This window comes from Choristoneura fumiferana, chromosome 2, assembly GCF_025370935.1.
Source record: "Choristoneura fumiferana chromosome 2, NRCan_CFum_1, whole genome shotgun sequence".
Lineage (NCBI taxonomy): Eukaryota > Metazoa > Arthropoda > Insecta > Lepidoptera > Tortricidae > Choristoneura > Choristoneura fumiferana.
This window is the reverse complement of record NC_133473.1, coordinates 4,371,547-4,505,565: the sequence shown is the minus strand read 5'-3', so window position 1 is coordinate 4,505,565 and position 134,019 is coordinate 4,371,547. Positions and strand designations below refer to the sequence as shown.

At 38.2% G+C, this 134,019-nt stretch overlaps 8 protein-coding genes across 17 annotated transcripts in view; 4 read left to right on the top strand and 4 right to left on the bottom strand.

Annotated features, from left to right (window-relative positions):
* Window positions 1-3,545, top strand: part of LOC141445369 (TNF receptor-associated factor 6-like) — a 5,452-nt gene extending 1,907 nt beyond the window's left edge. The window contains 5 exon segments of the mRNA XM_074111212.1: window positions 215-451; window positions 1,385-1,424; window positions 1,426-1,446; window positions 1,448-1,638; window positions 2,851-3,545. Coding sequence (XP_073967313.1) covers window positions 215-451; window positions 1,385-1,424; window positions 1,426-1,446; window positions 1,448-1,638; window positions 2,851-3,178 — 817 coding nt within the window. The 3' untranslated portion in view covers window positions 3,179-3,545.
* Window positions 3,546-12,611: 9,066 nt separating this feature from the next.
* On the bottom strand, window positions 12,612-37,181 carry LOC141445672 (uncharacterized). Its single transcript, XM_074111561.1, is given in 16 exon segments — window positions 12,612-18,989; window positions 18,992-20,556; window positions 22,107-22,235; window positions 22,845-22,981; window positions 23,225-23,358; window positions 25,129-25,283; window positions 25,830-26,012; window positions 26,724-26,865; window positions 27,189-27,392; window positions 28,365-28,613; window positions 28,944-29,128; window positions 30,819-31,077; window positions 32,727-32,869; window positions 34,224-34,384; window positions 36,101-36,283; window positions 36,942-37,181. Coding segments are annotated over 16 exon segments (5,295 nt in total). The 5' UTR covers window positions 37,019-37,181; the 3' UTR covers window positions 12,612-17,600.
* A 2,096-nt stretch (window positions 37,182-39,277) lies between these two features.
* Window positions 39,278-45,696, top strand: Ids (iduronate 2-sulfatase). Of its 5 annotated transcripts, none has more exons than XM_074111565.1 (5): window positions 39,278-39,408; window positions 42,296-42,414; window positions 42,512-42,992; window positions 44,482-44,757; window positions 45,102-45,696. In XM_074111565.1, exons 1-5 carry the CDS (start codon window positions 39,399-39,401, stop codon window positions 45,680-45,682), a joined length of 1,467 nt encoding a protein of 488 aa, XP_073967666.1. In that variant the 5' UTR covers window positions 39,278-39,398; the 3' UTR covers window positions 45,683-45,696. The 5 variants fall into 5 exon arrangements, with proteins under 5 accessions (XP_073967666.1, XP_073967664.1, XP_073967663.1 ...); XM_074111563.1 differs by having other exon boundaries at window positions 42,215-42,414; XM_074111562.1 differs by having other exon boundaries at window positions 39,278-39,505; window positions 42,187-42,414.
* Window positions 45,697-46,062: 366 nt separating this feature from the next.
* nac (GDP-fucose transporter nac) lies at window positions 46,063-54,014 on the bottom strand. The gene is made up of 5 exons (XM_074111569.1): window positions 53,663-54,014; window positions 53,238-53,439; window positions 48,405-48,630; window positions 47,551-47,843; window positions 46,063-46,611 (listed from the first exon to the last, which is right to left on the bottom strand). Exons 1-5 carry the CDS (start codon window positions 53,728-53,730, stop codon window positions 46,393-46,395), a joined length of 1,008 nt encoding a protein of 335 aa, XP_073967670.1. The 5' UTR covers window positions 53,731-54,014; the 3' UTR covers window positions 46,063-46,392.
* A 360-nt stretch (window positions 54,015-54,374) lies between these two features.
* On the top strand, window positions 54,375-70,726 carry MSBP (membrane steroid binding protein). The gene is made up of 3 exons (XM_074111560.1): window positions 54,375-54,837; window positions 57,525-57,674; window positions 65,862-70,726. The coding sequence occupies exons 1-3, from the start codon at window positions 54,522-54,524 to the stop codon at window positions 65,984-65,986; spliced, it is 591 nt and encodes a 196-aa protein (XP_073967661.1). The 5' UTR covers window positions 54,375-54,521; the 3' UTR covers window positions 65,987-70,726.
* Window positions 70,727-72,313: 1,587 nt separating this feature from the next.
* On the bottom strand, window positions 72,314-108,894 carry nej (CREB binding protein nejire). Of its 5 annotated transcripts, none has more exons than XM_074111555.1 (23): window positions 108,305-108,894; window positions 103,626-103,837; window positions 103,043-103,247; window positions 102,456-102,619; window positions 101,781-102,008; window positions 100,981-101,280; window positions 100,403-100,541; window positions 99,492-99,853; window positions 99,009-99,127; window positions 98,275-98,899; window positions 97,313-97,696; window positions 96,703-97,047; window positions 95,937-96,094; window positions 91,020-91,130; window positions 90,107-90,425; window positions 88,826-88,969; window positions 87,955-88,428; window positions 87,307-87,540; window positions 77,854-78,648; window positions 76,244-76,456; window positions 74,409-74,726; window positions 73,534-73,707; window positions 72,314-73,072 (listed from the first exon to the last, which is right to left on the bottom strand). In XM_074111555.1, exons 1-23 carry the CDS (start codon window positions 108,387-108,389, stop codon window positions 72,626-72,628), a joined length of 6,555 nt encoding a protein of 2,184 aa, XP_073967656.1. In that variant the 5' UTR covers window positions 108,390-108,894; the 3' UTR covers window positions 72,314-72,625. The 5 variants fall into 5 exon arrangements, with proteins under 5 accessions (XP_073967656.1, XP_073967657.1, XP_073967660.1 ...); XM_074111556.1 differs by having other exon boundaries at window positions 74,409-74,723; XM_074111559.1 differs by having other exon boundaries at window positions 91,020-91,100.
* A 2,284-nt stretch (window positions 108,895-111,178) lies between these two features.
* On the bottom strand, window positions 111,179-114,675 carry ArgRS-m (arginyl-tRNA synthetase, mitochondrial). Of its 2 annotated transcripts, none has more exons than XM_074111295.1 (3): window positions 114,536-114,675; window positions 113,285-114,386; window positions 111,179-111,787 (listed from the first exon to the last, which is right to left on the bottom strand). In XM_074111295.1, exons 1-3 carry the CDS (start codon window positions 114,569-114,571, stop codon window positions 111,288-111,290), a joined length of 1,638 nt encoding a protein of 545 aa, XP_073967396.1. In that variant the 5' UTR covers window positions 114,572-114,675; the 3' UTR covers window positions 111,179-111,287. The 2 variants fall into 2 exon arrangements, with proteins under 2 accessions (XP_073967396.1, XP_073967397.1); XM_074111296.1 differs by having other exon boundaries at window positions 114,517-114,584.
* Window positions 114,676-115,252: 577 nt separating this feature from the next.
* The window catches only part of Oseg6 (intraflagellar transport protein Oseg6), a 19,769-nt gene continuing 1,002 nt past the window's right edge, over window positions 115,253-134,019 (top strand). Inside the window, exons 1-20 of the mRNA XM_074111553.1 lie at window positions 115,253-115,432; window positions 117,499-117,656; window positions 118,358-118,582; window positions 119,078-119,288; window positions 119,839-120,119; window positions 120,548-120,807; window positions 121,355-121,572; window positions 122,744-122,866; window positions 123,102-123,298; window positions 124,190-124,390; window positions 125,061-125,272; window positions 126,362-126,449; window positions 127,048-127,245; window positions 127,888-128,772; window positions 128,898-129,006; window positions 129,649-129,798; window positions 130,969-131,062; window positions 131,584-131,693; window positions 132,263-132,430; window positions 133,171-133,247. Of these exons, the coding sequence (XP_073967654.1) occupies window positions 115,418-115,432; window positions 117,499-117,656; window positions 118,358-118,582; window positions 119,078-119,288; window positions 119,839-120,119; window positions 120,548-120,807; window positions 121,355-121,572; window positions 122,744-122,866; window positions 123,102-123,298; window positions 124,190-124,390; window positions 125,061-125,272; window positions 126,362-126,449; window positions 127,048-127,245; window positions 127,888-128,772; window positions 128,898-129,006; window positions 129,649-129,798; window positions 130,969-131,062; window positions 131,584-131,693; window positions 132,263-132,430; window positions 133,171-133,247 (3,980 nt within the window). The 5' untranslated portion in view covers window positions 115,253-115,417. The remainder of the gene's footprint in view (window positions 115,433-117,498; window positions 117,657-118,357; window positions 118,583-119,077; window positions 119,289-119,838; window positions 120,120-120,547; window positions 120,808-121,354; window positions 121,573-122,743; window positions 122,867-123,101; window positions 123,299-124,189; window positions 124,391-125,060; window positions 125,273-126,361; window positions 126,450-127,047; window positions 127,246-127,887; window positions 128,773-128,897; window positions 129,007-129,648; window positions 129,799-130,968; window positions 131,063-131,583; window positions 131,694-132,262; window positions 132,431-133,170; window positions 133,248-134,019) is intronic.

Genomic DNA, 134,019 nt, shown 5'->3' with positions numbered 1-134,019 from the left:
AAACGTCATAGAATTTCATCAGTTTTCATCATTACTATAAACTCAATTTTTATTTCTTCTGAATAATCATTAGAAATCACTTCCTTCATGCCAGACACTTTTGTTGTTGGCGGGTCAACTCCCAGCCAGAAACGGTTTAAATATGTGTACCTAAATAGACGCCTTCTTCAAGTCTCAGAAAGCTGCTACAAAAGTGACTGAATCTAATTTTAAGCTTTTATGGCTTCTTTATTGTTTATACGAACGAAATAGAAGATAAAGAAAACAAAAAAAAAACTATATATTTTCAGTACCTGATGAATGCATACTCTGAAATAAAAATAACCAATGACATGTCCAACGCAAACATCGACCCGAAAGAGCAGGAGGCCATGAGTCTATGGGAGGCGCCAGACAAGGACGGTGGCGACAAGCCGCCCCCGCCTCTCACTAACACCAGTGCGCTTATACGGTAAGAAAAAACTTTTTGGCAATTCATGAAATTTACTCTCTCTGATTTTTACAACGTGTATTTTTAAAAAACAATAGCCCTCGTTTCGGCAGTCGGGTAAAAGTTAGCGAACGTTGGCGTAAGAGCTGTGAAGCATATGTAATAACATTTTATTTTTAGCATTAAATAACCAGATACTATTATTTGAAAATTTGTCGAGTAGCCAACATCCCACCTTATACGTCCCACTAATGGGACCAGGCTCCTCTCAGAATGAAAGCACAATAATTTGACACGCACGAGAGAGAAGCGGAACCTGTGACAGAGATCACGTCAGCAAGAGAGACGTTTCGAATAAAAACAATTAGTATAATATAACGTATACTGCCACCGACGAACATATGCGTTTTCGGAACTTCGCCCAGTGCCGTGCATATTATTCATACATTTTTGAACGCACATGTGCGTCGGTGGCACCTGTGGAAGTCAGGTGGCAGTGAATACGTTAGTAAATTATAGTGGTCGATCATGTACCGACACATTGCGGGATTATATATTTTATTAAGGAAAAAGTTGTAATTTTTTAATAAAAAGATGAAAATTTGTTTAATAGGGCCCTTTACTAACTACCTTAAATTTCGTTAAAACAGTTGACCAAGAAATTTGTGGTTATAACAATAATACATCGCTGTATATTTAAATTTAGATATGATAAAAATAGTAACTAGTCTCTAAAACACACATGAAGACCCTTGTCCAACAAAGTTAACAATTTTTATTGTTGTAGGCACTGCGCCTTTAAAAAAAAATCTCGACTTAGATTCATTTGTAGCTCTCAACCTTGACACTGGCAAAATTGTCCGCTCGTCATTTAACTTCACTTCATCTGCTAGACATAATGATTCACGTGTGCAAAGTAGCGTATAAGAGCTAATATTTCATAAAATTTCAGAGCCTATACGAACGCGTAGTAATACTAGAACAACGTAACCGGCGAGCAAGACATTGTAATATCTCAACATGTCCAAACAACTGTCAGCCCTTACAGTTGCTAAGAGAAAACAGAATAATGAGATGCTACTGAGGTACTGTATGGGAAATTATATTTGGAGGATCGACAACTTCAAAGCGAGGTTGGATGCCATGCTGAAGGACCATTCCAAGATGCTGTATAGTCCAGGGTTTTATACTTCGCCTAATGGCTACAGGTATGTTTACTGCAGTCAAAACACAACCTGTAATTGTTAATGCGGAATTAATGATAATACGCTAAGGGGCTGTTTCACCATCCATTGCTTAGCGATAACCGACGTTGAAATGTATGCCGTCTCCGTCTATTCGACAAAAACAAATAGAAGACCGGCATCACACCTAACCGTCAGTTAAACTAAATCCAAGATGGATGGTGAAACAGCCCTAAAACAATTACTTTGTCTCACCCTTTTGGTTTTTAGTGCGGATGAGCAAAGTAATCTTATTTTAGTTCACATTGATATGGACCTCGCAAAGTAACGCCTGATCAATGAATTATTTGAATGATAATAATTTCACGACTGGATAATTCAAACACCATTTTTTTTTCATATTTGCCAATTGAAGGTTTGAATTCGCAGGTCGTACATAAGCAGGGATGCTGCTTAGTGTCGCTTGAAACTATTGGCTTCTCAAGCCAGAGGATGCCTCATGGGTTCAAGCCTGGGCCAAGCTCTTGAGTTTTTCTGAATATACCGGATGAAAATTAGATTTCTATTTTTTTTTTTTTATTTTGTACTGGATGGCAAACGAGCAAATGGGTTTCTCCCTGATGGTAAGAGATCACCCACCGCCCATAAACACATCTGCAAACACCAGGGGTATTGCGACTGCGTTGCCAACCTAGAGGCTAAGATGGGATACCTCACGTGCCAGTAATTTCACCGGCTTGTCTTACTCTCCACGTCCCGAAACACAACAGTGCAAGCACTGCTGCTTTCACGGCAGGATTAACGAGCAAAATGGTGGTAGCAAGTCGGGCGGACTACTTGCCCCGAAGGTCCTACCACCTGCATACCATGAGCTTTACGGTCTTTATGGTAAAACAAAAACATCGTGTGTGTGTGAAGTTCCCAATCTGCACTGGGCCAACGTGGCAACTAGAGCAAAAGCCCTTTCATTCTGAGAGGAGGCCTATGCTCAACAGTGGGACGATAAGCCGAGATAACATAACTGACATGCATTCCAGGTCTACCAACTACACCTTGTATAGAGAATTCCTCAAACCAAATAAAAAGTAAAGTATGTAAGTATAACGTACAAGTAAAAAGTAGTGATTTTTCCGGAATTATCCAATGCCCCAATGCGTTCTTTACTTAGGTTATTGTCTACGCGTACGAATTCGCGGGCAAAAGCTAGTTTATCAATAAACCTCACTCTTCCAACAGATTCTGCGTCCGCCTCAACATTTCGCCCCAAAACCCGCTCTGCTTCGCTCTCCACGCCCACCTGATGAAGACAGAATACGACGAGTGTCTCGAATGGCCATTCAACGGTCGCATCTCATTCGCCATGGTCAACCAGTACGAGCCCGACCTCACACAACGTGACACTATGATGTCCAACTCAAACCTCATAGCTTTCAGGAGACCGACAGCTGAAATATGCCTCAGAGGGTTTGGGTATACGGAGTACGCAGTGGTGAGTGATGTGGTGAGGAATGGGTTTGTGAAAGACGATTCGCTTGTGTTCCGCGTGCATATCAAGTGCGTATGACATGAGGATTGACTTTTTTGTTGGTCTGTTTATTCTTTGGTACGGTCGGTTTCCTAACTTATGTATCAATAATTCATACTAGTTGTATAGAAAAATAAATATGTTAGGACTGAACCAGCTTCCCGCCGCTCGGGAGTACCTACTACTATTTTTCTTAGTCTAACGTTTCTTTCGTACAAAAAAAAACTCTCAATAATCACAAACAGGACAAAAAAGAATTGGACAAATAAGTGCGGATAAATAGATAGAGATAGATGGAATACGTAATGTGAAGATGACGCAGATGACGCAGTTTTTTAGAATTTAATGAATGTGTAAGGTTAATTAATATTTTGACAGTAGATAACAAATATGTTCAACCAAGTTAGCTTGGAAAACCTCTGAGCTCGAGACACAGTTCTAGCGTTATTTTTCCATCTGTAGTTAAACTAATACACACACACACAAACATCACGCCTGTATTCCCACATGGGGTAGGCAGAGCACAAGAAATTACAGCTTCGGAGCCACTTTTAGCAATTTTAGGTTTTAAGTTTGACAAAATCGGTACAATAGTGACAGGTTGCTAGCCTGTCGCCTACGGTATACCTTAACCTATATCCTCAGACCAATAATCTGAATTTATTTATTTTTAATTAAGTACCAGTCCATAGAATTAAAATATAATACACCGTAACTAGACATTAGCTATAAAGGACCATATTATAAATGAAAGCATGTTATTTGAGTGGATGCAGATCTTAATTTATTTAATCTTCCATAAATATCTGTAAGAAATAAAAGAAACATATAAATGTATGTACTTAATAATTGCAATACATGTCCGTCCAAGTGCAGACTGATTTTAATATAAATTAGTACCTAGTATAACTGCGTTTATAATTTGTATGTACAAGTACTTATACCAAGTAAAGAAAAAATACAAGAAATATGGAAATGATTTAACCTTTACAAAAAGTATTTGAAAATGCTTTATTTAAGTTGTCTTCTAGAATCTCGTAAGGGATCTGTTTAGTGAATCTTTCGTTTTTCAGTTTAATATAACTAGAAAATCTGTAAGTCCATCGAATACAAATGTTAGTATTATTGATAATATAGTACCTACAGAAAAAAAAACATAAGACAAACTTATCATATTTGACTGTGGTTTTTTTGTTATTGATAGAAATCATACTTGTCTGATTTTCAATACAATTATTTTACATTCCATACAATTATTTGTATAAAAAAATAGTTGTATATTTTTTATTGTAAAAACAGTATCTCATAGAGATTATAATTATTTTGATAAAAGATGTTAAACTTGTTAAACTAAACATTGTTATTTTATTTTTATCGATGCAATGTACTTAATTAATTTGTATGTTATCGTATTATTATGTGTTATGAGTTGTAAAATAAAACAATTATCAATATTTTCATGGTTTTATTGGTATGATGGTATGAATGTCTTACAAAATAACAAAGTATGCCTTAGTTAGCTACATTCTTAGTAAAGTACAGCTTAGCGTGTATAAAAATACATCTACAGCGTTATTATTTATTTCTATTTTCATATAAATAATGTTTTGGTTACACGCCGAATTTTCCAAAAACTTATTTACTGTAGGTACCGAAGTTGTTTCTACGTTTACTTTTAATATGACAATGCAATCGAATTTCACTTAAACTAAAAAACCGTCTCGATCAACGAACTTTGTTAGAAAAATCCATATAATTTAATAATGGCTGCAACAGTAAAGTGATGATTACCATTTGATTGACCGAATACTTTTGCCCGAAACGGTTGGCCGAAATTTTATTTGCCAGATAATGATGTTTGATGAAACAGATATTACGTTTCATTAGGTGGTTTATGTCACCAGCACAATATGATTATCATTACAAGCAATGGTTAACATAAAAAAATGCTATTAAAGACCTGGTAAACATACAAATGTGATGCCGTCTCTGTTTATTCAGACAAAACAAACAAAGACGGCATCACAGTTATCTGTGATACAAAATTTATAAATTAGAAACAACATTCAATTCAAAAGCGGTTCGGTAAAACGATGAATAGAAAACCGTGGTGTTAAAAGTAGACTTAGAAACTCCATTTATAAAAATAACACGTAAAGCCTACGCTTACATTGTATCTTATATTATTTTACCTTATCACATCCAACCATCACATAAATTGCAATCCGATAACAATGACTACCTCTGTATGGCTCGAGACATCCCGAAATGCACTAAAATCGTTAGAATAATAAATAATCAAGTAGGTAGGTAGGTACAGTCAAGGGCAAAGATATCGACACGGCCAAAGTTACAATAATATGTATACACGGCCTTAATGTTCAGTGCTGTATACTTTGCAATGTCGATATGACTGGACTGCTTTCATGTTAGGATTTAGCTCAGTTTGACACGCTGCGACTCACTTTTCTGAGAAGATTACAGATTTTGCCAATAGATACAAGTTTTTGTACAGTCAGCATTTAGAAAAATTAACCAGTTCAGTGGAAATGTAAAATTCGTATAGAAATAAAATCGCTAAAGCGCATGCAATACGGTATTTAAATATAATGACCCGGATAACTCACGTCTTAAATCGAGTTTAGCTCGACATGTTTCGGGCTAATCCGTAGCCCTTCGTCTTCGGAGTAACGCGACTCAGCGGCTGCTGCAACACGCGCATTGCGCGCCGCCGCTCTGCTCGCGCGACTACCCGACGAAACTGACACCGGCACACAACTACCCGCGTTTTCATCATCATTACAACTGTCAAATGTATGGTAGCACACAACACTAACAACATCGCTCTGTAAAGGTACGTTCACACACACCGATGACGCAGCACGAGTATTTAACACCGTTTTCCAACTCGGAGGTACCGACCAACCACTATCCCGGTTGAAATTCGGCCGACGACTAATCTCGATGGCTTCACGCACTTTCCGCGGAATGAAAAATTTCTCTCTCGCAATTACAGATACCTTATCAAATCTAATATAGTGCGTCGAATCCGAGTCCATTGAGTGCTCGGCCACAGCAGACCCCTTGTCGTCCTGTTTCCTCATACTGCGTATGTGCTCCGATATCCTTGTGGAAACGTTTCGTCCAGTCTCTCCAATATAGCTCTTGCCACAGGCACAGGGAATCATGTATACATGTCGAGCTAAACTCGATTTAAGACGTGAGTTATCCGGGTCATTATATTTAATATGAGTGAGTCTCACGGTAGTTTCATGTTCAATACGGTATTTGACTGTTTTTTATGTTTTATAAATTAAAACTTCACAATGCCTGTTATCGAGTAGAGAAACAATTTTTAAGCTACCTTTACAAATAACAAAGTTATAAAAAAGGTTTCAAATTCAAGATTAGACAGAGAAAGACATACTGGCATGTGACGTCACACGCTAGTACCGCCATACTTGCTGAATAGAGAAAAGCGTTTGAGAAAGAGACAGGTATATAGATTTTTCAAAAAATCACTAAAAACCTATTTTCAACCGATTTAAGTTTTCTCTTCGCTGAACAGTGTCTGTATATCTATATTTTCATAATAATATTAAGATATGGCAAATTCAGGAGTTGTCAAATACCGTATTGATGCACTTTGATTGGCCGGCCCGAGATTAAGCAGGGCACTATAGCTGGCCAATCAGATCATTATGATCCATATTGGTAATACATTTTTAGTACAAATACCGCATGTCATTTTATGAAAAATAAAAAAATATAAAAATAATTTTAAAAATTAAAATAAAAAAAAGACTGATGCTAGAACGGTATTACGTAATCACTTGTGTTGCAGAATTAGATAGGCCATACCGGTCTATTCTTTCGAACTTTGTCGTTTTACAGCCACGTACAGTCAAGTGTAAAAATACGAACTTATTCAAAGTTTCAAAAATAAGTACCACAGACTCTTATTCCGACGCAATAAGGAAGTAGTAACATATTTTTGAGTGGTTCGAATAGATACTTGACTCTACATAACATCTACAGGATTGACGAATTTAATGCGCCAGACTAAAAAATGATATCTGCTACTTGCGATGCTGACGTTGCTTTCCTATATAGAGATAGGTAATTAACCTTACGTGAAAGAGTCGAGAAGATACTATATACTACAGTTACTAAGTAGAATCAATTAAACGTGCAAAACCCTCTTGCTTGTTCAACAGGCAAGTTGTACGCCCTTAATATTGGAAAATAAATTGTGGGTTGTATAAAAATTTCATTGTCAATTATTTCTCACATTTCACACTAACCATAAGCTTAACTTAAGTTTTAAACCGCTATTAGTGATGATTATTCGAAGAACGAATTTAACAGCACTACCCGAAATTTAAGACAATTTGAATTACGTGTATTATTTAAGTAGATATTATCAGGCTCATATTGAATTCAGATTACTTGATAATTAATGCATTTGTAAACTACCCTGTATTACACAACAATTACTTTTATCATTTATTGAAGTTATTATTTAAAGACAGAAACATTTGGCCATCATATTTGAAAAATGACGATTCTTTTCAAAATAAAACTTTGTTTATGAATTGTTGGTATAGTAAACTTATATAGGTACCTACTTATTATATGTATACGGTACTTCAATGAACTTATATAATTAATGTAGTTAGGTAATATAAATAATACTCAGTGATCGATAAAAACCTGATAATAAAACAAAACTAAGAAAAAATGTTCATGATTTAACCAGCCATTAATCCGAGTTAAAAATAAATGTAATAGTGATTAGCAAAAGCACTCAATAACTTTACAATTGTTGCCTTTTTTATATTTTATTTTTATGCAAACTTTGGTTTTAAAACTTTTATCGATGGTCACGTCCACAAAAGTTCTTAATATACTTTTTTCAGTCATTTTTATTATTTGGGTAATTTGGGAGTTTTATTCATACATGAACGTACCTAATTATACTCACTGTTAATCTTTGATTAAGTATTAAATTGAAACCTCTATTCTACACCGAATTAATCCAAATATACAAAATCTACACATTTACTTACGATTTTAATAAAACATATAAATTTGATTATTCTGGCAAGCACAATTTGCCAATACTTTTTATTAAACATCAATTAAATATCACAATTAACGCACCTAATTCAACTAGCATACTTTTGCCACTGAGTGAGGGAAACACGCCAAATAAATTACGCATACAATATATCTTTCATTTAATAATCCAAATGGAAAGTTCTAGTAGCGAAAGGAATCATAAATTAGGAAGACTTTTCCGGAAGCGATTTGATTTTGCACTTTGACAAGAATGTGACACTGAAGTATAAAAAATTTAGATACCTACCCTTAGGTACCATTAAATACCTAAAAGTTGAACATACGTGGAATCTAACTGAATTTTACCTGTTGAATTTTCCCTTTAAAGTTAGCGGAAATAAAAAAATAATACGTTGTATAGGCACAAGGTTGCATGCCTACGGTTTGATAAAAAAATGTTATAATAATATCTATAAATAAATAAATATTGTTCTTGGTGTAACGAATATAAAAAAATCGTATCCGGTTTTTTCAGTCTTGTCAAAGAATTATTGTTTGCTTTGTCGATGATGAAAGTGATATTTGGAATGTCTATAAACTTAGTAATGAAGCAACTATGAAATGATTTTAGTTTGAAATTAATTTCACAAGCCGTTCCCTAACCTAAGCAAGCTCTATTTTGACTACATATCACAGTTACGGTTAAACAAATGCATACAATCTGTTTGAAATTGTGATGAAAACGTATAAACTAAAAATAATAATAATATATATTTTAGGAAACATTTACCAAAAGACAGCTGTTTTTTTTTAAATCACTTATTTGTAATCTTACTAAGAAAGATCGATTGTTTTGATTTTAAATTACATATTTCCGATTTATTTATATTGCATATTTTAACTGTCAATTATATTTTTTAATCAAAAATATGCGCATTTACTTATTTTATTACATCTAAAAAAATAGGACTATTTGAGAAATTACTTGTCAAGTAAAAAAACTAATTTCCATTTTGAGGACACAATGTACATTCAAGGGCATAAATATATTGTGTACGTCACCAAGACGTCAAAAAATTATGCCACTCAGATATTTATGCCCTCGACTCTATTATTTGTATTTAGTGTAAGTATTTTTTTTATTATGTTTTTTATAAGAAAGGAATGCACTATTTATCTTCAACCTGTTGCGAAAACATCATTGAGTCCCGCAATAAAATATCACCAAAATTGAAATTAGTCGTTTAAAAAGTTCACTTCTCGTTATAATTGTAACATTATGAAGATCTTCATTTATATAAAAAACTACTACTTAAATCTAAGTGTAACTACACAGTTTACAATAATAAAACAATAGTTTAACCACGTGATTGGCAAAATTATGTTCATTTGCCTTGAGCATACGATTCCTTTTACAATGAACCTTATTAGTGGTTGACAACATTTAGTATTTATTTATTACCGTTAAAATTTAAATTTCACCTGGAAACTCAAATAAAGAAACCGTTTAAGTAGCGTCAGAAAAACAAATTTTGCAAATGGAAAGCACATTCATACTTTTTCTCTATCTTGCAAAATGTCGTATATATTTTACCATTATAATTTTAAATGCAGCAGGCAGCCGCAGATGTGGCTCAAAACACATAATGTTGCGTTTATCTTGATTTTTACACTAACTTCTAATTTATTAACTTTTTATCCTTATATTCTTAACTTGACATAGACATCCCTGCTCAACCAATGCGGGTTGAGGTTAAGAAAAAAACTTACCTACAAATGAACAATTTTACTCGCAAATGTGATGAAAAACATTGTATGTCGCAGGGCGGTACTACAATTACGAACATCGACTCATTAAAGCCCTCAGTCTTCGACTTTGGGCTTTTAATAGACTCTCGTTCGTAATTCCTTATTTACCGCCCTTAAGACACAATGTACTATTACACCGCATTGGTGCACATATTATGAGTAGATTACTTACTATGAGTGCTTTAGATTCAGCTGTTAGCTCAGCTCTTAGACATTAATCTGCTGTCATACTTTTATACCTACTCTATTCCACACTTCATTCAATCACTTGTGATTGGACACTTGGGTTACATAACGCCATATATCCAATCCAATGTTCATCGATCAATTAACCAATAAGAAAGTGTTATGTTGTAGCAACACTCTTCTTCTCTCTAGCTCTTCTGGAACAGAGTTTACCTACTGAAGCAACTTAAAAGTAGTCAAGTGTACCTACTCTATGGTAGTTTCAACAGGAAGAGTACGTGACGTACTCTAAAAAGTTTTTTTCATCCAATCCATTTGGAGTGTGGGGTATCGTTGGATAGGTCTTTTAAAACTATTAGGGGTTTGCTAACGATTTTTCGATTCAGTGATTTGTTTGCAAAATATTCAACTTTAATGTGCAAATTTTCATTAAAATTGAGCTACCAACGCGCCGAACGAACGCAACACTGAGCGCCCAATGTGTACCCGCTCCAAGAGCTATCACTTCGAGCGTTTAAAAAATCGTGCTTTGGAAACGTCCATGCGAGGCGATGGGCTTCTCTCAGAATTCGACCAAGTTTGGCATTTTTTTGTCAATTCCTACATCCGAAAGAAAACAATAAAGCTATTGTCACGTTGATCTTAGGCGTACAAATGACATTGAACCTTAAGGTGGTGAAGGAATCTGTTGGTCGACGCGCGCTTCTAATGTGTATAGCTATTCAAAACGTCTTAGTTCCTGAAACACGCGTATCCAAAGCGCTCTTTTTAAACGCCGTGTACCCGCTTTAAGTACGCGGGACGATGGACACTGTCTCGGCGACCTTCAGGGTTCATACAGAACTGCTGGAGTCTCCAGGGAAGTGTAGCAGGTTGTCACCGCTGCAGCTGGGCGTGGGTGAGGAAGGCGGGTCGAGGGACGCGCGGGAGGCGGAGCTGAAGCTACTCGAGCTTAACTCCTCGGGCTCCGCTTCGAACCGGATCGTGGCCCCGGCTGGAATTAATGGTGATAATGATTATAGTGGATCTCTTTCTTGGTTGCTTGTTGTGTTTTGTGTACAGTCAAAGGCATATCTATATAACCATCGAGTTAAATATATGTAAACACCAACCTTATGGTTAGAGGCATAGAGGTGTATAGATATTTTTACGCCTTGGTTATATATATGACCTTGACTGCACTTAATATAATAAACGAAAAGCTTTTTTATATTTTTTTTTGTCGCAACTTCGCACCTGCGACCCACGGGTTATAATAACCAGGGTAGGATGAGAATTAGCTTATTTTAACCAAGGATAGTGAAGCTTTCCGTTTCTGAGAGATTTTGTTGAACTGATTCAACACTCAGTGCCATTATTCCGCTACATACAAACAGGAATAATGTTGAGAAGAATTTCATACAATTCATTGGTGTGTGGCTATACCTAGCTTAATTTACAAATAAGCTTTGTTAGCAAAGTGAAAAGGATACTAATAAAATAGGCATAATTATTTACTTAATTGACTTTGAAAAAATCTAATCCAACTGTACGAGGGGTGATTGTATCTATAATATTTAATGGTAAGTTCCGCAAAAGTAACTTTATTATAATAATATTATTTAAGTTTAGATCTTTACGTGAGAAAAGAGTGCGACAGTTGGAATTAAATATTGGCTCATGTTACAAAAGTAAAAATAATACAAAACAAATTTTTGGTTTTTGAATTCTCATTTTTATTCATCACTATTTAATTTTTTAAACACTCCATAACATTATCAACAAAATCATACCGATACAAGGCAGCCGAATTTACAAATATCAATTTAATAACACGCGAAAACACTGACTACAGCAAATTCGATTTCAAGTACAATTATGTGATTTGATAAATATTTATTTTATACATATTAAAGAATACCCTGCTTTAGGGTGCTACTAGGTCGAATTTAGGGTGCGTACATTGGAAGTTACAGTTCGTAGGCAAATTATTTGCGAAACATTGCAATTGTTTTTTAGTGGATTAAACAGTACACATCAGATACGATTCGCAGTTTACCCACGCCTATTTTCCACTAAAGACAAACAAGTTGCCGTAGGTTAATACTGCTCAGGTCCCTAACAGCTTCGGGCGGGCATACAAAACAGAAGCATCGCAGCAAAACGAAATTATACAACTTATAGAGACTCCAGGAATTTTAAACACACGAGTTGGTAACATAGTGTGAGTTTTTTTTCAAGTCTGACTGAACACTATTTCAATTGCATTATGTATCAATTGATTCACAATTATACATAAGAGCTTCATTTATTGAATTAATTATAAAGGCGTTAGTGTTTCATGAGGAAGCTTTATACATCTGATCATAGCTTACATGAAACAGTTAGGAGTCGGTGACCGGAGCATTACGTTTTGTATGTCAGAAATATGTTTTACTAGATATCTTGACTTGAGTGACTTAAGTTTGTACATAATACTTGTTTATATGCTATTTTAAGATAGATAACTGTTCCAACAAATTGAGACAATAAATAAATTAGTAACACATGGGATCACATGGGGTGTATGACAGATCTTACTAATGGATTTGTTTTATTTTTAAAATATGTTAGAGAGTAGTCTTAAATAACGTTCATTTCCGATCAGATGACCCGCTTGCTCGTTTCCTCCCTCTCATAATAAAAAAAGTATTTTTTTAGCTGCCCAAACAACCTATTCGGAGAAATTGACCTCCAAAGGGCTAAAAAGTGAGCAAACCCTCTAACTTCTGTTGAAAGTGCTGTTAAAGCAAATCGCTAGTTAATTACTGGCTTGATTATATGTTGGAGAACATGAAGAAACAATGGACTGGTGTTTTGTTACGAGTATTTCGGCTCAAACTCATATATTTTACAAAGATGCGATCCGAAGTATGAAACTTTGTAGGATGTTTCTTTGAAAAAAAAAACTGTATTAGACTACTCTCTAACATATACAAAAATATAACAAATCGGAGCCGGACAGTTGGGTACCGTTCCTTGATAGTCACAATGTTATTGCATTAGTGTACAATCGAAAAAATCACCTACATATTTAAATGAGTAATTACAATGAGTAGTATCGTATATGGAAAATCTATCTACATTTTTGTTCTTAACCATTGGTACATATCTGATCAACGACAGTTATTTGCTATAGTTGAAATATTGTCAATAGCGATAGTAAAACGGCAACTATCATAGCAATACGTTGGTCAACTGTACATAAATCTATCTTGTACTTGAATATAAACACTTTGGCGTGCATTGCGTCGATTCTAGGGTCGGCAATTGTTAGTTTGCGCCGCAGCAACGCGCCACTATACTTGGTTTGGATAGGTATTTAACTAAACGTAAACAAAACAACTTCAATTGGTGTCTTAAATATTGAAATTCCCCCGTTCAACTATCTAAACATTTACATTTCTGTATTGAAATAATAGTCTAGTTTGCATTACAATGATAGATAAGTAAAATGTTTAGAATCATCGAATGTACCAAGTCTGGCAGTTGAAGTTTGTTTACATTTAATTAAATACCATGCACGCCATAGAGACAATATTATAGATAATATCAAATATCAATATAATTATTCCTTGCATATTAATATGGTATTTATTGAATTATTTTAATCATAAATCATACATAATACCTGTTTCACAAACCTTAGGGATGATTTTTATTGTAATTTTACTGTTAAAAATAAATTAAAAAATCATCTTGCAATTTCATTTAAATCGAAAGATCAATAAATTAACACAAATTCCGAGTCTTAGATTCGGTACAACAAATATTAAACCAGGTCGAAAAAAGGATTTAATAAATAATAAATATGACTAAAGACTACTTTTAGTGAAGGATCTTTTTTTAACTAAAGACTAATAAATGAAAAAATAAACAATCATAAAAATATAAATAAACGACTAAAATATTAAACTTACTACGTATTATGAAGTTGCTGTAGCAATGTAGCCAACTTAAAAATGAGGCCAATGGAATAACCATATCAAAAATAGTCCAAAAGTGCTGCCTTAAAATTACATTATTTTCATCATATTACGGATCATTCGGCAAAACAATTGAATTCATGATTATATTATATCGTCACTTTTATAGATTAATATTATAATAAAGAAAAGCGACAGCTTGGAATTGCATTTGTAGTGATTACTGTAAGGTTCGCATGAAAAGGAGAATAACTTAAGTATTTCTCTTGATTTAATTAAATTACATACCCTTCTCTTCTTAACAAGTAAAATAATACTCGATCCTTTTTGGCTTTAATTCGCTATCATTTGACATTATTTTATCATTTGTCTTACTTTGACTCTCAATCAGACCAAAATTAATTTTTGCCAGAGTTATAAAAAACTGTAACTTACAGTCATACGGTCCCAGAGAGAATTATTTTGAAAATTGTGAGAATACAATAACGTAAATAATATTTAGAACTTTACACCGACATTATTTTGGAATTTTCTTCAATATTATATACTCGTATTACAAACATATTTTTATGCTGTTAGTACGGGAAAAGGGAAATTCCAAAATTATACAATGTCTATAAACACACAATACCACTTGAAAAAATCTCGTACTTATCTCAAATCAATACGACAACAAAATTTACTCTTGTTCATAAAGCTCACTCAGTAAAATTACAGACTTTGAGATACGGGTTTTTTTCAAAGTAGTGACTATATGCAATTCCACGCTCTCAGTAATTTGTCTATACATGAATCTTATAGGAATAATAAAAGCAAATGAGAAAAATTAAAAAAATAATAATGACGACTTTTCTTTTGTAAACTGGAAAAATTTGATTCCATTGAATAGCATAAAATTTGAATAGATAAGTGAATAAACAAGTAATTTATACAGTGTCGCTACTCATAATCTTTTCCAATTATATATTTATTCATCGCTATTCTTTCGTCAGTGATTTTTTTTTAAATAGAAAAAGTGTACAATTCGTTCAAACACGATAATGTCGTCAATATTGGTCAGCGACGAGTGCCACTCGTCACCTTGTCATACTACGTATATAAAACTGCACATAATTTTTATACCAAATACTGCTCCAAACTAAAAAAACATCCCGTCAAGTAACGATGTAAAATAAATTGGGATATTATTAAAACAAATGATAATAAGACAAAAGAGAAATCCAGCTTTCGGATCACAAGTTTGCGTCATGTTGTTACACGAGGTTCTGAATTTTAAGTTGAAACAGACGCTTTACTTATAATTTGATTGGATCTAACTTGACACTTAAACTAACAAGGGGAGGACCCCAGGTGCTAAGCGCCCAGAGGGACCATACTATTATGGTTTTCCACGTTCTACCCACATTAAAGTTCACCTATCCTAACTACTACCTTTTCGATAGTATTTAGTACTAGACTTACGAATTTAAGCAGTTTTTAAGCTATTATTAACTTAAGGACTTTTTAATTCAAGTTTTTCAAATTATTATAATAATCCCGTGGAAGAAAATTAAGGTCAGAATCGTTTAGAGTCTAAACTTTAGAGCGACCTCAAAAATATTGAAAATGACTATTCAAGTCATAACTATTTAAGGTATCGTGTCCAGGATATAAGAGGAATGAAACAAAAAAAATAAGATAGCACAAACTTGACTAAATCGGTGCTCGATTTAATTGTGAAAAAAGCTTAAAAACCACGAAAATTTATAACTCTGAAGATTAGTTGTGGATGCCACTTAAAACACTTACAGCACAACCAGAATGTTCATGTCGCTCAAGTTCGAGCTCAGTTTACTTCGTTTGCCTGAAAGTCCGAACAATATTAGCAATCTAGTTTAAGTGTACTTAAGGTAATAAGGTTCTTCTGAGTGCTTTTTACATACGGATCTTCCCTTGCAAGACCTGTTAAGATCTCATTGAACTGTTACACACATTAGCTAAACACACAGCTTTCTTCCGTCAACTGACATATTTTCTATCAAAGAAGGGCACGCTGCCACATTAAAGTTAATATTACTATGCACAACTTCAATTGCGAATTGCTTTTCAAATGGTCAAACTACTCTGTTCACTTTTCATACAAACGAAGAAACAATTTTATTTCGTATCCGATTTTAGGTCCGTCATATTTTGGTTTCGAAAAGACGTTATTAAAAACTAAAATCTTTCGTCAGTGTAAGATGACTTTTCGTTTGTATGAAAACGCCAGAAACAATTTCACCGAAATAGCTAACTTACCGGAAGCATCATGTTGATTTAGTATTAGTAGATGCACCGTATATTTTATTATTATGCCTTTTATTTTGTTACTTAACCTACTTCCAAATAAATGAGCAAACAGCAAATAATTTTATTTCAGCAAGTGATCGTGATTACAAAAATTTGCTCACCTTCGATAGTAAATTGCTTATTCGATAGTAAAGTGTATTAACTAAATATCATAAATTAAACACCTAAATGAAATAAAAACTAGGATAGAAAAAATAAATATTTGTCATGATTCAACGTAAAACTTAATATAAAAACAAACCTCTACAATTAATACTTGCTGGATATTATTTGTACATAAAGACAGCCGTTTCAGAGAAGGTATTAAATACCAGAGTGACTTCGTCACGAGCAAGTCGCCAGGGATATGGTGTTACAAGTTGCATCGAAGCGTTGAGGTACATTAATAAATATTTCGAAATAGTGGATACAAAGTGAGCACTTCCGAGATTCTATTACAGCAAATAAATTACAAGTAGTGCTTCAAAAATGGTAAACGATGAGGTATATGCTTGTCGTACTGGCCTGACGATTAAACCCTACTACGGAGAATCCAAGAGGGCGAGGGATACCATTATGCGAGCGATGATCATCGAAGCGAAATTATCAAACGTTGTGTCCGTCGAAAGTTCTTCCTACAGCTTATTACTACGTCGTAAATTGTAACTAAATAATCTAAAGAATAAGTACTAAAGCAGCACTGGTGTAATGTTCAACTATATTTTTTATAAAGACAGTTTCTGATTTTCCTACGACCGCGCACAGTTGTAGCAAAACCGACAAAGGCAAAAACCGTAACTATCTTCATAAAGAAAACGTTAACAATATTTTTGTCATTTTCCATGATTTTTTTATTAATTTTTATTTAAGTTTTTTTATTATTATGGCATAATTAAAGTAGGGATATTCCTTGAAAAAAGTTGAAATTAAATGTCATTATCTAGGCTTGAAATTAAAACGTCATTATCTAGGCTTGGAAAGCGTAATGGTTAAAATTATTTTTGATATTTTTTATTGGATCGATCACTTGAAAATTACTTAACTATGATATTAGCAGCAAATATTTTTAAATACACAAATCATTACGAAGTTACATCGCGAGACTAATATTTTAATTGAAGCTATAAGTTTGAACACATATCATTACTTTGACATTACTTCTTCTTCCTACGCGATTTCTTATACTTAGACGATTGTTTTGCAGAGGGGAGAAGCACGTCGGTGGAGACGGGAGGAGTCACATTATCTTCATCTGAGGACCTCTCTACCACCAAACTCTCTTCCTTCGCTTCATCATCAATCTTTACCTCCTGAGTAGTTATCTTATGCCCTTCAACTACGCTAAAACCTTTCTCCTTCCGCGCTGGAACCTTCTCCAAATCCACCAAATTAAATGTGCTCGACTCTATAACCTTGCTTGTGGTTTCCTTTATGGATGACAATATATCGTCGATATTAATCTTACATATGGGGCTGCTTAGTTTTGTGTCATTGGTTTCTAAAAGGCTGTCTCTCATGACTTCTAATTTATAGTCGTCCAGACCGAAATCCAGGGGTTCTAGTGGCGGTAAATCATGAAGGTCTGTGTGGTGTTCTTCTACAAAGTTGAGTTCAGTCGGCGCGTCGCATTCAGCGACCATAATATCTGTTCTCTTACAAAGCTGTATTAATTTGTCCTGAAGAGAGACTGGCTCGTTGGAAGACTTCGGATATTCTAAACTAGCAGCCACATCGTGCTCCTCCCAGCTATCGATTCTTTCGTACTCTTTCAGCGCTGTAATGGTTTCCTCTTTTTTGTCGCTCTTAGCGGCCGCTATGGAGCTCCATGATTTTATCGGCTGTATTAATTCTTTTTCGATGCCTTTTCTTTCCAGAGGTTGAGGTGATTTCTTACGATTCTTGCTGCCTCTAGTTATTTGTATTTCGGGGAACTCGTCTTTAGTAGAATCAATAACGTAAACGTCTTTTTTCTCTGACTCAAAAGGCGTATGTTTCCGACTTGTTTCGGGGTATGGTGAAAGAGACTTGCTCTTTTTCGTTTTCACAGGTTCTTTTAAGGAACTGGATGATATTTCACTGGTGCTGATGTCATGTTTAACTTTGAGATTATCCGTGGTTGGTTTATCAGCAGGTATTGGAGTTGTTTTTCTAGTGAAACTCGGTTCAGGCCAGCCTTCTATGAAAGCAGAAACTGAAGAATTCTTCCTGGAGCTCTTTAATTTGACTAGAGTCAATTCATAATCGTCATCAGGTACGAATTCAATAGGTTTTACGTCAGGTTCGAAATCCCTTTCTGGTGTGAAACTTTTGGATGAACGTGGTTTTCTCGTTTTAGACATGTAAGAACTTGTTGCATCAATGTCCTCAAACGGTGTAGAAATGGATACTAATTCGCCACATGAAGGTGTTTTCGCTTCTTCGATTGCGTGGATTTCAATGAAACTATCTTCATCTTCTTTCGCTTGCAAATCTTCTTGGCCTTTCTTACCTTTGCGGATTTTCTTGGCTTTGGGTTTGTCCTCGAATTTATCAATGACAACTGTTGCTGAGTTACATTCAGCACAGCGGGCTTCTCTGATTCGTTCAGCAATAAATCCCATGCCTGCTCTTCATTTTTTACAATTTCACATTTCTCAAGTTTTGGCGACTTTTCATGAACTTCCTGCTTAGCTGATTTTAACATTTCTAGTTTTTCAAAACTTTTCGATTTTTCGCGCGTTTCTTCTACTACAGCTTTTACATTTTCTTGTTTTTCAACTTTCTTAGACTTCTCAAAAGTTACTTCTACAGTTTTTACGGGAACAGGTTTCAGAATTTTCTTAGACCAATGACTCTCTTCTGTTTCTATCTTTTCAACTGTCTTGGACTTCTCACGAGTTTCTTTTAATGCAACTTTTACTGATTCAGGTTCATCCATCTTTTTGGGCGTATCGACAGTTTTTTCTACGCTCGTTTTCACTGTGACATTTTTTTCTAATTTTTTGGACTTTTCACGAGTATCTTCTTTCACTACCTTCACTGTTTCTGATTTTTCAACTTTTTTGGAAACTTCTCGAGTATTTGGCATTGCCGTCTTTATTATCTCAGATTTTTCAACTTTCTTCGATTTTTCGCGAGTTTCATCCGTGACTGTTGTATCGGCTTTATCCATTTTCATCGATTTAGTACGAGTTTCATCGATGTTCGATTTAACTGCTTCTGTTCTATCAGATTTCTTTGATTTTTCACGCGGCTCTTCCATTTTTACCATTTCTACTTTCCTTATATCTTCGCGAGTTTTCTCTGTTGAACTTACTGGCGAAACACTCGTCATCGTCACATATTTATCAGCAACTGTAACAGGGTGTGTATTTATCTTATCATCTAAAACAACTACATCAAGCTCCCTAACCTCCTTCCTCTTGGAAACTTTAGGTTCCCTAAGCTCTTTGCACTCCTCTTTAATAGCACCTTTGATTTCCTTCGCTTCTCTCTCCTTAGACTTTTCCTTAATCCTAACGTCACTATCTCTATCACTAACTGACTTTGGGGTGGGAGATTTCTTAACTCTAGCTCTGGCGATCGGCTGAATATCATCCGAGGGCCGATTCGATTTTGGCAGTGATTCAATAACGCTCTCACGCTCGGCCGGAGCCGAGCTCTCACACGCATCGTCCTTCCACGCGGTCGTCGGGCGTTCGAGATCTCTATTCACTTGCTTAACATCTACATCAATATTAATTTCATCACTCTTAGTCTTGACCGGTACGAATCCTGACTCGTGCCAGCGTTGTGTGAGCGCGGCCGGGATGACGACGTCCGTATTGAGCGGCACGGGTTCATCATCGGGGGAATACTTGGCTAGCGGCTCGACGTTTTGTACAGGTATAGTAGTATCTCGCGGTAGTGGCCGAACGATCATGTCGGGGGACAGAGATAAGGTGTTAGCGGCGCGCACGACGGGTCGGAAGGTGGTCTCGTCTGTGTTGGGTGTGGTGTAGAGGTCTGGGTCGGCGGGGTCTGCGGGGGGGCCGGGCGGGGGCTCCGCACGCGGGACCACGGTGCCTCGCGGGCCCACGGCGCGCAGCACGCCGGCGCGCGGCGGCGTGCGCCGCTCCAACACCGGACACCCTATACGAACCAAAGGCAACCACGTTATTCCAGGTATGAGGAGGAGATTTAGAAAAAAGCATTGTCCGGGTGCGGGCTCGTGCTGGGTGGGGCTTATCTGTTCGATATAAATTTACGTTTGAAAACCTAAGAAGTTTCTCATTTTAGCTCCAAGTTTATTTAAAGCGGTGGAGATATAGACACATAATGGACTTGACAAGGTTATTCTCAATTGTTACCATACATTTGTTATGAGTGGTAGCAAGTTGAAATAGCCCGACGTTCATCGATGGTTGTCTTTAACGTGAACACGCGTATAACTTACTTATAAAAAAATGCAAAGTGAAAACTTCATACTAATTGTACAAGCTTGATACTTTTCACTACTTTACAGTCATGTCAATGGCTACGTAACAATGATATGGAAAAGTTAGTGCAATTAAATTTAAAAAAATTGAGATACTTGGTTTTTTTTTAATGAACAGATAAAGCCCACGGCACGGCCCGCCCCTGTCGTGAAGCCAACAAGGGAAGCGATGGATGCCTTTGGCTGTACGGGTCTGGCGTTCGACGAAATGCTTTCTTCTCTCCTCCAACACTTGTTAACATCACTATCACCATTTAGACGACTAAATACGTCGTCAAGTTTATAGACGAAAACACAGATTAACCAAATCAGACTTTGCTAGTTGGAGATCCTTCGTGTTATGCTAGACAAAAAATCTCTATTTGTTATTTCTCGATTTGCAATGTATTGTAACATTCAGTATTAGTGTGGTAATTTTGAACGTTATCTAAAGTTTTCAACGCATGCGTTGTTAATAATATTTTTTAGAAATTTTTATGCAACAAAAAGAACAATTAAGATATTATTCGAAACGCAAATAAGTTAAAAAAAAAACATTTAAGCTTTTTTGCAGACTGCACTTTTTGTTGGCTGTACTTGCATTGTCATCTAAACTGCAAAATCATACCAAATTTCAAGTCGGTACTATTAACCATTGAGGACTTCCCTCCTGTGAAGACGATCCTGGCAGGATCACTACCATTTTATTGTATTGTCACCAAATTTACACAAATATGCCAAATTTCAAGTCAATCAGACCACTGGAAGTATGTCAAATTTAGATTCCATGATTTGACCCAAACAAATAAATAAATAAATATTAAAAAAATAAAAACTTATTAAAAAAGAAACAAATAGGACAACCTAAAGAAAAGCTTGTAAAATAGATTAATTTACACACCACTGAATATGATTCAATGGAATTGGTCTAAAACTGTGCTAAATACACGAATCAAAATACATGTAGCTACCAAGAAGATGTAAAATGCAGAAACGGAGCAGCTAGCATACTGACTACATAAATCTTTCTTATATCATACATGCAAAAGGTGGTGATGTATGTTCTTTTTCACACTAAAACAGATGCACGGATTTACAACCTGGATTGGCACAAAGGATATTTTATAACCCGAAATATTGTATAGGTCCCGCGAAATCGTGACACGACGTCACAGACGAAATCACGGGCAACAGCTAGTAATTTTATAAAACACAATGAACATACCATGGTCCTCCTTCATAGCTTCTGCCAGGTCCTCCCGGAGTTGCACGTCGCAAACGGAGGCGGCGCGCCCGCTTTCTGCCAGCAGCGACTTGCGTCGGAAACTGTCAGACGGCGAGTGCTCCAGGGAACCTGAATCAATGATCATGCTGTATTACACCCTGCTAATATTATAAAGCGCTCGGTTGTCATCAATTTTGCATCAGATAATCTAATTATAAAACATTGTCTTACGCGGTGAGCGCAGCGGCAAGCGCATGTTTGGTAATTAGATTATCTGATACAAAATTGATGCGCGTCAAACGCTTAAATTGTGATAGTTTGTGAGGATGTGTGCGTGTGTGTGTATGAATGATTGCTACCCTTTTATGAGACAACAAATAAACGGATTTGTATAAAATTTGGTATGTAGGTAGTTGGACATGTGCTACTTTTTATCACGACATACCCACGACGGGATCATCGGGATAAAACTCGAAATCTCACCCGCTGGGGTACAGTCATGAAATTTGGCACTGTTGTTTAAAATGCATTATTAATAAAGACTATGATGTAATTTTTAGGAAATCCCACGGGAATTTTCGTTGGTTTGAGAGCACTAGACTTCAGACTGTATAGATAGCACGTGTTAATCATATTACAAGTTAAACAATCTTGTGTCGCTTCAAATGCGATTATCATCCCGAGCGCATGGGACATTGCCTTTAGACTCTGGATAGAAAAGGTTGAAGGAAAACTTACTAGCTGAGCCGGAGTCTATGAGCACCGGCACGACCGGACGCACGCCCGGCATATTGACCGGATTGGAGCGCGCTACGCTACCGGCCGCACTAGTGTCCACCTCTATTGCTTCCGCCTCCGAAAGGGACGAGTTTGACCTAAATAGGTACAAAATAATAATAACACCGTGTACAACAGAACAACATTGTAGTAAGAAAAACAATACTTCGTGGAGTCTGCCAATGTCGTCGCAACTCAATTTTTAATCCAAAATCATTTCTATATTTAATAATAATACACGCCATGGGTATTAGGTGTGGGGTAAACTGCATTCCAGCAAGCTAGGCGCAATTGTATTTCCGACGCTTATGTCTGTGTTGATAAGAAATAGATTCACATACCCGGTACTGTTGTATGTCTTAAACACGAACTGCGGGCCCATCCAAAGCCGGCGATGTGGGCCGGCGTGCGTCACTATCTCCACTTGAGACAACCAGCGCTCTTCCTCACTCATGCACATGTCCGCGCAGTTCATCTGGAAAGGGACAGCACGGTTTTAGTCGTGCCCTTTCTTTGCCTTACATTTACACAGGTTTACACATTTGACTAGAGACTCCCATAGTCCACCAAACTGGAGTGATTTCGGTGTCAGTCGCTAAACACCGTAGGATATAGTTAATGTGACTGTTTGTTGTGAGGCCTATATTCAGCAATCAGCAGTTAAGTTATGGTATTCTAAATGATAAATTCTTATATGAGGCTTGCCGAATTAAATCAAGGCTGTCTCGAAATGCTGTTAGCTGATAAAATGCAATTTCTATCACGATTTAGCGATATAAATCCGTTAAATTTTTAAAAGTAAACGCTTAACTAATTTTTTTTTTTTTACTAACCAATTATATCACTGATGACACGTAAATTATTAAGACATGTAAAGGGCATATTGCCTAACGCCCGAGCACTTGCGATCGCTTTCACCATCTCGTTCTACCCACATCCTACACCGTATAACTATAGTAAAAGAGGAGAAGTAGGTCCACTCCGACCCTTTAAGAGACTTAACTGCCTACTACGGCGCGGACGCTTAGGGTTGTCGACGTCTATTTTAGATTAATTACCTACCGGCAAATAACTTTAGTACGAAAGTTAACTCAAAATTGTCTAGTGTCTAGAGAAACCAGACCGATCCTATGCCGTTATATTATTATTATTATACTAAATTTAAAAATATTATTTATAAAATCGCCGGAATAGTGATGGCGACTGTAAACATACTTCTCATCTTTACCTACAGATAATATTATAACTATATTGTTTATAGATAGGTAGGTATCTATTACTTTTTTATGTGTCCATGCAAAAAAAAACTATAGCTATAATCGAAACGTACGGCACCGACGGCAGCGCAGCCTTGACTAAAGAAAACTTAATTCTCCTTAAATTATCAGTGTGTGCGTGCGGCGGGTGCGTGCGTAACGGCGCCAACCGGCGCGCACAGATTTAGGCCGCGTGGTGTACTTTTGTTCGTACTGAGCCTACTTGTCTTCTTTTACTATGGTATAACAGAGAGACATCGTGATTCCGAGTGCGTTAGACAATAAGGCCTCTATGTTTCGGCATATAGGAATGAGCATCCTGATAAGTCGAATTTTGCCAAACATTTGTTGGAATTAAATCATTCTTTATCGGACTCCGATTCGTATGAAGTGTTACATTATTGTGGCAAGGGTTTCGTCTCGATGTTTTAGAATGCATGGAGATAATTAGATACAACAGTATGGGGTCTATTATTAATGAGCAGGTAAATTTAGTTTCATCTCCCTTGCTACGGCTTGGATCTAATTTCAGCAATGGTAGTTAATAAAACATGCCTTGACAGTAAATAAATAAAAATCAAGGTAGTTTTGAAGGACGGTTAAAAAAAATTTATTAATAATTTGTGGGTAGTTTTGTTTTGTTTCATAAAACGTATGTGGGTACTTGGGGAGTTACAGTGACAAGTTAAAACGGTGGTTGTGGTTCGTTAGTCTAACAACTAGTAGCATGGTGTACGGTTGTGTCACTCTGAAGATGAGCTCTGTTTGAGTTCGAAACGCGTCAGTGTAGTGTGGTGGTGGTGATAGATGGGTTTGTGTGATTTGTGTGTGTTCTTACAGTGTGGAGGTGGAGGAACTGCATGAACACGCATATTTGCATAAGCTTAGCTATCGTAAGGTCGCGGGTGAGCAAGGAAATTATTTTAGTTCATTAATAATTCCTCTGTTAGGATTCGAGTTGTTAAGGGGCTACGCCATGTTAATCATACCTTGTTAGTATGCGGCTGCAGCAGCGGCGAAGCCGGTGGGAGCGGCGCCAGAAGGTCGGGGGCAGGAGGCGGCGGCCTCGCCAGCCCCCACTGCGCCACTGGTTCCACTTCCACCTCGATGGGGGACTCGTCGCACACCTTCTCTTTCGAAACGCCTGGGGAGTAACATGGGTTACTAAATCTGCCACATTACTGCTACATCCATAAGGAGTGACCGTTGATCAAGTCTAGCTTGAATGCTGGTCCTTCACCGATGGAGTCCCATAAAACTGTTTTTTTCTAACGTCGTCCATATCCCTGGGTCGATTACTGAGAATATTCAAGCGATCTGACCGTTCGGATCCAACGGCATTATATAACCTCCCAGGATTATAACACTGTCTTTCGTTTTTTTTATTTAAGTTAGCACCAAGCATAATCTCCTCCGGGGCGTAAGAATCTCACTACACTTGTTTTAAGGAATAAATTATAACAACTATCTCCAATTTCCAGGGGGAAATTCCAAAAAAAAAGGTTAGGAACCACTACATGAGAGTATTTCGGCAAACCACTAATTAGGACGCATAATTTCAAGATCAGGCATTCCCGAACTGTTTTAGGCAAGAGACCTCTTTTCAAAAATAAAATATCGACCACTTTGGGAATCCCTGCCCTACCCAAATATTTATAGATGACATCGTTACCATTGTAGAGGTACTCACTCCGGGCAGGTCTCGCATGCAACAGCAGATGTAGCAGACAGCCGGTGTGCGTGATCAGATAGAGAGCAGGGTGCGCGGGCGCCCGCACCGACAGCCCGCCCATTACCGCCAGACCGAAGCGCGCGCGAGCTGGCAGCGGCGCGCTGTTGCACTCCTCGGACAACGACGAGAGACGTTGCCGACCTGTGTAATAAATATAGACACATCAAAAAAAAAAGACTTTGCTTTATCCCTAGACAAATTTGATGTTTTTACTCAGAAGTTATATGCCAAATATTGAAACATTCAACATAGTCTACTGATAAAGAATATCCCTAGGCACTTTTGACGAGTGTAACTTTAGACCAGCTATACTACTCATCCATCACCTGGCGCATTGTAATTAATATTACAAGTTATTTAATAATGTATTAGGAATATTTTAGCAGATTGTTGGATTAGTTTGACTAAGCACCTCTGTAAAAGTGTTTTGATTGTAGTGAACACTTTGACGCAGCAAACCGATCAATGTACTTAAGGGACATGTGTAAATCACACTTTGAAAAATCTGAAAATCATTTGCGGTCAGGGTGTTCGGTGTGTTCTGTCAAACTGACCTAATCACTTGCTGAAATATTCCGATTTCACTTTAAAAGACCCTATATATATTACTCTAACAAAAAAAAATTACAAGAGGGTGGGTTACAGATTCAACTATTTGATTTTTTGGTTTAAACTTGAATCGTGACCGTTAATTACTTAAGCCTCACTTAAATAGTGCGAGAAATATCGCGCGAGTTCTGTACATTGGCGTCGATGATCGATCACTTATAAACCGATATCCGCGCGGCTCATTAAAGAAACAAAACCACCACGATATATCTCGCACCGTGTAAATGAAGCTTTACGACTCACCGGAACTGGTCCGTGTAATGGTGTGTGTGGGCAGGTTGGCAGTGGGGCGGAGTTGCGCGAGCGGCGCCGACACCACCGGCAAAGGGTACGGCGGCAGACGCGGGTTGGGGAACCACGCCCCCTGGCCTAGAGTCTCGCTCACCTGATGACAAACAAAACGGTAAACTAAATTTTTTTTTAAATTATTATTTAACCATTTCCTAAGTCCCACTGCTGGACAAAAGCCTCTCCCTCGGATTTCCATTTTATGGAATTTACCCCTGATTGTAGTTTTCGAATAGAGACCGCGGATCGGCAAGCGCAGCGTAGGACTTCCAACCAACGAAATGGACAGATGACCGTTAAAATCGCGGCTTCACGGTGAATGTAAGCCGCTTCCAACCGAGGCAAAAGGAGGTCTATGGGGGAGACCTATGTCCAAGAGTGGACGTTCTGCGGCTGGTATGATGATGATTGATGACTTACAGGGCTGCCGGAGCGCGGCGGCGCAGCGGCGTGTATGGGGAGGCCGGCGGAGCGGTGGAAGCGGGACAGCCGGTTGACGACGCGCGGCTGCGTGTGCGTGCGCACGCCGCACGCGCCGCCGTACGGGCTGATCGCGAACACGTGCGTCGTCCCGCGGAGCGTCGTGATCGCCGTCCAACGGGAATCCGAGGATATTGCGATATCCTGAAAAGATTTTTTTTTAATGGAAAATATGCTCGAAGTCAAAATATCTTTTATTAAATTTAGGCTATAAACAAGCAGTTGTCACGGGATAAATATCACGGGACAATTCACACCAATTGACCTAGTCCCAAAGTAAGTGTGTTATGGGTACTAAGCAACGGATAAATATAGTTATATAAATATAGATACATACTTAAATACATATAAATAGTTATGAATGTAAAAAAATGTACCACCGGTTCGAAAAAGCCTCTGTTGAGAAGAATACAGCAAGAAATTCAACAATGTACTTCTATACCTATATTTTTTTAAACAGATTTACAATGTTACGAGTTAATGATTTACATCACATGTAAAGTAAGGGATCGCCAATGCGTATCTGAATTATTTTCCAGTATCACAGTGGGGTCTATATCGACTTCATGATGTTAGTCATAATGTAATGTTTTACTCTTTTTTTCTCTGTAACCATTTATTTTTCAGAATTGTTATAAAACAAACCTAACTAACCTATAGAGTTCTACAGGATGACCTTTTAAAATTATGAAAAATGTACAGTTTCAGCGGGTTTTTTTTTTTTATGACAAACATTACATTATGACTTATAAGATTAAGACAATCGAAAGGATCCCATCTCAGTGTCCATGATATAAATCATTATCAAATCAATGTCTTCTTGACAATAAATTTGAATTTTGTGTCTGTATGGTCAGTAATATTTTAGGCTTGCGTTTTTAATTCGAGGTAGCCTGGTGGTCTGAACTATGGCCTCTCAAGCGCAGGGTCGCGAGTTCAAGCGGGAGCTCCGACCTCTGTGTTTCGGAATTTATGTGCCAAATTACATTTGAAAATTACCATAAGCCTCATGGTGAGGGAAACACATCGTGAGGAAACTTATGAATTCAGTAGTGTGTATGTGAAGTTTCCAATCCGCACTAACCACGAAAGAGAACTACACAGCTAACTACTAACCTGCACTTTGGCCGTAGTGTCGCCTCTATGCAGTATGTACAGATGATGGACCGAGGCCAAGCTCGGGCCGCAGGGGTGGGGGTTGATGCGGAACACGTGGAAGTCGTGGCCGCGGCGGTCAGCCGTCACGAGCAGCATGCCGCTCGCGTCAAACTTCAGGGCTATGATGGCTTCGGAGTGGGCCAGGAAGTGGGCCACGATGGGGTCATACGGGTCTTCACTGTCTTGGCCGTCGTCGTATTCGTTGCCCTGTGAAAGAACGAGAGGAAAATCAGTTTTCAGTGCAAAGGTTTTTTTATGGAGCAGTTTACTACGAACTATGGTCTCTCGGTTTCGTCAATGTGTTTTTTTCTGACATTTTTAGTACCGTAACCTTAGTGGATCTCGAAGAGAATGATATATATAGATGATGGTTTGTTTACATTTAGTTAAATACCTATCCAAACCAAGTATAGACGGACCGACGACATTACGAGTGTTGCAAGCAACCGGCGGAATCTTCATCGTTGCGTTTTAAGGGGACCTTTGTTCAACAGTGAACGTTTTCCGACTGATTACGATAATACGTCAGGATCTAACCTCAATATCAAGTATAGTGACGACTCCCGGCTGCTGGGCATCGGTGTGCGGCGGCGAGGGCGACTGCGAGGCGCCCCGGCCTCCCGCCAGGCTGTGGGCCACGCTCTCGCCGAGCCCGCGCAGCCCTTTGCTGAGCGACTTGGCGGCGTGGAGCACCGTCGCTGTGTAGCTGGTTACACCTTCACCTGGAACAATTAATACAGGACTCCACTCAGAATGAGAGGGCTTGGGCAGTAGATCCCACGCGGCCCCAGTGCGGATTGGGAACTTCACACACCATTAAATTTCTTCCGCGGTGTGTGCAGGTTTCCTCGCCATGTTTTCCTTCACCGTAAAGCTAGTGCTAAATTTCAAAATGTAATTTCAGGCTCGAAATAAAGTAAATATTCGTACAAAATTAAAAACTAAAATTGTCCCGATGCAAGTTTGGTTTTGTTGTTCTTAAACAGCACAATTTGTATCAATTTAAATTTTCTGTTTGACTTTAATTGTTGCACGAGGATATAAAACAATAGTTTTCGTTTTATCAATGAAAATACAATACCGTTATCTTTGGGTTCAATAAATTGTTACCAAACAATGCCCTTACTTAGGCAACATAATTTTATCGCAAAAGTATTTTTCGAAATTACACTATTAATACGCACATACGTGTACTAATACAATTTGATAAATATAAAAAAGTATTTTTAAATAATTATTCGTTAAGTTACGATACGAATGACAAAATTAACAGTTTTAAACGATTCTCGATGAATTATATTACATATATTTCCTACGGGATATAGGCGTACGGCGTTTTCAAACGCGTCGTCGTCGGGCTTCATTATCGATACAAACGCGATACGCAAGCGAGTTGTATGGCAATTTTTAAAAAAAAATCGCTGTGCACAGGCTCTGAAGGTGATTTTCCACCGGCGAGGCGAGACGCGACGAGGCGAGACGAGAATTGAAATTTGTATGGCGGCGCGAATGTATACAAATTTCAATTCTCGTCTCACCTCGTCTCGTCTCGCCGGTGGAAAATCACCATGACATTTGTATCACGTTTTTGATTGGTTTATAACTAAATGAGCCAATCGCAAACAAGACTGTAAACGTCAAACGGACCTCACGATATTTATGTCATCTATTAGCGTCATAATCATGGGTAGAACCAGTTTAATACATCAGTGGGTAGAACTAAAAACGATTAAAAAAAAGCAAGGGCCTAGTGTCTTTGGCCCAATATGCGACTCAACCCCCAAAAAGAACCCTGACTATACCTAGTGCCATCCACGAAGACGTGCGATTTTGTCAAAATTAGACATTAATGACATTGTAATAAGAACCACGGCACGCGTCATCGTGAATGACTACTTATATCTACCCGTGCTCATACGATAATATATTCATAAAATATATTTTAGCAATAAGTATGGAACGAGTACAGTGAAACTTGTTATACTAACAGAACAACTACTTTGAAAAATCCCATTATCTCAATCTTAAATCTCAGTTCAGTTGCAGGGTAAATTCCGCATAAAGAAATATATAAATAAATAATCAAACCACATCATTTTAATTAGAAACAATAGCCATGTGCGAATACGTAATAATAAATGCAGTGCTAGTGGCGTGAACAATGCTGTAGGCATTAACGACGATGCATAGCAATCTTTATAGTCAATAAGTAACGCGTCGATATACTTTAGATGTACTCAGGTTTATTGTGTGTGATGAATATTTTCCCGTTTTACTTCACAGCCCTCTTAAGGTCCGCACAAAATAGGTGGGCGATCCGCATTCGGACCACGTTCCGCCATTTGACGACCCCTACCCTAAACAATACTTCTGCACTCTGTTTTAAGAAATAAAAACAAAACAATCACCAACCTTCGCAACCTCCACTGCTTCTTTTAGCGGGGTGCAGTTTCTTGTCAGCATAGGCCAGCCATCGGTCTCCCAAAGCTAGCGGATTTACGGGCTGGCTCCCCCCAAGCGGGCAAGGACACGGATAGCAAGTTGTTATTGCTAGCCTGTCCTCCAATGTGCCTGCGTCGAACACGGCAAACCGTTCTGAGAAGGCCACAACCACAGAACGTTTGTTGGCAAGCACGTCCAAAATTTGATTCTTGAATTTGATGCTCTTTACCTGTTGAGGAAGGTTTTATATATTAAATTGCAATTGCATTAGATTAGATTATTATTGATTTTACTTATGAGATCGCCCTTACGCTTATACGGGTACCTGAAGCTAGTCGCGGTTAAAAAAAAGGTTGCCGTTAAAGAAAAGTATGGTTTTATTTTAGTTTTTATTTCTAAATCCTCTAATCTACCTACTTATAAGGTTCTCGAGCTCGACGTGTGACGCTTCGACATTACGAAATTTAATAAGTTTTTTGTTAAAAATTTCCTTTTTGAATAATAGTTTCTTTTTTGACTGTACTTCAAGTCTATGCCATTAGCCATCGAAAAGTTCCGCCCTGCAGAAATGATAATTTCACCAATTTTAAATATATTGACCCGGATAACTCACGTCTTAAATAGAGTTTAGCCCGACATGTTTTGGGCTAATCCGTAGCCCTTCGTCTTCGGAACAACGCGACTCGGCGGCTGCTGCAACACGCGCACACAACGCGCGCTGCTCCGAAGACGGAGGGCTACGGATTAGCCCGAAACATGTCGGGCTAAACTGATTTAAGACGTGAGTTATCCAGGTCAATATATTTAATATGAGTGAGTCTCACGGTAGTTTCATGTTCACCAATTTTGCAAATTTTGAAACTACAACTGGCAAACATACGAACGTTTCAAGCTATAAAAACTCGAAATAAAGCGAATTTCATTGCAGTAACGTTTTTCTACTACTACCTACCAAGTAGAAACCCTATCTATTATGAGTACATCCAGGATGTTTTTTTACTGTAGGTAGAGTCATTCACGATGACGCGTGCTGTGGTTTTAATTACAATGTAGTTAATGTCTAATTTTGACAAAATCACGCGTCTTCGTGGATGGCACTAGGTATATCTACCTAAAGTGGAATTGCATTAAGTACTCGTACAAGTTTGATGTAAATTTCGCGTGTTAAGATATCATCCTGCCAGCGACCTTAAACGTTGCGTTGACCTCAGATCATCAGATCTGTATATTTAGTACGCTTTGTAAGAAGGCTGAGGCCACTTCAACGCCTCCTATATAGTTAATGTCATATTTAATCTTAAAACCAAAATAGGTATTTGTTTATGGCTCTCCCTTCTTCAGTAAATGAAATAAATTACCTATGTTATCGCGCGAAAATTCACTTCTGATTTTTATGTTCAACATAACCATTACTGCACTGTTTAGTTTTAATTTTACATGTTTGGGTCGAATAAACCTTTCTTTCAGACCAACATCAATTGTGTCATTGTACAGTCAACTACAAATATAGTAGGTAGGTACGTCTAAAGTTACAAAAATATATGTAAACACGACCTTAATATTAAGTCCTGTATATACATAATTTTTGTTACCCTGCCTTCCCCATTTAGGAATACAGGCGTGATGTTTGTGTGTGTAGTGTTTGTTTAATCGATGACGATGAGCCTACTTTTTTCATAAAAGGGCCGGCAACGCATCCGTAAGTCCGTAACACAGCTTCTGTTATGAAAATCAATGGGTAGCGATATAATATAAAAAAATCGATGAAGCGAAAGTGGCCTCAATTGTTCTGAGTAGCATACATACTCGTAAACATAACCTGCGCAAACTCAGTCCAGTTTAAACCACAACTTTAACGAAACATGATTTGGATCTCACCTGTTCCCCTCCCCGGATGGAAATGAAGCTGAGCGAGCAAAACGAGGGTCCCGGGCTTGCGGAGTCACACAACGCTAAGAGGGGCCTTTTCGACGCGAAACAGTCGCCGTGCTGCGGAGTCGGCAGTATACGGAGCACCCTCACTGCGTAGACAACATTAATAGTAGATTATTGTCGTGGCCTGGAAGTAGGCAATTGCTGGCTGAGTATGAGTATTAACTGGCGTTTAACTAATACGAAGCCAGCAATTGCTATTCCAGCTGAGACTAATATAAAGCTTTTCAAAAAATGGTGAATAATTCTGAAATAGAATAAACTTTTTCTCAAAATATTATATTATAATATTTAATTTTATTCCAATATTTTTCTTATGCTTTCCCGCCTTTTTTCATTAAAAACAAACTGCAGGTGTATTTTTCCACCGAAAACACCACAAGCTATTTCAGACCCAATAGAAAAAGTCCGGAGTTCCAACAAAATATCTGATACCGGCCATTAGACTTGGCTGTATATGACTTGTGCCAACATTTCCATGGCCTTTTTAACTTTAAAAAAAATGTGACTGATTGCAGGCGTGCTAATTCATTATTGTCGAGCTAGCGCGCCTGCAATCTTTTTAACTTTTTAATTTTTTGCTGACCATAAACTATGCACTTCACCTTCTGATATGTAAAGAATAATGTCAACTTTTACGGACATTTTTGAGAACATTAGTTTTTCAGGGCTCCATAACACAAAATGGAAAGGAATTATTTTAGGATAATCTTTGTTGTCCATCTCTGTCCATCAAAAGACGCTTTTTCTCAGGAATGCGTGAAGGCATCATATCAAGTTGAAAACTGTAAGGCTAAATATAAGCATAAAGAGTAAATTTCTAAGTGCACACTTTGAAAGTATGTTTTCAGAGTACCGATCTGTAGATACGCACATCCGATATTATAAGACTTTTCACCCACCTTTGCCTTATGCTATGACACAGCAGCCGCAGCAGCAGCAGCAGCAGCAGTCGCTATCGCTACAGGGAAAATAGTACAACTGCACCCCGAGCCATAGCCCAGGGTCGAGAGGAGAGAGACATCCCCTCGCGACCATCTGTACGGTGATGCTACCTGTACCTTATCACTAATCTGTGCCTTGTTACCACGACAGCACCTCCCCATATTGGGGAACAAGCCATAGCTGCACAACCGCACCACAGTCCAGGATCAAGAGAGATATCCCCTCGCGTCTTTGTTTTGCTGCTTTGCTCGCTTTGTGTTGTGTTGCTTGCTTGTTACTGTGTTGTTGCCACCTGTGCCTGCCACTCACCTATGCCTTTTCGCCACGACAGCACCTCCGCGTTTTGGGGAACGAGTCACTCCTGCACACTCCAGTGACACTCCAGGATTAAGATGAGAGAGGTATTCCTTCGCGTCTTTTCTTTGCTCACTTTTTGTTGCTTGTTGTTGCCGTGTTCATGCCACCTGTGCCTTGCCCTTGCCACTCACGGTCACTCACCTGTGCCTTGTCGCCACGACAGCACCTCCTGTGCCTCCCCACTGGGGGGCACGAGCCAGACCTGCACGCCCGAGCCATAGCCCAGGATCAACAGGAGGGGGGAGATGTCGCCGTCGCCCTCGCCCTCGGCCCGAGGCTCATTTATATCAGCTGTCTCGAACCTGGGAAAACATGGATTGGTAAACCCGATACAAATAGACATTAAGCGTGTGCATATCACCAACGCTCGCGCTTCTAGTTTACACTGTTCAGCTAATTCAGACTCTTGGTTTTTAAATACTCAGTTTACCCAGGCGTGTGCTTCATAACATCTATATCGTTATGCGTGTCGTATCGTAGGTTTTTCGGTTTATTTTTTATTTATTTACCGTACAAGGCTAAACTTTGACAGGCCGGGAAACACGATTCGACCACAATAAAAAGCATTATATATGATAATCCAGGTCAAAACTATCTGTGTACCAACTGTGTACCAAACTGCATTCAAATCCGTTGACCATGCATTGATGGGAGTAGGAAACATCCAAACATGGAAATATCTAAACGTTTGTATTTATAATATTAGTTGCAAAGTATGAATAATAAGGACTTAAATCAGGGTTTTGATCTATGGTATTAGTGATTTTATTATTTCATCAAATTATTTTATGTCGGCGAAACCAACCCTGGATAAGCTAAAGAAATAGTTTACAGCTAAAGAGGCACCGCTCAGTTAAACTACGGACACGGTAATACCTAAAGTGAAACAACACAAAGCAACAGCAGATATGTGTCCTTACATATGTAAATAAATGGTAACGTTTTTAGCAAATCTATTGATGAAGTATATTGTTAGTTGTGATAATACGAGTATCTACATAATAAACCCAGATAACAAAGCTCAACTAAAGGATTCATCAAATCATCATGCACGTGTGCCTCATGAATCACAGTATAAACATCCGCAATCCCTGACAAAGGATAACATCGGAAACTGCGCTTTTTGTTTCCCTTTTTAAATCAAAATGAGGTAATTTAATGGAAATTTTTAATATAATGCCAATATCACAGACCATAAAGACGTTATGAATTCAAATTTTTAATAAAGTGATAATTTAACAAAAAATCGACTTTAAAGCACTTTTTTAGGTTTGTGTTTTCGTTTACAAACTTTTATTTAACTTGCAATGTTTGTATGGGTCAAATGTAGCAACTGAATTTTGACCCACTTCTACTGGTCAGATTGAGTTAAAATTTGTAATATTTGTGTTAATATGGCAGTGACATCTCCAGCCAGTCCAGTCAGGATCGTATTCGCAAGAGGGAGTTCCTCAATAGTTAAAGGCACAGACACAAAACTGTGCATGATTGTCACGCATCAATTTCAATGACAGTGCGTTTATATGATAGACACAACCTGATGCTACTGCCAGGGTACGAGTAGTCTCATTTTGAGGAAACTCCTCAATCGTTGATAGCACAGATACGATTTACATGATTAGATGTGCGTTCAGCTTTGATGATTCACACTAACTAAACTAAACTATAATGACTAAAATATAATTCGACGATTGAAAGGCTATAATTATCTATCGATCGATCGTCGAGTCGATCTAGCGCCATTTTTTGAAATATTGAATTACGAATAGGTATGTGTGTTCGAAATCAGTGAATTTTTCTCTGCTATTTTGATTTTGAGCTTTTTTTGTTTAATCTATATTTAAATTTTCAAACAAACATGACGCTTAGATTGATTAGATAGAAAGTCGGCGTCGCGTCGTATCAAGAGATCAAGAGGATGGCTCATAAAAGGAATGAGTGGAAGATACTCAACGGAAAGAGTGTAATTTAAATATCGATTAGCCTTTCAAACTTGTATTTCCAGGTACAACACTCACCGAGCCCACTGTATGACGTCCTTAGGATCGAGGGCCGAGGAAGCCGACAGAGTGACGTCGTTGATGAACCCCGAGACAGCGTCGATGAGCCCGCGGTCGCTGGGCGGCTGCGACGGCACGATCAGCGGCCCGCCCGCGCGCGCGTGCCGCGGCGAATCCGCCGACATTGCGAGCTGAAGGCGCCTGTCAAACAAGCCAGGTTACATATGTACACCAAGGACTTTTTAACCCCAGACGCTGGGGGTGTTCATTAACGTGTTGCGTAGGCAGCGCTAGTGTTGGTTGATTGAACTAGCTTGAAGGGTACTTCAAACTAGTTAATTCTTTTGAAAATCATGGGCGGCAATTTTAATTAGTGATCAGGTAGCAATTTTTCTAATTCAGTAATTAATGTTGAAGTCGCAACATGGAACCACGGACTTCATATAAACAACTTGTTTATAGCATGATTGTGCATGGAACCATACTTCCTTCGGTGAAGTACCTACCTACACGTGTCCAGGGGTTATTGGCTTTGTCAACAATATCATTAAATGTAATTTACTAGACTAATAATTACAGTCAGGTAATTGCATGAAACCTCACTTGTTGGATTCAATTTTGGCTCGTTAAATTCTTCAAATCCTGATCAATCACCGATTAAAAAAAAAACATCGCAAAAACGGAAAAGGCTTGATCATTTCGTGAATTTAGTTGTTATACACCACCAGTCATTCACAATCTATAATCTTTTGACTTTTTGTAAGAAATACAAGGAGGGTATATCAAATTATGTTAGTAAGTAGTGCTTTTGTTTCAGTCATATAAGAATTTATAATTTAAATAAAGATAGGCCCCCTACTCGGTCATATATAAGGGCTCTGCTGAATCCACATCAAGATCCGTGTACTCCACAAGTTCCATATCAAACTCCATCATGCAGGTTGTCAATATTTAGTAGATAAAACTCGAGCGCTCTCGCCTAGCAATAGGTAACTTTAACACTTTCTTCTAATACATTATAAGAATTTTTCTTTTGTCAATTAATAACACTTTATACACATGAATAACACCATTTATGTCGTTTTATAACGGCTGTCTTCACAAGAAGAAAATGAAAGGAACAGATTTGAAGGTAGTATTCCGCTAGAGATACACGAATTTTGAAAACTACCCCCATTGGGGTGAAGTAATGATGGTAAACTTATTAAGCCGCCACATACATTCGGAATTCCGTTTCGGGGTTCGAACGCAGTAAATCCATACAAATTTAAGTAACTAAGTAAGTAAAGTCATCTTTATTGGCAAAAAACCTAGCTCAAATCTATGGACCTACCACATATACGGACAGTAGTTTTCCGTTCGAACTTTTCTGATTCGGAATTCCGCATGGTGGCCTGTGCGTACAGAATTGAAATAAACATATGTGTGTGATGTATTTACGGAATTCCGCGGAATTCCGAGTGTATGTGGCGGCCCTAAATGTAACTTAAAAAAATTGTGTTGGGTAAAAATATTTGGAATCATATCAAGGTGTTTAATTTTTTTTTTGTAGGAAGCAAATTATTCAAATTACATAAGCATAACAATATATGTATAGTCGAAGTAAAAAAAAAATATTTACAGTCATTGCGTCATATCTGCACACCAACCTTTTAGTAGCATAAAGGCGAATATAAATATTTTGATTTAAGTACATACACAAGGTGTATCCCGAGAAATTTTAACCACGCATTCCTGAAGAGCCACATTTAGTAATAAATGTTATATGATCCTAGGTTGAATTATGCTTTTTAACTTTTTTATTTTTTCATACATAAACATAATAAATACATAATGTTTGCACCTCCATCATTTTCATGGCAACTTTTTTACATAAAAATGGAAATATCTCAAAAACAAAGCATAATTCGTCCTAGGTTCATATAACACCATCATCGCCAAAAACAAGAAGGCACTAAACTTTCTAAGACTGTAATTATAAATGACATAAAATTATAATGGAAGTAACCATTTATCAGTGGTGACTTATTGTGATGCAATAATGCCACTACATTTCATAATCATGTACTTAAAATTTACATTAAGTATCATAATTTTAAATTCTAAATATACAAGTTTTGGCATATTTTCAATAATTTCAATACCCTGGGAATTGGCCTGCAATTGTGCATATTATTCTTATTCATTTTTGTTACTCTAGTGGACCATGTTTCTGCATATCTAGTAGCATGGAATCTAATTAGTGATTATAAGTTTACCTATGTCATCAAGTATCACATGGGGACATTTATAGGCCCTTAACTTAACTGTCTTGTTATGTAAAAAAAACTAAGTCGGCCTTAGTTTCATTGGCCCGATTGTTAGATATAGCCATCCGGAGGTTTTTGGTCCAAATTACATCATAGACTACCTGAACACCTGTATGTTACATAACTTTGGTTGGGGTGGTAAAGGGTCAAAATAATTGTCTACATACAGTACTTTATTAGATTTACTTCTAGGTTACCTTCAAAAAAAGTTTACGCTCTTTTTAACTTCCATTAACTTCAGTCCGTTTCATTAGTTGTTAATTGAAGTGTTGTTAATATGTTTGTTTCAATTACGCGCCACGCCACGCTCGTACGTTCGGCGAGTCGAAAGGTGAACGATATATGCGAGTGCGAGTGTGATGCATATAAAACTTATGCTAGGCATGGCGTGAGTGTAAGCAGGATGCTAGTGTTATATATGTTTGTTCAAATGAACTGTTTTTGTTTTTGTCTCGTGATGACAGGTTTCCATGGGCGGCAGTGATTGCTTCTCATCAGGTGACCCGCAAGCTCGTTTGACCCCCTCTTACATAAAAAAAATACCTATGTCTCCTAGACCAAAAGCAGTATTTAAGTTTTGAATGGTTCACTTTTAATTTAACATTCCAACTCTTGACGTTTGAGAATTCCGCTCACTGGTAATAATAAACTGCCAAGTCCCATCCCATTTATCTTAGTAATTATTTATAATGACTAATTATAATGAAGAAAAGGTAATTATCTTTTTTTTTTCATATCTAAGCTCAAGAGGGGTTATCACTTAAAAGGTCCTACCTAGACTTAAGTACTATAAAAATATGAATGTGTGTGCATGTGTATACATTAGGATGAGGGTAGATTTTGGAGTACCCTCAATCTTATATTTAACCTAAGCAAGTAATAAATATCAGATGTGGTGACATAAATAAAATACGAAATAATATGCGAAACATAGTGTTAGAATGTTTATAAGTTAAAATAGCAGTGTAATTTAGTGAATTTAAGCATGACAAAGACTTGGGAAAATTATGTTGATAGGTGAAGTAAGAAGAAGAAGTAGGAGAAGAAGGAGTAAAGTGAAGGGATTTAAAGACTAACAAAGTTCCTCTCATCCCAGGGGAAAGGCATGTTATATGTAAAGTAGGGTGCAAGTGGAATCTGCAGGGTAACCTGTGCTTGGTTTGGATAGGTATTTAGCTTGACGTGGCTAAGCGCGAATTATACCTGAAGGTGAGCTAACCTTAAACTGTAATTGACATTGTGTGTATTGGTAACACTGGCAGTATAATAAAGTAATTGTTTTATTGCACTTGACAGCTGTCACTAGTTTTGAATTTAACAGTCGAAAATAAGGCGGGACTGATAACAGAATAGGACATTAACTTGAATAAAGAGTATGTAAGGAGGATAGGAAAGAAGTTGCACATTGCGTTAGTGCATCCAGTAAGAGAACAACCACTGGTGAGTTCCTCAAACTTTTCCTTACATATGTAGTGTCCGTTATACAGCAATATAATCAAGAGAATAACACTAAATGTGATAAGTAAAGTTTGTATGACAAGATTGCTTGTTGAGCTTTCATAGTAACTAAATGTAATCAAACCTTTGTATTGAACCGTGTGTTGGCTCTGGTGGTTTGGGCTGGCTGTGAGGGGATTTGTTGGGAGGCCAGTGGGCGGAAGCCCGATTTCCTCCCATATCCAACTTGAGGGTATGTGATAGTAAACGAGATTAAATAATCTAAGCGTTATATCTAAAGTTCACAAACAGTGTTCATCTGGTGATCATATTAAACTAGTATATGGCGATAGTTGTAGGTATATTGCAAAGCTATACCATGAACCACGTAAGAACGTCGCCATATAGCTAAATGTAAACAAAACAATGTGGATTGGTGTCTTAAACATTGAAATTCCCCCATTAAACTATCTAAACATTTACATTTCTGTATTGAAATACCTACACTAGTCTAGTTTGTAATGCAATGATAGATAAGTAAAATGTATAAAAACCTTGAATGTACCAAATCTGGCAGCTGATGTTTGTTTACATTATAGTTAAAAACCTATCCAAACCAAGCATAGTCTTAAATCTGATCTAAGCAAGTAGTAGGTAAATGTTACAATAGGATTAGAATTTGTGTAAGTTGTTTTATTGCTTGTGCTTGCAATTAGGCCCCATAAAAGAAAAAGGCTTGTTTACTATCCTGTGGATATTTCTAAAAATTCTTCTTTATTACACTCAAAGATATTCAAATAATATATCTGGCAAATTTTAAGTATCTAGGTTCAGTTACTTATTCTGTGTTAGTTTGTCTGTCAGTCAGTCATTTCACATTATTATTTTTATGGGTAGTGATATTAAAATATTATCATCAGTAAGTATAGGTTAGTGTAGATATTAGTGGGTATAATACTTTAAAATCACATATAAACCAGACCTTATGGTGTAATTTTCTCTAATGACTAATTAACAACAAAATAATTGCTATGAGGGCATGTGGGAGGCAATAGTGAAGATAAATAAAAATCAAGGTTGAATGACCTTGTGCCCAGAATTGCTGAGATAAGAACTACCTACCTACTTGCAACATTTTTACCTTTTACACTTACTTATAAATTAAAAGGTTGTTGTGCAAAGGTGACGAAATAGGTAAAATTACTAAAATTAATATTATGTTATTCAGTAATTAAGAATATATTTCTTTAACTTCTGAATCCACTTAACAGCTTGATGAATAATGTGGTAATCTAAGTTTTCACTAAAGAAAAATTGCGCAAATTTAACCATAGAACAACAAAAGAATCGAATTCAAAAACAAAGTTCACCTTGCGTGAATCATTTGTGTAGAACATTACATAATTTACAAAAACAAAACAATGTCAACATACACACCTTATGAATATTTATTTCATCCAAAGCAAGTATTTGCTGCTCCGATCAGCTGCCTACCAAAAATATAACTAGTAAAATAGTAAGTATAGTAAAGCACTGATATCGGTCGTCGAGGACAAAGGAAATCAATGCAAGTGCACCACCCTTAGATGACCCTAAACCACATTAACAACCCACCCAACGATATCGTACGTAAATTCACCTACGTCTTATCTAAAACTTACCTTGTTTACGAAAACAATCCTCATTTTAATTCCATTTTCGAAATAATAAGTTATTGCGTCGTTTATACTGGCAGTTGAAAACAATGACGTCACACGAATAAAAAATAAATAAGAACCCAAACAAACATATCTTGATCACACAATCACTCAAACAACGGTTTTAAATTAATTCTAACAATCATCAATAAATAAATTGAGAATAAATTACGTTTATACACAAACTATAACAACAATTTATGAAAACAGATGTGAATGACAATACCCCGAGCTTGATTCGTTTCGTAGTGTGCGTGATTGACTAGCTGAGTGAGAGAATACAATACTTACAATACAACAGTCTAGGGAAGGAAAGTGTGTGTTTCGTATTTCAATACGCAGTGAGGTTACGTTATCTCTTTCTTCCTTCAGCAATATGTATGTGGCTATCCTGTTGTCATTATACAAATATTGCCATATAAAAAAAAAATGAAATTTAAATTGTATAAAGAAAAATATTGGTGGACTATTTTAGTAAATTTTGATTGTAATAACATAACGATTGCAGTAAATATTTGCGTGTATTCTTGACCCTTAATTTATTTATAATAAATTTTCAGTCATTCATGCAATGCTTTTTTTTTTCATATTAGCAACACTACTCTTTCTTACGGTCCTACGCTTTTGTTCCCTTTTCACTTGATTTAATTGATGTGTACAGAATTTCAGTATAATGGTTGTATTAAAAGGTTTGATTATTGTATTCATCATATTTCCATTCGTGAATAAACTGTTTGCTTTGGTAAATATGAACATTAATAATGTAAAAGGCAATGTAATGATTATTATTGTTGATGACTTGCGACATCTGGAGGACAAAAGTGTAAAACTCCGAAACATAGAAAAGTTGGCGGCAAATGGCATAAACTTTGTGAATGCTTTTGCTCAGGTATAATAAGCTTTATTATTTTCCTATAGGTGATTTGTTTTGTTTGTTTGAAAGCGGATGGATAACAGTTTTAATTCAATTTTATTTCCCATTACAGCAAGCACTTTGTGCTCCAAGTAGAAACTCAATGTTAACTGGTCGGCGACCCGACACACTTCGTTTATACGACTTTTATTCTTACTGGAGAGACACTGTAGGCAATTTTACGACATTACCTCAATATTTCAAAGCAAATGGCTACGAAACTTATTCTGTCGGCAAAATTTTTCACCCAGGCGAAAGTTCTAACTACACCGATGACTTTCCGTATAGTTGGTCACGGTTCCCGTATCACCCTCCTACCGAAAAATATAAAGATAATGCTGTGTGTTATGACTCGATTACTCGTAGAATGCAAAAGAATCTCGTTTGTCCAGTTAAAGTCAGGAAGCAGCCAGGACATTCGCTACCTGACCTACAGTCTCTAGAACATGCTATCAGGATATTGAAGGAAGCGAGAAATAAAAATAAGCCATACTTCCTTGCGGTTGGACTTCATAAGCCACACATTCCTTTGAAATTTCCACAGAAATATTTAGGTAAGTAATATACTGGTACTGACAGCTGTATTTCACGTAGGATTTGCATGTATTACAGGTATAACTCCTTCACATACTCGTTCACACGGGATTCACGGCTACAGAGCCTACGGATAATATTTTATTATTAATAATTATTCTTAGCTTCATAGCAGCAAAACGGCTTTGTCACAGGACAAAAATTTTCAACAATCAGATTGGCACTAATGTTTCACCGATAGTTTGACTTATCGCATACGAGTGTGGAGAGGCTAATAATAATAATGATTGTCCTATATTTATAATAATAATAATAATAAAGCCATTTATTCTATATTTCTTAATTTTGTTTTTTACATTTTTTTAAAAAAAAAAATACTTATACCTTAAAAAAGAGAGATTGCTATACAATACCTTAAATTTATTGTTAGTCTTAGTCTATTGAAATATGGACCCCTGTTTGGGTAAAGGCCTCCTCCAACTTCCTCCATGCCTCTCTATCTTTGCCTGACATGATCCAGTCCTTTCCTGTCACATGTATGATATCATCAGCCCACCGTGTTATTGGTCTACCTACATTTCTTTTTCCCTTCGGTCCTTTCCATTGTGTGGCTTCAATGGTCCATCTTCTATCCATGTATCGTGAAATGTGTCCGGCCCATCTCCACCTTAGTGAAAGTGCATGCCTGAGAGCATCAGTGAGTTTCGTTCTTTGTCTGATGTTTTCGTTTTTCACTTTGTGAATTGTCCTATATTTACGAAAAGTAAAAAACTGTACTACCTGGCAGTGGCACAGTCAAGGGCAAAGTTATCGACACGGTCAAAGTTACAAAAGCGGCCTAGTGCGAGTCGGACTCGCCCATGAAGGGTTCCGTAGCAGCAAGTAACATAATATAAAATATTGAATGAAAGGTAAATTGCGGTTTAGGATTTATGACGTATTAAAAAAAACTACTTACTAGATCTCGTTCAAACCAATTTCTGGTGGAAGTTTGCTTGGTAATGTACATCATATATATTTTTTTAGTTTTATCATTCTCTTATTTTAGAAGTTAACACATTTTACCACTTTGGAAGTGTCTCTTGCGCAAACTATTCAGTTTAGAAAAAAATGATATTAGAAACCTCAATATAATTTTAGAAGACCTATCCATAAATACCCCACACGTATGAGTTTCAGTTCTAAGTATGGGGAACCCCAAAATTTATTGTTTTTTTTTATATTTTTGTGTGAAAATCTTAATGCGGTTCACAGAATATCTACTTACCAAGTTTCAACAGTATAGTTCTTATAGTTTCGGAAAAAAGTGGCTGTGACATACGGACGGACAGACAGACAGACAGACATGACGAATCCATAAGGGTTCCGTTTTTTGTCATTTGGCTACGGAACCCTAAAAATATGTATACACGACTTTATGCACTTAACATTAAGGCAGTGTATACATATTTTTATCTTTGCCCTTGACTGTACCTAATACTTACTATTTTACCCTTTATTTGTTTTCAGCTAGAGTCCCAATTAACAAAATAAGTCCGCCCAAGTTTCCTTGCAAGCCTGTTGACATGCCAACTGTAGCTTGGCATCCATGGACAGACGTGAGACACAGGGACGACATAGCCGGCCTCAACATATCTTATCCCTTCGGCACAATGCCCCACGAGTGGACCTTGAGAATCAAACAAAGCTACCACGCGGCGGCAGTATATGTAGATGATTTGGTTGGCCTACTAATGAAGCACGTCGACTTGAGGAAAACTGTCGTTGTATTGACGAGTGATCATGGTTAGTAGCATCATCTTATTTCTATTCGCGATCTGTAAAGCACTATTATTATTCCTAGCCGCAGACCGAATCAGCCAGCAACGCCATTAAGCTTATATTTATTCCAAACTATATGTTTTACGTATAAATAAATGAGAGAGAGAGCCGAGAGGAGGCCTGTGCCCCGCAGTGGGCCGTATAAAGGCCGAAATTATGAAAATGACGAAATGTGCCTACCTATAGATGTAGTGAAAAATGTTTTTACATAGGCCAAGTAAAAATCAATCTGATATCAATCTCATAAAGACTGACATGGAAAAACTTTTATCACTTTAATTATAAACGGTTTTTTTTTTCATTTCCAGGTTGGTCTCTCGGAGAAAACGGTCTATGGGCCAAGTACAGTAACTTTGACGTCGCCTTGAAAGTGCCTCTGATTTTCAGTATACCAGGCTACCAGCCAAATGTCGTACACGCGCCGGTAGAATTAATCGATATTTTCCCCACTCTAATAGAGATCATGGGACTGAGTCAAAACATTCCCAAATGCAAAAGCATCAATAACAAGACACCTCTTTGTTTCGAAGGAAAAAGTCTGGCTGAACTTATGAAGGCAACATTTATAAACGACGTCATTGGGGATAGTGTTGCAATCAGTCAATATCCAAGACCAAGTGTGTCTCCAAATGAGAAATCAGATAAACCACGTCTCAAAGACATTCAAATAATGGGATACAGCATAAGAACACGACGATATCGGTACACAGAATGGGTATCCTTTAATAACATTCTATTTACAAAGGACTGGAACAAAAATTACGGCTTAGAGCTATACGATCACATCACAGATCCAAATGAAGCACACAATATATATTATAAAAGAAAATACAAGGATATTGTAAAATATCTATCAAAATTACTAAGACGAACAGTTGATTCACAATAATAAGCGACTAATTAATAAGTTGAATAACAACATAATAGTTAAACTAGTCGCTTTCGAATAAATGCACACAAAAATTCACTAAGCCAATGGTGTTTAGTAGTAGTCATATAAGAACGGCACTATTGTCATTTGCAAGTATGTATGTAAAAATTGAAAGTTGAAAATTAAATTAACATCTCAAATGGTAGTATAATCCTTGCGGCATACGAGATTTTTCTAGTCTATAAATGCATTCGAACATTAGACTCGATAGTGTTCCGAGCGAATTAAGTTGGATCAAAGTACAGCAAAATTATTATTTTCTTGTACATTATTACCTATGTATTCACAAACTGACAATCATCACAGCACAGAGGCTTGCTCGCTCATGGTCATATTACAGGTAGGCTTCTTTTCATTAGCTTTGCCCTCATCGACATCGACTTATATAGGTACCTACATAGATGTTGATGCTAGCCCAAGACTGGCCCTGATCAAATTTTTAGGGAGGGGCTTAGAACTAATTACGGTCTATCTTTCTTTCGCTCTTTGATACGGTAGTAGCTACGTCCCTGTTTTAATTAAACCCCTACAGCAGTCACGAGGACACATTTACTCTCAATATCAAGAGTCAGACAACAATATACACTCGTTCGAACTTACACCCTGCCTCGAATTATATAAACTACATAAATAATCATTTGTCACACTAATACACCTGTCTTTTTCTATCATACTAGACTCTTCTCGTCTTCTGGCAATGGTTTTTTGCTATGTTCTTCCATCTCTATTTGCTTGAACCGTGCATACAATGCGCTACTACCCAGGACTATGATATTGGAAGTCCACCAGAGGATGTTTTTGGTTTCGCTGTACCATTGGGTGGCCATGACTGTCTGAGCACAAGCCTTGGCTGTACCCGATATGTTGTGTGTTAAAGGCGACGTCACCTGAGAAACATAAGAAATATGGATCAAAATTAAAGTTTAGCAAACTTGAGGATAGTTTTAGAAGTCATGTTTGCAACTTATGTCATATCTGCCAATGAGTTCGCTACATAGGGGAGACCGAGGAGAGTAGTGACAGCGTCGATATTTTGGAACTTATTATCTGCTAGCGAGCTTCTTTTTTTTTATTCGACTGGATGGCAAACGAGCAAGTGGGTCTCCTGATGGTAAGAGATCACACCCGCCCATAAACATCTGCAACACCAGGGGTATTGCAGATGCGTTGCCAACCTAGAGGTCTAAGATGGGATACGTCAAGTGCCAGTAATTACACCGGCTGTCTTACTCTCCACGCCGAAACACAACAGTGCAAGCACTGCTGCTTCACGGCAGGATTAGCGAGCAAGATGGTGGTAGCAATCCGGGCGGACCTTGCACAAGGTCCTACCACCAAGCAATAGCGCGCGTTTTTTAGCTCAAGTCTCGAGCTAGGAAACGCGCCTTGTTGCGAGCTTGCTAACAGTTAATAGGTTACCAAAAATCGACGTTGTCAGTACTCTCCTCTGTCACAACTCTCCTCGGTCTCCCCTAATACACAACAAGTCATTAAATTATGACTACTCATGCTTTGCCTACTTTGGAACTAGGTCAATTGGTGCCGATTGTTTCGTGATATTTATTTACTGCATTTTAACACACGAGTAAGTAATTATTGTATAGGTAGAGTGTAATATACATTATTATACATCTAGCCTAGCACGCGTACGTACGTAGTGTATTATCAGAACACGATACTTTGGTAGTTGTTACGATAAATATCATGTACTTAAGTAAGATGTGATGTACCTAGTAGTATGGTGTTAATTAGGTATTACCTTCATTAAAATCCGCAAAAAAAATATTTTATATAAAGAATTCATAATATCAATATAATGAACTTACCTTTATTTGCAGAGACGTTACGTATCCAATGGCAAATCCACAGACTCCACCTACTAACATTTGCACCCAAAAATACGTGCTTTGGAAGTTTGTATAGTTTCGCAAGGCTTCAACCTCTCCATTCAATATCATCAGCGGTAGAAATAAGATTATAGAATAAGCATTATTGTAGTATGAGAGCAACCATACTTCTTGATTGACATGGGGCAAAACCTTCTTGGTGTAGATGGAATATAAAGACAGCATGAGCGATCCAACGACTCCATATATCGTCCCGATTAGAGAAAACGACCCTGAAAATATTGAACATAAATTATTATGAAGAGCTTAGTAATTAATTAGTGATTTAGGTTTTATCAATTTATTGCATAGCGGAAACGCAATCAGATTTATTTTATTAAATAAATATCAATCCAAATAAATACCTATGGAATTAGCATTTTATTTATTCACTAGTTGTTTTCCGCGACTTCGTCTGCTAGGAATTTGTATATAGCTATAAAATAATAAAAACTATCCGATGTCTTATCCCGGACTTATACTATCTCTGTACAGTCAGCAGCACCAATATCTGACTCAACAAAGCGTGCATAAATATCTGATACGACCCTAATTCGGCCGGTAGGACGTGTCAGATATTTTTGAACGCCCCGCTGTGGCAGATATTAATGGAGATGACGTCGATGTGGCGGAGCCCGTTAAAGTGTAAAAGTACAAAATAGCGTTTACTATCGCGGGGGACATAAAACTTCTTCCCTTAGTCGTCTGTTTGTTCCGATATGGTTCCGATTGTAAAACTCTGGTTTGCGTAGCAAAGGCTCAATATCTGTAAACCTAAGATAAGAATAACGTACCTAGCAAACTCTCTTGATCAACGCCCAAATAGAATCCGAAGATGATAAAAGCGCAGCACATAATACATCTGGATGAGGTGGCCTGTCCCAGCAGAATCCAGCTGAATACCACATTGAATACCGTTGTTAGTGATCTGCCTATGTAGTAGAATGACACGCCTACATATTTCAGGCACAAGTTGTTGGTGGCTATCATCAATGTAAACATTATTGATAAGGGGATGACCTGCAAAATAGATAAAACAGTGATTAAGAATAGCTTTTACATTGCATTTTTTTAGCTGAAAATGTAGAACTCTGATGTCAGACAATGGTGTAAACTTTACATTGTAATAAGTTTTCTGTTAATATTAAATATAAGCTTTTTTTGAAAACTATTATTCTTGTTGACTGTAATTTTTTTTTTTGGAAGCCGTGGTGGCCTAGTGGTTTGACCTATCGCCTCTCTAGCAGAGGGTTGTGGGTTCAAACCCCGGCTCGCACCTCTGAGTTTTACGAAATTCATGTGCGGAATTACATTTGAAATTTACCACGACCTTTGCGGTGAAGGAAAACATAGTGAGGAAACCTGCACAAACCTGCGAAGCGATTCAATGGTTCGTGCGAAGTTCCCAATCCGCACTGGGCCCGCGTGGGAACTATGGCCCAAGCCCTCTTGTTCTGACAGGAGGCCTGTGCCCAGCAGTGGGACGTATATAGGCTGGGATGATGATAAGCTTTTTTTGAAAACTATTATTCTTGTTGACTGTAATGAGGGGTTTTCGATAAGCAAAATATCGCTAGATGGCGTTAGTATCGTGCGGTGCGTTTGACGTTTCTGTCTTGCTTGCGATTGGCTTATTTAGATATTTATCCAATCACAGACAGAAATGTCAAACGTACCTCATACTAACGCCATCTAGCGATATTTCGCCTGTCGAAAAACCCTCATTGCATTGCCATCCTTTTTTTTTGCGATGTGCATACTTCCGTGGAAAGTTATGTGGGACTCTCTGAACTTAGCATACCCACTAAAAACACATCGGCATTTCTCCACTCTGCCGTTATGGGAGGGCCATGGGATCGCGGACATTCGACCATGACGCTCCCCGATTGCATTAACACAAACAAACAATTAAACCGCCGAAAAACCGAAAAGCAAAAAATTATAAACCTTTTTCTCCTTTCTCTCCTATTTACCTTAATCAAGTCAAGGTAGGTACTAGTTTGAAGTCGGTGCCTCAGCACTAGCCATCAGGAGTGATAGAAGCCATTATGTAAACGACTTTAGGTCCACTCCTGTGATGGCTAGTACCTACTGAGGCACCGATTTGAAACTAGTACAGTCACGTCTAAAAATATGTATACAAAAACAAGGTTGCATAAATATGTAGTCATACATTGTATCAAAAATATTTATCTATTACTGACACCAAAAATTGTATTCATTAAACTTTTTCAGTATTATGTAATCACAAAATGCTTCAGAAAGTTGCATACTTAAATAAATTCCATTTAAATGTATCCACCTCGTAGGCAAAAATAAGTATACATGAATGGGTTCCATATACATATAACCACACCAATTTGGCAAATATTTGTATACGCCGTTTGATTCATAAATATGTAAACACGATTTGATATTTTGATTCGTTTTGAAGAATTACTGTTTTGTTAAGATTACATGTCTGTCTCTTTCGTAACCTGCATGCGGGCAGGGACATACATACTACGAATCCATACTCCATTAAAATAATATTATATACTGGTGACCCGTTCCGGCACAACACGGTTACGGTATACATAGACACCGTGAATCACACTATTTATTTGTGAAAACCGCATCAAAATCCGTTGCGTAGTTTGAAAGATCTAAGCGTACAGACAAAAAAGCGACTTTGTTTTATACTATGGAGTGATGAATTGAAAGTAATACTCTGTCTGTTCCGGTATCACGTCGAAACCGACTGGTTTCGACTGTCAAGGGGCTGAACATAGGGTACTTAGTTTTTATCTCCAAAAGCAACCCTTAAGGGGAGAAAATGGGGGATGAACTGACTGGAGTGAGGTGGATGAAATTTGGTATGGATATATTTAATTTCTTATACACCATCAAGATCACCAAATACTTGGAAACGTCCAGAGTGGTCATTAATATCGACTAAGCAAAGCGATCAAGTTGTTCGGGTCATCCACTGAGGACAGATCCACTGAAGCATCTATAATTTGCAATCTTTAATCATTGTAATTTTACGAAACACAGTAGCAGGACTAGCCAGCTCCTGCTTCACGTCGATATTCTGTGAGAGTGTGGTACTACCCCGGTCGAGCCCGCCCATTCGTACTGCAAACCAAGAACTGGCTACAGTGCGGCTCTACCACTAACAATTAACAATATAATTAAAATAAAAACAAAAAAATGCTTAGTGCACTTTCTGAGAATGACCCTAAACTGAAATACTCAATATTTACAAGTCAATTAAATCTAAGGACTGTCAAGTGCGTCATAGAATAATCGTGAGATAGACGTATGCAGTGACAAGTCCGCACTGTTTTCGTGAATTGTCAAATCAGTTAAATATACAAATTACGATTCTATGCCAGTCAGACAAGGTTTGTTGTTGCAGTCTGGATACATATTTATGAATCAAACGGCGTATACAAATATTTGCCAAATTGGTGTGGTTATATGTATATGGAACCCATTCATGTATACTTATTTTTGCCTTCGAGGTAGATACATTTAAATGGAATTTATGTAAGTATGCAACTTTCTGAAGCATTTTGTGATTACATAATTCTGAAACAGTTTAATGAATACAATTTTTGGTGTCAGTAATAGATACATATTTATGATGAAAATGTGTGGCTACATATTTTTCAAATTTTTTTGTGTATACATACTTTTACACGTGACTGTACCTAGATTAAGGTTAAATAGGAGAGAAAGAAGAAAAAGGTTTACTATTTTTTGCTTTTCGGTTTTTTCGGCGGTAAATTTTTTTTTCACACCTCTCCTTCAGAAAAGTAACTTTTCCTCCCTGACGAGAGGGAGCAAAGTGCAACTTTTCTGTTCAAGGCTTTTCTAAGTGTTTTATTGCAAATGCCATTTTTTGAAGTTGATAATTGTAAAGCCACGCCATTTTCTATGCTGGTTATTCTTTAATAATATTTAGAATTTATTTTTTTCAAGTTTCTTAATGCTCGGTGTGAAAAGTAGTATGAGCCACTCGGGAGCAAAATTATTTTCATCTTGGGCGTTAACACTTGAATCCCTCATTACGCTCAGGATTCTATTGTAGAATCCTTCGCTATATTCTGGATTCAATGTACGCCCTCGCCGTAAATACACCATTTTGCTCCCTTGTGACACAAATAACTATTGTTGCCCGGGGATACCGACGCCCTTTTTCATAACGCAGATAAAAAAATAGAGAACCATTTATACCAAATACAATTTCAGCATTAAGTCAATGGCATGAGATAAAGCATGTTTGTAAATTTTGTAATTAGCCATTAGCCTTATTTCCTTATCAAAGGGGAAATTGTGTTAATGAACTTATCAGTTAAATGGCTTCTATTAATGTGTCTGCTATTGTGCTTGTACATGAGCATTTAAATTCAACTAATCTTACAACTTCACGATTTTACATTCTCCATTCACACAAGGCCTTTTTTACCCAACTGCCTGAAGGAGGGCAATATATTTTTCGAGCGAATGTTTCTATTTATGTCTATTTCTTTGGTCCTATCCTGTAACCTTTTTTAACATATGAGATACCTACGAGCTATCATAAGATTTTTCAAAACTGACAAATTTACATAAGATATATAATATTTCATCCAAAATTACATAAGATATATAATATGTCGGCAAATTTTTTTTTTATTGTAGCAATATGGGGTGTTCCCTTCTTTTGCAGACAGAAATTTCATAGGATTTTGTTTCACAGTTTTTTTATTATATTATATTTATTGGTCCTTATATTTTTTCTTCAATTAATATCTTTTTTTTTACTTTTTAAAATTAATATTTTATTGACAAAATTAAAACTAATCAGTAAATCTAAGTACTCTATACACATGCAATTTAAGGCCAAGCAACTAGGGAATTTGAATAGCAAGGCAAGGTGTGGCATTCAGTTATTAAATAGATTAGCAACATAATGTACAGTTAATAACCATTAGCATCAGTTCACATAAGAGACATGCATGACGCTAATCAATTAAATAATAGACTGTTTTAGGTGTGGCAACCAGGGCTTCTGTTTACAGCATTTACTAGTAAACAAAATGAGCCAACAACACACACATATTGATGATGATAGTATAAATTTGCGTAATCTAGCAAAAACTTTTCGCCAAATACGAATTTTTACTCCAAATTGTTGAAATAAAACAAATAAGTTGAAACCATCCCCTATGAAACTATTCTTAGTGTGCTTAGTTATAACATTTATGGGTATTGCAGTATCCCCTATGATATGAATATTTTGAGGTATTTTTAGATACGTAAGATCAGGCAGCAGCACTCCATTGCCAATCACAAAGTTCAGACTGAACCATTGCGGTATGAAAGTAAAAAAAAAAATACCTACATGTTGAAAAATACAAGCAACCATTACAAAAACATACAAAGTTTACTATTTCATTATATTAGAACAAAGGTGCACTTGGGCCTAGAAAAAAAAAACAGAAAATATGTTTTTTTTTAATATGTTGTTGGGTACTGGCCACTAAGAATGCTTGTTTAAAAAAATAGAAAAGAAATATACCAGCCATTGGGGCAATCCTATAATGAGATGACCGTCAAACCTAAGCAGTCCACATTGATATTAAAACAAAAGTATATACCTTCTTAACAACATCGAAGTGCCATGGTGTCCCTTTAGGAAATTGAAATACTCCAGGAATGCCACCCATACTGCTCAGTGTTGAACATATCGTAAACGACACAATGCATTGGAACCAAGTGATGAACAACGGGGCCTCCAGAGGCACCTTCTGACCACTCAGAAGTGCTTTGTTTACAAACACAGTGACTATTGATACTACCCTGAAATAGAAAATACAGATTAAAAATTGGCAAAACAAATTCAAAAATTGAATAGCACTGTTTTGATCAGTAGTCTATGATTATTAAAATCTAATAATTTCCTGTCCACTGTATGCTTATACCACTTACACTTCACGTGTGGCCTTATCTTTTATGTATAGGAAGTAAAGAATTAATTTAACACTTAAATGATTAAATGCAAATAGAATTTTTAATAAATTACCAATAGCAAGACACAACAATGAATATTTTTATGTATCTTGAACATAAATCCGTACGTTGCTCTTTCATTTTTTATTTTACAGTGGTTTTAAATAATTTGAAATATTTTGATTATGACGAATCAGCACATTGCAATTTGTCGGAATAGCAAAAACCGGTAAGCGAGGCCACACGCTAAAGCCACTGCACGGTATGTAATATTCAAGTAATATTATAAGGTACTCTGTGAGCCACTGTAAGTAAAATGCTGAAGCTGAAATTGAAAAATTGCTACCAATTCACTATTCGACGTAGCGAAGCGAAGTAAATTTTGAAATACACAAAACTTATTCTTTCTTTTCTTTCATTCTTACGTTCATAATTTCCATTTGTAAAAAAGAGAAAAAATATATCCTCGAGATGTCATTTAGCTTTTTGAAAAGAATGGAATGTTTGGAATCTGTCAACGTCATTTTGACATTTTACGCTGTTTTAGTTTATGTTTAAAACTCTAGCTTAAGCAATTTATCAGTTAATAAATACTTTCGCAAGTTAAATAACACCACAAAATACAAAAATTAAATTAAATTTCAAATAATGCTATTATTTTATAATTTATGATTTATAAGCGAGTAAATTTATTTTCTGATAATTCATAGAAAATTCTATTTGTTCTTGGTGAAACGACTGAAAGGCTACCTCTACCCGTGACCAGAAAAAAGTATGAAATTGAAATAACACAGGCTGACGTCAGTGGTGTCTCTTTTCTGAATTTATTCTTACGACGTTGTTACGGTTTAGGCGGTCGGTTTTATAAAATTTATACATTTTATATGAAACCCAAGTGTTTAAAAAATTTCAAATAATATTTTAAACTGAAAATGTCATCAGCATCTGAACCGAAGTCTGCGGAAGCGGAAAATCAGGATGGGGGGCCTAGTGTTGTGCGCGAATATTATTTTATTGTTAATTCAATATCGATTCTGGTAATTATTGTGTGCTCCTACATATTATTAAAAAGACGGTTCGCCAAACCAACTGGCATGTCTTCAGAGCCTCAGTTGCCTAAAATGCGTAAGGACATGACGATAGAAGAACTTCGAAAGTACGATGGAACACAGCCTGATGGTCGTGTGCTGGTGGCTGTAAACGGATGGATATTTGATGCTACCCGGGGTCGCCGGTTCTACGGGCCCGGTGAGTATACGGCCCTTTCGGCCGTTGCAATGTTTTATTTATAGGACCATAATCTTGAGTCACCGTAATTAATTCAGAAGATTTGCATGCGGCGCGCCGCGCGCTCACTCATACCGTGCATGTGTTAATCATTCGTATTAACAGCAGGCCTTGTTTTGGTGACCTTCTTTAAAGTTTGTTTAACAACAAATACTTATGTATAATATATATATAAATTATTAGACCTGATTAGGTTTCATTGAATGGGTAAGATTAATTTTCAAAATTTAAATAAAATAATGTTACATTTTGTGAAATTTATATGTGGGTAGTTTGATTACTCTCTTTCATATTTGCCATGGACAAATACTTAAAAAATGGCATTTCATTATGAATTGTTTTATAATTCATATAAAATTCTGAATGATTTTAGCTATGAAATGGATAGTGGTTTGGCCGGATACTGGATATTGCGCGGGACTGGTGGCCAGATAGCCAGAAATTTGCCCGCCGGATATTTGGCCTAGTTTTACGTACAATTAAATTAAGCTAATTCAAACATGCTCATGACACTTCATGCAGGTTGCAACTTGTAGAGTATAATTAATTAACTTAGGGACTGTTTCACTTCACCACTCATTGATTAATTTTAACTAATGGATAAATATGATGTTGTTTCTGTTTGTTTTGTTTGAATAGACGCGAGACGGTATCACATTTATCCATCAGTTAAAATTAATCAATTGGTGGTGAAACAGTCCCTTAGAATAATAAACTCATGTCAATAATTGAAATTCATAAATAAATACCAGTTTTTAATCATAACTATAAATAAAATAGTGGGCAGATAGGCCGGATACAGGATACTGGCCGGATATCTGTTGCATCTCTAATTGAAATTAATCTATCCTAGCAGGCACATGTAATTACCTTTATTTGTTTTTCACACTAACCCCCTGTTTCACCATCCATTGATTAAATTTATTTGACGGATAAATGTGATGCCATCTCTGTTTGTTTTGTTTGAATAGACGGAGACGGCCAAAAAAATAACCACTGCGTGTTGAACTCTTTATTAAATGAAGCAGAATAAATTGCAGTTTTTTCTTCATCTGATGTTTGAAACACAGTGATGTACACGCATCAGCTCTAAGAGCTGCTAGTGTATTATTTCAATAATAATAATAATACAGAGCTGCAAAAAATAAAATTCAAAAAATAGGAGATTGCAAAAATGCTAAATGTATTCCTTATTTTGTCCCTTGAAATGGAAGAATCGCTCTGAAGCGATAACCTATTGCTTACCTTAGAAAATCTATGTATATACTCTGTAATTGGTGTGCAATAAAGAGTTATTGTATTGTATTGTATTGTATGAAATTTTTGCATTAGCAGCTTTCATTCTTTGTCGCTGATATGCGTCTTATGATTGTCTTCTATTTGTTAAAAGGTAAATTGTTGAACCGTTCTTGTTAAGAAACTATTTTTATTTATAACAATAAGCAATAAAACACAATACATAAAACATTTCAAAGTTCTTGTGAAGTGCGAGGTGGAAACAGCTTGGTTGTGTAATAAAAAATGTTTATGATGATGGCTGTTTGGAAGAAATCACTTTTTAAGCAATATGACCTCCCTATTGTCTACCTTGATTAATTTTTCATTTTTGTTAATTCAGTGTATCAATATGCCTATTCAAAATACAATATTTGGGTGAGGCTCTGAAGCGTTTGAACTACCAATCTCATGCATTATGAAAAACAAAGGAATTAATGTCCAATTACAATTCTGTGGCCAAGCATCACACCACACATGATGGTGATTGGGATTTTTAGTTGATGGATGATGTCGAAGAGCTTCAGATCCCCACCCATTAGTTTTGACTGTTGATTGGTAGTCAACTTCATTGAACAAAAACTTTTATGTATTATGTTTGTTAAAATAACAAAACATCAGTAATAAAGGTGTCATATGTGCACACCTGCCAGAGGCCGAATTCTCTAACGCTTTGACACTCACAAGCACATTCACCATCTTTTTAACCCCTGATGCAAAAAGAGGGGTGTTATAAGTTTGACCGCTTTGTGTGCATGCATGTCTTTGTGTGTGTCAGTCTGTGGCACCGTAGCTCTTAAATGGGTGACCAATATGAATGCGTTTGGGATGACTGTGTTCAAAATAAAGTTGTGTTAAATACTTGTGATGTATAGATATCATTTAATAATATTGTAAATCTCTTTAAAAAAAATATACCTTGTTGAGTTTTTTGCCGGATTCTTCTTAACAGAGGTATTTCCGAACTGGTGGTAGTTTTTTTATTCATAAGTGCTTGTTATAGCCTAAATTGAATAAAGATATTTTGACTTTGACTTTGAGATATGGAACTTTGAAGTGACAATGTCGGGGGTTTTCCAACTTTTTGTGGTTAGGTTGGTTATACATTTGTTTAAGTACTACTCTTTTACAGAAAAAAGTGGTGAAAGTGATAATGATACGGAATAAGTTAGACAATACCGCCTTAGCTCAAATGTTGGCTCTCTCTTTTTGTAGGGAATTGAGTTGTCACTGCTCTCCAGGCAGGCACTGTGAGGCTGACTCAAAACCTGGAGTGTTCAAAGCCTCAACAAAAATATAAGAAAAATGTAGCTAAGAAATATTTTGAACATATTTACAAAGTTACGAGTTCTAAATACAAGTTTGTATTCCAGGAGGACCATATGCCACATTTGGAGGACGAGATGCTTCGCGAGGGCTGGCTACATTCTCAGTGACGTCAACAGATGACAAATACGATGACCTCAGTGATCTGAACTCTATACAGATGGATTCTGTAAAGGAGTGGGAGGCACAGTTCAGAGGTCAGTTCTTTTTTTTTAATTAACCCATCTCGGAACCTATGGTTTCTTGGATTATTTATTTTATTTACCCTATGCTAGAAGTTTAATAAAAAGAAAAGGAGGAAATGAATATATATCTGGATGCAATCAAAATATGGATGGTACGAAATTCCCCATCAAATTAATCCACAAAAGCACATGGTAAATCCAAGGCAGAGCTCAATATAGTCATTGATCACATGTTATTTAGGAACTATTAGGAAGCATACACTGGCTACAGAGTTTACAGAGGTGCACATTGCAACTCTGACCATTTCCTAGTTGTTGCTGCCCTAAAAAATAACATACAAAGTCCAAAATGCTAAAGGAGAAAAATGTTTGATATGGGATGCAACAAGCTAAAAGATATAATCGGGAAGTGATAATAGACAAAGTATCTCAATATATGTCCTCTGTCCAACAATATTGATTAAGAATGGCAGAGTATTAAAACAGCAGTTACTAATTCAGCCAAGAACGTTATCGGAGAAATCAGAGAAAAAGAATAAAGAATAAAAAAAGAAAGAAATGAAAATGAAAGGAAAATGAGGAATGTTTTGATGAAGAATATGAGCAATTATGCAGATTAGACGTCTTTCTGAACAAAGATTTTTTTTATGGCTTTTACCCTTGCTGTTTTAGAAGGATGTATTTTGCCAATGTCGAATTGATTACTTCACGAGATATAGGCTATTTTTATAGCATTTACCAGCGGTTTCGCACGCGTAGCAATTGAATAATAATTCGTGTAGTTTGCAAAATATCTCAAACATTACATCCTGAATTGCATTAAAGTTGCTTAAAACACCCATGCCAAATTTCATGTCTCTAAGGCTACGGCTCCACTGAGGCGGAGGGCGGAGACGAACGGAGAGGAGACATGTTGACGACCGGATGGCTAAGTGGTTAGAAATAGAAATAGAAATAAGCTTTATTGTATAATTGTGTATAATTTTACAATGTTGGTAGCTTGAAATAAGTCTCAACAGTTTGTCCTTCTCTGACGTACGTAACCCTAGAGAACTTGCTTAGCACCCATAACATAAGCTTTGCTAAGCTTACTTTGGGACTAGGTCAATTGGTGTGAATTGTCCCGTGTCCCGTGATAAGTATGTTTATCCGTTGCCTACTAGGTATCCATAGTATAAGCTTTGCTTAGTTTGGGACTAGGTCAATTGGTGTCAAGTGTCCCATGATATTTATTTATTATTTTATGTTGGGATCGACCAATCCCTACACGTCTGAGGCGGAGACGACATGTGGATTCAACTAATATGATTGGTCGATCCCTACACTTCTCCTCTCCGCTCCGCTCCTCTCCGCCTCCAGTGGAGCCGCAGCCGAAAATCCTAGCGAATGAAATTTTGGGATATAAAACCTTTTTATGAGGCTGACATAACACATTTGGTGTAAATAAGCCTCGTTAAAATATGAGATTAAAAAAAGCCTTTTTGTTATTCCAGAATTCCAGCTATCTATATACCAAAATTCGTCCCAAATTCCGGGATGCCCAAAAAAAATCCTATGGAATTCCCAAAAATATTATATCATGAATTTCATTATTTTTGCTTAAAAATTAACCTCTCGTGTCTCTAATCGTAGAGCGGTTGTAATTTAACTAAGCTAAGGCTACATTAGAGAAGTTTAGTGCAAGGTCCGCCCGGATTGCTACCACCATCTTTCTCGCTAATTCTGCCGTAAAGCAGCAGTGCTTGCACTGTTGTGTTTCGGCGTGAAGAGTAAGACAGCCGGTCAAATTACTGGCACTTGAGGTATCCCATCCTTCTAGCAGGCATCTAGGTTTGGCTGGTGGTGATCTCTTACCATCAGGAGACGCACTTGCTCGTTTGCCATCTAGTCGAATAAAAAAAAAAGTTTTCTAATTTTTTCTGTATTTTTGCGCAATTTTCTTAATTTTTCCCCTAACAATCTTTTACAAATTCTTTCTTAGATACAGACGAAAATGGAACCTCCTCCTTTTTTTGCATAGAGGTAAGCAGTCTGAAACACTAAGCAACATGCAAACAAAAGTATAACAATGGTGTTCATTTTCACTTTCTCTTTCCATTTCGTATTGCGGTACCTACATCGTTTTAAATCTACTTTCTTCGCGGTCTCATTACTCCCATCTCATCTGATATAGAAAGTAAAAAAATGTAAGTACCTACTTAAGTACTTTTAGACATGTCTAATTTGGTTATTCCAATCTTTTTATAATAATTTACTGCGACTTTTTTTTACAAATCGTGATTTTTTCGACGCTCTTTTAAAGGAAATATCTATATAGTAGCTCTAGATACGGTTGCAGACGACGCAAGCCCAAGTGTACAGTTTCGCAAATCGCAACGCACCTAAAACAGTACCCTTAGTGTAAGTTTTCGGTTACAAAATCGCGTTCGCGTTAAAATCTCAATTTGTATGGAAACACGAACATCGCAAACGTTCCGCTAGAGGCGCTGTTCGTGTTTCCATACAAATTGAGATTTTAACGCGAACGCGATATAAACGTATTTTGTAACCGAAAACTTACACTAAGGGTACAGAGCCAGCATGACGCACAGTTTGGGTAACGCTGGCTTATGCCATAAGAGTTAACAGAGGTCACTATTAATTATGCTGCTTGGTATAGATGCGAAAGTTTATATTAGCGTGCGTCACGTGCGTGTTTGTTAATTCTTCATGCTAAAATACCTCAGCGAATTTGGATGAAATTTGGTATCTAAATAGCAGGCTGGATCTTATGCATCTGAAATTCTGTGGCCGAATTGCCTAACCGCCTAACGCTCGCATTCACCGGGAATGTACCTGAATATCGAAAATTGAAATATCGATGGTTAAAATAACGACGGTCAAAATATCAAACCTAACTTATGCTACTTTCGATATTTTCACCGTCGACTTTTTAACTTTAGATATATTCATCATCATCAGCCTATGCTCATCCACTGCTGGACATTTGCCGCTCCCATGGCACGCCACTGAGCACGATCCTCGTCCACTCTCATTCAGCTCTTGCCAGCGACCCTGCGAAGATCATCGCTCCACCGAGTCTGAGGACGTCTTACGATACGTTTGCCGATCCTCGGTCTCCACTCAAGAACTCGTCTACCCCAACGGTTATCGGTTCTTCGGGTTATATGGCCGGCCCATTGCCACTTTAGCGTGCTAATACGGTGGGCTATGTCGATAACTTTGGTTCTCTGTCGGATCACTTCTACGAATTCGATCTTTCAGAGAAACTCGGAGCATAGCCCTTTCCATAGCACGTTGAGCAACTTTAAATTTGTGGACCAGCCCTACCGTGAGCGTCCATGTTTCGGCACCGTATGTCATGACGGGTAGGACGCACTGATTGAAGACTTTCGTCTTTAGACTCTGTGGAATTGGCGATGTGAAGACTCGCTTTAGATATATTAATTCTCGATATTCAGATACGTCCCCCATTCACCATTCCTTTCTACCCCCTTTACCTTGGCAGAAATAAGTGGTGAAAACGATCATGATTCCGAGTGCATTAGACAATATGTAAGGTGCTTGCTACTCTATCGTATTGGGTAACTGTAATGATAGATGTAATGTTATTAGAAATAAATAAATAATAAGATTCTGGTCGATGGAGTTAATGCAAATTTATGTGACTCGCCGTTCCTAAAAACGAGCTTGTAAATACAAACGTATGTGGTAATTTAAATTCGTTTACGGGCGCCAAATACAAACAAACATTTGATAACGCCATGCACACGATAAGATATATTCATATTAGATCCGTTTATGCTATATTTGTACTTAGATACGCGGCGCCAGATACATAAATTACATGCAACTTGAAAGGGTTAACAGGTGTCAACGTTACCTACTTAATATCGTCCTAAATCATTTATAAACTTCCTTCGCGTACAAACTGTGAAATAGGTAAGAATTTAATGTAGGTAGGTACTCATACTACCTTATACAACGACTTCGGTTAGGTATGTCGGCGGCCGATCGTAAAATTCGCCAAATCACGAATATACTAGGTACTTAAAAACTTCAGTAACCACAAAACATACATGGTCTAAAATAACATTGATGAATTAACTTAAAAAGTTCAATATCTCAAAAACAGCTAAACCGATTTTTATGAAACATATAAGAACCATCGCTAAACCTGATTTCAAATAAAAAAACCGCATTTAAATCGGTCCACCTGTTTAAGCTACGGTGCCGCAGACAGACACGCAGACACACATAGCGGTCAAAGGTCAAACTTATAACACCCGTCTTTTTGCGTCGGGGCGTTAAAAAATAAGATAACTTGAAAATTAATATATGCGAGAAATTACAGAATTTAATATAGTATTCAGTTTTTTTATTTTTTTATTCGACTGGATGGCAAACGAGCAAGTGGGTCTCCTGATGGTAAGAGAGATATTATGATCCCATTAATGGGGATATACGTTATGTTACTTTTAGGCTCTATACTATCTTATTCTTAAAAAAAACCTCTGTACTTTGGCCAACGCAATTTCACATTAATTCTGGTATTTTAATTTAAATAATGCAAATATCAGTGGCTCAGGCCTGAAATATCCATTTTCCTAAAATGTATTTTTCGCAAAATGTCTGCTTTTCAGAATGTCAACACGTCTTTTGCATAATGTCAGCGTCTCAAAATGTCAGCTATTTAAAATTGCCTGTCTCCAAGAATGACAGTTTTTGTACATATGTTCGCTTTTCAGAATGCGCTTATTCTCAAAATGTCTGCAACCTCAAAATATCCGCTTTCGTATAACGTTGGCATTCCAGAAAAGTCTTATTCCCAAAATGTCTCCAATCATGGTCTTCAAATTTCATCTAAACGTCATTAATGTTGTCTTGAATGCCAGTAATTTTATATTAGGTATAGATATTTATGTTATCAAAGAGTAAGTATGCAAGCAATTAAACCTTTTACATTTAAAATTTGATTTGAAAATAAGCAGACATTATGGGAAAACAAACATAACAAGACTAAAGCCTATTTAAAAAAGTGAACATAACGGGAAAGCAGAAATTAAGGTAATGCTAATATTATAGTAATGTAAACATTATGAAAAGACGACTTCCTCAGATTGTACACATTTTAAATAGCAGACATTTTGAGAAAGCTGACAAAATAGAAGTTTTAACATTGTGAAAACGCAGACGTTTTGAGAATTGTACATTTTAGGAAAACAGACATTTCAGGCCTGAGCCATATCAGTATCCTTAAAGCTATACTAAGTACTAACACCTAGCCAGGGTAGCATTACCATAATTTGATAACAATCAAAGTACATAGTTAATACTAGAAAATACCTAATAATACTAGAAAAGGCAAAATCATTTGTCATTTTCATTTGTTTGGGTTTTTCACTAAACCTCTCCGTATACGATAAGAATGTTATGTTATATGTTATTGATAAGACAACGGATAAAACGATAATTTGTGTCTGTAATCGCACACGTATTTTGTCGATACATAAATAATGTCTGCCTTGCATTTACCGACCATCTTGTATACTCAATACTCAATATTTAATTGCTTTTCCATAATGTATGGTTACAGATGTTACAAAGAGATTATGTGATCATCATGGACCCTGTTGGGCACAGCAATATTTATACAAGAGGGCAGCTTTTATATAATTAATAAATTTTATCTTATAGCTAAATATCACATATATGTTTGTTACTTCTATTATAACTGTACACTTACTTGTATTATACACTTTAGTGTGATATTTTTCTTTAGTGAGACAAAACTCTGAACATCTACAAGAGTTCCAGTTCCAGGTCTAACGAAAGACCTGTTAGAAAAAAAATCGAATGTAAATAGCTAACTTACAGAAAATAACCTAAATTATTTTTGACGACCAGATGACCTAGTGGTTAGAGAACCTGACTACGAAGCTTGAGGTCCCGGGTTCGATTCCCGCGTCGGGGCAAATATTTGCATGAAAAATACGAATGTTTGTTCTCGGGTCTTGGGTGTTTAATATGTATTTAAGTATGTATCTATCTATATAATTATATTTATCCGTTGCTTAGTACCCATAACACAAGCTTTGCTAAGCTTACTTTGGGACTAGGTCAATTGGTGTGAATTGTCCCGTGATATATATTTATTTATTAATTATAAAACTGCATCTTAAACATTCTTTCAGTAAGTTTCATAATTATAATGAACCCCTTTATCAAACAATGCGATTTCATTGTGACATATTCTGGAAAAATATTCCACAGTGGGCCACGATCCAGTTGTTGGTTCGATAATCCTATTTAAGGGATAAGTTCGCCTTTGTACTCTTTTTGTTTTGTTGTTTTCTTTTTGTATTATTTTTGAGTTGTATGTCAATAAAGTATTTACATACATACATACATCCATATACCACAACGCAGTACGCATCAGCAGACACTAGGGCGATATATCCGAGCGGTATCCAAGGTGCAGCAGGGCTACTACGAAACTCGTAACTCGAAGTTCGTGTCGAGCGGTCCCTCTGATCTGACACTTATACTATTTAATACGAGAGCGAGAGGGACGGTACGATATGAAATGAACTTCGAGTTTCTTAGTATCCCTGCAGGCTCGGCGTAAACATAATTTTGCTATTTTATATTAAAGCAATGATTGTGTCGTAAATCATCTTATACCTCTGTGTCCTCCTTATTTCTATTGACCCTAGTTGACTCGAAGAACGAGGGTTATAGAATTCATAAGGTTTTGGTTTCAATTTTGTGGCCTCGTAGATTCTGTCATTTGTCCAAAATTTAAATCAGCTTGAAGTTACCAGGAGAGTAGTCAGATGTAAAAATAACCAGAAATGAGTTTAATTAAAAATCAAAAATAGTTAGTTATGCGTACGTATTATTATCAGCCGGAACACGTCTGATGTTGAGCACAGCAGTTCTACTACGAAACTCGAAGTTCGTGTCGTGCGGTCCCTCTCGCTCTCGTATTAAATAGTTTAAGTGTCAGAGGGACCGCACGACACGAACTTCGAGTTTCGTAGTAGCCCTGCAGGTCTCCCCTTAAACACGTCACAGTGAACGACCACTTGCCTGCTGCATCAACCGGTTGCCGGCAACTTCCACGATAATGCCGTATACCGTAAGTCGGTGGAACGACGGCAAACTTCGCGCAAGGCGTAGTGGGAAGCTTACCAACAACGCTGCCTTTTCCAACTCCTGTACCCTAAATGTAAGTTTTCGGTTACAAAATACGTCTCGATCGCGTTGGGCGTTAAAACCTCAATTTGCCGCTAGAGGCGCTGTTCGTGTTAGCATAAAAATTGAGATTTTAACGCGAACGCCGTATTTTGTAACCGAAAACTTACACAAAGGCACTGGTCGCTACTCGAGAAACTTTATCCCTATTATCATCCCAGCCTATATACGTCCCACTGCTGAGCACAGGCCTCCTCTCAGAACAAGAGGGCTTGGGCCATAGTTCCCACGCGGGCCCAGTGCGGATTGGGAACTTCACACGCACCATTGAATTGCTTCGCAGGTTTGTGCAGGTTTCCTCACGATGTTTTCCTTCACCGCAAAGCTCGTGGTAAATTTCAAATGTAACTCCGCACATGAATTTCGAAAAACTCAGAGGTGCGAGCCGGGGTTTGAACTCACGACCCTCTGCTTGAGAGGCGATAGGTCAAACCACTAGGCCACCACGGCTTTTTTATCCCTATATTGTTATCTGATTTGTGGTATGCAATAAAGAATATTTTATATCTGTTCTTCAAGCGATTTAGGTTGCCCATGGCTACATCAACTTTACATATTCTATGACACTAGCTAGTACTTCGTCGGTTAATTTTCGTATTCTAATTTAATCTATTTACGTAAACATCAGTTACTTTGGATCCAATTTTACAATAGTCATTTCGAGTAGATGAAATAAATGTTTAATTATAATCCAAATGACAGTGAATGGCAGCATCATTACTAAAACCACATTGTATTAAAGTTCTCGAATGGAGAACGCGGATCGGCGCAGTGTAGGAACGTCCACCATCGACCTAGACGGATAATCTGGTGAAAGCCGCGGGTTCACGGTGGATGCAGGCCGCCTCCAAGCAACTGTAGTTCTATGGGAGATGCCCAACAATGGACGTCCTACAGCTGATATTATAATGGTGGTAATTCAAATTGCCTCCTTCTTTACAGAGAAGTACGACCTTGTCGGGCGGCTGCTCAAGCCTGGGGAAGAACCCACGAACTACGACGACTCAGAATTTGAAGACACCCTCACAGAGTCCTCGAACAGCTCCATGGACAAGAAAGACAACTAATCGACCCACTCCGCCTAGGTTTGTTTAAATAGTTAGCGCGGTTCACCAATGAATCGTATCTGTTGAATTTTCTGATCGCCCTACTTTTCTGCCAAAGCTGTATTCTTTTCGGCATGAACATTAATGAAACTGACATTTGGGCGATACACGCTCAATAGATTATGTCATATTTATACCACGAAAAGATGTGGTTTCGTCAGAATGGTATACGGTGAGAAAATTGACGAAATGATCTATCCCTTGCTACATTTGTCATGTGATGTGTCTAACCATGTTGTTGAACGGGATTATGTTAAATAGTTGTGAAGTCGCCTTGTTCTTTATATCTTTGATTAGTCGATAATGTAATAACTGTCCTTGTTGCGTTTAGTTTTAAAAGCGCATGCCAAGAAAGATTTTTTTTAAATGGTTTGTGATCATTTTAGACCAATTAAACATTAATCAATTGAATGTATCGCAAGGGGCAACATTCTGCTTGTTTTGGCTCTTACTTTGTATAAAATATCACAAGACAGTCAATCATTTACTAATAAAAAAGAACACTCACTCCCACAATAGTTATTAGTAGACCGAAGACCTTAAAAACACGAATTGGTATGAGTTTCTTTTTTTATTTGATATCTGGGGCTATTCGATGCGGGTTTACGTTCACATTCACATATGAGTGAGTCATTGCTATTCGGATATCGCGTGATTCTAATTGATGTAATATTGGCGATAATATTGTCATTGGCGATTCAGTATCTACTGTTATTATTATAGATTCTATAACAATTTTTCTTGCTATTATTTAATGTTACGAGTTGAAGGCACGAATTTAATGGAGCATCGGAAAAGTTCGCCGCACATGTTTTTATTTTAAAACAGTTGTTCACCTTCTTATATTGTCTAGTCTATACTTATTTAATGATGTAGGTGTAAAAGGAAGAACCAAACTGGCAATTCTACTAATACAATAGTTAAGCATTTAGTTTTATTCAACATGAATGCTAATTAATTTTAATGCTGCATTTTAGTCGCTCAGTAACCAATGCTATTTATATTAAATGGTATACCATTCGATAACTCATCCGTTGTGTGAATCGCGAGCTACTAAGAGTATGTTTTTGTTAACGAGTAATCTATGTCAAAGTACCGTTATACACGGCACGGTCAAATCGAAAGTACGCATATAATTTCTGAATGATTTGCTAGAAATGACCACAATAATGTATACTGCATAATGCCTAATAAAATAATATAGATTTTTGTGATGTTTCTACGAATATATTTCAGTATTATAAAAGAAACGGATATCATACGTTTGAAAAGTTGTATAATTTGTGAATGGGCAACTTATGATCGATAATTTGACTGTTAATTTATTTTCTATTTACTACCAAAGTGTTCGTGACCGAATTGATTAGTTAATGAAATGTTATAATATAGACAAATTTTTGACGACGGAAAGATTCTCAACATCTGGTTGAGAATCATTTACAAAGCTAAAACACGCTTTGAGATGAGCAAAAATAACTGCAGATTTTCACTACCTATTTATTTTTACATTTCATTAGCTATTTGCATGCTTTCCGTTCACTACAAGCACGCGTGTACTTTTATATTTCGCTACTTAAATTTATCTACACCGTGAAATAAAACTGTATTTATTTAAGAATATTTACGCACCTTGAGAATCAAACCGTCACAAAATGAAATACGTCAGCTCGCAAAATTAAACTATGCGTTAAAATGGTGTTAGTGTCATTTTTGACAGGTGACAAATTTTGTTTAATGACGGTTTGATTCTCAAGATGCGTTTAATTTTTTTTACTAAGATTTTTAAATTAGAGTATGAAGTGTTGTCGACGCCATAGTTTCATTATTACGAGTATAGCACTTCAGATTCAGCAACAATGGTTCAGCTTTTGTATCAATGTTAATCATCCATTTTGTTTCTTTGCGGATCGTCGTGTCTGTGTGTGCCCTTGAGGCGGTTGTTGATAAATTAAAATGTTATTGTATATTATATGGATATATTCTATCGACTTCACTAACTGTTGCTTTTGCAGAATTTTTCTATATATATTTTACAATCCATTTAAAGACTGAGTGTTGGCATATTAGGTTGGATGAGATGAATATTAACGTCGTTTAAATTAGCACATTCCTAATGTGTGTATTACTAATATATGCTGCTATGATGTAGCTGTTAACACATGATATGTAGACTCTGTATAGACGTGTTTACGTATCTGCCAGCAAATTGGAAGTCGAGGGACTTTATATTGTCGATCACAGTTTACCCAAAGGCAGTGTGCGAGAGATCATGGCAATGCTGTAATACTACTTGTAACATTGGGGACTGTTTCACCACCCATTGATTAATTTTAAATGACGGATTAATGTGATGGCGTCTCCGTCTATTGGAACAAAACAAACAGAGGCGGCATCACATTTATCCGTCAAATAAATTTAATCAATGGATGGTGAAACAACGTAATTGTAGAGAAGCTAGGTATTTGAAAATCCTGAACACGTTTTAACTCTACGATAAGATATATATGTATATTAAACCAAAAGAAAAGAATTAACTTCAGCATTCTATCATAAAGATAAAACTAAAATTATGGCTGCCTTTGGACGAACTGCGTGTACGTACGTGCACTTTACAAACGAGATCTTATTGATGATCATCATATCCAGTATTTACCTACTAACCCTTTAACCACCAAGAATGTCTCAAATGTGCGCCAACTAATGCCCATGTATTTAGGTCGCTATTGCAATGTGCGATACTAAAAAATGTATGGTTTTAAGTTTTAGTGACTCAGCTTGTCAATGTTCTCAACTCTATCCGAATACTTGAAAACAATGCGTGATTAGAGATGAATAAGGTTGCATGTAGCCGTTTTTGGAGAGTTCTAAAATCAAAGCTTAGCTTGCTCTCATAGAGTGGATTCATCCTACAGTTTCTGCAACCTTGGTTCAGTAAAACCTTAACTCGGTTTATAAACTCTCGCTGTTAACATGCAGTCTCTCGCATTTGCCCTCTTCTATAAAGTCTGCGAACACTTTTAAAATCTAGTGGTACTTAAATGTAAACAATGTGTGTATTGGTATTGTTAAAAAAAAAGTAAATATAAAAGGAGATGTGCATAATACTGTAATACATACATAATATTTATTTTTATTCGTATATGAATGTGGATCTTAATAAAGGAGTATAGTCAGCATCAAATGTGAGTAAAGCATTTATAGGATTTAATATTACCGATCATCTTTGACTTAACATTTGGTTCTTTTTAACACCTTTATGCGTAAGGGAAGCGTAATGCTTCTGTTATGCTTTGTTTCGATTGAGTCTCGCGCATGTAATAGTACGTATTTGTGACTTGATTATTACAAAACTATGCATGCAGTCCAGTAAAACCGACAATTTGAATGCGCAACATCCAAAGCAAAAAAACAAAGAACCAGATGTAAAATGTTAAAGTAACTCTAAAGTGAAAATACAAACTGAAATATAGATGCACAGAAAAACCAGAAAAACCAGTGACCATCGGTGGTGTAGCGGTATAGCACGCGGTACGGAATACCGAGGACCTGGGTTCGATTCCCAGTGATGGTCTTATTTTTCTGGTTTTTCTGTGCATCTATATTCATTTTAGGTTTTACGGGATGACCGTAAAAGTAAAAATTTGGAATTGAAATAAAAAAATACAAAAAGATTCCAAAAAACCAATCTTAACTCTAAAGTGTTTGATACTGACTAGACTCTCTTTATCGTGTTTTTCTTTTAACGATATTTTAGGCGGATATTTTCCGAGCCTTTCTTTTAATAAATTTACGTCTAACCCAAGTACAAACGCGTCTACTCCTTGGCCTAAAGTATCTTATTCACGCTTTTTTTATTGTTTTGTTCTCCTGTTGTGATCATGGTTTTGTTCATTGTTAAGTGTTATTTCTAAGAAATTTGGTGTATGTTTTTTGTATTTAACTATAGTTGTTGTATGCCCTTAATGTGATAGTTCCGTTACTTCTGGATTTTTCATGTTCAATCATCTAAACACTTGCATTCGAACCAGTGCCGGCTCGAAGACACTTTAGGCAAACACCATAAGCGGAGATTGCTTTGGGTAATTGTTATAAAAATTGCAAGCGTTTTTTTTTAAGTACAGTCGGCCCATGAAAATGTAGTACTTTGTCAAATTAAACCAGATCAAGGCAGAGTGTTACGCGTGATGAAATAGGTTGTCAATGTCAATGTGACATGGTTTTAAGTTGCTTATCATTTTCATGGGCTGACTGTACCTACTCAGCCTTATCGCAGAATATTGCTTACACCGGCACTGAGTCAAGCCTTCTAACTAATCGAGCCTTAACAAATATCATAATTTACACAGATAAAAAATTAACGAAAGCACTTGGATAATTGTTTTTCACTAGAGGCTCAATTAATTGAATTGGATTACGATTTCTAGAGGCACCTTAACAAAGTTTTTGATAAAAATCAGCCAGCCTTTCAGAAATCATTATCTGATTTTTTCTAAAGCTATATCTACACCAGACGCTATGAGGCGCTAATGCCGCTAATCGATGTCAAATCCTTAATAATTCTGTCCTAATACCATTGGTTTTAGCGCTCATGTGACCTCGGTGTTAGGTGTGCGCGGTAAAATCGATACTAACGCTAAATAAAGATACAAATATTTATTGTAACATTGTCACAATATGAACTTAATAAAGTGTTTTTTAAAATGTCAGCTTTCATTTGTTCCCCGTACTACCTCGTCAACAAAAACTTTTACCTATCTTACCTTAGAGAAATGTAATAAGGTAAACATCCGAGAGCTCGACACTCTAATGACACCCTGCTGGCATGGTGTGTTCCCACTAGTTCCATTGACAGTACTAGAGTTCTAAAATAGTACTGTCAACAACTAGTGGGAACACACCCTAATTAACAGGCATAAAACTAGGTTCGGTGTTTTTCAACGATATTAACACTGCTTTATGAGTGATTGACACTTAATTTCACAAATTAACATTACGGACATGTTTGACAAGCTTAGAAATAAGATTGGTATTGGCAGAATCATTAAAAAGTTAATGGAGCCACAGCCACCTTTTCCTTATGAATTGAATGGATTGACTATAATAATTTTCGCGGTTCTACAATACGGTGCGAATACTTCATGTCTATAGTTTGCTAATCGTTGCCTGTTACTTCGTCTGTGAATAATTAATTTATAAATTGTCAATTACTGGCCACCTTAGACTAAAAATGAATTCTATTTATATAGGTATGTTATTATTGTTAGTAATTGAACTGTGACCACTAATTGACACCTTATACTAAAAAAAATAACTTTGTTTATACGACTAGAATTAATATTTATTAGTGTAAGTGTTATTGAATGGTGGCCAGTAATTGACGATTTACCCTCTTACGTTCTGCGATTTCAAAATATCTCGATACCTAATTTCAACACGATCGGTTGAGTACTTAAAACATTAAACTTAAAGGCTTAAAGCGTTGCAAATAAACATACTCTGCATTATTTTATATTTTATTAGTTGGGATAAACAGAACATGATGACTCAAAATTTAGGTACTTATAATGTGAAAAAAGTTAAATATTTCAGTCTTTATAACCTTCACATAAGATTGAGTTTTACTTGGCCTGAGTAAAAACTTTTTTCACTACATCTATAATAATCTATTTGATCCTAAACGTTTGTCAATGTAGAACTGGTACTTGTAGGATTTTATTATGGACGGTAAAAGTTACGTAGGTGTTAGGCTACTTCGTATTCTAGAATAATAGATCCGCCTGAGCTACGGGGCTGCTAGCAGATGGGCGTTTTTTATTCGACTGGATGGCAAACGAGCAAGTGGGTCTCTTGATGGTAAGAGATCACCACCGCCCATAGACACCTGAAACACCAGGGGGATTGCAGATGCGTTGCCAACCTAGAGGCCTAAGATGGGATACCTCAAGTGGCAGTAATTTCACCGGCTGTCTTACTCTCCACGCCGAAACACAACAGTGCAAGCACTGCTGCTTCACGGCAGGATTAGCGAGCAAGATGGTGGTAGCAATCCGGGCGAACCTTGCACAAGGTTCTACCACCTGCAAAATTATTATATTTTATACAAAATTATTCTATTATTATATTATACCTACAGCAAATACTTTTAGTATTGCTGCATCGCCCCAAGCGACGACTTGCCTTCTGCCCTAAGCTCAAAGAGCTATAATGTCCCATGTCTATTGCTCGTTTTTTTTTCCTAAATGGACATAAGATGGTTCGGGAAAAGGTTTGAGGTAACAGAAACAACGATTTATAATGATCACATAATTATATTATAAAATGATTTAATTACAATAAACAGAATAAGTATCATAATGTACCTACACTACGAACAACTTACATTAATTAGAAGCGGACAGGATGTACTCTTCTCATATTTACAATTTGTACATTGAGCGCTCGATTCGTTCATAATACTTAATTTAGTTCGCGTCGCTAATAATAATTTCAACGTAAATAAATAGTGCTTAGGGGAGAGGGTAGGGGGGAGGGGTGTGTGTGTGTGTGTAACGCGGCCGTCTTATCCTATATGTTACAGGGCGCGCGCTCGGGCTATGTACACTACAACTGTTCGACGAACTTGGTGAGCTGGTCCTGCGGCGTCATGGGCGGCAGCTGGTCGTCCGGGGGCGGCGCGGGCGGCGGCGGCGCGGGCGACTGGCGCAGCAGCAGCAGCTCGGACGGCGTGGGCGGGCGCGGCGACGGCGTCGCGGGCGGCGACCGCTGCAGCACGCCCGCGCCGCCGAAGAAGCGCGCGCCGTGCCGCACCGCGCCCACGCCCACGCCGCCCGCCGCGCCAACTCCCACGCCCACGCCCACGCCCACCCCGCCATACGGCGCGCGCATGCCCATCATGCCCGCGCCGCCGCCCACGCCCCCCACGCCGCCCACACCCCCGACGCCGGCGCCGCCCTGCTTGAACCAGCCGCCCGCGTGCCCGCCCATGCCGCCACCGCCTGGGCCCATACCCACAGATCCGACGCCTCCTACTCCTGAGACGCCGCCGACCTGAAATTAACGACACAACGGTTAGAAACACGATGCAATAGTACATTGTGTCTTAAGGGCGGTAAAAAAAAATACCGGCAAGAGTCTATTAGAAGCCCAAGTCGAAAACTAAAGGCGTTAAAGAGTCGATGTTCGTAATTCTAAGACTGCCCGCGTGACACAAAAACGCATACAGCTTCAAATATATCTTTTTTTACATTCAATCGTTTGTTCATTCGCTATCTTTTTGCAAAGAGTACTTTATGCAGCTTTGTGTGTTCAACTCTCCTGCCAACACCTATACAAAATCAAACTTTTTCTTCCAAGCATAAAAGCAACTATGTGACAAAACAATAAATCGATCGGTGCTGTAGTAAACGCGTATTTTAAAATCAAAGGCTTGTATTATTAGAAGACTTGATCAAACACCTCCCGACTACCAGCAGTTACCAGTTACCCTGTCTGCAAAGCACGTATATTACCTGTGACTGTTGCGGCAGCATCTGATGCATCTGCTGCATTCGAGGCTGCTGCATCATGTGCTGGAGCGGCTGTTGCTGCACGCCGCCGACGCCGCCGAGCCCGACGCCGCCGACGCCGCCCACGCCGCCGACGTTGCCTACGCCGACGGCCGCTTGCTGCTGGCTTTGGGCGTTCTGGAATTACGAGATAAAACGTCACGATTTGATTGAAGTTACGAGAATAATCATTTACTTGGGCAAAAAAGAAAGTTGAGTGAAACATTTTTAAGACCAATTAATTTAGTCAACTAGACGATTATTTATTGCCAACATAAAAAAAAAACACTTTATTAATTAGTTTTTCCTAATCCGACGATATCTTCGCCGCTTATGCATCGATTTCGTTCCATAGACTTTTTCAATTCAATAGTGTCTGCCTCAATGGTAGTCCTCATACATTTTTTCAAGAAAATCGGTTCATAATTATGATTTTATTGACATGGTGATTTATACCAATTTAGATTTGTATTTTCACGGTTTTTTTTTATTCAACTGGATGGCAAACGAGCAAGTGGGTCTCCTGATGGCAAGAGATCACCAACGCCCATAAGCATCTGCAACACCAGGGGTATTACAGATGCGTTGCCAACCAAGAGGCCAAAGATGGGATACCTCAAGTGCAAGTAATTTCACCGGCTGTCTTACTCTCCACGCCGAAACACAACAGTGCAAGCACTGCTGCTGCTGCTGGGGTTTGATCTAAAACTGGCCCTATATAGACATAAAATACAGGGTAGACAATATGCGGTCTTATACTTTAAAAGTACTTACTTTACTTCCAGACAATTGGGTACAAGAACATACAATTATGTCAAAAGTAGGTGATCATAGCATACCTGTCTTTGTTTGATGAATGCCGCCATGAGAGGCGGATTCGACTTGAGTATCTGCAGTATCTCTTGTTGCTGGTTGTGCGAGGTCGGTGACCGCAGCGTGGCCATGAGCTGTTGCAAGGCCTTCTGGTGCATAGGCGGCGCCCCGGCCCCGGCTGCGCCCACTCCGCCGACGCCGCCGACGTTGCTGACGCCACCGACGACGCCAACCGGTCTCTGCTGTTGTTGCTGCTGCTGTTGTTGTTGCTGCTGCTGCTGTTGTTGCTGCTGCTGCTGCTGCTGCTGTTGTTGTTGTTGTTGTTGCTGCTGTTGTTGTTGCTGCTAAACAATTATTCCAGGTTAGTTGTCGTACTTAAGTGTGTTTACATGATTTATGGCTAGTTTCGTCACTTATTGATAGATTTTAAGAACAGATACCTGTGCTGCTGTCTGGGTCCTTTCGGCCGAATTACAAGTCCTGATAGTCCGGTTAATCAAACCAACAGGAAAGAAAAGTTCATGTAGTCCGATCGGTAGGACAAAGGCAGTAGGACCACGTGGTCAAAGGATAATAAAATCGAACTCACATGAAATTTAACAAGTGGTGAAACAGGTATTGGTATATATTCTAGATTAATTTTAGAGCACGTTTGTCTAGGCCAAAATAGACTAGATGGTCTAGGATGGCGGATGTCCTACGGCTGCCGATGATGATGTTGGTGTCATACTGTATGTAGCAGCTGCTGCTGCTGCCGCTGACGTGAGAGCGCCAGTTTGCATACTTTTCGCTAGTCATACCGTAATGTTTGTCCGAATCAGCGTGTCATAATTTTTTCCCCACTGAAACCCTAATTTTTAAGGTTAGGTTTGTTTTATAACAATTCTGTACAATCATTAGATTCAGAGAAGAGTTAAGGCGCGGCCACATGCAAATCGCTAGACGCTCGTTTCCAACGTCAAAACTGGTCATGTGGAATATAGCGATAAAGCTGAAAATGTTGAGCTTTATCGCTGGAAAAAAAAAACCTCTTCAACTTCGGCAAAAACACTGTTTTTTTTTTCATTCAATACAATTTCTTTTATTTGTACTACTACTGCCACGACTGCTACTAAATGAGATTAAGAAACCAGCTTTCAAGACCAAGATCATTCCTGCAAGCAGCAATCTTGTCGCTGCTGCTTAACGCTACTTTTTTGAGTCGCGGAAAATTCAAAATCACATTAATAATAATAATAATAAAGATTTTTATTTCCGACAACTACGAGGTCCATAATTGTTAATATACAGTCAAAACTTAATAATAATAACTAAGGTTAGTTTAGTTGGTGTTTAAACGGGGTCACGTGACCAGATTTATCGCTGCAAACGAGCGACGAGCGACTGCATGTGGCCGCACCTTTATGACAAACGATCATTCTGACAAACATTACATGTCGTACCTTCAGCGGCGGCTGCTGCTACTGCTAATGATGCTGCTGTTGCACCTGTAGCGCCTGCTGCTGCTGTCTGCTACGTACTTGCATCGGCGGCCTTAGCTGAGCTGATGATGATGATGGTGATGTGTTACCTGCAGCGGCGGCCTTAGCTGATGACGATGATGTTGATGTCGTACCTGGAGCGGCGGCCTTAGCTGATGACGATGATGTTGATGTCGTACCTGGAGCGGCGGCCTTAGCTGATGATGATGATGGTGATGGTGATGTGTTACCTGCAGCGGCGGCCTTAGCTGATGACGATGATGTTGATGTCGTACCTGGAGCGGCGGCCTTAGCTGATGACGATGATGTTGATGTCGTACCTGGAGCGGCGGCCTTAGCTGATGCTGATGCTGATGATGGTGGTGATGGTGATGTGTTACCTGCAGCGGCGGCTGCGGCGGCAGGTGCGGGTGGTGCGGGTGGTGCAGCGCGTGCGCGTGGTGCAGATGCGGCTGCGGCAGGCGCGCGTGCAGCGGCGCGTGGTGCAGCGGCGGCGGCGCGCGGTACCGTGCCGCCCACTCCGCGCCGCGCGCGCTCGCCGCCGACTGCTTGCCGTAAGACGGGGCCTGCTGCCGTGCCGCCTCCTCTTGCACCTGACAACACCGACACTCTGTTAGGCTACTGACAGTACACGGAAACACCATGACATACAGGTGGAAAACGTTACAGTACTAACGCGCCAAGTAAAAAAATGTAGCGAAAAAAAACAAGTTAACACGGAGACCTTTCGCTCGCACCTAGTGTTCGCTCAGTCAATTATAAGGGTGAAAAATCGATTTCTGATCATCATCCGTGTTAAACATAGATATAGTTTATTACGTTAGAATTAAACGACAGATGAACCGCTACATCTTTAATGGTAACCGGTACAAAATAAAAAAAAATGTAATGAGTCATTCAACTTTTCAGTTTTTATTGTCCCGTAACTTAGGAGACATCAATGATACACTTCTTTAAAAAAAAAAGGTGTGCAATTAATAATATTAGCATAGTAAAATAGAACAAGTATGCTCACTCGGACCCTTTCGGAGACTTAACTGCCTACTCCGGCGCGGACACTTAGGGTTGTCGATGTCTATTTTAGATTAATTAATTAACTACCGGCAAATAATTTTAGTATGAAAGTTAAATTGAAATTGTCTAATATCTGTGTCTAGAGAAGCAAGATTCTTTGCCGCTCTATTATCATTATTATACTAAATTTTAAAAATATTATTTATAAATTCGCCGAAGTGGTGATGGCGACTGTGTACATAATATTCATGTTCCTACACATAATACTATAACTATATTGTTTATAGGTAGGTAGGTATATATTATTTTTTGTGTCCTTGCACGAAACTATCACACTACACTTATATACTACTAAGTACGCGAACGTAAAAGGTAATCATCTCGCAAAGCGAGCGCAAGACGAGCGAGCAAAAATCGAAACGTACGGCACCGACGGCAGCGCAGCCTTGACTAAAGAAAACCTAATCCTCCTTAAATTATCAGTGTGTGCGTGCGGCGGGTGCGTTCTTACCGGCGCCAACCGGCGCGCACACATTTAAGCCGCGCGATGTACTTTTGTTCGTAGTGCAGTAGTGCGTAGCATGCTCAGGCAGGAGATGAGCCATGAAGGAATTGCCTTAAAACTCCTCACTTTAAGTCGATTTGTACCCCATACAATCATACTTTTAATAAGTAACTCAGAAGACGTTACCATGGCAACTAGCAGCAGCTACACCAAAAAGTAGATTGACCCTAATGTATTATTGACTTATTATAGACCCAGATGAAGAGAGAATTTCTCGACGACTGGCCTGAGATTATTTATTTTATTTTAATTATTGGTTTGCTAACAGATATAACACCATTAAAATAGCAGAAAGTAACAATAGAAACATAGAAGTAAGAATAGTAGCAGAGTGTCGTGACTTCTTTGGATCGAGTGAAATGGAGGACATAGGAGCAACCCAGGCTAGATAATAACGATGGTAGTACTAACCTGTTGCAAAGCCTTCTGCACGTTGTGTGGTAGGGCATGTGGCGCCGGCTTGGATGCGGGCGGCGAGCCGAGCGCGGGCTGCGGCGGCGGGCTGGGCCCGGCGGGCGGCATGCCGCGCGTGTTCATGGCGGCCATGCGCCGGCGCAGCAGCTGCTGCTGCTGCACCCTCTGCTGCACCTGCTGCTGCTTCAGCTTCTGCTTGATGCTGGAGCAGAACGGCACCGAGCACTTGGTCTCCTGGCAGTGCTTCGCGTGGTAGCAGCACAGCGCGATCAGCTGCTTGCATATGGGACAGTCGCCCTTGGTCTTGCGCTTGCATATCTTGGTGTGGGCGACGACGCGCTTCATCTTCTGGCAGGACGGGAGGCGGCAGTTCGCGTCGCGGCACTGGCACGCGTGCACCAGGGACTGTATGCAGCGCTGGATGGACAGTTTGCGGGCTTCTTGCGGGTTGGCCTGTTTCATGTCGCCGGGGGAAGCGCCGACGTCTAGATCTAGGCCGAGCTTCTCCATCTTGTGCGGATGGCCTTCCTTGTCGTAGCAAGGTACGCAGAGATCAAAGTCGTCGCAGACGGTGCAGTGGTAGCGCGTCTCGACGTGGGACTTGCAACTGTTACAGGTGTAGACGAACTTGTCCTGTCCCTGGTTGTGCAGTTCGTATAGCATGCAGAGAGTAGAGAAGCGCGCGCGCCGTGTGGACGAGAACTCGTAGTGGCGGTCGCGCGCCATCGTCAGGAACGCGTCGCGGCCGTCCATCAGGTCGCAGTTTACCAGAGTGTCCGGGTCCGCAATCGGCTGCAACAACAAAACAAAAATTCAATACTCGACTTTGCAACACCGTTCACATATTAAGTAAGTGGAGCCGAGTTCTCGCATACACGTCCATTTGGACTTGATCCAAGTGAGGCAAGTTAAACAAAATCTGGTGAAAAATTACGATAAACCAAGAACCTACGTAGCGCACAACGATGTCGGAAAAAAATGCGGGAAAGAACCGAGCCGAGATTATAATTCAATTGGCCTTCAAGTAGATTAAAAAAAAGAGATATCTGTCCACTATTGTAGTCTTAAACTGTAATAACATACACAAATTATAAAAACAAACCTTATTTTTATCTTTCTTTGTTGATTATAACCAGAGATAGGCGATACGGTGTATCCTATATTTTTTTTATGTGAATCTACAACGGCAGCAAATATTCATAATCAGTTTTGATTATGAATACATAATAATAGAAAATATAATATTATAATAGGTGGCCATCTATAAATTACGTCACAAATTTAAGAAAGCAAAATATTTGCGATTTTCATAATCGTGACAATGAGCAGGGGGGATGGGGAATAAAATGATTGAAATGAATGTGACCATGATAAAACTGTGATTCATTTTGTTAGCGTTTCTAAATTCGCGGGGCCTGAAAAAGGTTAAATCACGTCCATACGACTTCAAAAGAAAGATCAGATCAGTATGCCGTTTTAACACTAGAGACCCAAAATTAAAGCGCATTTAGTTTATAACGCAGAATTTTCCAATGGCAATATTATTTAAGAATCTACAAAAGAGCATAGATCCTTACGGATAAAGTACTTCATTCAATGAAAGAATATGTAATTTTAATTGTTGTTTCCAACTTGTATTACCTATTTAATCTCGGTTTAAAAATTAATGACGCACACACAAGTTTTATTTCAGCTAATAGAATCCTTTTAAAATTTAAGATAATATCTGCATGCCAACGTATTTGGTTAGATATGTCACTAGAAGGACATTAGCACTATTAAAAACAATTTTACAATATGTAAAGTTAGCTTAACAAAAAAAAAAGGTAGTAGTAGTAGTTTATTTTGATAAACTATTTTTCATTCCAAATCGACACGAAGCTGGGAAACCCGCGGCATATCGTCACTGCTTTGGAAGCTCCATCGTCAAGTCAACAATATTGACCCTTGAAATTACTTGCATTAAGTTTAGAAAAATTATCATTCATTATAAATTCAGGTGCATACGAGTTTAATTTAAAAGTAGTGACGATACCTCTCCATACAAGAATAATGATTGGGATTATTGACCTTCAGTTGCAACTAAATTTACAATCACTGTTTAAAACATTGTATTTTTTCTTTAAATTATATCTTTAACCCTGCAGTGGATAATTGCAACATGTTAATATTAAACACACGAGAAATGTGGTGCAATTTATTTCATTAAGATTCCCATTTGCGCTTCTTTAGGTTTATATCAAACGGTCAGAAAGGGAACAAGTACTAGTCAGTTGTTTAGAGTAATCACTTTTTTTTTACTATGGAATTTGAGGTATTAACATGAAAAATGCTCACTTTATCGGTATCCATAACCTCGGGCGCTTTTACTGGTGTTAAAGTCTCGGCGGCCGGTTCACAGGAACACATCCGTCGACATAGCAGACATTTTATTGGGGCGGTTATCCAATCAAAGTAGCTCTGATTCAACTCATGCGATGGTGCTGACGGATGACACGAGCAGGTTTCACGGCAAACTAGGCAAGTTACTTTGAGACAAGCGAACAAAGAACGCAAACTGTCGATGTTTGAATTTTTCAGTACCCATGTTTTCGGGTGCTATCGGCGGTGGGCACGAGTGGCACGACATGGTTAGACACGTCTCAACGCTATCTTGACCGTAGACACAGTGAGAGGGGCAGCAGGAAAACTGCGCTTTTATACGCGGAGCTGAGTGTTGACGGAGTGGGGTTTTAAGATTTATCGGATGATTCGTTAAAACGTGTCTTTGTTTTGAAGGTGTTTTTGATTAATTTTTATACACAAATAAAGGCTAAGGACAAAAATATTTTTCTTTAACAATGTGCCCTTTATAGAAGATTTTAATCACACTGAAATAATATTTCTATTAGAATGTCCATTGTAAACAAGTCCCTAACTTCCTTTGACAATTTAACACAGTTTATTTAATCAATCATGGTATTATTTCAATAGGATTGGATGTGGAGCCAAATTTTAAAACTAGTACAAAACTAAATAACAGCAGATTATCTAGTTACTACAAAACGAAATTTCTAAAGTTAAATTTTTGTGCGTTGTGTTTCGACTAAGTTTTCTATTTACAGGGTTATGAATAAATAAAACTATCATTTCTTTACAGCCTTTCTAACGTGGCGGAGCAAAAAATTTACATTAAGTGAAGCAAACATTTATGACATGAATTAGGATTAAGCCAAACTTGTCATAATCGTGGCTAAAAAAATCAAAAAACCAGACTGCCTTAACAAAAACTTTAAATAAAAATTAAAAAAGAAAAAGTCTCGGTTAGAACTTAGTAACTTAACCTTCAACAGTCGGGACGCAAATAGGTACTGGGATTTTTTTAAATCTTTGATCAGTTAAAAAAGTCCCAGTAATGGATCCCTATTACTAGGACTTCTTATTTCCTTTTTAGCTTTTATTTGAAGTTTTTTTAAGGCAATTGGTTTTTTGATATTTGTTATTTCATAATTTTTTTATGTTCCTGTGAAAATGGTAGGCCTGGTATAAAATAATATACATATATGTATGTTATCTGGGATGGACTAATTATTAGCTTTCATTTGATTTCTTTTTTTTTTCGCGGACGCCATCTTGAAATACTATATGTGACTCGGCAGTTTCGACGAATCTGACCCATATGTTATGATACCTCATATGTTGAAAACCGTCCAGCCGCTAAGACTATAGAAATAAATAGACTTACGAACGCTTGAAAAACATAACCCTCCTTCGGGCAGTCGGATAAAAACTAGGGAAATCCGTACGCTTTGCGACTGTATATCAACGAATAAATCAGGAAGCATAACGCAGAACCAATTCCACACAAAAAGTGGCCATACCTTAAACCAAAACGACTTATGATTCAAATACGAATCAATTTCAAGGTTGCAAATAGACGTGCTTGTTGATTGGTTAAAATTCAGAAACAAAGCAGGGATTGGTTGGCTCGCGTGACGCAATGTAAGATGCACAAACTACATAGACAACTGGCGTTCAGACGGATCACTTCTTACATTTAACGTTTCAATGACGTGTCATATTCATATATTGATAATGACAGTTTGTTTTTTAAGCGACTTCAAGGAAAAGGAGGGGGTTATCAATTCGGTTGTATTTTTTTGGCTGTTACCCCAGAACTTAAGTCATTTAAGACGAGTACTGCCTTTTCGCAACGCAACGTTTGGCAACCTGTTTCATTTCGCAACTTTTCATTTCGCAAACTCTAAAACTGTAAATATTTCAGGGCCATCGTGTAGAAAGAACCCTTTAGGTTAGGTTAGGCTAGTTTTATAAAAATCCTGAAATATTTAGTTTCAGAAATATCAAACAGTTGGGAAATGAAAAGTTGCGAAATGAAACAGGTTGCCAAACGGTATTCGCCGAAACATTAGTAAACCCATTTAAGAACCGATTTGAAAAAAAAAAACTTTTGTATAGGAATACCTCTAATTAAGTCCCATAAGCACAAAATCAGTATCAGATGATTAGATTCTAAGGAAATCGAGGAACTCTTCTAATATTGTAGAAACACCTATGGTAATTTGGATATATTTAGTAGTAACTCGTGCATTAGCTCTTGAACATCATCATTTGATGAAGTGGAACTAATGATAGACAAGTGAAGACCACAGTTGACCACCGGAGTTAGGAACTACTCAATAACAAGTATTTCACGGGTTGAATTTCAATTATTTTAACACAGTTGCTAAGCAATTTATGCTCCTCGTAATGCATATGGTGAAATGGAACGGGTGGTGAAGCACCAGGACTCTTGAATAATGAACGTCTCTGCATCGTAAAAAGCAATCTTTCGTAAAAGGTGATGAGCTGTTGATATTAACATATTGTATCTTACATTATTCACGCTAAAAATCGTAAAAAATATAAAGACTGATTGTACCTATTGTTTGGGCGATACAGGAAAGAAGAAAGTATGAAGAGGGGTGAGGAAACTGTCATTTACATTATGTGAGCCATAGACCACAGACTTGATTTTGCATAATACTGACCATCTCCAACTGATAATGTACCTATTTGAACATTTTTGAATACAAAACTAATTTTACGACTATTTACTTGTGGAAAGTGATCCCTGGACATTTTGATTTTGCATTGTTCCTAGCTGTTCACAATCAAAAATACGAAATAAACTAACGTGACTAAACTTGCAAAATATTATGTCAGTCAAAATTAAATGACGCGCATGCGCACTGCGCACCTTAGTGCAGGACACGCTTAGGACACGGTATGCATGCTTATAGCGCAGTTACAATTCTTGAATTATTATTTGTTCGTAGCTGTATATAAAAAAACTGAGTGTATGAAGGTTATCGGTTACGTTATACAAATAATAGCGAACATGCGTTTTATCAGATATCGTCGCGTGGATCCACTATCGTGGTGTTGTTTTATTATTGTAGTGCATTAAAACATACTCGTCGTTAAATTGTCAATAAGGAACAAAAAATTTTGCCATATCTTATAAATGCTTAGTCTGTACATCGAGTTTACAGGTTAATAAAAGTTGATTATGTTTTATAGTTTTTATGACCATTCCTGCTTAGTCTGTACTGAGTTTACATCTTATTTTGAGATGACAATTACATTCCTGTTTATTTGGTCTGGGGATCTCGAGAACGGCTCTAACGATTTCGATGAAATTTGCCATGCGAAGTTTTTCGAGGGCGTACAATCGTTGTAGCTTGGTCTTATCTCTGAGAAAACTGAATTTGCCAACACTACCACAATAGATATGATTCCTTTGCCTTTTTCACCAGAAAAAGGAGCTCTCATAAATTTGACAACTTCTACGTCAGCTTTACGTGATCTTTTTTTTAAATAGAGACTAGACAAAAGTAATGGATGTATTGTGTGGTAGTTTTGGAGTTATGCCCTTTTAGAATAAGCACATCTTAAAAAATTTGTAATAAATCAATTAATAATCGTAGCAAAATTTTCAAAATATCAGCGTCTTTCTCTTTCCAACCAGAATACAGAGAACGAATCAAATTATAGTCTTAGAAATATGAAATCTTGTCAATTGGTCATATCAAAGCCAAAGTTCAAGTCATCCAAATTTACATACATCGTCTATTGGTTTGATTGTGAATGAACAACAAAAAGATACTGTCCATATTCAGGTTTTATCATACCACGTTTTTTTTATATAAAGGTCTCTAACCGAAAATCGATAAGGGAAATCTTTCCTACATATATCAGTTTCAGTTTAGTTTAATAAAAACCTGTGAAAATTAAAAATTTAGAGATATTTTTGTCCACGAAAATTTTGTTGGTCACAAAGAAAAATAATCCATATAAAGATGCAATCAACTCTTTGAACGCCACTGTCGCATACAAAGTCATGATAATGCCGAAGGCGAAATTAGACTTTGACCATACACACCTAACGGTGGTCGCCGTTGCACGTTGTTGCGAACGGGTCGATGGCGTTGTAGGTACGACAGCTCTTGACAACTTTAGGCGTCGCGGGCGCTCATACAGTTTAACCTGTTTGAGTGGTAATGTTGATACCTCTCCCTCATAGCAAGTGAGTTAGTTATTCCTAATAACTTATTAGAAAACATCGCAGTTTAACAGATTTATGTAATATTAACAATAACAATTTTAAAAGAAAGAAAGACATAATTTCTACACCACACCACCATTTTTTTTTAGCAAACCGTATTATGTCCTGCGGGAAGACCTGAGCGCTTTTCAGCTCGATTGGCTGTGCATGCCCAGGATAGGGAAGAGTGGCGAAAGAAAGGGGAGGCCTTTGCCCAGCAGTGGGACACGATACGGACTACACCACCACTAACCAGGCTTTAATACTGGGAGCTTGGTGAAAGTAATCGCGGACTACATTAGGGTAAATCGTTAATTACTGGCCACCTTATACTAAAAACGGCTGGTTGAAGGGTGGCCAGCAATTGACACCTTATACTAAAAATTAACTCTGTTTATCCTCCTGAGTCCTGACATTTTTTAACAAACTTAGTGCTTATGACTTAGACGTGGTTGAATTGCTGTTATTTTGGTCATTTTTTTCAAAATTCTTAGAATTCTTTATTCATTGAACAATTTGTACTTTATAAAGTACCTACATTCGGCCGTTATTCTTAGTGTTAATTGAGCCTTTATGAAGTACGCGAGGACTTAGGAGGATATAGATGACTAGAAATTATTTTTTCTCAAAAATGACCGTAAAATTTGACATTATTCTTTACATATCAGAAGGTGAAGTGGATAGTTTATGGTCAGCGAAAAATTAAAAACCGGCCAAGAGCGTGTCGGACACGCCCAAGATAGGGTTCCGTAGCCATTACGAAATAATTAAGTAATATTTTTCTAAGGATTTCGTATTTTATACGGAATCTTCCAAGTTTAGGTATATTTTATAGGTAAATTTCCACCCACTGGTTTAGATTTTAGAGGGGGGGGGGGGGGGGACGCTCGATTTTAATGAAAATTTGCACTTTAAAGTTGAATATTTCGCAAACAAATCACTGAATCTAAAAATCGTCTTCACAAATCCCAAATGGTATATCCCTATATGGTTGGATGAGAAAAATAAACACCCCCACTTTAAGTCTATGAGAGGTACCCTAAAAAAAATTTTTTTTAAGTTTTTTATTGTACCATTTTGTCGGCATAGTTTATGTATATATCCGTGCAAAATTACAGCTTTCTAGCATTGATAGTCCCTGAGCAAAGCAGCGGACGGACGGAGAGACAGACAGCCAGACATGGCGAAACTATAAGGGTTCCGTTTTTGGCATTTTGGCTCCGGAACCCTAAAAGGTACAAAAAGATTGCAGGCGCGCTAGCTCGACAATAAGTTATTATTGTCGAGTCACCATTTTTTTTTTAATTTAAAAAGGCCATGGAAATGTTGGCACAAATCGCCAGCAACAAGCCAAGCCAAGTCAAGCCAAGTCGTGTACAGCCAAGTCTAATGGCCGGTATCAGATATTTTGTTGGAACTCCGGACTTTTTTTATTGGGTCTGAAACAACTTGTGGTGTTTTTGGTGGAAAAATACACCTGCAGTTTATTTTTAATGAGAAAAGGCGGGAAAGCATAAGAAAAATATTGGAATAAAAAAAGCTCGTCCGTTTAATACTCACACTCAGCCAGCAGTTGCCTACTTCCAGGCCACGACCATAATTTACTATGCCTTTCGAACCCAGCCGAGTATGAAAATAGAATTCAAATGTAAGAATTATAACAGTGGACCTTATGTATGTACAATCCATGTCAAATTCAATCGTATCGGCTGGGTTCGAAAGGGCTATTCGTGTAAGGTGGCCAGTTATTAAATGGTGACCAATAATTGTCGATTTACCCTACTTCGAAAATATAATGACTTTATGGTCAATATGATTAAAAAAATCGACTTACACAGAGAAGAGCATGATGCTAAGAGTTTATTAAAGCTTGCATACGGTTTTACAAAAGATATGACACAGAAAATACTTCCTGGTTTGTTTTGTAGAATATTTATCATATAGTTGCCGTCCTGGTCTTCAATGATCATGGCTTTAGTTTATATGCTGGTCGTGTAGATTCAGTTTCAGTTATCAGCCTTAAATAACGCCTAAATACCGCGTAAACATCCTGTTTCTGATATAGATTTCTTGATGGTTTAATTTCAAGGACTACATATTGCAGAAAACAAAATGTATATTTTTTTACATATGCATAATAAATGAGATGCTAGGGTAAAACGGCCCAAAGGATAATAAATGGAATTTTCCAGATATATTGCAAATATCTGATTATGTCGAAAACTGTAAAATTGCAAATATTTGTTTTTATCTAAGTGACTTCCCCAACCATATTGCATAATATCCATGTAGATAATTTTAAAAAAGTTGAATATCACTAGGATCAATCCATTGGAACAATTGTGGGTCTATTTTTTTATAATATTAAATAATTTCGGCATATTTTTAGTGCTGCAGTGTTGTTCTTATTTGTCGTTATGCTGTTGAAGAAGGATACATAATGTAAATAAGTATTTTTAACAAAAAAATGTAATTTTTTGCTGACAATACTTGCATTGGCATCCAACCTGCATATGCATACCAATTTTCAAGTGAATCCGACCACTAATAGTGTATCAAAATGAACTTGCAAGATCTGAAGCAAACAAACAAATGTACACGAAGTTAAATAAAAGCATGTAGAAAGAGACTACAATGTAAAGTAAACAATACGTTTACGTCAAAATTTTCGTAATATCGATGTATATTAACATTGTCGCCGTCTAAATTCATAAAAATTGGTATCGTTATATGTGTTATCGGCGTTACAGATAAAGCTCAAAATGCAGCAACAACTTTTTTAAACTTAGGCAAGTTTGCTGCGCCTCGACACATTTACTCGAGTGGGTGATACTATACATTAGTAATTGATATGTTAGACTCACCGCTAAGCTGGCAGCAGACTGAGCGGAATGTAGCCTTATGACGAAGAACACCTCCTTATGTTTCTCCATGGTGGCGAATATCTTTGCACTGAGGTCGCTGCCCTGTTGCTGATCGCTCTGCTTCTTACTGTTCTTTCTCTGCGCGGCTTTGGACTTGTTTGACTTCTTTGCCTTCTTTTGTCCCTTTTTCTTGCCGTCGGGTCCTTGCTCGTTGTCCTCCGACGACTGGAATATCTAGAAATGGTGTATATTGTCAAGGTGGGGGTGACGCTTTAAACATTGAAGCGGAAAAAAGCAATTGACCAGGTTAGAAAAACTAGGGCGCGTAGCTGTTAGACACATTTTTTTTACTATATCTAAATTTGACTTTTTAAAGTGTGTGGTAGGTAATATGGTGGTTCAGATGTTTTTAGTACCCAATGCCACTCCGATCGAAATAAAAAACGCAAGAACAAAATTCTGATAATAATTGCATCAATGTAAGGGTAAGCAAGCATAATATTTTTATCTCACATGGTCCGAAAAGCGGTGATGTAATCAAACAACAAAAAGCTTTGTATATTACTCTTCAAATAAATTAAGAGCTCGCGTCGGGTCTAGTTTCTTGGTTGAAAAAAAAAAACAGAAGCGCAAATAAACAACTCTTACCACTGCTTCGGCTGCTTCGGCCTGCTTCCTTTTCTCCTCCTCCTCCTGATCTAACTCTTTGATGGATTCCTCTAGCACATTGGGCCAAAAGTCTCCCTCAAAGTAGGGCAGTTCCGCTGCCGACGAGATGTTATCCTCCATAGCTTGCTTAAGAATATCCTTGTAGTCTAAAATTATTCTCTCTATGATGCCTTTGTCTAACATCTTCTTGTACCACTCTTGTAGTCGTTTAGGTTTGGGTATTTTTTGTTCAGGCGGATGGCAGTGAAATATGTAGTCGTCGCCTTCGGAGGGTGGGCAGGCCCATATGTGGGCCATGGTGTACCCGAGCTGTTTGGCGTAGTCGAGGTACCCTAGGAGTATCTCGTGGTACACAGCAGTACGGTACTGCTGCGGGTTGAAGAAATGCACGGAATCTAGGTACGCAATGTACACGCGCCGCGTGTTCGGGGACGGACTTTCACTGCCGTACTCCTGCAAAACAAAGGAAACGGTTCTCTAATGAGTCATTAAGAAACATTATTATTTTTACCCTAGTGAACTATTATGTCAATACCTCATAAATATTATGAACTGGAAAGTTTGAGTCTATCACGAAACTACTGAACGGATTTTGATAGTCACAATCATCTATACATACATTCATCTGTCCATCCACACTTTCACATTTATAAATCCAATTAATATTATAATAATAATGAATTACTTACTTAATTACTTAATATAATTATAAAACAAAAATGCAGGTGGGCAGGCCATATAATTTACATTGTCGAATAAATACTATACTAGCTTATGGAAAATTTATATCAAAACCGTTCGACAGTTCTTATACATCCACAAAGTTTAGCGTTAATCGTCAATGGGTTACCTGAACGTGCATGCCAAAGAAGCAGACGTCGACGCCGTCGACTTCTTCGAACGCGAAGAGCGCCTTGGCGCGGTAAGGGAACTCTGGATGCAGCTCGCCAGACTCCACGAAGCGAGACCGCATGCCCGGCTTGACTTCCACCATCTGAAGACCACATTTAACATTAATAAATGGTAATGTAATAAAATTCCTTGGGTTACTTCAGACTCATTACTTAACACATTGGCTGCTCAGCTCACAATACACCTAAGTTTTGCTTCCACGCCCCATAAAAATTTTTCAGCAATACCAGGGTGTCCACTACAAATCCTAAAAAAAATCCCTGACTTTCCCTGACCACATTTCTAAATTTCCCTGACTAATCATGTACATTTCAAAGCAGGTTATATGATAGTTTTTACTGCCCGAGATACTAAGCTAGACCCGATGATGGGAATTCACTGCTCACTTTTTCGTTGACTGTTTTTATGGTGCCACTCTTTCTGGTGTCAAAGTATCGAGCTAAGTTTTGGGAAATCACGGACTTTTTGGATTTCTAGCAAATTTCCCTGACTTTCCAGAAAGTGGACACCCTGCTCACCCTATTACTGACACGTTAACGTAACACATAAAACTGTTTATTGATAAATACTTAAATGAGAATATTATATTTTTTAATAATACATATTTTTTGATCCTACCGATGATGCTCATGGCAGCCAACGTGTTAATCGAATTGATTCACATGGTTGGGCGAGTATGAATGAACACTCAGGTTTTTACAAGCTGCTTTTATTTAACTTGCTATGTATGTACCTTTGTACGGTCACGAGTGTTAATTTGGGACCCATTTCGTCAAAAAATTCCTTTTTGTCATGCAAAGTGAGAGATATTCGCTCTTAAGTGGGTCCCAAATTACCGCTCGTGACTGTATGTGCGGGTCAAATCTTACAACCTAATTTTGACCCACTTCCGGTGGTCAGATTGTCTTAAAATTTGGCATACTTATATGTCAGTCCGGTGACAATACAATAATCTGGTAATGACATAGGTACTGGTGGTCCAGCCAGGATTGTCTCTGCAGGACGGAACTCTTCAACGGTTAATGACATCTACTTGAAATTTGGTATGGACATGTATTATGACAATGCAAGTACAGCCAACAAAAAGTACAATCAATAATAAAGCTTGTATTAAAATTAAATTCTTAACAAAACTTATTTCATAGGCATGTCATAGGCACTACATCTCTAATAAAAATTTCCAAAGCATAACATTTACAGGCTTCTGACTCTGACTTACTTTATCGGACGAAGAGACCACCCTAATATGCACTTCACCCGAACCAGCCTCTTTCTTCTTAAGGAAGTTGTTGACGCGCGTCTCAATATAGACCCCGAGCTTGGAGGAGGGCAGTCTCTTGGCGCAGAACTTGTTATCTTTCCGCTTGGCGCCCTTCTTCTTGAGGCAGTTGTCGCAGCAGAAGCCTTGCGGCCAGATCGAGTCGTGATGGAGAACACATATTTGATGTTGTTTGCGTCCACAGTCCATGCATATGACGAAGGGCTCTTGTTCTAAGTGGTCGTTCTTCATCTCTTTGAATTGATCCTTCTTGATAGCTCTGGAAATTTCACAGGAGTTGTGATGCCATTTTTAAAGTAATTTAGTGTTAAAGATTTTAAAATTAGATATAGGATCGAGATAAAGTTAGATCATTGTGGTTTTTGATGATGCTGATATGAAAACTGCCTTAGTTCTGGACTAGATCTTAACGGGAAATAGAATGAGATAAAATACCATCGACATCTATGTACCTTACGGTTCTAGACTGGCTGTTTGGAACAAAACGCGCGGCACATCAATCGTCAATATTACTTTGACTCAACCCCTGTCACGGAAGTCAACAAACTAGAGTGAACTGTTCACAAAACCGCGCTGTGAACTAATTTTGTGCGCCGTTTTAATGTAAGAAACATGCAGTCTAGTACATAGATGTCAATGTAAAATACCATAAATTTTTATCATCCGACAAATTCAGGATTGGCTAATAACTCTGCATTTCTTTTTTAATTATTGTCACCACGAACCGAGTACGAAACAGAAGTATGGCCAAAGTTAAAACTATTTGAGACCTTAGTCAACAAAAATTAAGTATTTTTGAAACAAGTATTGTAACAAACAGATATATATCATTATATTTAGTAGGTATACTCACGTTTGTGACTGCAGCGGGTCGTCTCCGAGCGTGACTGTGTCGCCTTGGATGTCGTTGAAGCATTTCTGGCAGAAGGTGTATCTATCGGACACAACCCCATACGCTTTTAGACTTTATTGGACAACGTAACAAACATCCATCCCGTAGGTAGTGATGAAGCGTGGTGCAGGCAAGGAGGTGCGTGAAGGGGGCGAAACAAAAAAATTAGTAAGCAACAAGAACATAAAACGGATTAGTTGACGTATTATACAGAAGGAGCCAGGTACAGTGTTTGAGAGAGGTATGAAAGACACAGGTTCAAACAAACATAGTTCCGCCATCATCAAATAGCTAAAAAAAATAATTAAACTATCCAACAAGATGAAGTATACACAAAGAATTGTTTTTCAAAAAGTATGAACAACAACATGAAGCATCGCGTTTAATAATGTAGTAGTAAGTAAGTCCTATTTTAGAACATATGACTGAATTATTAATTAAATTTTTGACTGACTTATTTATTAAATTAAATTTTTGTTTTTTTCTTCTTTTAGACATGCGTATGTGTAACGCTTGATGATTTGTATTATTTTCATAGCTTTACTTTTAGAAAATAATCGGAACTAAGTTTGTTTCCCAGCTGGCGGCGGACACCGTTTGAAGCAAGACGAACAGTACAGGAGTCAGTTGAACTAAATGATCGAGTGGTGTACGTACGCCCGCATGATTCACAATATAGCTTTTAATGTTATACTGGCCCTTTGGTAAAAGGTCACAACTACAGGATTTGGCAGATTAAGTGTCCCAGTTGTTACATCTTGCTTTTTCTGGCAACAGAACTAAATTTTTAGAGTTGCTTTTTTATAACAGTTTATACGTATTAAAATGTCAACATGACAATATTCTCAGTTTTGTATATTTATCAATTTATCAGACCATCCAAAAGTTTGAAAAAGCTATAACACTTGAGCATTAATATTAAGTATTCTGTATGTTCTTATCGCGAACCATAAAGCGATTCAAGGCAACATGATCTTGACGAATACATTAATGGTGTTAGAAATATGATCTAATGCGTTCGTGACAGTGTTATCAACACAATGTTCTTTAAGTATTTTAGATTTGGTAGCTTTAAAACTAGGACACTTATACCTTGCCTAGCCTAACCAAACTCTATATGCAGGGCCAGTATTTTACGAGGAAATTCGGCGCTGTTCATTTATTTGGCGAGATGAATATTGAACAAAAAAAAATATAACGTGAGAAAATGTATCGTGGTATTCCAAATAAATGGACATCGGGAATAGCAAAACTGACTAAAAAACAAGTTTCGACAAACATAAAGCTGCAGAGGAGAACAGAAAATGTGCTAAATGCCAAAGTGGTGTTACGATGAAAGAGCGATTTGAATCTGAGGGCCGAAATTCAAATACACAATGATACTAAGCGGAGAAAAAACTTACAATATAGGTGAAATCAATCTCATATCATCATAATAAGTATTGCTGTTCCACTTCACCTAATGTGATTGTGCAATTTTGAATTTCGGCCCTACATTAACTGGCATAATAAAGTGGGTGAGGCTCTGAGTGGTTTAATCATCGTTTTCCATGTGTCACAAAAATATACTAATATAATAAAATCGACAACTAAATATCCCAATCACCACTCGTGAACGACGGTTGAAACGCTTCAGAGCCCCACCCAAGTAACATTTATAATACGAACATGGTATACAAAGTTTAACTTCACAAAGAATAAAGCTTTGCCGCCTTGAATAAAAAATGGCGTTGACTACTCTTGTCTGTCACACTAACCGACACACTTAGTATAGCTAAGCCACTCTTTGATTTATTCCTTAGCTTTTGGTTTCGCTTCAGGTATCCTAATACGCTGACCCTTTTAGCTAGCGTAAGGTCGTACGTCGTTTCAGTTTTCTTGATTGATCGTTAATATTAATTACTCGTTCCAGAATCGGACATTCAGAGAAGCGATGATTTTCAGCAGTGCTTACGGTCGTATTAATTACTCGTCGACCTAATTTTAGAGGACATTACACAGTGCTTCAATTTACCAACGGCTACGGCAATATTCGTGTTAGGATTGTCATTGCAAGGTAAATAGTCATTCATAGCTTTGCATCAACTCCAAAGGACTACGCCGCCTTCGTCGAAACCGAACATGTGCTCAAAGTGCTCTTTCGTTTTAGAGTAGGTTTGCAGATCCGCCTTTTGATTTGAATGGTAGCGCAGCAAAACCAGAAAGACCTGATGTCCAAGTACTGTACTATCAAATCCCTAATCGCCAAACTCAAGTGGGACTGGACAGGACATGTCTGCCGGATGCATCCGGATCGCTGGGCCAATATTACCACTGATTGGGTTCCATTCGACGGCCACCGGAGCAGAGGTAGGCCTAAATGGTGGCGGGACGATTTAGAGCGATGCCAACTGTACTGGCGACAATTTGCCGAAGCCAGAGTCGAGTAAAGGCTATTTAAAAAAAAAAACTACCAAATCGCAACGAAAAGGATAGATTCCGAGCACTTTATTATATTTCTTTACTTAGGTATTCAGTTGGTGTATCATGCACGAGACCCTATCGGCCGCATCACCTTACTGGTGGGCGCATTGTTGTGAGTTCGCTTGCGACGGCAGCAATGAAAGCAGGTCATGTTACTGTCACTAAGTATCGAATTCTCGCTAGCTATGTAAAAATGTTTTGTCCTTTAAACTAGAAGACTTTTTTATTTCATTTATATATTTCTACACAATCCAATACGATACTGTATCAACTCGATTCATGTAATTAGATAGTTTATTAGGTTCATTATCATTATGGATTGTCAAGTAAAGAAGAAAGTACGATGGGAAGCGGCATTATTTGCGAATAGATTTTATGTTTTCTTTAACATGCTTTTAAACTTTTTGGCAAGTTTTTATGTTTTCAATTGCACATAGGTTTTGTATCAAATTTTGTTCTCCCACTCCCCTGGGCAAAAAGTATCTACTCTTTCCACTTTTTTGACCTTTGACCTTTTAGCAAGATCTAGCAAGTAACTTTAATTTTATAATATCATCGACGAAATTATCAAGGAAAAGCAAGCACTGACTGACAAGCAGAACATAAAATGGTAGAGTAACAATCGATCCGAACGACTCATTACATATATAAGTTCAAAAGTAGTCAACATCAAAAAATTTGAAGTTAAACCTTGTATGATTAGCAAACAATGCAAGTTGATTATATTTATGTAATTTTTTTACATTTTGTACATTCATTTGGAAAGGAAAGCACAAAAACAGCATGATGATAATGCTAAATGAAAACTTATTTAATAAATTAGCCTAATTCAAAAAGCAATCAGAGTTTGGTTTCATATTTTATACAAAGTCCTTCAGACGATACGCAAATTGCCAGCATCAAAAATCTGTCAAAATACGTGTAAATCATTTTACGCATTTTGCCAGAAACGTGAATCGCTAGCAGAAAATTACTAGTAAATTGCGTATAAACGTGACTATGACCATTGTTTCTCTGTTTTTTTATTTAATTTGATAAATTGCTATGTGAATTAAGCTAATGTTATTTAGTTAATATAATCTTATTTTTAAAGAAATCAACCGATTTAACAGCATTTTTAAATTCCTGACAAAAATGTAGGTAAGTTAGAAAATGTAAAGTTTAGGTCTAGCTTTGTATGTTAAAGATTGTAGAACCAAGTTATTTTCCAAAAATAAATTATCATTAGTTAATGTTTACTCAAAGAAATATAAGTTTCGAAACGAAGAATACACAATAATAACAGGCCATTTAAAAAGATGAAAACATAGATGACTCAAAAATAATTACAGCTATTTGCGAAAACGAATTAACTTTGTTCTACAAACGCATATTTTATCAATAAACATTTTTTTTGCGACAGCAGCAGCGAAAGTGTCCAAGTTTAGGTGGTAGTAGGGCCCATCTCAGCACACTGATATTTTATATGCAAGATATTATATTATAGACATCAGATACTGATGAAACAGGGCCTTCGTGTGTTTTTAAATTACGAACTCCTTTTTTTTGTCTTTTTGTCGTCAACCGTTACACTTTCGTTGTTACTGCAGCAGAACCGCTTCCAGCGTCTCTCTTACATTTATTTGACGGCATACTTGCAGTAACTATATTAAATTGATTTTAATTACTTCTTAAAGTCTATCTATGAACATTAGTTGCGAACCAATTTTATTTCAGCTGCAATATGCTGTCAGAGGCGCAGAATGCAGTGCTGAAAGCTGAAAGCGCATCATTTCGCTTGTCGCTCATTGCACCTTTTTTTAGGGTTCCGCACCCAAAGGGTAAAAACGGAAACGCTATTACTAAAAATTTCGCTCTCCGTCCGTCTGTCCGTCTGTCACCAGGCTGTATCTCATGAACCGTGATAGTTAGACAGTTTAAAATTTCAGATTATATATAACTGTGGCCGCTATAACAACAAATACTAAAAACAGAATAAAATAAATATTTACCCTTTGACCGCCACGGTCGGTAAAACACGACAGCTGAAAAAAGTGCCATAGTGGCCATGTCGGCATTTCGTGGGGCATATGGAACGATTTTCAGAATTTTTTTTTTGTTTGTGGCGGTTAAAAGGTGGGGGGCTCCCACACAACAAACGAGTTTTTTTGTGGCGTTTTTTGCTAATGTCTATCTAATGAATGTTGTATAGATGGTACGGAACCCTTCATACGCGAGTCCGAATCGCACTTGGCCGTTTTTCAGGCTACGTACGCACTATGCGGCTAACCGTGCGATTTGAGCACGCCTTCTCTTTTTCAAACGATGGTTTAAAGAGGGATGGCACGCTAAAACCAGGCGGTTAACGGTTAAGCCTTAAGGTAGAAAAAGTCAGTGAGCGACAAACGCCGCGGTACGTTTCAGTTCATTACATACCTGTTCTGGTAGCTGAAGTATTTAGCGTCTCTTGGTATGGTGCAGAGCTGTTTGCCATAGCAGCACAACACTTGAGGGTTGAACGTGTATTTCCGGCCGCAGCAGTAACCCAAGCTCTGCATCACCGGGTCTATTTCTTGCTCGAAAACCTCCGAAAGCTGGCAAAGATAAACGCACATTGTCATCGTCTCATCAAGGTCCCGACAAGCAAAGTTATCAGTTGAATTGACTGGACAACTGGGTGGTTGGAGAACCTGACTACAAAACATGAAGCCTGGGTTCGATTTCCGTTCAGGGCAGATATTTTATAGGAGAAATATCTATGTTTGCTTTTCAGTCTTGGGTGTTTAATATGTACCTATATGTTTATCCCTTACCTAGTACCCATAACAAAAGCTCTGTTTACTTTGGAAGTAGGTCAATTGGTGTCAATTTACTATTCTCTTTAATACCCTGAAAATACCAGCATAGGAGGCCTGCCCATTTATAAAGTTTTTATTATATCAAAGTAGAGTATAATTTCAATGAAAATGAGAATGTTGGAGATTATAAAACAACCTCTTGAGTCTTGACACGAGAAACTCCTGTTACTTCATGCAATGCTAAAAACGGCTAAGGTGATCTATAAAAATTTGAGGTTGGCCTCCACGAGTTACTCAATTTTTATAGATACCTATAGGCGCTACCTATAGCGGTGTATTTAATTCTTCTTCTTCTTCTTAGTCGTTACTATTTAATTATCCAACTTAATTAGACATCATCTTACCTTTGTACAATATCTATAGACACGCGAGTTCTTGCGGTTGTAGAGCCATGCGTTATCAAACATGAGCCACACGTCGTCCACATATTCCCAGGGATCCTTATACTCCCCGCGGTCGAGTTGCATCTTGATCGTGGACAAGTCTATGGGTTTGGTGACGATGTCGAAATAGTCCGGTATGCCCAGTGCCTGGGCATCGACGGGCTGACGGAATGGCGCTGATTCATCGAGGCGGAATAGTTTTTCTAGGGTAGGCATCAGCGCTTGCCGCAAGTCTTCTGGTTTGAATACGAACATGCGTTTGGCACCGCTCGCGGGCTCCCCGCTACTCGAGGGCTCCGGCGGTTCCTGAGACAAAGACACGTAACTAAGACAGAGCGTTTGGGCAACAAAAGTTATGTCGGCACTCTATTTATGCGAAACTTAATAGAACTCTAAATATATTGACCACATTAATCAAAATTATCATATTTCGAGACTTATGAATATTTTATGGTCAGTAGTGAGAAAATTGATCGTCACGGGATAGATGTGGAGAAACACGATGGTCTTTTATTTATTTTTTTCTCCTAAGCATAAGCAGACATTTACAGCGAAACAAAAATAAACTAACCTCTTTAACCTCCTGCTTGATCTCTTGCTTGATCTCCTGCTTAATAACAAACGGCTCAGTTTGTTCCATGGGCTCCTTATTCGGCATCTCATCCCGCATGCCTTTGCCGCCAGGATCATCTTCGGGCTCCTCCTTAATTCTGACTTCGTCAGGCTCCTGGCTGGGCGCCCTCGTGTCTTCTTGCTGTGGGCTGTCGTCGTGGGCGGGCTGACTGAGGGACGCCAGTTGGGACACGGGCGCCGGGCTCTGGTGGGCTGGCGTGCAAGGAGTTCCGGGGAGCGGCGCATTGGACCCCAGCCCTGGGCCGGGGGAGGGCTCCGCGCGACCGAACGCGTTCGAGTGGTTCATAAAGGGGCTGGCTACGGGACCGCCGGAGAGCCTCATCTGTGGGAGAGTAGGGTTAGTGGTGGGTGATAGTTGTCAAGAGCTGGATAGTTTTTGTAAAAAAAAAATCTCATACACAAGCTTTTTTGCTGACTGCACTTTTTACTGGCTGTACTTCCATGGTCAACTAACCTACATATTATGTTTACCAAATTACAAGTCAATTTATTTATTTATTTATTCATTTATAAGTCATGTTCATTACATTAGGTGACATATTATTATATAGTAGGTACACGACACCCTGTTAAGGTATAAAAATGATAATCCATAAAACTATTTTACTCCAATAATTCATTATATCTACGGATTAGAGGAGTGATGTAGTTAAAATACTAATGCTAATATAGGTAATAAGAATTTATTGTGAATTTTCGTAACTTAATTAGATTGAAATTTAAATGAAATTTAATTTTAATAATGTTCAATGTCAAATTATTATTTTCAATATTAATATATATAATTTCATTTGAAACTGGAAGTGGATCAAAATTGACCTGCAAGATTTAAAGTAAACAAACAAAGATGTGAACCTAAATAAAAGTTTTGTTAAGCTGGCTTCTTGGCGAAGTACTTACCTTAGCGGCATCAGGCTGATGACTGGGTGAAGGCATGGCAGCCGGCCCGTTGGATTGCATGGGCACGTACTGCGGCGCCGGCACCGGCGACTGCATCGGCTGTCCGAACGGCGACATAATCGGGTTGCCGACGCTGCCGACTCCCACCGAACCCCCATTCGGCGTCGGCGGCATTTGATTCGGGCTCGGGCCGGGCGGGCAGACCAGGTTGTTCTGGAAGGACATTCTGTTGGCGGTCATGCCGAGCGTGTTCATTCCTGGGGAGGGTATTCGCATGCCGAGGTTGGGTTGCACGGGCATGTTGGGGCGCGGCAGGCCGACGGCGGCGGGCGCGGGCGCGCGGACCCCTCCCAGCACCTGCCCCACCGCCATGACTCCCGGCTGTTGCAGCCCTTGTTGCTGCGCTTGCAACTGTTGCTGCTGCTGCTCCTTCCTCTTCTGTCGTTTCTCTTCTAACTCTTTCTGTATCTTGTAAATCTTCTCTGCGAGCAAATGGTAGTACTCTGATCGCGTGCTCGCCATTTCGTACATGTCGCCCTCTACTTTCCTCGCGTACGCTACGAGATTGTGCATTCTTTTATCTAACATTGCTGTGGGATCTGGGGTAGGAAAGATTGCTTGCACCCTGTGTACAAAGAGAAAGACATTTTAATTATACTTATACATACTAAGCAAAAAAAACAAATTGTGACAAAATATAAAATTGCGACACAATGACTTTACTCGGCACTCACAGTTTATGAACAAGATGGTTTCTGAGATCGGCTGTTATAGACTGGTGCCATTCTTTCGTGCCCGAGGCGGGATTAGCGGTGACGGGACCGCCGGGCAGCTGGATCGTCCCGGCGCTCATCTAAAATCAAATAACATATTAGTAAACGTTTCAAAAATAAGCAACGACTTTAAACATATTAAAAAATCAAGTTTGCAGCTCTTCCTGGCGCAATAGTATGCGTATATACAAATATGTTTACAACTTGTAAAATGTGAGAGGGCAGATTTGTACAGAAGACAAAGACCACACGCTCTCTTCTTCGAGCTTCCACGGGAAGGAAAGGATGTTGACAAGTATGGTAAAGGTTGTGTACTCTAAGTGAGAGTTGTTGTATCTGAAGACATTTCGAAATCGCTCTTCTCTTTCTGGGTTGCGTAACGAAAAACAGCAGGCAATTGACTCCAAGCAGCAGGCGTGTGTCATTAGGTGATGTTGTACTCACCAGTTGTTGCTGCTGCAGATCGGGCTGGTTCTGCTGCGCGAACAGCTGTTGGAGGTTGGGCTGTTGGACGACGTCGGTGAGGCCGGGCGGTCTCGGCGCCGAGAGCCGCGCGAGCGGCGTCAGCGGCGCGCGCGGGAAGCCCAGTGTGGCCACGGAGGTGGGGCACGCGATGCCGAGCGCCTCGTACGCGCGCTTCATGTCGGCGCCCTGCGTGGAGGGCTGCGGCGCGGGCGCGGGCCCGCCGGGGGTCCCGAGCTGCGCCCCCGCAGGAGCCCCCACTGCGCCCACGCCGCCCACGACACCCGGGCCGGCGTTGCCGTGCGTCCCGCCACCCGCTAAATAAGTAGCATTTTGATGATTACCTGATCGTCGGCGACAGTATAAAAGTGTTAATTTAAAAATGCAACAGAAATATAGTGGCGAACGAAAAATTTTAAAAGTAAAAGCGGGCGCCGGGTCCGCGGCGACCGTGAGCACATTAATATGAGCAATAGAGAAAATTGTTACCTCCGAGCTTCAAAAATCGAAATAATTGGTTTGCGGACCCGACTTGACGCACTGGACTAACATTGATATCTTTGGCAAACGAACATACGACGTACTATTTAAATTATAATTCGTTGTTTCAAGCGTTAGTAGGTACGTTTACATACGTTTTTTATTTAATATATTTCGCTACTAATAATAGCTTCGTTTTCTTTTTTCATACACAATCAAAGCTAAGAATTCAATACTCGGGTTCTGTGTTCGTAAGTAGTTTTCACTACAAAGTCGAAAAATCATGCTACTGGTTCCGAGCGTAGCGATATGTGGTCACGACTATGTTAAAAGATCTCCATAATTTATTGCTTTTTCGGATTTTTTTATCAATGAGTCCAGTAAATAACAGCAACATGTAAAATTCAACTCACCATTCATATTATTAGTTCGAGTCCTGTCTGCCTGCTTAAGTGGTAAGCAAACAGGACAGTCATTCTTATTGCAATGTTTCCAATGATTTATTATTTGTCTTGATGATGAACAATGAGGTACGGCACAATTTTTGCCAGCCTGTAACAAAAATGTACAATGTACATGACTAAATATGTCAAACTATGCAGTGGACTGTCGAAAACAATGCATCTATTTATTTTAAATAACAGCAACAGTAGCTTTTGCCCAGCAGTGGGACACTATACAGGCTGCTTAAAAAAAAAAAATAGCAACAGTAGTACAGTCAAGTGTATGTTACTTATGTACTCAAAAATAATATTTTTGAGGATTATACGACGTCGGAATAAGATTCTGCGGGATGGTGTGGCGTCAGTTGTTATTCGCACATGAGAGAGAAAGGGAGAGTTCACCTGTCATAGCATATTTTACTTTATATGCGATGCAACAAGATCTTTATTGGATTGATACTAACATTCTATAGTAGGTAGAACTGTATGTTTTGAGGACACGGGCATAATCAGTTATAGGTAGCAGTGTCAGGGTACTCGGTACTCACTTGGCAGGACATCATATGATTAAGGACGCCCTTCATAGTCTTGCAATGGGGCAGCGAGCACTGCCATGTCTCGCCGTTGGACTGTGACTCGCGGCGCTGGCACTTGTGCGCGTGCAGAAGCAACACTAACTGCTGCTGAATGAGTTTCCTCTTTTCGGGATCGGCGATGGAGCCCTGCGCGGCACCTTGCGGGGCGGCGCCGCCGGGCGGGGGCGCGGCGCCCTGTGTGGCGGCCTGCGGCTGGGACTGACCGCCGGCCGGCGCGCCGGGGGTCTGCGGCGACGGCGCGGGTGGCACGGCCTGTGAGTACGTAAAATAATTAAGCTTTTGGCTTTACGGGTCCGAATCGCAACTATACCAGCTTAAAAGAATTGCCCTTGGCGTGATACTTGTTCCTATAATTTTGCTAAAAAGCGTTTTATGATGGGTGTAGCATTTTATTAAGTTCCATGTGTAATACAGCTAATATTGTTGAATCAATCATGTTTTTTGGGTGACGGCCTAGAAATCTGTAATACAGGTCTTTAACTATTTCCGACTCCAGTCCCTCACAAAAATTACTTAACAGTAATAAAAGAATATTAGCCATCAATTTTCGCTCTTTTAGACTCCAGGCACCGGCTAAGCACCAGCAGATGTTCCAGCACACTGACTTCTGGCCGGCGGGCGTGGTCTTCCGTCGCTTTACGGAAGCAAGGACAATAATCCCTAAATAACTTTTTTAATGTATTTCTTTTGTATAATTTGAATTTTACAGCACATTGGTTGAATGATTAGTAATAGGTAGGTGTTATATATACCTGAGCGGCGCCTCCGCCCGCGGCGTCAGTCGGTCCGAAGCGCACGGCGGGGCGCTGCGCGGGCGGCTGCGCGGGCCCCTGCGGTGACTGGCCGTAGGCGGGGTGGTAGGGAGCCAGTGGGTGCCCGCCGCCGCCCGGCGTCTGCAGCCGCTGGTGGTGCTGCAGGGTGCTCCGCATTGTGGGCGCGATCGCCGCCACGCGACCGCTTATAGGACCATTCTGCATCGCCTGAAAACATTACATTATTATAACTTCCACTCCACCGCAAGCTGAATGGAACCCGTGAGGAGTTTGTTTAACAAGAAATGTGCTTCCGCTGAATAAGTCATAAACTTGTGACTGTTCCACTCAATACCCTTTTTAAGTGGAAAGTGGGCAGTAGACAGTTTGGCCCGCCGGCGCCGCCGATGATTAGTTAGAACTGAGAACTTACCATGTCATATAATTATAAAGCATGATGTGAATAAGATTTAATTTGAAGGATCTCTTCGGATCTCATAAGGATAACTTCACCCATATACATTTTGACGAAAGTACATAGAATAACTGTCAGTTCCATTCATAAAATGGTGGTCTTTTAATACATCCACACTTTTTAATTCCCTATCGCTATTCACTCACTAAGTAATGGTTTTTATTTATTTATTATTAGTTCTGTAATATCTTTATACATACCTGAGCATGCGGGTGGTGTTGTGGCGTGCCGTGATGGTTGTTCCCCATGAGATTTGGAAGCTGTTTATTCACGTTGTTGATGATGCCGCTCCCGAGCATACCAGCACCGGTCATATTACTATTAGTCACTATCATACTGCCTCCTACATTAGCGACCATTCCACCTAAAAAAAATTTTTGTTTATCACAAAACAAATACAAACACAAACACAAACATGCGCATGCTGGATTGATTAAATTTTTCCCTCTTAGTTGAAGAGGGCAGAGGTAACTTGGCAAAACCATATTGTTTGCAAGATATTTCCACAACTGTCGCTAAAGAATCAAGGAGTTTCCTCACTCAACACATGACTAACAGTTGTACAGCAATCCAGTTAGGATCCTGGTTACAATTTTTTTTACGATCGATACAGTCATTAAATGTAAATTAGTAATTAATGAAGTCTTTTAGGTACGGTGGTAAGTCTCATATTTAAATGGATTTCAATACTTTAGACACTTTCTTTCTTCTTTCTAAAAAATGTAGGCGCAGCCATAGTTTTTTTTACTTTAAAACTGACAATATCAAGTGTAAAAGTTATACTCACCCTGAATGGAGCTCATTGGCATGGTCGAATGTAGCTGATTTGGATGACTTGTATTTGGCATTAGTTGCGGGTGCATGCCACCCATTAGGTCCTTGGCTACAGAAACATTTGGTGGTGACTGTAAATTTGGACTCTTACTTCCTAAACTACCCAATCCTAACGGATTGTTGTGGCCCACTAAGCCACCTTTAACCTGTGAAAAGGCCAGCAGACGAAAAAAAAAAGATTAATATATTTATTTAAACTCTGAAATTGGTAAAATATTAAACTAACATACATATAATATCATTAATGTAATGAAATTCAAAACAAATCAATTATGTGAATGAGTTCTGCCATTGCCGGCATATAAAAGCACTATTGATTTTTACTCAAATTATTGACATCAATTAATTACCCATAGTTGACAAACAGTATTGATTAAAAAAACTTTTAGCATTTAGGTCATACAAACAGCAGACAAAACAATGTCCCAAATTTACTGAAAAATAAAAGTAGATGTTCTATTTCATATTACACAATAAAATAATTGTCATGTTTCGGTCAGTCATTATTATAAATTCCATTGCCTCCAGATACTCACTTGTTGCATGAGGTGATTGTTGATCTGTCTCTGCATGGCAGCTGTGGGGTCGTCCCCATTGAGCTGCTGTGGGGCCATTTGTCCCCCAGGCCCTGGCCCCTGCGCCGGGGGCTTGGGGCCCGTGACGCCGGGCTGCTCGCCCCAGGAACCCCCCATCAACTCATCAGGGAGGTCCTTTTCAAGGTCGAACATATCAAGGTTCGAAAACCCATCTGTTGAAATAATTTTGCACTTATTAGTTGATCTTACGAGTAAATCTTGTTGAAGTGGCAAATAGGCACATCAATATTTTATTTTAATTTCAAAAATTAAATTAAAGTGAAATAATAAAATATCACCTTTTTAACACCCTTTACCCCACTCAGTAAACTAACAAAACAATGTAATCAAATCTTGGAATTTACTTCCAACAACACAAAAACATCCAAAAGCTTGATTGACTTGAAAATTAATTGCTACATGTATAGTAGTATCAAACTGCAGCAAGAATGGTATTAAAAATGAAAACAATTCACAAATATTCTATTTCAGAGAAAAGATTCTCATTTATCTTCAGTTCCATTCCCTACTTTCTAAAGTCCAACTAGGGAATCCAACTCTGTGGCCAGCAAAAGTAACTCGCGCCTCCGCCACCGCTGTCAGTGGGTTTCAAGCTAATATGTACAGAATACAATCCTTAGACAGTGAATGTGCTGTGGTTCACAACAAGAAATAGAGGTGATACATTAGTACATGCCAATAACTACTGAAGAAATGGGGAAATAAATGAAATCTACTCTCAATTCAAAGCATTGTATAAACCTGTGACATCATATCTGCTTGATACCTTTAGCAGTGTTTTGCCACCTTTGGTCTCCTAGAAGTCTGTGGACCTATCTAAAAGGGTTGGCAGACAAAGTCCAACTTAGATTTGTCTGAATTTCTTTTAAATGAATAATTTAAGTTACTTAATTTTTTAAGGGTCTGCTCTTGAAAATAATTCAAGTAACACTACTCTATTAACAACTGAAAAGCTTGGCTTTTTTTTTGGCTTTGGCTTGGCTGAAAAGACTACATGTATTTGAAAGGAAAAATTATTAATGGTTCCTTTAGAAACTACCTACAAACTGCCTTCATCAGATCCAGCAAATCATTCAACTGATGGTGAATAATTAAAATAATCTAAGCAGTGTTCCTAAAGACTCGAGCCTTTTAGCCCTAAATTTAAACATTCGGAGTTCTTTTTAGAGCTGGGCTACAAATTAAGGTTATGAAGAGCTATTGAATATAACAAGGCTCAAGTCTAAAAAAAGACTATAGGCTTTTATGATAAGCTTAGCTTTTTTAAGAGGTTTAAGCCCTTTTCAAGGCTTCAGTCTTTTAAGATCAGAGCAGCCTCATTTAAATTCTTAACTTTCATCATCATCATCACCACCATCACCATCAATCATCATCATCAATCATCATCACCATCATCAATCATCACCATCACCATCCGTCATCATCAACATTGGCGGCGACCGCAAAAGTTTTAAATGTGAACTCGCTAAGATGCGCGCGTGCCGGTCATTATGCATTCAGTAATAATATCAGCATGGTGCGGCATGGTGCGGCAACGTGCCGCGTCCGGCGCCGCGCCGTTTTGCTTTCACGACGCCCTATATCAGCACGGTGCGATAACGTGCCGCATCCGACGCCGCGCCTTTTTACGTTCACGACGCCGTATATCTGCACGGTGTGCGGCAGCGGTGGACATGTGGCCAGGCCTATACGCCTTTGTTTTATTAGGCTTGTAGGCTTAAGTATTTTTTGAGCCTCAATGATTTGACAAGGACTTACAGTCTTTAAATATATAGGCTTTTAATAAGGCTTACTAGCTTGCTCCGAGTCTGGGCTTTCAAATAGAATTAGAATAGAGAGCTTTTTAGGCTTTTAGCCCTCTATGCTAGGCATGAAGGAACGAGGGGAGCCCTATAAAAAGAGCTAAAAGCCAAGTCTTTTGGGATAATAAATCTAAGTACCTATACCTTCCCCCTATACAGCACAGCTATGATATGATGGCTTATTTTATGAATTTTGCCAAATTTTAGAGACATTTTCAATCATTTCATGATAGTTTTTATTTGCAAATTTTCAATTCATTTTCTGAGGATATACCTAAGTATTCAATTATTTTTTTAGTATACTGTGGCAAGGTGATTGTGAAATACCATTTGTTGTTCAAAAATAATTCCAACATTGTTCTTCATAGTACAAATAATTAATAATTGCTGAAAAGAATACTAGACGCAAAATAATTATGAAAATTAAAAATAGTTGCACTAACTAAGGTAATCAAAGACATCTAATTGTAAATGCATAAAATAAATAAAAAGTGGCCAAGTGTGAATCCATGTTGTGCAAATGTGCACCAAGGGTTCCATAGAAATTTTTAGGTATCTATGAATATCCAGTGGAGCCCTGCTCCTACGCAAAATGTATGGACTGTGGAGTCATTTAAGTTGGTAACAAAAGATAAAATTGAAGATTATCAAACTTTTCTTATTAGTTGTGCTATTAAAGCCGAAAATTACTGTTTCTGTTTTAATTTTTTAGCTACTATGGCAGATCTGAGTAGGTTTTTTTTTATTTTATACGACTGGAAGGCAAACGAGCAAGTGGGTCTCCTGATGGTAAGATGTCACCACCGCCCATATTAATTTTAGCTTGATATCTCTACACTTTCCTGAGAAAAAGTGTCTTGACTGACAGATAAATAACAAAGTGATCCAATAAGGTTTCTATATTTGCAGACTCGAGGTACAGAACTATAAAAAATGAGTTTGTGTATGTATGTATACATATATATATAATAAATAATAATAAATATCATGGGACACTTGACACCAATTGACCTAGTCCCAAACTAAGCAAAGCTTGTACTATGGACACTAGGCAATGGATAAACATACTTATATAGATAAATACATATTAAACATCCAAGACCCGAGAACAAACATTTGTATATATATATGAGGGGGCAAACGAGCATGAGGGTCACCTGATGGGATGAAATTACCGCCGCCCATGGACACCTGTCAACGCGAGGAGTATTACAGGTGCGTTGCCGGCCCTTTGAGAGACTGATAAGCGCATTTTTTAAAGATCCCTAAGTTGTACCTTGAACGGTAAATAAAGTCATTGTTTAAAATAGCCTATTTTAGGAGTCCTATTAAAGGACGGCTTATTAAAAACTGCTGGCTCACATGAATTAGTTTCAGGCAAAAGTTGGAATATAAAATGCCCATAGAGTAGCGAAAAAATTAAATTAATTAACTAGTTTTACTATATTATTTCATAAACACATTATTTTTTTATTACATCAATGTTGATTTATTTATTTACTTAATGATCTTTTCTAATAACAATTCACCTTCACCAATTGTTCATGCACAAGTTAAGAACCAATGCTTTTAATTATCAAAACTATTAAAGTTAAAGAATATCATAAATTTATAATTTTTAAGTATTATTTCTTTGATATCAGATTAGTAATTATTTGACTACTTAGAAATTAAATTGACTAGTTGGAAATTAACAGGTTTCTGCAATTACATTAACACAGCGTTAACCGCTTAATAAACAATATTATAATAGAAATAAGCATCAGAGCTCAGTATACCATGAAGATAAAAAGCAATTTTATTTGTGATGCAGTTTTCAGGCTCATTACAGTGGTTAAATTCAGTCCAGATACTATTGGCATTTATGTAGGTCTAGGTATGTCAATTAACGGAACAGACAAAATCCTCCAGAAAAATTGTATAAAATTTCTAAAATAAAAAATACAAAAATTTGAAGTCCATAGCATAAAAATAGTACAGAAGAATCATAGTTTTTACTTCCACCATTCATAATTTTTATGCATTTTGTTATGAAATAACATAACCTACAACTTGAAATATATAATTTGTTACTATCATACATTAGAAAACAAACTTTGGCTAAAGCAAAATAAACAATCATGGTAACAGCATGTAAAACAGAGGTTAAGTTTTAATAGCATAAAATTATTTTTGCGAAGACAGTGCAAATATTAACAAAACAAGGCAAACTTAAGGTGCACAGGATAGTAACCTAATTTAGCATAAGTAGGTCATCTTTTACATTTCAATGTCAGAAAACTAAGGATAACCTCTTCTTTCACAATATTTTGTAAGTTAAGTACTAGTCACTGGCAGCATATTGCATATTTAAAACCACTTTGATTTCCTTAATTATAGCTGGAAATTGTTATCAGCCAAAACATGACCAGAACTTTGTAATGAATTATAATGTTACAGCTTGTTCCAATAACTATTAAAAGTTACTGAAAATATTGGGAACATAATTATCTTATCATTTACTTTCAAGAAACTCCCTGAAAGTGCCCCAAAAATAAGCAGGCCCACTTTTGCCTACACCAAAACTTTACCAACATTTTTGACACCCCTGAGCAAAAATAACATACCACCAATATTTTTATAAAATAAAATATAGTTTTAAACAATTAATAAACTCAATTCGTTGCTTTTTTGCTGCCGAACAATAAATACGACGCAACTTGCGCTGCAAGGCGCTAACAAGACCCGAGACAAAATGTCAAAATTCACGGCAAGATTTTTATGACAAAAGTATATTTTAACACTAGGTAAACAGTTTAAATACATTAAAGTACTCACCTGCGGCATCCGAGGGACCCTGGAAAGGGTCCCGGATCATTTTTGCCCGCTTGTTCGGCGGTTCATCCACATGATGATCGGCCATGGCTCTGTTTACTAAACGTAAGCCGTCGTCAATATTTCGGCCCGCCGATTCAAAGAACACTTTTATGTCTTATATTTTCAAGAAATAACATTTTAAAGCGATTTGTCATCCATTATAGTGCAATTCACCCACATCCCGATCGTTCGATGTCCTTCGCACCATTGAAGGCACATATTACAATTTCTCACTAAGTATTCGCCATTACAAAGCTCCGAATCGAAGAGCTACACAGACCCTCTCACCATCTTCCGTCGGAACTAGCACAATGAATGAAAACAATATCACCAGATTTTTGCTACTTTATGGAACTTATTTCAGCAATCGAACACCACGATTTCACTTAACACTTTAAAATACACGGAATGGTATAGTTTATGATAAAATGATGTAAGAAAAAACAGAAAATTTACACGACAAATTCCGAAATTCTTCTCAGTCTCTCCAGCGCAAAATGGCGGCTGTTGATGAAAACTTTTTCTACGCTTGTCAGAAAATGTCGGCCTACAAAGCGACACGCTCTGTGATTGGTCGGGATGTACCACGTGACTGCCGGAAGTGAAGATTTGACGCAGGATCGGTCCGATTATTCTGACGTCACCGCGTCCAAAACCGAAGTTTCCCGAAGAAATCCGAAGATAGAAAACTTATAAATTAGGTAAATTTGTATTAAAATATTGAAAATTATCTGTCTTCTAACTTAAAATACAACAATTTGATAAAAATAATCTTACATTGGCAATCACTGGCTACGAAATGATGTTCAAGTGGTATTTTTTTGACCTTACAAACTCAATTTAAAATTTACCGCCAAATTGGGAGTGGTCATCATCAATACGACGTGTCTTTAGATTACCATAGACAATATACTTTTTTTAAGGCACAAGTAATTCATAATTCAGACAGGAAAAATACTTTTTTACTATTTTAAAAGTAGTCATCGATAGCATTAAGTAAATAATAATAAAAATTTAGGAAACCAGCGAACTTACAGGTTTTTTGAACAAACTGTAAAATTTTAACATGGATTGTATTATAGATTTGACTAAATGACTACTGTAATTTTTCAGTTCCGTAGTCAAAATGGGAAAAACAGAACCCGTATAATTTCGCCATGTCCGTCCGTATGCTACAGGTATTTTACTCAAATTTAATGTACAAAATGTATTTGAAATGTGAAGTATAATATTAAATTTCTGAACAATATGTACCAGACATTTTAAAGTACCTGTACCGTAATTGGAGTAGGTACAGTCACCAGCATTAATATATGCCACAGCGAAGCGTGCAAAAATATCGACACGTCATTCCGGCCCTAGAAATAGAGTCGTATCAGATATTTATGCACGCTTGTTGTGTCAGATATTGGTGCTGGTTACTGTACATACCGTATTTCGTTCGAGTTAGTTTGGTAGTTAGAAATAACAAAAATAATTATTTGGAGGAGGGACACACAAAGTTAATTTTCATATAATTGGTATTGGTTAGTTGGTGGTATACCGTTTATGAGTTCTAGTCGTAAAAATTCGCGTCTCAAAAAAGGACGTAGGTAACAGCCATGAAGATAAAATATGCGCTTTCACTGGTAGTCTAATAAAGTCAACAACGTAATTTTTAATATCTGTATTCCATTTCTATGTATTTTGGGTAATAATTAACTGGCTGCTACGGAACCCTTCCTGGGCCAGTTTTGTGCTTGAAACTAGTCCAATTCATCTTCTATTTTACGAATATATTTTCCTTCCGGGATCACGATGTTTTCCTTCACCATAAAACTCATGGCATAATTTAGGTGTAAATAATTTCGCACATAAATTCTGAAAAACTGAAAGGTGTAAAGCAAGTTTGGGCTCGCTCTTACTAATTGCATAACTTTAGAAATTTTATACAAACACGTACGTTTTCAGCATGAAGAGGTAACAGACAGCTATATGTAGCAAACCGACAGAGTAACTTTCGCATATCTACTTAGTATGACCCCCGTTCCGGGTCGTTCTTGGTCCAGCGGGTCTCGTTGGCCATACAACGAGGCAATGCCGCTGGGGTGATGGGTACGTTTGGGCCAAGTACGATGCGGACGGATCTGGAGTAGTTTTTATTTTATTTTATTATTACTTTTTTTTTCTCTGGGTTTTGGATATTTGTTTTTTTATATAATTGTTTTTTTTATTACTTATTATTTATTTTTGTATTTCGTACTTTTTCACCTTTTTTGTCACGAATAAATGATTTCTTTCTTAGTATGTCAATTTATACTTATGTCCTTATTCTAAGATCTTATAAACAAAATTTTATTTTAAACATTTTTGTCCTAAAATAAGAGAAAAGAGTTTAGAATACAAAATATGAGTAAAAATTAAAAAACACCGCTTTCTCCTTTTTTTGAAGTCGGTTAAATGAGGGTCACTTCTTCGTAACTGATTCACATTTTTGTGATTGGATTGACATGCAATGTTTGAACATGGTAACAATTTTCTATGTACTTTGAATTGTAATAAAAAATAAAATACTTAAATTATTATGTCAAATCAAATTTGTCGTGGAATAATATCTTTGGTCGTGTTACTACTTCGAAAAAATATTGTCTATGGTTTCATTCCTTTATGATTGTTTCTGGTTTATTCCATCCGGTTAATATCATTCGATTTAGCGCGCTGCGCCTGCGCGGGAAACTAACATGTTTATTCCTAGTCTAATCATAAAAACATTACTCTGCTCATAAACTATTACAACTATCACCACTAACAAGCATTATTCTTTATAAATGTATTCTAGCAAATAAAAGACACTAATTAACAATAACTTGCTTTATTACTCCTTAGCATTACTGTACCTAACTTTAAAATGTTTCACATGATCTAAGGCAAATTATCAAACAAAGAAAATTAAATAGAACTACAGCTACATCTCATATAGCGGCTTTACGCCTAATATCTCCAAGCTACTTTTAACAATCAATCGCGCCGCGTGAAATACGAGAAGCCTTTGGCCTGCCAACTCAGCATCAACATTCTTAACTTTGAGCTCATTAAACATTCTGTTAACATGTCTCGCTAAACGGAACAAATAGTTCACTATAACACACGCCTCATATTCCGTAAATGACCTATTTAAAACAGTTTCGAATTTCGCTAGTTCAGCCACAACTTCGCCGACTATTTTCTCTTTGATCAGTCCTGGTTCACAAACTTGTGGTATGGCCACACCACAATTTTGCTCTAAGCTCCACAGGCGACAGTGTAGGTATTGTAGTTTGATACCACTGTCCCCTTCACTCTGCAATGCTTTGGCCCAGTCAAAGGTGTAGTCTTTCTGTCTTTTTTGTTTCAAGTCATTGATGATCACCGCTGTTGTCCCAAGAATGTCACATGTTTCTTCATTAATTGCTGCACTCCTAGTATCTGAAATGATTTTGGTTTATTATGTTTACTTTACATCTGAAATTAGTTTATGTACACAGCATTTTTAAATTAAATTAATAAGAGCAACTAAATGAATGCTTTGAACATTTTGGTACTATTATTGTAAGACGAAACAAGTTAACCTACATATGTTTTTGGTAAAAATTTAATTTTTAATACAAGCTTTTTTTTGCTGACTGTACTTTTTGTTGACTGTACTTGTATTTTCATCCAAACTACATTTGAATACCAAATTTCAAGTCGGTGCCATTAACCGTTAAAGAGTTCCACCCTTTGGAGACAATCCTGGCTGGACTACCAGGATGTCACTATCAGATTATTGTATTGTCACCAGATTTACATAAGTTTACCAAATTTCAATTTGATTGGACTACTGGAAGTGGGTCAAATTTAACTTGCAAGATTAACAAACAGGGCAAGTTAAATAAAAAGCTTGTAAAAATAAAAAGCGGCCAATTACAAGCCGGGCTCGCGCATACAAACTAACTACTTCTATGTATGTGTTCACACAGCTTCAGCTGACGACAGACACATTACAAATTTTTAATGTTTTCTGTAGACCAACTCTCGCTTGAACGATCCAGTTTTTATTATTTGGTATATGCAGTATATTTTATCGCAATAATCAATTCAAGATTTGTATGTTTAAGGGCATTTCTCCACTAATTGGAAAATCGCTGACCTTGTTTTTTTTTTAAAAATGTGTTGAGATAGAAAAATGTTTCTGTGTCAAAACAGCCATATTTTTAAACTTGTCTTATATTATACCAAAAATAAAACTACCTTTTAAATTACAACCCAAAATTTGATAACTATCAGATAATATTAGCCATCTGTTACAATTTAGCAAGATTTCTCTATTGAACTTAAAAAGATGATTATACCATTGATGATAATGAAGTAGTATTTCAATTAATATGCATGTCATTTTATTACCGTTTTTAAACAAACATTGTCCCACGAGTACAAAAAAGTACCCTGTTGCCTGATTATGATTAAATAAAATAATAAATGATAAGATTGACATTTGTGCATAAATTTATATAGGTATACACTGTAATATATACATAAATGCAAAACCATTTCTATTGTTTAATTAATTATAATTTAAAGAGAGAGTTGGCAGGGGACTGTTCAAATTTTACAATTAGTGGAGAAATACCCTTAAACATTATTGAGAAACAATGAAAACAAAAATAATGCTAGTTTTATGAAACCCCCCCTTAATTTTTTTTTTAAATGGCTTCGGTCAGTTTGGACAATTCTGCCAGATAATTTGATTAAATTTTCATTATTTGTTGTTGTTAGGGCAATAGGAATACACATAATCTATAAATTTCAGCTGTCTATCTATTACAGTTCTTGAGATACAGGCCAAAGCTGTGATAGACAACAGCATAGCAATAGTAATATTGCTTCATTTATCACATTTTGCGTATGAAACCTAAAAACAAATAATAATCATGCTCAATTTACTTTTTGATTCCATTTGTTGATCATACATCTTGCTCTTTGCTTCATCTAAAATGTTATTCAAAAAGACTACATTTCCGGATCTGGTGCTCATTCCTTTTATCCTTCCAAATTTTATGTGTTTGCAACCATTAATAAATTCATTATTCACTTGTTTTACTATCTCAAAGAGTGCTGCAAAATGGTCTGTCTGAGCATTGTCCACTACATAGAGCATTTCACTAAAGTTATATCTGTTGTATCTATCCAGCAATGCAGCTATGTCTCTAGACATGTAAAGAGTTGAATTGTCGCTCTTCATAACTGCAACACTTTTATCTCCTAATTTGGCAACTTTCTTTCCTTCTTCATCTGTTTGAATAATTTTTTTTTGCTCTAGCTCTTTCATCAACCCTTCTATCGATTTCCCATTATAGTCTGACTCCCAATGATAATCGTCAAATTGTATCCCTAATCTCTTATAGACTTGTTCTAATTCTTGTACAGTTACTTCTCTTATACATTTCCAGCTTTCTAAATCCTTTTTTCCTTGTTCTATGTCAGCAAAGTAATTTCTAGCCTCCTGCTGTACATTTTTATCTGTACTCGCCAACTTATTAGCATAAACATAAGCTTCATAGAATTTTTCTATAGGACTAGTTCTTAAATCATCAACATTCAATTGTTTTGCTTTCAGTCCATACTGAAGCAATCCAAATTGTGTGCCCCAATCACCTAGATAATTAATTTTAGTTACTTTGTTGTTGTAATATTTATTTATATTAGCAATAAAGTTGCCTATTATGGTAGATCTGAGATGTCCGACATGGAATGGCTTAGCAATGTTTGGTGAGCTAAAATCAATAACTACTTTCTTTGGATTTGTTTCTTGTTGTACATCTTTGGATATTATTCCTTCTAATGTTGATTGAATAAAGTCATCTTTCCTGACATACAACTGGATATATTCAGCCTTGTCAAACAAATATTTATCATCGTTAACTTCAGCAGCTCCTGCCTCTTGAACAGGTAATTTTAGAAGAAAGTTATTTTCATTATGATTGTAGACAACTTGCATGTTTTTAACGTTTCTCGCCATTAAATTTTTGTTGAGCCTGTCAGCAAACTGAAAAAATATTTTTTATTGGTTTAAAAATAAAAGTTCTCTGACCCTAATATTTAGTTTTCATTATTAAATTAAAATTATGTTTAGTTACTAAAGCAATACTCATCGTAGGTGTAGAAAAGGATAATACTTAATCATGGTAAGCCGACCTTCTGAATTAAAAGTGATCTTATTTTTGTAGTCATTCTAGTTACAAATAAAGTGTACAGTTAAGGTAAGTAAATTTGTGAATATTTTTTTCACAAAATAGTTTTTGGAAAAAGAATAAATAAGTTCTAATAAATTAATTTATCATCAAGTGGTTGGAAGAAAAATGTTTAGGTTTAGACTCTATCCTTTTGTTTTTTAAGCTTTATTTCCTGCACCAAGTTTTTCATATTTTACAAACATCAAAATTATGTCTACTCAAATGGGAATTAGTGCCCAAAATGACATTGACAGTTAAGTTCAAGGCAATCTTTAAAACGCCGCTGTCAAATTTTTCTCATTGTAGGGATATTTTGTGTCTTCATTAGATTTAATAAAAAATATTTTTTTTAATAAAATTAAAACCTACTTTAAAATAGATATCGATTTTATTTCAGCTCAGCTACACCATCTATCGTTGTATATAGATGATACAGATATAGATAAAAAGTAAGTTTTTTATTTTATCAAGGTAAGTTTGTTAAGTATAGGATTGTTTTTAATTGAATACATTTAATAAAGATTATCCTTAATTAAAAAAAAGATAAAATGGTGTACGTCAAGTGTACGTACTTGGTACGTACGTACCGTACCAAGTACGTACACAGCTGAAAACTTCAACTGTCAAATTCAGGTAATTTCCCCCTTCACCCCCGTTCGTTACCGTTGCCTAGCAGCGCGACCTACCTACAGACTACAACAATGAGCGACTGACAGTTCAGAAGCAGTTCAGTTCAGTTTATAATTTTTAAACATTCGAAGATTTTACGATAAGTGCTAAGTTTTGTATCGAATATTGAATGAAAAATATGCTTTTATAAGCATTGATTTATTAGTTATTGAATATGACGGCGCCCAAAGTAAGTTAAATTTACTTTTTGAACTTTAAATGTGGCATTTAAACTTTTTTTGTTATATATTATAATTTATAAGTATTCCCGCGACTTTATCCTTTAATTTACAAGGAAAGAAAATTACAATAAAATGCAATACAAATATTCTTTATACACACCACAAATCAGTACCTACGAACATTTTATACACACAAAATCTACCCGAGACAAAAGGCAAAATAGACAAGAGAAAATTTAAGTTCCATTCTGTTACTAAAATATAGTTTCCACCATCTCTTCTAAATCGCTACACTTAACAGAGCGGGTGGTTGTCGGTTGAGGATCAGAAGTGAATCTTTATGTTATGATGAATTTCTTGGTAAAAAATAGTGTAGTGCTTTCCATCTGCCTTCCTCTTCGCAGTGCAGAAGTCCGAAATTTATAATTGGCAATAGAGAGTGCTGCCGCCCACTGTCACATTAGGTCCTTTTTGTCGCTTTAAGACACTCATCCATCATATTCTAAAACCGGACACAGCATAAACTCAGTTTTCTTTTCTCCTTCGCCAGATTTTAAAGACACAAAGCCCAGTATTGTCACAAAAAATGCGCTTAACAAGATTGAAATAAAAATGTTATACCTCTCTAAATAATTCTATACCTACTCTGTTTAATTTAAGGTGTGAATTAACGGTTTTTCGGTATTTCAAAACAAATGGACTAAAAATACCTACATGTACATTTCTTAGCGATATTTATTATTAGGGTTCCGTAGCCAAAATGGCAAAAACGGAAACCTTTTAGTTTCGCCATGTCTGTCTGTCTGTCCGTCCGTCCGTCCGTCCGCGGCTTTGCTCAGGGACTATCAATGCTAGAAAGCTGTAATTTTGCAAGAATATATATGTAAACTATGCCGACAAAATGGTACAATAAAAAATTTTAAAAATTTTTTTTTTGGAGTACCTCCCATAGACGTAAAGTGGGGGTGTTTTTTTTCATCCAATCTTGTAGTGTGGGGTATCGTTGGATAGGTCTTTTAAAACCATTAGGGGGTTGCTAAAACGATTTTTCAATTCAGTGATCTGTTTACAAAATATTCAACATTAAAGTGCAAATTTTCATTAAAATCGAGCGTCCCCCCCCTCTCTAAAATCTAAACCGGTGGGTGGAAACATTTGACAAAATTCAGGATGGTAGTAAGTATATGAAACTTACAAGGAAAACTATAACGGTTATGTTTTCTTGAGAATTATTAGTAGTTTAAGAGTAAATAGCAGCCTAAGGTATAAAATATACCTAAACTTGGAATATTCCGTCAAAATACGAAATCCTTGGAAAAATATTACTTAATTTTTTCGTAATGACTACGGAACCCTATTTCGGGCGAGTCCGACACGCTCTTGTTCGGTTTTATTATAGAAGTTAACACAATTTTAAATAGTTCCGTTGTTATATTTAAACACATGTGCAAATTTTACTGTTAAGTTTCAAATGTTAAGATAAATGGAGTACAATACAATCTAATTCTAATACGGGGGAAGTCTATGTCCAGCAGTGGACATTCTATGGTTGACTTGATGGTGATGATGATGAATAGAGAGCGGATTTGAAGTAGCAATTACAAGTTTAATATGGATATGACTAGTGCGATTGGTTAGATAGATAGATTTATTTATTAGATATTATGTTGTTTACTTACACTTATCTTACTTGTATTTACTACTTACTTGATGATGATGATGATGATGATGTGATTCTGTTATCCCTCACTAGGGACATAGGGCTCGTAGAAGAGTTTTTCATCATTTATACTACTTACCTACTTATTTATCTTACTTACTTACTAACTGCAATACAATCTTATAGATAATTAAATTCAATAAATATTATTCTGGCAACAAACTATATGTAAAGAAAAATATTTTATTCTAATTAAAGGAGATCCTATTTACTACGCACCTTTTTGAACAGTTGATATGAAAAATAAATACTGGTACTAGTCTTATCCACATTAAACTTGTAATCCTTCAAACTTCAAAGCCGCGTTCTAATCATCAATCATTCTAATCAGGTATTGGGATGTTACTTTTTCAGTTGCTGTACACAATTGAGCAGCCCCATGGCCTGGGGGAGCTCTACTTCGTCTGGCAGAAGGGAGAGGCACGGTCCTTGCTCGCCACCACCGGCACTGATGCCACGGTCGCCATCCATGACCGCAGTGGCCAGCTGATGGAACGGATGAAGCTGCAAGGGTAATCTTTTAAAGTTTTTTAATTGTTTAACTGTAAAGGAAAAGCTGTGATAGCTTAGTGGTTGGAGCTATTTCTTCTCAAGCAGAGAGGTTCAAACGCTGGCTGAGTATAGAATTTTTGTGCGAAATTATTTTGAAATTTGCCTCAAGGTTTACGGTGTTGGTGTTTCCCGTACATGCATACGGGCTGTGTGAGTGATTGAATGAATAATTTTTTTTTTTTTTTTGTAATGTTCTGGTTGAGTACGAAACGCGTCAGTGTAGTGTGGTGGTGGTGATAAATGGGTTTGTGTGATTTGTGTGTGTTCTTACAGTGTGGAGGTGGAGGAACTGCATGAACACGCATATTTTGCATAAACTTAACTATCATAAGGTTGCGGTTGAGCGAAGAAGTTCTTTTACTCGTAGTTATATTGACATCCGCAAAGTAACGCCTGATTCATTAAATATTTTTTTAACAAAAAAGGAGAACAGAATGCAACTGTTACAATGTTGTCAGCCCACCTAGTGGTAAACCTACTACTCGTAGCACCTCCACGGCGGCCACTTGTGAGCCTTTCTCCTCTGATGTTGATATGTTCTTCCAGCAATGTTAACCCACCTTTTGCATTGCTAAAATTACATCAAACTTTTATATGATGAATATGATATAGATAGTTAGTCCTATGTGATATTAATTATAAATTACTATGCTTTTTCTAGTCTTTGTGCTGCAATGGAATGGGATAACGACGGCGACTATTTAGCAGTCATAACTCCCAACAGCAACTCGGTACTGCTCTGGGAATGTCACTCCAACAAGCGTCTCAATGTGGAGACGGGGCTTCGAGAAACGCCATCCTGCTTGGCTTGGGCTTACGGAGAACCACTCCTTGCTGTTGGGACTCAGAAAGGCAATCTAGCTTTGTACAACCATCATACCACCAAGTAAGGAACAAAAACACCTTTTATCCTTTATTATTTGTTGTAGTTCTTTTAATATTGTTCCTTCCTTTCTTCCTGCTAACTAAAAGAGAGTTAAAAGTACTGGCGAAGAAGCTATTGTCAATACCAACAATACCTAATTGGGATCGGTCATTTTTTTTTTATAATGGCTTTCACTCTTGCTTTTTTAGCAAGACGTATTTTGCCAATGTCGATGTTGAGACATACACACATGAGGAGACTATTCGGTTTATGAAATTTTGATCATAGGGGAGGAACAGATAGGTGACGGGATTGGTCATTGTCCTTTGTTGTTTTATTTATTTTTGTTTTATTTAGCCACTGTCCATTCCCACTGCTGAGCAAAGTCCTTTCCCGCGGATTACCGACTTCCCCTGTTGGCAGCTAAGTCGTCAGTCGCTTCTGAATACGTCTAGGTCGTCCCGCCACCTCCGTCTCAGCCAGCCGCGACGCGCGTTATCTTTTTTAAAATTCCAGGAGAATACCAATAATAGGGAAACACACAAAGAAAATAACGTGCGCCGCTTGGAACAAGGACAGTATTCTGGTGCTAGCTTCGGAAGACAAGAGCCTGTCCATCAACAATTCTGACGGAGACACCCTCAGGATTATTTCGTTGCGAGACATACCAAATGATCTGCAGTTCTCTGAGATGAAAACTGATGAGCGGGCTGCTGGGGAGAATACTGTAAGTTGGATACTTTGATGTGTAAAGTCGAAATCATAAACCTGTGAGCAAAAATTTTATCAAAAATATCTGAACACTCTTCTACTCCGTTAACAATAGAGTCGTGTTCAGATACATATTTTTGATCAAATTTTTGCTCACAAGTTTATGAACTCGACTGTACCTACTAATAACAAATTGATGGGTAAATGTAGATTCGGGCCTAAATAAATCTAATTACTTCATCCTAAAATCTTGAAATCTCAACTGCAGGGTGCTGGGTCATGAACTTTAGTACAGTTGTTTTTAATTTAACGTGAACGATCCACCGTGACCACGATGTTATGTTGGGATAATCCCTTTTACTTTTTCACGCTAAAATAGCTGAACAGATTTGAATGAAATTTGATATGTTGATTGGTGGAAATCTGTAATAACACATTGGCTTATTTTTATCCCGATATTCCCTCAGGATTGGTATAAAATGTAGTTTTTGATTATTGTATATGATGGTTTAAGCGCGCGAAGCTACTACTACTTTGTTCTTAATAATTACCCAATATATTTTCAGATCAGCCTTGTAGTCGGCAAACGGACGCTCTATCTCTACAACCTTCTCAACCCTGAGAACCCCATAGAGCTCGCGTTCCAACAACGCTACGGTTCCATAGTCTCCTACAAGTGGTACGGGGACGGCTATATCCTCATAGGATTCAGCGCCGGGTTTATTATAGCTATATCGACACATATCAAAGAGGTCGGGGAGGAATTGTTCCAAGTCAAGAATCATAAGGAGAGTCTCACTGATATCGCTATATTTAACGGGCAAGCAGCTTCGTGTGGTGATAGCTAGTAAGTAAAAAAAAATGTAATTAAGTTTTTTTTGCAAGTTTAGAGCGAAAAAATTTGCTTTTCGCGTCGCGTGTCACAAGATTTTGGTGTTAGCTAATAGTAGCTAAGTAGTTCAATCCACTCGCTCTACTTTCAGACTCTTCTTTGGTTATTTCTTTTTTATTGTTTGTAACCGGGCAAAGGCCTCCTCTTTCCGCCGTCACTCTTCCCTTCCTGGGCATGCGTCCCGTTCCGCCATCTCTTCTTGGGCTTGCCTCTGCTCCATTGGCTATCCCTCGGAACCCATTCTGTAAAGTTCGGTCGATGTCCGGCCCAGTCCCACAGCTTGGCGGTTTTGACACCCACATCCATCCACGATGGTCCAGCTAAATCCGATTCGATGCTGATAGGTGTAACTCCACCCTAATACGAATTGTATTTTGTGACAGTTTGAAGCTGATATCGGTATGGAATAACGGCGAGGTATCCGGTTCAGTGATGCCGGCGGGCGGGGCCGAGCGCTGCGCGTGGAGCTCCGACGGGCGGCTCCTGGCCGCCGCGGGCCGCGCGTACCTCAGCGTGTACGTGACGGCGTTGCCGGCGCTGCACGCCGCGCACGGGACCAGAGCCGCCGCGCTCACCAGCCTGGCTGAGGCCACGCTGTACCAGTGCATCGCTGTGGGGGACGAGCCGCAGCCCGCCGGCAAGGGTGAGCCACTGTAGGCACTAGTCATCATCATCGGCCGGAAGACGTCCATTGCTGAACAAAGGCGTCGCCCTTAGAACGTCACAATGAACGACAACTCGCCACTTGCATCCATCGGTAGCCCGCAATTCACTCAATGTCGTCAGTCCACCTAGTGGGAGGCCCGCCAACGCTACACTGGTAATCATCATCATATCAACTGTAGGACGTCCACTGTTGGACATAGGCCTTCCTCATAGACCTCAATTTGTTTCGGTTGGAAGCGGCCTGCATCCACCGTGAAACCGCGGCTTTAACCAGATCATTCTCCATTCTCCAGGTCTCCATTCGAGAGCTTTTCGGCCCCAGCGGTCATCTGTCCTGGTGAGGCTTTAAGTGGCTATATCTTCATATGTTTTTGTTTAATTGAAAAAAGAATACATATGAAACGGACTAATAAGAAAATTTCAGGAAACCAGACCATTTCACCCGCTTCTAGTAGACGGATTGAGTTTAAGTTTGGTAGTCATGGATATGTAACTTGGACGATCATTTTTTATGTGTCCATCAGAACCCTGCGCGCTGGCAACCTACGCTCTCCCGACGGAGCCGAGCCTCCTGGCCCTGGGCGGTTCGCACATTTGCTGCGCGCGCGGCGAGCACGCGTGGCTGTGTCCGCTGGCGGGGGGCGCGGCCACACGCCGAGTGTACCCCGCAGCCGTGACTGCGCTGCGGTGCGCCGGGGACCACTGTGCCGCGTTGTGTGCTGGTCGCGCCCAGCTCCATGCGGTCAGTATGGTCTGATCGGTCAAGGACCCTGACCCAAGTACCCTGCAGTCTATCGGGAGAATACTCCTCTCCCAGCTTTTCAGGAAATGGTTGAAGCAGGATTCTATGGGTAGATTAGATCGAAACCTCTCCGACCCTCTCTCTTTTATCTGGTAAGAATCAAATGGTGAAACACTTAGTGTCTTTGGCTCTTGCGTGGCTGTGTCCGCTGGCGGGGGCCCCCGCCGAGTGTACCCCGCCGCGGTGGCTGCGCTGCGGTGCGCCGGGGACCACTGTGCCGCGTTGTGCGCCGGTCGCGCCCAGCTCCATGCGGTCAGTATGCACAAGGGTTTAACAAGGGGGAAATCAATGGGAATCAACAAAAAAGACTTAGGTACTCAAGCGTTAAGCTCTGCGGTTAAAATGCATGCTAAGGGCATGCGTGCTCCTCTCCCGGCCTTCCAGAAAATGACTGAACACTCTGTGGGTAGCTTTTTTAAATTTTGAAATGAACTAAATGAACATTACATATTTTACAAGTTTTTATTTTGTCCAGCGGTGGTGTAGCGGTATAGCACGTGGCACGGAATGCCGAGGATCTGAGTTCGATTCCCAGCGCTGGTCTTATTTTTCTGGTTTTTCTGTGCATCCATATTTCAGTTTGTATTTTCGATATGGGTTTTACGGGATGACCGTAAAAGTAACAAAAATTTGGAGCTGAAATAAATAATACAAAAAGACTCAAAAAAACAATCTTAAGTTTTTATTTAGTTTCACCTGTCCCGTTGTCTGTAATCAAATCTTGCAAGTTAAATTTGACCAGCTTCCAGTAGTCGGATTGACTTGAAATTTGGAATACTTATGTAAATCGCGTGACAATACAATAATCTAGTAGTGACATCCTGGTAGTACAGCCAGGATCGGCTCCGCAGGACGGAACTCTTCAACGGTTAATAGCATCGACTTGAAATTTGGAATGCAAATGTAGTTTGAGTGACAATGCAAGTACAGTCAACAAAAAGAACAGTCAGCAAAAAAAAGCTTGTCTTAAAAATGAAATTTTTATGGTTAGGTTATTTAGTTTTATTTGTTCGTATTATGTATTAATAAAATAAAAATCACAATTATCGTTTTCGTTCGGTATATTGATAATTGAAATTTGGAGTGACTTTTCTCCTTTTGTCGTTCTAAGATCGAGCCCTCGGATCCATCGAATGCCGAGAAAGATGTCATGACGTTTCCCGAACCACATATGCAAGGCGCGGTCATCACCGACATACATCTGACCAGCGACTTCTTCATCTTCGTGACGGACGTGAGTGGCTTACATAAGGCACCAGTGATTTGAGGGAGAGAAATCCACCAATAGGAATGTAGCACTGAGCGAGACAAGACAACACACACGTTTTCTCTTTTCCCTCCACACCATTCCGTTTGCGCGTCCGTCTTTGGTGTGAGAAGAACGACTAAAAGTGCTCTTTAATGGTATTCTTACATTATTTACTCACTAATTCTGCTCGTGCGGTGCATTCTCCCTTTTTTTTTAACAGCAAGGCCACATAGAATACTTCGGTATAGAGGAGTGGCGTACCTCCGTTCGCTACAAGCACACTTGCGGCGTCCTGGGCGTGTACTGCGACATCGGCGGCGCGCGCGCCTGTTTCTGCGACACGCGGCGGCGCGTGTTTGTATACTGCCCCGCTTCGGGCGAAGTGTGCTCTGTGCCGCACAACGTCGCGCCGCTACGGTCAGTACCATGAAACTGGTTTAACACGTTCCGCTTTGCAGTGAAAACTGCCTGCGAACAGAGAACGCGCCTAGCGTGTTCTTGGCACTAAATGTGTTAAAAGATAATTTTCACTTGTCATGCTTGTAAAGTTTGCGTTTATGTTGGATCTAGGCGACATAAAATGACTTTTTATGCTCTAGTGCATAAAGTAAAATCTTCGTCTAAGATCAAGGCAATCAGGCCACAGCAAACAACAAACAGCCACAAGCAAAAAAGTTTCTACATATTTTTTAATTATTTTTAATATCTGTTAGTTAAACTAAAAATAAAACAAAATCAATCAAGAAAACTAAATATTTATAATTATTTATTTAGCAATGCATGAAAAATAAAAGGTACCTGTAAGCGAACAATGTTTCCACTGTTTTTATTTGATCTCCTCGCAATCAAAGTGAATAGCAGAGTGTAAAACTCGAGCATTAAGCCCATTTTCCCCTTGACGTGTCTATCCACCCTCGCCATACCGGCTCGGGGTGGTTATATGAACGTCTCGGGTAAAAAGGCTCGTTTAATGCCTTGTTGTACATTGTACAATCTACTATTAATTCATAAAGGGATCACTATAAACCTCATAAACAGCGCAGGTTTCGTCAGAGGAATATTGGAGACATTCAACTTATACTGGTAGTAGTGTTCGTGTTTATGATGCTAAAGTCTAACAGGGCTAACAATTTTCGCTCTTTTACAATTCAAGTGCCGGCTAAGCACCAGCATATATTCCTGCACTCCGACTTCTGGCCGGGGGGTTGTGGTCTTCCGTCAAGTTCCGTCGCTTTAGGGAAGCAAGGATTTAGTTTTTATTTAAAGTTTCTAAAGCAATCGCGTTTATAATTTTTAAATTTTCCCCAGCGGCGTGATATGGGACATATGCCTGTCAGACCGCAACGTCTTCATAATACACACGGACGAGGCAATCCACACATACTACTACGCGGCTAACTCGATCAATGGATCGCATGTGGATCTGGTCGCTGCGACTACTGTGATGGCGGACACTGTGCCGCTTATATTGTTCTCCGGTGATGTGTATTGCTACGGGAGTGGGGGGACGTGAGTATGCCAGCGTTTTTATAGCTAAGCATTTTCGCGACGCAACTTTATTGGAAATTATTTGCCGTAGCCCTAAAATACTAAAAAACAACGAATTTATGCAACTTTATGGTACATCACCCAACTATGGCCCTAGCCCTCTTGTTCTGAGAGGAGGCCTGTGCCCAGCAGTGGGACGTATATAGGCTGGGATGATGATGGTACATCATAGGTGTTTTTTTTTGTAAGTAGTGCCACCAGAGTTGAGGTCACGCACACAAGAACATGTCATGTAATGACAGCGGTATTTTGACATTCGGCATTCACTCATTCATTCTCCTTTTATGCAATCAGTTCTTCATGTACCTGTGTGTGTAATCATTCACTTCAACTCTTGTGGCACTCTATACTTATGGTTGGTACTTTTGAGGAGGCCCAGCAGAAGAAGGTTCTATAAAGCGCCCTTTGAGAATGGTTGCCATGCTTTATTATATTGAATAGGGACAAATGGGCATCATTCGGTGCATTGTAGCGACTGTTAAATAGCGGCATCGCTATTGGAGGAAACCTTTACTTTAATACACTCAGTGGCACAAAATTTGGCCCAATCTTCATACAAAATTATCTATTATTGCATACATTTAAGGGCCAGATTTTTGCCCCTCAGTATATATTTACCGAATGGTTTCAGGGTCATAAAAATAGCTCTAGATTCCCACAATACGAGTGGCCTAGCCGACGCAGATGTTGAAAAACGCTTGGCCAACCAACGAAGTCATATCGAAAAGCTGCTTTTGCTGAGGAGGTTCAGTGAAGCTTGGCTCTTCTGTGACGCTGTGGACGAACAAGACATGTGGAGGAAGATGGGAGAAGCTGCGGTGGCTGAGTTGAACGTGGAGTTTGGTAAGTTTCTTTAGTTTTGATTTGCATTTACTTGACAAATACATTTGAGTTTTTTAGTTTTATAAATTAAAACTCACATCACAAGTTGCGAATAAAGGTTTGAAAGTCAATATTGAAAGACACTGCATGTGTCATAATAATAATAGACCGTATTCCACAGTAGGCAGCTGCTTCAGCCCACCGCAGCAGGGTAAGCAGCACTAGCGCTGCCTAAATGCACGCCCCAGGTTGAGGGATTTAAGCGTGAAAGTGTAACAAACAAACAAACAAACACACTCACTTTCACATTTATAACATTAGTAAGGATTCAGTCGGTATCATCATCATCAGTCTAGTAAGATTACTAGATTTTCTCAAGATTTTTTTCCACTCAAATGCCGAGTGAGGACTTCGCCTGTGTCCCTTGGATATTACGCACGTTCCGGGAAAAAGTATGTTAAGGGGATCCCATGCCCCAATGACCTTCGATCTGAATTCCTTAGTTTTCCAATGTTTTTCGTAGCTTACTATATTAACAACAACGGCTTTAAGCAATATAGTATCCCAATTTTGAATTTGAAAATTGTATTCGAGATATTTGGCATCATAGTTGAACAATTTTAGGCCAAAAAACTGGTTTTCTGGCCATAACTTTTGTGTTAATTAGTTTCAAATGAAAACCCCATACACGTTTTTAGAGACGTCAAAGACGAACCCAAATATGTAGATTTCGTTCATGTTAGATCTTTCACGTCAATAGAGATACGAAATAAGTGTTTTTTTAGACAATGTTTAAAAAAATCATACAAAATTAAGTATTTTTTTTTTCAAAATCCGGTAGACAAAAATGGAGATAAAAGATTGAAGAACCAATAGCCGTTATAAGTCTATCTGTAGTGCAAAAGTAGGAGATACGATTCATAACTTGTCCAAAATCGATGAGAACCTCGGGTAGCCCCTTAATTAAGATGTTCTATGTAAATCAAGGACAGTGTCACCCTCTATTAGTGAAAAGTTTTAGAATGGGTTTTTGTGATTGTAATAGTTTCCCCCCCTCTTTATTATCCAAAATAAATATAGGTATTGGGTACAGCGGTAATTTTTTTTCAGCGATCCGCGTCTACACTCGATTGAGCGACGTCGCGATGGTGTGGGCTTTGGAGGACGCATCTCATATCGAAGATATCTCCATACTTTGGTAAGGTTACTTAAAATTTTCATATTATTTTGGATTTTGTGAACGGGTACGTTTTGTTTGAATATTTGCTTTTGTTTTTTTCGTGGGTGAAATTCGTTTTCACTTAGGGCATTTCCACATTGTCGGATCCGGGTGTTGGATATCGATTTGATATTGATATTGATGATTGTAAGTAAAATATATCCTATATACATCCCTTGTCGCATCGTACGATCTGAAATCATTTTACTTTCCTAGACCAGCATGTTGTATACCGGGTTATATCTGTGACCCCCGCCCGATGTAACTCAAAGCAATTCGTCTTCAACATCTCGGCCTATTTTAGGGCACAGACCTCCTCCTCTCAGAATGAGCCCTCTAAGTAATTTAAACAAAGAATATTTTTATTAATGTATCGGAACGGTGATAGTATTTTGTATGAAACGGTCTAGTGGGCCTTAGGCTTAACCGATTATAAATTAAGTGAGGCGTTAAGAGAGGAGAGGATTGAACCTCACATCATCTCACAAGGGGAAGAGAAGGCTGGAAAAAACGGCGAAAACGTCTCGCGTTGTGATAGGATGTCCTCTTAAATACGGCGGTGTGTGTATTATTGCAGCGGCATGCTCTCCGCATGCTTGGACCAGGGCTCTGCCGCCGCGCGTTGGCTGGAGAGCGCTTCAGACGGGGCTCTATACGCGTTGGAAGTTCACGCGGCGCGCGGCGAGTGGGCCCGCGCGCACGACATCGCGCGCCAAGCCGCGCCCGCGCACGTGCCCGCCATCACGCTGCATCGCGCGAGGCACACCGAGCTGATGTATGCCCCTTCAGAAAATAATAATACTAGCCGAAAATAACGTGAGACTCATGTAACAACCTTGGGGTAACCCCAGTAACCCTTCAAAGCCCATGGCCTCTAGCACTATTTCGAAATAGACAGTTGTTTCTTTTTTGATACCAAAATAACAAAAATGCTGAAAAAAATCTTATGGGACAATTTACACCAATTGACCCAGTCCCAAAATAAGTAAAGCTTGTTATATCTACTCGGCAATGGATACATTTAGGTACACATTTAGATAAATACTACTTAAGTAAGTGTGACATTAATAAATGTGACGGTATTCGCAATCACTAGAGACCGTATTATAATGCATTTTTTTTCACCTAATTACAGAAAAAAGTTAAAATCTTGTGATGATGCATATCTTCCCTAGATTTGTAATATTTCTGCGTAGGGATAATTAATGCTTCATTACCAGAAGCAACAGGTGCTAACGTAGGACTCAAATTCAAAGAAGTTAGCCAGTTGCCTTGCTGCCTCTTCATAGTCAGGGTTATTAACCACCTGGCTACTAAGACATAGAAAAAAATTGCATTGAAGTTGTCACGGGAATAAAATCCTTGACGCTACTTTTTAATGAAATTTTATGGTATAAGCGTATCTTTTCATTCTCAGAGCGGACTACCACGAGGCCTTATCGTTCTACGAACAGAGCATAATCACTGAAGACACTGACACTCCTAAAGTGAGAGAACACAATGAAAAATGTGAAGCGGGGATCGCTCGCATGGCCATACGATGCGGTGACGTTATGCGTGGTGTTACCACAGCCATGAAACACTCGCAAGACATTAGTTTACTCAAAGACTGTGCCCAACTACTGGAAGAAGAAAAACAGTACAGCCACGCAGCGGCTTTATACGACCACGCTGGCAACACAGAAAAAGCGGCATCCCTGTACATCAAACTCAAGTCCTGGCTGAAAGTAGAAGCGTTGCTACCCAAAATAAACTCCCCCAGTATACACATACAGTACGCCAAAGCGAAAGAAGCAGAAGGAAGGTATCACGAAGCTTTAAAGTCGTATCTAAAAGCAGGAGACTATGAAGCCGCGATACGTTTGAATCTTGAAAAGTTAGACGATATTGATGAAGCGGTGAATTTGGTCCAGGAAACGAAATCAGTGCAAGGTGCTAAGATGGTAGCAAATTATTTCCAAAACAGCGATGATCCATCATCAGCAATAAAGTTTCTAGTTATGTCTTTGTGTTATGATGAAGCCTTTCAACTGGCCAGAAAGAATGGCAAGCTACATTTATACGGGGAGATATTGATACAGACTTCTCAAGCGAGACCTGAGGATTTTAAGTCCCTGGCTTTGCATTTCGAAGGAGAGAAGAACCATCTTTTGGCCGGGAAGTTCTTTTTTCACGCCAGCGAGTATAGTAAGGCGATGTCGCATCTGTTGAAGACGGGAGGGTCTGAAGAAGAGGAGAATGCGAGCATCAGTATTGCCATTGATGCAGCCGCGGCGAGTGATGACGAAAGGTTGACCAGAAGGTGAGCTAATACTTTTAGGATTCATGAGTGATGTTGCCCAAAAACTCAGACGGCACAAAAGCGTTTGACATTATCAGTTCCTAATATGTTTAAATCTTCTTTACTGGTTCTTCTTTCTTTGACAGGTTGATAGAGTTTTTGCTGGGCGAGATGGATGGCACTCCACGCGAGCCAAAGCACTTGTTCCGGTTGTACATGGCTAAGAGACAGTTTGCCGAGGCTGCGAAGACTGCTGTAAGTATTTTGTATTACACTTTCGCTTGATATTGGAAGACTGATATGGGAAGTTTCATCTTTACTTCCATTTTACTTCAGCGAAAACTGTAATTTAGGTTTTAATGCACTGGAAGGTTTAACCGTTTAATGCTAAACGGCCTAGCTGCGAGGCAATATCGGTGTAACTCTTGGCTTAAATACTGTCAGAGCTTTCGCTGGCAGTTCTCGTGTTGAACGCCTGCGAGGTAACTTTGAAGATTCTTATTCTAGATATATTCGACTTAAGTTTAGTAATGTACTGTGTCATATGGTTGGCGTGTTTGAAATGAACACGATAATGACAGTTTCCATAACATTGTTTACATACATTTGGACGATGTTCAAAGTCGAAGGCGAGATTACGGCCTGAATCAAAATTACCATGACAAACTGCTGGGAGCTCAGTAAATTTAAACCAATAAGCTGTTGAAAGATTCTAGATTTTAAATCACCTCGTATAATTGGCACGACCAATGAGGGACCATCCATAATCCATCCATACCCCTTTGTCACACATATGCTTTGAAAATCGAAATTATTTTATTCCTGTGTCACAAATCTTCCCCCCCCCCCAAAGTGTGAGGTAATTAATGGATAACCGGTGAGTTTTGCCTGTCGCAGGTGATAATAGCGGGGGCGGAGTGCCGCGGCGGCAACTACCGCGCGGCGCGGGACGTGCTCCGCTCCATGATCGTGTCTCTGCGCGCGCTGTCACTGAGCGTGCCCCACGACATGCGCCGCGCCGCCGCCACTCTACATGCCTACATACTGGTATACGCACGCTGCCTATGGTGCCATTGGTCGAGGGTGAACTAGGAACAGCATGCTGGGTGTAACTTATTGATTAGACGCTTGCCGATTGCCCAGCTTAGAAGCACGAATAGCCACTAGTGTCTACACATGTCACTATGTGAAGGGTGTAACTTATTGATAGACGCTTGCCGATTGCCCAGCTTAGAAGCACGAAGAATAGCGCTGTTACTCAGTGTGTCTTGTGAATTCTTGTGTCATGTGCCGTGCCTCTGCCACTCTGCATGCCTATATTCTGGTACGTATAACGCTCGCCGCCTATGGTGTCATAGGTCTAGGTGCATAGAGAACAGCGTGCTGGGTGTAACTTATTGATAGAAGCGTGTTTGTCGATTTCCCAACCTAGAAGCATGAAGAATGGCGCTGTGACTCAGTGACTTGGGTCATGCGCCGCGTCACCGCCACTCTGTATGCCTATATACAGGTACCATCAGCCAAATAATTGGTCTACCACCCTGAAGTTGATAATCGTTTGCATGTCACAAAACAATAATGCCAATAGATGCGTCTGTCAACTTGAAAGTTCGACTTTAGCGACATATTCATTTGATAGGAACTTGTTTAAAAATTGATAGACCACTTATTTGGCTGATGGTACCTATAACACTCGCTGTCATAGGTCGTCGGTGCACTAAGAACGATGTGGTAGGGGTTTTCTATTTAGTCCTTTCTGTTAGATTATTAGAAAATATTGGACTTGTAGTTCTAATAGCGTTTTAACCGCTATCAGTTTCCTGTCGCATATTGCAAGAAATGACCTGCAGCTAGCGTAACATTTTAACAAAGTGAAATTGTACCTTAAGCAGACTGCACAGATCTACGTGTCGAATTTTTCGCACCTACGATGACGTCACGAGCGAGATTTACTGATGCGAAATCAAGACCGCGCGGAACCGTTTCAAAGGGCGTGCCTAGGGTCCGTAACAGGGCAACTCATAATGAGTCAACTCATTTTGAGTCGCCGTGTGGCACAAACTGGACTTTTGTATAAAACCGAATGCAGCAGAAATTACGCGGCTCACAACTCAAAAAATGACGCTCATCTGGCTTCACCCTTATTTTATGTGACAACCCTAGCGAACCGAACCCTACGAACTAACCGCGTACTTATGGAGTGCCTCATCTATACAGGTGCGTACCCACGTGCGGCGTGGGCGACACGAACTGGCCGCGCGACTGTTGTGCCGCACCGCCGCAGATGTCACCTTCTTCCCGACGCACCAACGTGAGTACCTATTGCTAGATTTTACTGGCTTGTTATTATTTGATTGCTGTGACCTTGCTGGGTAAATGTTCAAGCTATACATACTTTTTCACTTCTCATGCTCGTAAAGTTCGTGTTTATGCTGGAACTAGATGACATAAAATGTATTTTTATGCTTAATGCATAAAGTAAACTCTTATTCTAAGAAAGTTTCTATATATATTTTATAATATTTTTTATATAAAAAAATAAAAATCAATCAAAATAAATAATTTTGAGCTAAAAAATTATAATTATATAGTAATGCATGAAAAATAAAAGGTACATAGTAAGTGAACAATTTATTGTTTCCACTTGCTATTTCAAAAGCAGAGTGTAAAAGCATTAAACTCATTTACCCCTCGATGTGTCTATCGATGTGGCTATATGAACGCCTCTGGTAAAATCGTTTTATGCTTTTGTTGCACAATCTACTATTTAAGATCTGCATCACAACATTTAAGTCATTTAACGCAATAAAGAGTTTGAGTTTGAGTTTACAGACCAAGTGTCGATCCTGACGTCGACGGTGATCGAGTGCCTGCGCGCCGGCCTCAAGCACCAAGCCCACCACTGGGCGCGCGTGCTCATGCAGCCCGAATACCGCGCACAGGTATACTGTCTCTTATTTATTATAAAGTTCATATTGTATGTAACTTGTTTACAAATACTTCACATACTCCTTAAACATAAGGGGCTACCCGAGGTTTTCATCGATTTCTGACAAGTTTTGAATCGTATCTCCTTTTTTTTGCATACAGATAGAATTATAAGTTAAACGGCTATCGGTTCTCCAATCTTTTATCTCCATTTGTGTCTACCGGATTTTGAAAAAAAAAAACGAATAATTAATTTTGTATGATTTATTAAACATTGTCTGAAAAAACAGTTATTTCGTATCTCTATTGACGTGAAAGATCTAACATATACGAAATCTACATATTTGGGTTCGTCTTTGACATCTCTATAAACTGGTCGAGGGTTTTCATTTGAAACTAATTAACACAAAAGTTAGATATTTGTATGAAGTGTATTCAAATAGGTAACACACAGATACTTTCATTCACTCATTCAATTCATTCGTGCCAGGTCTTGTGCATCGACCTGCACTTTTATTTTGTTTGTGTATGAAGCCGTGTTTTTTATCTGTGGCAATATTTTTTTTCTCATTTAATTCCACAGATAGATCCAAAGTACGTGAAGAAGATAGAATCGGCCGTGCGGCACGCGCCGCGTGAGCCCCCGGCCTTAGAGCCGTTGTCGCCGTGTCCCCAGTGCGACGCGCCCTTACCCGTAGCCGACCTGCGCTGCACCAGATGCGAAGCGCCTCTGCCCATGTGCATAGCTACTGTGAGTTGGTCGCTCCTATCCTACTAAAAGGGTGCTATAACCGTGGGGGTCTAGTGGTTTGACCTATCGCCTCTCAAGCAAAGGACCGTGGGTTCAAACCCCAGCTCGCACCTCTGAGTTTTTCGAAATTCATGTGCGAAATTACATTTGAAAATGACCACGAGCTTTACGGCGAAGGAAAACGTCGTGTGGAAACCTGCACAACCTGCGGAGCAATTCAATGGTGTGTGTGAACGTCTCAATCCGCACTGGGCCGCAGTGGGATGTATGTATATAGGCTGGGATGAATGTTGAATGAACGAATCCTACTAACCTAGTAATATTTATCAATGCGAAAGGTTTTGAGTATTTGTATTCAAACTTTTTTATAGATAAGTATCTCTCTCTCTATTATTAACGTCAAATAGTTTGTGAATAAGTCTGTAGGTGTGTTTGTTACTCCTTCAAGATGAAACAGGTGGACGGATTTGGATGGAATTCGTTAGGTATGTAGACATTTGGAATAACTCAATAGGTTACTTTTTTATCCCGATATTCCTACAGGATCGGGATAAAATCCCAAATTTTTAACGGCTAGGATTTAAGGACATGAAATTTTGCGCAGGTGTTTTATAGGCCACGTTAATGAAATCCGCGATGTTAGTACTTAAAATCCCCGAAATTTCAATTTACGCGTGCAGAGCCGCGGGTAAAAACTAGTAATCTATAAAGTAGCTAATATAATATTTCGCATCGAGCAGGGACTCCACATCGTGAAAGATGACCTGACAGCGTGTCCAGAGTGCGGCTTCCCCGCAATCCTCTCGGAATTTAGCGAGTGAGTATTTGAACAGCTTCATACGGAAATGTCTTAAAATATTCTGTAGGTTAAACTTAACCGTATATTTTATTCGCAATGGCACATAGAAACATTACACTTATGAACTCGGAAAGGGTGAAGTGTCTTGGGAGTTTTCATAACATGGATGTACCCTGTCATTTAACGGTATTTGTCGCATAGTCTTTATGTCTCTATAAGTGGATATTAAACGCAAGAAGAAAATTAAATGCATTTAAAATATAGAAATAACACAGAAACTTAAGAATAAATTTAAAAGTGTAGTTTAAGTGTAAGCGCAGGTTTTGCAATGTATTGTCATTTATCATTTTAGTTTAACCCCTCGTATGCGGGAACTAAAAAAAGTACTGCATTCTAGTCTCATCTGTTTTAATAAGCACAAATTCTATGATTGTAATAAAATACAAAAAAGAAAGCCTTAAATTTGATCTATCTAATTGTCCCAGAGGTTAATCATAATGAGTAAAGTTTTATTTTGTGTTTATTTTCAGGGTGTATCCATATTAATATCTACACATGACAGTAAAGACAATAACAATAGCTCACCTTTTTCGAGCTCTGCTCATGAAACACCAGTAATCAATAATTACAAGCCACGGCTTTTAATAATTTGAACTTGAAGAACCAGATTAATATTCAATTAACTGTCAATTTTAATTTTTGGTAACATTAAAATAAATACATAGTTATAGCTCGACCGTTTAAATGAGTCCTCGCCCGCGCGGTACAGGGCGCGGGGTAGACGACAGAG

What these genes read in the sequence shown, in the direction of transcription:
- Ids (XM_074111562.1), top strand. An exon ending in ATTTCCACAGAAATATTTAG is followed by an intron (nt 42,993 to 44,481) that starts GTAAGTAATATA and finishes ATTTGTTTTCAG; the next exon opens with CTAGAGTCCCAATTAACAAA. An exon ending in TGTATTGACGAGTGATCATG is followed by an intron (nt 44,758 to 45,101) that starts GTTAGTAGCATC and finishes TTTCATTTCCAG; the next exon opens with GTTGGTCTCTCGGAGAAAAC.
- nac (XM_074111569.1), bottom strand. Translation starts at nt 53,730, where the DNA reads ATGAAAGAGCAACGTACGGATTTATGTTCAAGATACATAAAAATATTC. An exon ending in ATTGTTGTGTCTTGCTATTG is followed by an intron (nt 53,440 to 53,662) that starts GTAATTTATTAA and finishes TTTCTATTTCAG; the next exon opens with GGTAGTATCAATAGTCACTG. An exon ending in TAACGTCTCTGCAAATAAAG is followed by an intron (nt 46,612 to 47,550) that starts GTAAGTTCATTA and finishes TATGTTTCTCAG; the next exon opens with GTGACGTCGCCTTTAACACA.
- MSBP (XM_074111560.1), top strand. Translation starts at nt 54,522, where the DNA reads ATGTCATCAGCATCTGAACCGAAGTCTGCGGAAGCGGAAAATCAGGAT. An exon ending in TCGCCGGTTCTACGGGCCCG is followed by an intron (nt 54,838 to 57,524) that starts GTGAGTATACGG and finishes TTTGTATTCCAG; the next exon opens with GAGGACCATATGCCACATTT. An exon ending in GTGGGAGGCACAGTTCAGAG is followed by an intron (nt 57,675 to 65,861) that starts GTCAGTTCTTTT and finishes CCTTCTTTACAG; the next exon opens with AGAAGTACGACCTTGTCGGG.
- nej (XM_074111555.1), bottom strand. Translation starts at nt 108,389, where the DNA reads ATGGCCGATCATCATGTGGATGAACCGCCGAACAAGCGGGCAAAAATG. An exon ending in CATTCATCAAACAAAGACAG is followed by an intron (nt 73,708 to 74,408) that starts GTATGCTATGAT and finishes TCGTAATTCCAG; the next exon opens with AACGCCCAAAGCCAGCAGCA. An exon ending in TGCTGCCGCAACAGTCACAG is followed by an intron (nt 73,073 to 73,533) that starts GTAATATACGTG and finishes CGTTAATTTCAG; the next exon opens with GTCGGCGGCGTCTCAGGAGT.
- ArgRS-m (XM_074111295.1), bottom strand. Translation starts at nt 114,571, where the DNA reads ATGACTACAAAAATAAGATCACTTTTAATTCAGAAG. An exon ending in GATCACTTTTAATTCAGAAG is followed by an intron (nt 114,387 to 114,535) that starts GTCGGCTTACCA and finishes ATATTTTTTCAG; the next exon opens with TTTGCTGACAGGCTCAACAA. An exon ending in TCAACAAATGGAATCAAAAA is followed by an intron (nt 111,788 to 113,284) that starts GTAAATTGAGCA and finishes AAATCATTTCAG; the next exon opens with ATACTAGGAGTGCAGCAATT.